The 144,179-nt window shown below is 39.9% G+C and overlaps 5 protein-coding genes and 1 long non-coding RNA gene across 10 annotated transcripts in view; 2 read left to right on the top strand and 4 right to left on the bottom strand.

Moving 5' to 3' along the window:
* LOC120790910 (LIM domain only protein 7-like) overlaps nt 1-28,107 on the top strand; it is a 29,869-nt gene extending 1,762 nt beyond the window's left edge. Inside the window, exons 3-29 of one of the 4 annotated variants that reach the window (XM_040128894.1) lie at nt 3,801-3,871; nt 4,435-4,504; nt 5,706-5,812; nt 7,470-7,500; nt 10,487-10,600; nt 10,676-10,841; nt 11,615-11,771; nt 15,939-16,107; nt 16,329-16,477; nt 16,657-16,837; nt 17,044-17,685; nt 18,751-19,077; nt 19,985-20,099; nt 20,664-20,825; nt 20,985-21,160; nt 21,282-21,345; nt 23,147-23,172; nt 23,320-23,427; nt 23,561-23,650; nt 24,144-24,328; nt 24,539-24,583; nt 24,877-24,929; nt 25,022-25,193; nt 25,291-25,479; nt 25,591-25,699; nt 27,100-27,202; nt 27,496-28,107. In XM_040128894.1, coding sequence (XP_039984828.1) covers nt 3,801-3,871; nt 4,435-4,504; nt 5,706-5,812; nt 7,470-7,500; nt 10,487-10,600; nt 10,676-10,841; nt 11,615-11,771; nt 15,939-16,107; nt 16,329-16,477; nt 16,657-16,837; nt 17,044-17,685; nt 18,751-19,077; nt 19,985-20,099; nt 20,664-20,825; nt 20,985-21,160; nt 21,282-21,345; nt 23,147-23,172; nt 23,320-23,427; nt 23,561-23,650; nt 24,144-24,328; nt 24,539-24,583; nt 24,877-24,929; nt 25,022-25,193; nt 25,291-25,479; nt 25,591-25,699; nt 27,100-27,202; nt 27,496-27,518 — 3,804 coding nt within the window. In that variant the 3' untranslated portion in view covers nt 27,519-28,107. The remainder of the gene's footprint in view (nt 1-3,800; nt 3,872-4,434; nt 4,505-5,705; nt 5,813-7,469; nt 7,501-10,486; nt 10,601-10,675; nt 10,842-11,614; nt 11,772-15,938; nt 16,108-16,328; nt 16,478-16,656; nt 16,838-17,043; nt 17,686-18,750; nt 19,078-19,984; nt 20,100-20,663; nt 20,826-20,984; nt 21,161-21,281; nt 21,346-23,146; nt 23,173-23,319; nt 23,428-23,560; nt 23,651-24,143; nt 24,329-24,538; nt 24,584-24,876; nt 24,930-25,021; nt 25,194-25,290; nt 25,480-25,590; nt 25,700-27,099; nt 27,203-27,495) is intronic. The other 3 variants (XM_040128902.1, XM_040128912.1, XM_040128922.1) reach the window with 3 other exon arrangements.
* Nucleotides 28,108-28,259: 152 nt separating this feature from the next.
* On the top strand, nt 28,260-32,939 carry LOC120790928. The gene is made up of 3 exons (XR_005707589.1): nt 28,260-28,658; nt 31,290-31,532; nt 32,118-32,939. It is a non-coding gene; the product is annotated as an uncharacterized LOC120790928 (long non-coding RNA).
* Nucleotides 32,940-37,488: 4,549 nt separating this feature from the next.
* LOC120796334 (BTB/POZ domain-containing protein KCTD12-like) lies at nt 37,489-39,638 on the bottom strand. The gene has a single exon (XM_040139058.1). It carries the CDS (start codon nt 39,125-39,127, stop codon nt 38,333-38,335), a length of 795 nt encoding a protein of 264 aa, XP_039994992.1. The 5' UTR covers nt 39,128-39,638; the 3' UTR covers nt 37,489-38,332.
* A 13,802-nt stretch (nt 39,639-53,440) lies between these two features.
* On the bottom strand, nt 53,441-59,239 carry LOC120793136 (high-affinity choline transporter 1-like). The gene is made up of 9 exons (XM_040132899.1): nt 59,157-59,239; nt 58,014-58,239; nt 57,516-57,629; nt 56,867-57,022; nt 56,573-56,721; nt 55,795-55,938; nt 55,166-55,319; nt 54,244-54,461; nt 53,441-54,115 (listed from the first exon to the last, which is right to left on the bottom strand). The coding sequence occupies exons 2-9, from the start codon at nt 58,195-58,197 to the stop codon at nt 53,441-53,443; spliced, it is 1,794 nt and encodes a 597-aa protein (XP_039988833.1). The 5' UTR covers nt 58,198-58,239; nt 59,157-59,239.
* Nucleotides 59,240-61,209: 1,970 nt separating this feature from the next.
* arl6 (ADP-ribosylation factor-like 6) lies at nt 61,210-68,495 on the bottom strand. 2 transcript variants are annotated; one of them, XM_040138740.1, is made up of 8 exons: nt 68,325-68,495; nt 67,171-67,324; nt 66,827-66,888; nt 66,577-66,645; nt 66,388-66,482; nt 65,946-66,075; nt 65,270-65,325; nt 61,210-64,129 (listed from the first exon to the last, which is right to left on the bottom strand). In XM_040138740.1, the coding sequence occupies exons 2-8, from the start codon at nt 67,288-67,290 to the stop codon at nt 64,104-64,106; spliced, it is 558 nt and encodes a 185-aa protein (XP_039994674.1). In that variant the 5' UTR covers nt 67,291-67,324; nt 68,325-68,495; the 3' UTR covers nt 61,210-64,103. The 2 variants fall into 2 exon arrangements, with proteins under 2 accessions (XP_039994674.1, XP_039994683.1); XM_040138749.1 differs by having other exon boundaries at nt 68,218-68,331.
* Nucleotides 68,496-69,120: 625 nt separating this feature from the next.
* LOC120788972 (ephrin type-A receptor 6-like) lies at nt 69,121-122,522 on the bottom strand. Its single transcript, XM_040125325.1, has 20 exons — nt 122,396-122,522; nt 114,061-114,125; nt 103,840-103,968; nt 102,868-103,017; nt 102,604-102,765; nt 102,256-102,484; nt 91,497-91,652; nt 89,649-89,999; nt 80,364-80,488; nt 79,799-79,961; nt 77,992-78,097; nt 75,958-76,025; nt 73,517-73,642; nt 72,437-72,622; nt 72,210-72,271; nt 71,886-72,095; nt 71,627-71,776; nt 71,276-71,469; nt 70,352-70,501; nt 69,121-69,917 (listed from the first exon to the last, which is right to left on the bottom strand). Exons 1-20 carry the CDS (start codon nt 122,472-122,474, stop codon nt 69,803-69,805), a joined length of 2,976 nt encoding a protein of 991 aa, XP_039981259.1. The 5' UTR covers nt 122,475-122,522; the 3' UTR covers nt 69,121-69,802.
* Nucleotides 122,523-144,179: the final 21,657 nt, after the last annotated feature.

The following is a 144,179-nucleotide window of genomic DNA, read 5'->3' as shown; positions in this document are numbered from 1 at the left end:
TCCTAAATGACCCTCTCAAGTGGTGGTATCTAAATGCATTTCCACATTAAAGTTTAGATGCATTTATACATGTAATTTTACAGTGTGCATGTTAGAAAGCTCTATATGGAAATGGTACTGATGCATATGTTGAGTCATGTCCACAGGGTGAAATCAGTATAAGCTCTTACATGTTATCAAGGAAAAAAAAACCAAGCATGTACCCAATTCAGTCCAGTTGTTCAAGTTATATGGGTAAAGGGTAATAGTTAGCATCTAGCAGATTTTAATGCATTTTTCTATAACGAGGCACTGATAGTAAAGAGTAAAGCTTGCATTTAATGACCCATAGTAAAATGAGCCTACAAAAAACATCTTTACTGAAATCAATATTTCAGAGGCTGGAACACACATAACTAGAGATAATAAGTGAAGACCCTACTTCTTCAATGGTAAAACAGTGCCTTTTTTTTAAAGATGTGTGTTTTATCTATGAAGGGAATCTGGAAGGATATTGGCACTTTGTGCACGAAATGACCATGCAGGAAGAAATTTCCACATACATCGTCATGTTCGTTCTAGCTACCCCACATTCCATTTTGGTCCTATAAAAATGACCGAAAAATGCTACCACACCTTGTTTTACATCTTCATGTTCATTGGTGACCTCAAATATTTGCACAAAATTAATAAAAGATTGTACTTGCAGAAAAAAACACAACCTGTTGGTGCAAAAAATGTTTTTTTTATAGTAGCCTCAGTATCACACTCGATTAGGAATTTCACTTTTTCCAAAATCTAGGACCCCATCGAACATTAACTTTCAATGGTTGTCTTACTGAGAACATTTTCTCTTCCACCCTAAAAAAGTTTGAGGCTAGGAATAATAATTAATGCCCAAACATGGCTCCCCACTTGAGGCGTATTTCTAGAGTGTAAAAATGAAACAATATCAAGGGCCAAATATTATAAAAACATTGGAATTGAACAAACCCATTCTACAGGCCTTAGTTTTAGGACCCAAATTTTATATAGACAAACTGAGACGCTGCTGCAACCACTTTCCTGGATTCTGGAGAGAGGATAATTAGGCAATGTTTAGGGAAACTGAACACATGCAACGGCGTGCCTTACATTATTTGGTTTGTTCTTTAGTGTCTGTCTATTGAGATGTGATTGTTTTTGATTAGTCAGTACTAGCTCTCTGCACACTTTTTGTGGTTATGTTAAATCATAACCAATGAATACAACTTGTAGACTGTTGGCACTGAATGTTGACCAATTCTAAATGGGACCATTAATGTCAATTGTGTCTGAGTGGATCATTATGAGAATTCTTTCCAGAGCCCGCTTGGCAGTAAGCCCATGCCAATTTTACCCGTCTGTTTTCCTGCACTGATGGATGAAAGGATGGATGAACAGTGATGAGGTGTGTGTGTGTGTGTGTGTGTGTGTGTGAGAGAGTGAGAGAGTTTGTGTGTGAGAGAGAGTGTTTGTGTGAGTGTGAGTGAGAGACGGGAGGGGAACAAGGCATGCTGGTTTTAAGTAAATGCTAAATGGTGTCATAAACTCTTCCTTGTGCCAAACCACAATGGGAATGTGTCAGCACTAATATTCAGTGTTACAGATTGGAGGATAATGGGCTTTCCATATATTCAAGTGCCCAGAAATTGTTGTTTATCATTAGCACAGTACCCGCAGCAATTAGACATAAATGTTTGCTCAGTGCCTACTGGACTTGAGAAGAAATGAGAATGGATTGGCCTCTTCTAAATTATGTAAGCAGGCCATTTAGTTTCTGATGAAACAGGAGAAGCACGGTGCCCATCATCACCTTAACAAGATGAAATGATCTTTTTAAATGTGGTGCAATTTTCCTTTGATTTTGAAATAGGGCTCCAACTAATGATTATTTCCATTATCGATTAATCAGGCCATTCTTTCCTCAAGTAATCATTTTGCCTGTAAAAAGAAGAAAAATGGTAAAATGCGATTTCTTAAAGCCCAAGGTAATGTCTTCAAAAGCCTTTTTTTTTTTTTTTTTTTTTTTTTCTTCTTCTTCTTCTTCTTTATCTGCTCAGCAGTTCAGACTCCAAATATATTCAGTTTACTTTCATGTGTGACACAGAAAAGCTTCAAATCCTCACATTTTCGAAGTTGGAATTAGTAAATATTTGTCATTTTTTTTCTTAAAAAAACAAAACAAAGTAAAAGCGTAATAGTTACTCAGTAGATTAATCAATTAACTGACTAATCGTTGCAGCTCTAGATTTGACCTGATCCTATCAGCCACATGCTAGAGCGGAATCACAGATTCTGTAATAATGCCTATATTTTCATCCCAGGTGTTGCCTTGTTTGATCCTTTTTGGTTTGGGAAACTTCCTAACACATGCAGCTGTCAAGAGAAGTTTGCAAGTCATACTTGAAAACACATGGATTCTGTTGAATCTATGGTTTCTTAGGGGAAACAGTTTATTTAAAGGACCAGTTAAAGTTTGTTGCTGTAGAACAGACAGTATGTTGACCACATTGTCCTTCTTTTGTGTTAACCTGGCGTTGCTTTGTTTTTCTGATTCCACTGAGAAGCATCCGCTCCATGCCCGGTGCCCAGTTCTACCAAAAAGGGGAATTGTGATTGTGGATTCCTGGGGGGACTAATTAGTGAGAAGAATAGTCTTTTGGGGCCCTCTGTTAGTTATGGAGCTGAACCTTAATAGGCCCATTTTTATATCCTCATTACATCGCCCTCTTGCCTTGCGCTTATTCTGCCCCGTAAAAACTAATTTAGGTTATGTTGTCTTCTTTTCAACCGAAAACATCTTTTGAATGTATGTGAAACTGCTTGTGTACGTATTTTATTTTTAGTTTTCTTTTTAGATATATTGTGATGGTACTTCCAGTAGTTGGAGGATTTTTAGCAGTTCTGGCTAAATCTCAACTATAACACAGTTCATTTAATTTACTATGTTTCACAGTTCAAAAAACTAAAAAAAAAAAAAACAGGAAATGCTTGTAATATGGACTAATGGATTGTTTTTACTAACTTCAATCAGGACCTTGTTTTCCTAATTTGTGCCATACTTTTTAACTGACATTGAACAGCATTTTGTTTATTTTACTGGGAGCGCATAAAGGAACAACTCAGTCTTCAACAGTTGAGCCAAAGAGTTTGATTAAAAAAACTTTGAACACTGTTTCCACCACACTGCAGTTTATGAACTGTGTTGGTTTAGATCTAATTTTCATTGTTATTGTTCCCTTAAATTGTGATGATACGTACTGAGAGGGATATTTTAGGGATATTTGTTTCTAGACTTCCTCAAACACATGTTTTGATATTTTTGGTTACTTATCAGCACGCGTACACACCCACACAGATACCAATATGTCAGTTGTAGTGCATTAATAAGTTGCCCCAAAGCTAATATTGATCAGGTCAGACCATCAACTCAAATGCATCATCATAGTACTTGAGCATCCATCCTGTTAACTACTAAAGCCCACGCCAGTTAAGAACCTGCATCCACACATACATGCAAGTTTGAAGTAATGAACAATCTGAAAATGTAGATTTCCTATATGGAACATAGTAATTGTTTCATTGTTTTTTGGGTTCCACTGTTGGAGACTGTGTTGGACCTCCCCCAGGTGTGTATCTGAAAGCAACACTCTTAGGGAAACTTGAAGTAGTTACACTGGGTAGAGGTCGGCAAAGAAACCTTGAACACACGTTTAGTAGTGGCAAAAAAGATATACAATGGTTAATGGATAAAATCTAAACATGCTGTTTTTTTGTTTTTTTGTTTTTGTTTTTTTTAGGAGGTGACTGGAAAATCATTTGGTTGCAATGACTTCCGTGCTGCCTTGGAGAATGGAGTCCTGCTTTGCGAGTGAGTAATGAGGCTCAAACTTTGTTTTTGTTTTTTTTCACTTCACAATGTCACACTTTTACTTCAGGTTATTACATTCAGGCTAAATTGCCACGCAAAACTATTAATAGAGTATAGTCAGGCAAATTTGCCAGCATAGCTTCAGCAGCAGCCCCAAACCAACTTTAAACAGTAGTAATATCCAAAGCTGCACTCTGGAGAGTCATTAGTATCCCAGAACATGCCTATAAAGCCGTTTTCCAAGAATTAAATTACATGCAATACAGACCATCAGAGATTAGCTTAAAACTCTTAGTTCTGTGTCTAAGATGCAATCAGGCTGCTTTATAAGTGAGTGAACCTTTTTTGTAGTTGTTGCATTTCTAGTTAAATTGTTTGGGTTTTGTTTGTTTTTTTTCTTTTTAATTGGAAATTGGTAAGGATTATTAAGTCCCATTCTACTTAGCTTCCCTTGTGCAATGGGACTCTGGTGATACTATACAGTATATATTGGTTCTCAAATATCTGCAGCACAGAGCTGGAATATTTTAAACTGTTTTCTAATTTATTGTTTTCACTTATAGCCTGATCAACCAATTGAAACCTGGCATCATTAAGAGAGTAAACAGGCTTTCTACTCCCATCGCTGGCCTGGTGAGTCTTAGATTCTGCGTCCGTGTGTGTGTGTGTGTGTGTGTGTGTGTGTGTGTGTGTGTGTGTGTGTGTGTGTGTGTGTCTAACAGGTAGCCTGGCTGTGAGGCACAGGTGGTGTTTTCCTTACCCTTATGTGTTGAACAATGTAGAAGACTTCTGTAAATATCCGGGTCCTGTAGACAATTGTAATGTAATGTAATGTAATGAGGGGATTCAGATAATGCATTTAAGAGTTTTGTTTGTTGGGTATTAAATCCCAAAAGAAAATAAGAAGGCACCTGCTAGCCAGGAAGTTGGACACATTGTTTGGTATCCTGTTAAAGGAACTGACACAGTGATGCCAGAATTTTCAATGGTCCTGAAACTGCATTTCAGTGCAACAAACCAACTGCTGAATATGTACTTGTTGTTGTTTTTTTTTTTTTTATTGGGCATAAATGCAAATGGTTTTTTATTTTTCCTTCAGGCTGTGATGTTTAGATGGCTTCATACAAGTATAATTTCCAAAACTGCCCAAAGCAAGAGCAGCGAAAGATCAATTGTGACCATCCACCAGGGATAAACAGAGCCCAACAGTGGATGCTGGGGTTGTGGTGTTGGTGGTGGGGTGTGACATACAGATGCAGCAGAAAATCGGCAGTGATTTTTGACAGTCTAAAGGACCATACTGTTGTTTTTTGCATGTTTAACCTATTGACTGCAAGTTAAATGTGCTTTTACATTACTCCTGATATTTAACATAGGTGTCTATATTGGTTCATGTAGCCATTTAAACAAGGACAAATAAATATATAGTCCGAAGAGCTGTGAAGCTAAGATTTTGACTACTTCTGTGTAGAGTCTTCATTTGGGGATCCGATGCAGTGGATCAGAGTCTCAAATGGTTCATGCTAGCTAGCTGCTAACCGAGCTGGAGAGCGCATTCTGGCATTTTTTTTTTTCCCCTTCTAGGAAACTGTGTAAGTGAGCATATAATGTTATAGGCAGCACGCAGCAGAGAAAGTTTCATGATTCCAAACAACAGCCAAGTTTTTAGTCAACTCCCGCAGCTAATGTTATAGGCTAAAGCTGATGAAATCTGCCGATACACTGGCATTAGTTGATCCCAAACAGCATCAGCGTCATCACCAACCTCTTCTGAGTCTCTACCAGTTTTCTCCATGCGCTTTCCTTTTACTGTTTGTCATTTGAATCTCTCTAGGATAATGTGAATGTATTCCTGAAAGCCTGTGGGAAACTTGGACTGAATGATTCACAGCTGTTTCATCCAGGAGACCTGCAGGACCTGTCCACTCGTGTAACACTCAGGTACTGCTGTCCTGAAGAAGCAGTGTCAGATGTATGTGTACAATTGTCCAAAGCTCCAGGTGCTCATGCCACCACAGAGAAGCAGACCTTTACTCAATGTTTCTTGGTGCTTATACAACATGCTATGTGTTGTACAGTCACCAAGCACTTTTTTTAGGAACAGCTGTCAACCTGCTTATTCATCCAATTATCCAATCAGCCAATCATGTGTCAGCAGTGCAATGCATAAAATCGGGGAAAAAATTTGATCTCAGTGACTTTGACCATGACATGATTGTCGGAGCCAGACGGGCTGGTTCGAGTGTTTCTGAAAGTGCTGATCTCCTGGGATTTTCCCAGACAACAGTCTCTAGATTTTTTTACTTGAAATGGTGCAAAAAGGCAAAAAAGCTACGGTAACTCAGATGACCACTCTTTACTATGTTGAGCAGAAAAGCATTTTAAAGCACAACACGTCTAACCTTGAGGCGGATGGGCTACAGCAGCAGAAGACCACGTTGGGTAACGCTCCTGTCAGCAAGGAACAGAAATCTGAGGGTGCAGTAGGCACAGGCTCACTAAAACTGGACAGCTGAAGTCTGGTAAAAGGTAGTCTGGTCTGATGAATCACTGTCTGCTGAGGCTGCAGATGGTAGGGTCAGAATTCGATGTCAACAGCATGAATCCATGGACCCAACCTGCCCTGTGTCAATAGTCCAGGCTGCTGGTGGTGATTGTAATGGTGTGGTGTTCTTAGCACAGTTTGGGCCCCTCAATAACGATCATTGTTTGTAATGCCACACCCTTTCCGTGTATTATTGCTGACCATGTGCATCCCTCTATGGCCATAATTTACCATCTACTAATGGTTTCTTCCATATTGCACAATGTCACAAAGCAAAAGTCGTCCCAAACTGGTTTTCACGAACATGACTGAGTTCGGTGCACTTCTGTGGCCTCCCCAGTCACCAGATCTGAATCCAGTAGAACACCTTTGGGATGTGGTAGAATGGGAGAACTGCAGCACGAACGTGTAGCTGACAGATTTGCAGAAGTTAATGTGATGCAATAATGTAAAAATGGACCAAAATCTCAAAGGAAAGTTTCCAACATCCTGTGGAATCCACACCATGACTAGTTGAAGCCCTCCCCAATATTGGTATGGTTTTCTAATAAAGTGCTTGGTGAGTGTAGAAGTATGTGTTTAGGATGATTAAAGCCTTAAGATAAATGGTTTAGTCCGTAAAACTTATACCATTTATGTATTGTAAGTTGCAGTATATAGCATTAATGTCTGAAGTGGTTTTTTTGTATTGACTGCATTGAGCATATTTAACACTAAGGGATTTTTAAGCAATGCCTGTGCTGAAAAAGGTTTTAAAGCATGTGCAAAAAAAAAATAGGTTTTTTGCAGAGCTCAGAGTCTCATAGCTGCTTTGCATCAATAAAGATATGAGCTTTGCCTGACAAGCTGCTGCTTTATATAAGTTGATAGTCTGTTCTCTATAAATTCTGATAAGCAACTGATTAGGAGAGCAATGCAAATGAGAAGTCTTCAGATGTCACTCTAGTTTTTTTTTTTTTTTTTCCTTAACAACTCGCTCTTTTGATGCAACTGTATGTGTAGTCTGACTGTAAATTACAGCGTGATTATTTCTGTATTTCATTTTCATTTTAGGCGAGATGAAAGTAACAGAAGACTCAAAAATGTAAGTTTGACCAAGATGACTTTTCTATTTATTCTCCTCCTCATCCTCCCAATTTTTTTTTTTTTTCTCTCTCATTCATACTTTTTTTTTTTTTTCCGGATTTCCTCTCTTGGCCAATGAGTTTTACACTTTAAGGGCAGCTCTGTCCTGCTCCACATCCCCTAGTAAACGACTAACACTACCCCTGAATTTACCTACACGGGAGAAAGTCAGTAGTCAGCACCCTATGTATCAACCCAGTAACCAGTACCTAAATTCCAGCCTTGAACTGTGTCTGTAAACATGTCTCTCCCAACGTGTGTGTGTGTGTGTGTGTGTGTGTGTGTGTGTGTGTGTGTGTGTGTGTGTGTGTGTGTGTGTGTGTGTGTGTGTGTGTGTGTGTGTGAGAGAGACGTGAGTACTGTATGTGTACATGCATGTGTGCACTGCTGGTATTTTACATGTTCCACAGCTCTCATGAGGTTGTTTGGTTATCTGGGAAGCCTCATTTGAATCGCACAATAGCTGACAACTTGGACTCAGTAATGAGGCTGTTTGTCAGAGCACTCTGTCTTTGAATTGGGTGTAGCATTTTTCTTTGAATTAACCAATTAGGGTCAATTTGAAGCCGCTGAAAGCCACAGTTTCATTCCAACCAAATACACAGATAATTGAAGCTGAGTTATTCAAACGGTAAATTTTAAAGTTGCAAAATATTAACAGTTGGGGATTTATAAATATATAAAAATTCAACCTCATTATACTTTATTTATTCTTAAAATATAAAGCATGAGCCTTTTTGCACAACATTAATCTTAATTAGTGCTATTGTTGACAGGGCATGAGTGATTTAACGGTTCCTAAATAAAATACCAATTTAAAGTCATATATGGCAAATAATACTATTAAATAGGATTAACCTATGATGACCTATTGCATGCAGTGTAATGATTTGCCTGGCATGAGGTAGTTGGCAAGTTATTAAAAAATAATGAATGCATCCTGTCCCTTTTTTTGCTTTAGACTGAAATAAGACCTTAATGCTTGTTTATTCAGGTTGTACAAAAACTAGGACTAATTTTAGTTTCAGTAGCCAACAGTATGGCCTTTTCTTTTTAATAAAGGTGGACATTATAGTGGGTCTGTACATCATTTGTTTAAAAGAAGACAAAAAAATCAAAATAACCTCGTATCGAATCATATTACTGCCCTACAGTGGCACTAACGGCTAGAACTCGGATCAGTTCATGCTTTCAATTGACCAGTCAGGTATCCGCTACAGAGACTGATCAATCATAATGAGGAATCCATACAGAGGCATTTATCACCACTCAAAGTACTCATCTTTTTCATTTAACTTGCATTGTGCTATCAAATATTTAGCTGCTTCAATCATCTCTCAGCCCTACGTGGCTTTTTTTTTTTTTAATTCGGCTGACTGCTCTATGATGACTTTGTTAAGATACAGACGGAGAAATTCTGACACTTAGTGTTGTGAAATAGACCTTTTCAAAACAGGCAACTGCTCTGCCAGGGAGCCAGGCAGTTTGTCAAAAATATATCCCTCTCCACAGGGCAAATGAGAAATAGATCGTGTCCTAAACGCCAGGAAGAGGCCCATATTTCACAGGTCTTCAGTCACTCTTTACTAATGGTTGACAGGTGTGTCTGTCAGTAGTGTTCTGTACCATGAGGACCACATGCATCACCCCGACAGTATTTCTTGTGGTTGTTGCTGTGGGGGAAGTGCATCACATGCTGTGTTGTGGAAGGGGGAAAAAATTCCCTCGTTGGTTTATTGGCAGACCCATTTTACATTTTCAGCCATACTAAGGGACGGCGGTGTCAGTACAGACATCGATGATTCCTAGAAAATTTTAATTATAGTCAATATGGTCATCCCCTGACTTTTCCTTTAGTCCCCACAATGAGGTTGTCATTTGTGGTTTCGAATGAAATTATCTCAATAATGAAATCTGGTACAGTCCCAGAATGAATTGTCACTTTGGTGATCCCCTAACTTTTCATGTAGCGCCATCATCAGGTCAGAGTTGTTATTTGTCCAATACGAACGTTCCAAATAATGGCAAAACAAATCACATACCCATCAACCTCAGTACTGTACTTTACTGTACTTTGTGTTAAGTGCTAGTTAGCAAATGTTGGCAGCATAACAGGCTAAACTAAGATGGTGAACATTATACCTGCTTAACATCATCATGTTAGCATTGTCATTGTTAGCATGCTGATGTTGGCATTTAGCTTAAAGCACCACTGTGCCCTAGCAAAGCCTTACGGAGGTGTTAGCAGAGATATAGACTCATAGTTGTGTTAATGCAAGAATCTACTAAACGCTATCCTTTTTAACAACATTTAATTTTCTTATTGTTTCTCTTCTGAGCTTCTTAATGTTTTTTTTTTTTCTCCTAAGACTTTCACAGTATATACCGTCCTTTTCCGCTCAATGGAAAACATAACATCAACAGGCAGATTGTCACCTCCTGTCCAACCTGCTATTAGACAGGAGGACCTGCAAAATGATCGCACACAGCACTGTCACTTCTGGGGTTTGGGGGGGAGGGTATTGTTCCGTCACGCTGATGGACGTTTTTGTTGGAGTTGTAGGGGCGGGCTGCCAGTTAGATAGACCTCGTGTTCTGTATTATTATTTTTTTTTAGTTAAAGGGAAGTCATTGTAGCATGGGTTCTTTTAATTTTTGTCTCACCGCTTTTTACTACATCAGTTGAAAACTATTAATTTATGCTGTGCTTGCCCACCGTAGTACCAATCCTAGTTCATAATCTGGTGAGATCGTTGATGAACACGTCCATTTTTTTTTTTTTTTTTAAAGCAGAAATCACTCTGTGGTTTGGACTTGAGACATGGAGAAGATGAGTTAGATCAGGATCACGAACAAATTCAATGGTATAGTAAACCCAATTCTTCCTTTTAGGAGGGAAGGAGAAGGAATTTGTGTACTTCATGTTTGTCTTTGCTCTTTCTCAGGTTCTGATCACTATTTATTGGTTGGGTCGAAAAGCTCATTTAGATGCATTCTACAGTGGTCCTGAGCTTAACTTCAAGGCTTTTGAAGGGCTGTTGGGGTTGGCCTTGTCCAAGGTACACTGCTCTTTTTACAGTTTGTAGTCCTGTTTTATATATAGCACACATTAACCCTGCCTTTTTTCAATCCAGGCTCTAGATGAGGGCAGTAATGTGTTTGTGAAAGACAGCGGATACAGAGAGTGCTGGTACCCAGAGAGGGAGGAACGTCAGCGCATGAGACTGAGCTATAAGAGAGTGAACTCTGTGGACAGCATTGACTCTCTGGACTCCCGGGCAATCTGCCCAAACAGTGAAGGTACATTTACTTGTGCGTTCTTCTTATAATCTCCGTCTAGTTAACTGTGTCCACACCACACTGTCAAGTATTAATCTTGCATTTGGGCACAACCTTTGTGGCCCAAATGAAATCAATCAGACACACACTAGTGGCGGCACTTTGTTTCTGTATTGAGCTTTTGTTTGACTTTCTGTTCTTATTGTCATTGTTTGGACTAACCCTGCTTGTACTTCTTCATAATTCCATACAAATGGCTTTTGCAATCTTTTTTTTTTTTCCCCCTAAAAATGCCTCTGTTGTCAAACTCCGAAAAGAGTCAAAATGGAAAAGTCCTTTTTATCAAAGTGTTGTGAATTAAATAACTTTTCTAATCCTTATGTACTCATATTATGGTGGATCATTTTACTTTTCTTGGATGAACTATCTAGAAGCTGCTCTTATTTCATTGTCATTTTTTTGTGCAGTCTGTCGTGCTTGGTGTCAATGAAGGACTGTGGCCAGCTCCACACTGGTGATAAAAGTGTGTGTGTGTGTGTGTGTGTGTGTGTGTGTGTGTGTGAGAGAGATGGGACAGGGTAAAATAGTTGGTACAAATCTGTCTAAAGTCTGAGCTGTGTGAAGATTCAGTCATCAACTAAAGGTTTCTCTGATGTCTTGAAATTCCATTTAACCATAAGGCATTCTTGCTTCAGTCGGTTTTCTTTTCAGTTTTTTTTTTTTTTTTTTTTTCCCTCCCCTCCCCAAAACTTGTCTTTTTCTGTGATTCATTTTACTTATGTCTGCATCTCCAGGTTGTGGAAGTGATGCAGAAGCTGAGCAGGTCTTCAGGATGGAGACCACACAGCCCTCAGTCCATCAAAACAAAGGCAATATCCCACCACCACCACTCCTACGGAGAAAACAAGGAAGGGAGGAGAATGGAAGGGGCTGCGCCAGTCCAATCACCAGGTACTGTAAATGTGGCGGTTACTGTACGCAGAAAGTTCCCATGGTGCTGCTAACTCACTTATCAATAAACAGCTGTCTGCATTTATTTATATTATGTTCAACTGTTAAAAAAAAAAAAAAAAAAATGTTTTAATTTTTTACTGTATATTTGAGCATATGTGTACATTACTATTGAATTTTATTATTTAAATGAAAAACATAACTTTTTTTTTTTTCGTGGAATTTGAAATTGGACATACCCACAAAAGAATTTTATTTCTGGGTTCAGGCACACACAAATACAGACAACAGTCGTATGTTGACATGAGTGGTTCTTTGTTTTAAAAATTTGTTTTTGAGCATATTTCACCATTTTGTCAAATCAGTTTACATCTACATGTGCTGACAATATTTTTTTACTAAGTGTCCTTCACTAAGCCCTAGCCCATGTCGATGAACTTGGTGTGTCCATTCTTGCATTCATGGACACAGCCATTACAAGTAGACAGTCACTTTCTAACAACTCACAGAACATGTTTTTATGGGTTTTTAAGCCTTGTATTATCTCCTGCTAGATTTACATCAGATCTACTTTGTCAGGTAGTTCTGAGTGTCTGAGTGATAAGTGCTTTTAACGACTTGTTAAACGGTAGCAAGTCCACATTTTTGTTATGAACATTATTTAAAGTTCCTTTTTAGAGTGAGAACTTGGATTAGGAAGTTATTATGAAATTTGAATTTTTACTCAAGTATTTTTGAGCTTGGGGCATGTGTATAGTTTTAAACAATAATTCTGAAGAGATTTTTTTTTTTTTTTTTTTAATCAAATCAGTGATTAGAAACCTAAACTGTTAATTAATTCTGTCTGGGTTACTGAAGACCAAATGGCCTCTCCTGAGTGAGTTTCTTCTTGTCAGTGACTATCCATATAGTCACCATAGTAACACTAACTCTGGTGATCTGCCACCAAGTACTAGTGCTAACCCTAACAGTCTTCAGAGGGTGGGTCAGTTTGGCCAGCAGCCCCCCGCGCCCACACAGCAGCAGCAGCACTTCAACTTTCCAAATATACCATTGACACTCCCGGCTCAGATAAGTGGTCAAAATATGACTAAGTTTTTTTTTTTTTTTTTTTTTTCAGAAGTAGATGTCAATATACAGTATTTAATGTGGCAGGCCAAGGTGCTGGCAGTAAGCTCTGTTCTCATCCTACTAGTCAATTCAGCATGGAGCTGGTGTGTGGAGAACTGTGGATGTCAGTGCTCGCCTGATAGGCAACCACATTGCTGCTTAGAAATGGAAGAACCTTGTGTAAGCCCTAACAGTGAATCTGCATTAATCATGCATTAATAATCAGTCACATGTCTGTCTTTTAAAATCTGAAGCAGCCTTTTGCTATTCAAGATCATTTCTGAGATACTTCGTGTTACTACCTCCTCCAAAGCGATACCTGATGTGATCATCACCTTCAGCTGTGAATAAACAGATGTGGTTATAGCACTCCTTGCTGCAGCATTGGAGCTGCTCCTCTCTCTCTCCTCCACCTCATCTCGCTCTGACTCCTCCTGAGTGTGCCCTCAATGAAGAGCTTTTCCAGTGGGCTCTCTGTGAGGAAGACTCAGAGGATAATTATACTTGGGCAGACCCTGTCCCAGATGGCTTGTAGTTCCGGCTAGTGCAGCAGACTTTTCAGCAGACATCTACCAACCCCAACTATGACGGCTTCTTGCCCAGATACTGGACACCTGAGGATGAGATTCGTGTGCACGCAATCTACCTTGCCTCCAAGAGGAAGACCCTGGTATCGTAAAATGCAAGGCTTTAAGGTTTGTTGGCTGCTTTTACTGATCTGTGATGCAAGGCAGTGCTAGTACTGCAAGCGTGAAAGTAGATTTACGTAGAACTACTACAAGGCAAAGTTGAAACTACTGTTTTGTACTGTTGCCTTTTTTGCTTAATGTCCAAAGTTCTCAATGCATTGCTTGAACAGCCAAAAAAAAAAAAATCATGTGGTTGAGTTTGCAAGCTTGAGTGTGACCTAACTCCTTTTGGTTAGAATGTATTATGAAACTTAAACATAAAATAACTTTTTGTGTGTGGTGCAAAGCTAACCTGTCGGTTGACATGTTGACTATTGTTCTTGGCTACAGCATTAAGTGGTAGTTTATAAATCCAGCTTAACTACACCACACCAAGCAAACTAAATTCTGGTTTGCTAGGTACAGGGGATTAGCTAGTACTACTGCCACTGAAAGATGACAAACTAAAACCTCAACGCTCTCAGACTTCGTGTTACTTTTTATAAATTCTATTGTTAAATTATCTTGTACTCATGTAATGCATGTTCTCTTCCTCTTCTTTGACTGTAACCTTAAAGCTCTGGGTTCTTCTGAGGAAGAGTTTGACCTTGACTTCATTTCCTGGCATGTGACATCAACTACTGGTCAAAACATCTCTGCCACATCTGGAGAGCCTCAGAACCATCACTGAGAGCCCTCCTCCAAACCCTGAACATACACTCCTGTCCTGAACATCCATACCTAACACACACAAGGTCCCAAATACTACAAGCATTACACACTGCACAGACTGTTGATACGATCTTTAACACTATCTTACTCATTATCTCCTTGTGTACCAAAGTGGCAAACTGCACCTGTTATTTTTGCATTTGCAAATTTCTAATGCATGCAGAGAAAGCTACATAATTTTGGTAAAGATATGCAAACTGCTCCGTTTATTAAAAATGTTTTATGAAGTTATCAGGCAAATTAAATGTGCTTTGAATCTGTACTGTTTCTGATGTTTTCCTAAGCACTGCATGTTATCTTATCTGGCATTTACACTTTTTTTTTTTTTTTAATAGTGCTGATGATGTGAGGACTCTAACAGCATCATGCTGAGTGACTCATTAGTTCATAATAAAACAGATGACTCATGCGCTGTCATACTTTGATAGCCAGACGAGATTCATGTTGTTTATAACACCTTTTTGTGCCACCGCTTTCCAGTTAACTGCCCGTGCTATGATATGATTTGGTGTGGAATAATCATAGTGGGTCAATAAACAGACTAAAAATATTGTGCTGCATGTGAATTTGTACATTAAACCCATTGTTTCTGCCAAGATCTTATGTACCTACGGTAGGTTTGTATTACAGCTGTGATACTGAACCCATGTGTGTTGTCTCTGTCTCTGTCAAATAAAAGTGCCTCTTTTGTAAGTAAGCTACATGCATCTTCTCTACACATTTAGTTTATCCCCTTGTCATTCCTGGCCTTCATGATTTGTTACTATGCTGGTAGCTGCTTTTGTCAAACCTTATATTTAGTTATGGCAGTCATCTGTCTTCATGTCTGTTTCTTTGGTTCTGTAGAGCATATCAAAACCAGGTCAGGCCTGAGAGACCAGTTCAGGTCAACCCTGGCTGGATTTGGTAAGTCCTAGAGTTTTGGGCATAAAATTGCATCAGAGGTGTCTAAGACCGCTCTGATCATAACTGCTTTGTTGCTGCTTCATCTGGGATGGCTTTGGTTTGTATGCAACTTAGCTACAAAGGAAATTTATACTGCAAACAGCACTTGCTTGTTCCTGAAGATGGAGCCACTTGGTACACCTCCCACTGCTTATTTTTCTAGGCAGAAACTTGTCAGAGGAATTTATGACAAACTACAGGATTGTTTGTGATCAATGTCTTGGTTCCTCCTATCCAATTATGTCATAGTTTTAATAAATCTACCCCTAAACGCTCCTGTAAGTTATTTGAATGACATGTCTGACATCCTCTGTTGCCCCAACAGCAGTGCTATTATTTGTAACAAGTCAAATCTGTTGTTATCCAGACAGCAACATCTGTTGGCATTTATACTGCTGCGTTATTTGACTTGCATGCTACCCTCTTGCTCACACTTCAGTAAGGGATTCTGTGGTTTGAATGCAGAATGTGCCGTCTTGCAGCTGTTGATGCTATGGCCTGTCGTGTGTGTCTGTCTGTGCGTGTGCATTGAGCACATACTGTATGCTATACAAACTAGTTGGCATGTTTATATGCTATGCTATGCTATGCTATATGTTGTTCTAAAGTGAAACATTCATGCAACATAAAGCAGCAGTGTTTTAAATACCAGCTTTGTTTGCCGTCTATAACTATTATTCATTTCCATGTCCCGTTTGTCTGTCTGAACCAGGAGCAAATCACTCAGTGATATCCCAATGGTGTACCCTGTGCGTAAATTTCCTAACGAGAACATCATTCCTGATGTGGGCCGGGCGACTAACGCGGCAAGGGAGTCGAATCAAGAAAACGCACACAAGAGCAGGATTGCTGCCAAGGACAGTGAAGCACAGTGGCAGGATGTAAGTCAAGAAAAAACACTATTGACGAAACAGTCTAACTACATGGTCCATTTTGTAGCTGGTCTGGAGCTTTTCAAGGTGTATCTCACTATCTTCAGCAGATGATTTTCTCAGTTGTTGAGAAATTGTAGTTGAAATTTTTGTTTGAGCATTTTAAAGCCTTAAAATATTTTGCTGTAGTTACATACATACAGTGTTACTGGCTTATACACTTGTCTCAGGACTTGACAAAGTGGAAGAATCGTCGCAGGAGTACCAAGTCTGACCTTCGCAGGAAGTCGCAAGACAGAGAGCACGTCATTAACCAGATGACCAATGGGGCTGTGGCTAACCTAGAGAAGAATGACTTGCAAGGTGGACTGTTAAAAAGGTACACTCCTGTAAAAATGTAATGGAAAATCTTATTCTTAAGCTTGTTTATTTAAAGTGTGCACGAAAAGCCATGGTGAACTCCTGTAACATGACACACAAGAACCACCACCCCAACCCCCATCTTTTCTGCTTCCTTCATTACATTGGCTCGTCTTCCCTTACATGCCAATTCTCCAGAGACCAGCTGTCCCCACGCAGGCATAACCCTGCCTCCGGTCTTTACTCCACCTCTCAATCAAAATCCTCAAGCTCTGACCTCCAGCCACATACTCGCGCTCTGCTGGCCCGCAGCTACGCCATTGAGGCACCTTTCAGCCCCACGGCTACACTTAGCCGCCATAACTCAGCCAACACTCAGGTAAGTTTACAGTTTTGTTCTGTTTTACCAATCTGACCTTAATGAATGTCTCTGGCTGTTTTTACTTTAGTATAATTGTGGTGAAAATGCCAACATGAATGAAAGCAGAAAAATTGAGATATGCAAGGCAAGGTGTGTAACATATAAAATCTTTGTATTACACTGTTGCACGACAGATCTGTAGCCAGTGACTTATTTCTTCTCAGGGATCATCGGTTGGAGCCATGCCTGCCTCTGATGGGAACATCTTGGGGGAGGAGATCCACTTTGCCTCCTTGGCTTCAGATGGGGAAGGATTTACCACACCTTCTCTGGACTGTCCTCTTAGCTCCCAGACCCACGTCAAATCACAGGGCAGCCCAGCTCCTTTCCAGACCACATCTGAACTGGCCCAGCCAGAAACAGTTTCTACAAACCAAATCTCCAGTCTAGTCAAAACCATACAGCCAAATGAGACCACAAAACCAACCAGCACCAGGGATCCTACTGCATCTGTATCGAGTCACAAGGAGCTTCCATTCTGTGTTGATCCAAAAGCTCCAACTTTTTTCACTGATGCAGTTAATCAGAGAGCAGTTGATGCTCTAGAGGACTTGTCCCACCAGAACCACAAGTCCCAGGAAGAGAGCTGGAAAACATCCTGGGAACCAGCTGTAGAGCAAGGTAGAGGCCAGCAGGCTGCAGGCATCTACAAGCGCTTGTCTAGAACTGGGTCATGGTCCAGCTCAGCCAGCCTTCCGCGTGGTTACCGGCGGTCCGAGGGCTCATCCCGTGTCTCTTCTGCAATCACAGCTAGACCCTTTGGGACCAAGCAGTCCAGGGTGTCCTCACTGCCAAGGCTGTGCAATGTGAGTTTAACCAAATGGTCTCCACACAGTAAGACGCCATTAAGGAGGATAAAATTACTTTGTTTACATTGTGTTGTTTCCGGTCATGGTATTGACTTAACAGAACAAGTCTGGTGGTGGTCTACTTTTTTGTAATTTTCAAATTCCATGAAAAGACCAAAACCATCTTTAAAAAAGAGATTTGGGGACTATTTTCACTCTTGGATTAATACACAGCAACGCTGTGGCTTTTTTGCGCATGTTTAATAGTTTTTGGAGAAAAGTGGGGGTGGATATTGGTCTTTTCATGGGATTTGTTGATGATGATAACAATAAAAATAAAAAATATAACCATTACATTGCCTTTTTTCCTGAAAAACTAAATATTTTAGTGATACCTTCTTGGCATACAAGTAGGCATACATAAAACATTCAGTAATGCCAAACACAATCTTTCTTTTCCTACTGTTCTCCCTCTCTGCTGCCCTGAAACAAAGCTGCCCTGAACAATCTATTTAATGGATTTTCCTTATAATACTGGTGATTATGGTGATGGACATGGATGGCAGGACAGAGAGAAACAATAGAAATAGGTCTGTCTTTACAGTGAAAATGTGTTCCTAAAGTGTCAGAAGGACCTGCCCATTCTGTTATACACAGTCTGGAGTTATAATTTTCTGTCTATAACTCTGGCTCAGAGGAAGTTATGTGCTCAGGAAGGTGCACAGGGACTTGTTAAGTAAGCCAAATAGACTCAAGCTAGTTAATATAATAAGAGCATTTCCTCTGTTTTCGGGTGGGCACTTACAGTATGTGTGTACTATATGTGAGTGAGCTTACGTTACCTTTTGTTTTCTTGGATCGCCGCCCTCATTCATAATAGAAATGTGGCTGCACCGTTGTGAACAGTGTCAACTCACTACAACTCACGGTTACATTTTTATTTTCACACATGCCTGGTGGTTGTAGACATATAGCACCAACTGTCTTACATCAGTACAGACAAATTTCAATGCTAGAGAGTAAATGGTGCAATCAAATGTCTGTACTGTCCCTCTGAGCACATCTTTTTTTTTCCGTTTCCAGGTAGACGACAACCAGGGTCTGCTGTTCAATAGTGAGAGAGAAGAATTTCTTTCTCCACCCAACAAATCTTTGCTCAAAAGACAGACTGCAACCGGCCATCTGAGGGGTCAGTACCAGGCTTCAGTCAGACAGAAGAAAGCCAACATGGCAAAGCAGAATGGTACCGAACAGGCGGAGGAGGGGAAAGGGGTCAGTCTCTCCAGCCAGACTACCTTCCAGACCAATGGCTATCACCATCAGCCATACACCCAAACCCAGCTACTACCGCAGCCTTATTCAACTCTATTGTCCCACCACAGTAAAAGCTCTACTCTGCAACCTTCAAAGGTATACTGTAGTATTTTTCAGCACCCAGCATTTGTACTGTGTTAGCTATATGTTACTATATGAGGGAGGATCAAGTCAGTTTTATTCATTGGTCTGTTACAGTAGCTTAGAAACTAGCTTACGAGAACAGAGGCAAATGGACAGAAAAATAATCACTTACGCTAGTTTACTTGGAGCAGCGATCATACACTGGTAAATATCGGCTGAGATTTATTGTGACTGGTCAAAATAACCAATTGTAAAGTAGTTTGGGGAAATAAATGAACACCATGCATTGTTTTCACTGCCTGAGAAGTCGGGGTCAGAGGAGGCATGCAAAGGAGAAAGGGCTATCGAGAATATTGACTAGAGACAAAATTGCAGATTTTGTATTTGCAACATAACATAAGCTGTTATTAGGTTAGTCTCATTAAAATACCTTACTATTTATGTAACTTGCAGTGTAGAACAAAACGTTAATATTTTGGTACATTGACTATGGTGACCTCACATAACTCCCAGCATAGTGCTGCCCAACTTAAGTCGAAGCCTAATATGTACGCAAACATTGACATACAGGCTTATTTTTTTGAAAACAATGTTCAGCTTTTGACACTATGTATGAAGTGTTTTTTAATAATCTGCCACAACATGAGACACTTTTCAAAATAATGCTGTACCACCATTAACTAAAGCCACAAACATGAATGAATCGGCATCTCTGACAACAAAACAACCTGAGCCTTACAAAGGATAAATTGCACTGCATTGTAGATAATAAACTGGTCTCATAGTGTATAACTAACTATATTTCTGTAGCAGCCCTCTGAAGTCTCTAATTTCTAACAGGAAGTACAGGACATTGGATCACAGGGTGTCACCTTTACGTGTGTGTGTGTGTGTGTGTGTGTGTGTGTGTGTGTGTCAGTTGGTTCACAGTGACATGAGAGTGAGCCTTACCCTTAAACCCAATAGTAGACCAGACTTTGGTTTCCAGACTCACTGGGACTCCACAGGGGCGAGAGTAAAATCCATCCAACCCGGTAAGGCTTTTGCTATATCTGACTCTGGAACACTGAAATTTTGGCACAGGGATAATAACTTGTAGCGAGGCTCAATTAGTATGAAGATTAGGCCACTGAAGGTTGTAGCCTGAAACAGGAACAACAGCTGAGTAGGAGGAGTGCAAAACTTCAAACTTATTCGTTTATGTGGTGAAAGAGAAGTGTCCAAACAAACAAATTATAAATGTTGATAATCCAAACTGATTATGATAATGAGATACATGAGAGGAGAAATGATCATAGGGCAGTTTTCACTGATGTACTCTTTCAGGATGTGTGTGAATTTATGTAGCCAGTGATTTACAACTCAACCATAAATGTTTAATTAGATGTGAGAGAGGTGTCATTCGCTGCTATGTAGATTTGTCTTTCTGGCCTACTTTGCGTTAGGAGCAGCAATCTTGTCCTCATTACTGTGGCTTGTTTTTCAGTTTGTGTTAAGCAAATCATTCCTGAAGCTGGCTGTGCTGTGCTGTGCTGTGCTGTCGTCACGCTCATCTTTTTTTCATTGTCTTGATGCCTGGCCCTCCCTCCCTCCCTCAGGCAGTCCAGCAGAGCTTTGCCAGCTGCATGTGGACGATGAGATTGTGACTGTCGATGGCGTTGCGGTGGCACACATGAACTACAACCAGTGGAAGCATGAAATGACATCTGCCCTGCAAACTGGCAGTCTGACCATGGACATCCGACGCTATGGCAACAAGGGTAACACAATGAGCCGAAAATGACATTTATGGGGTTTTTTTTGTTTGGTTTTTTTTTACCGCCTCTTGAAATTATTTGTGATAATTTAACCTAACATCACGCACGTTGGTTTACAGTGGGGCTTTAGTTTTGATTTTGATGGCTGGTTGTTGTCATTAGATTGGAGCACCAGTGAGGGGAGTCATCACAGCCAGCCAGGCCAGAGCAAGATGACCCTCAATCTGACTGCTGCAGCGCCCGTTCTGATAGGTTTTCCTGATCACCATGCCAACAGTGCTACCTCTAAAGAAACCACAGTCACGAAAACGTCTAATGTCAATGGGCAGGCAGACCTTGTGAGCAATGTTTAAGCCAATTATCACTTTCTTTCAGAACTGGATGCACAAAGCTCGTCTTCTGATAGTGCAGTTTAATTAATCGTGGTCATCAGGTGAATCTTGTTCTTCCACCTGCCAGGTTATACAAGGTAAAGTCATGGATGGAGGGCTTGCTGACAGGCACAGGACGGCCAGAAGTAAAGGTAATAACAGACATAAAGTCTGAAGCAATGACATTTCAAATCAAATCATATCATAAAAATCTCCTGTAAGAATAACTCCTCAGATACAGGATTTAGTTATGTAATTTCTCACCTCATCCTCCCTCTTCATGTAGATTGTAATAAAATTATTAGGAAAAATCAGAAAAGGAGGGCAGAATTTTTCCAACTGAAAGGTAAAATTCCAGTATGAACTTTGGCTCCTTGAGCTGCAGCTTTGGTGGCTGGTGCTTGGCTTGGTTAATTTTTCAGTATTCATTAAAAGCAAATAAAAATGCACATTTTCAGTAGGCTTTTTTTTTTTTTTAAAGGTTTTAGGAAGGGGTTACTACTTAAAAGGAATGAGAAGATGAACCCTGATTAGATGAGAACTTTTACTTTAGCAACACCATAATAACATTAGTGTAGTACTTGTAAACAGTATGTTATTCAAAGCAGCCTAACCACAAATTAACTATCGACTATTAAAGAAGCAGCATTTCTATAATGTGATGCTCACTAAATTTCTGGATCAAAAAGCCATTCAATGTTTTCTCAAACTGGGACAAAAAACCCTGGTTGTTTTCGGTACAGCTTTAGCTCGCAACCACAAGGCTGACAGCACTGATCCTGTCTCTAATGTACCATGTGTGGCGTGCAACAGATGCTGCTTTTACTGTAGTATCCCACATTCTTTGTGTTAATTTGTTTTGACTTTTTATTGGTAACACACAATGACTGCAATGCTGTCCTTCGTGGTTGTTGATCATTCTGATGTGTGTCCTGCTACAATGGCTTCTCTCTTCAGGCTCTGCAGGATTCAGCTCATGGGTTTACTTGTGTGGTAAATGTTTTTGCACCGTGTGTGGTGGGTTTTTTTTTTTGTTTGTTTTTTACTGTACTCTGAATAACATGCTAGAGTCTCAAATCAGTAATTTGTTGTGGAGCTCCATCAGCAAATGACCAAAGCAGATTTGTGTTGTCATACAGTTTGTGAATACCCTTTATTTACTGTGGGATGGTAAATGTTTTGCTCAACTGTTTCTTTTTCAATATTTTTGTGCTGCATCTTTAGGCTGGGGATACATTAAGCAGATTTATGTGGTGATTAAAATACAGACTTGCTTATTCTGACATCCTGCTCCTTGGTCAGCACCAGTGGCTCACATAATGAGGTGTGAGAAGTCTGCAAATTTAATCTTGACTACTCTCATCTACTTGGACACGTGAGCCACCTGATCTTTGATGGTTTTGACCGGATATTTGAGCCAATCCTGCATGTGAAGCTCTACAGTGAACAAAATTATAATTGCATTCATTTTGTGCGCCATGTTTGTGTTTTGGTTTCGGTGAAGCCACTAGGACGTCAAGCAGGGCAGTATACTTAAATCTTGTTTACGATAATGAGGCCTGCTTATCTCCAGCTCTGGCATCAACGCGAACTGTACAGTTCACGTTGATACTGTTTCTGACTACTGCTACTGTATGCCCAGATTTGTGTGCTACGCAGTAAGACTGCAAAAGATTTGTCAGGAATCAATAGGATTAACAAAGTAAAGTGTGTAGTACTTTGCCTGTCAGTTATTATCCAGTGTGAAACCAGGCGGAGACGCACAAAAAGGCAAGACGTGATGCATAAAAAGATCATCCATTGCGTGATCCAGTGCATTTTCAAAATCCTCTCGTAATGTGTCCCCAGTCTTTGTGTGGTGTATGCGTGGCTTCTGATATTGCACACAACTTGATCATCTTTAAGAGCTACTCTATGGTGGTCTCTTTTCTGACCCATTATTTTCTCACACAGGAGGTTCAGAATCTGCGATATCTGATGTGAGTTACCATACCACTTCCTCAAAGGATATGATAATGCATGTTCAAACATAAGTTATCTGCCTGTGTGTGTGTGCGTGCGTTGAAAGCAGTCTGTGTACTGCACTGTGATGATCTTGTTCAAGCCTACAGTCTGTCTATTACCAGCTCCAGGTGCCATCCGTCAGCCCCTCCTCATCCAGCTGGTCGTGGGACCGTGAGGACGATCGGCGGCGTCAGGAAAAGTGGCAGGAAGAGCAGGAGCGCCTCCTACAGGTGAAGACGCTTTTCCCAGCACAGAATTACACAGCACTAAGGAGGTTAACACTCCTTGGTAATCTTAATATTCATCTAAAATTTAAAGCAACGTGTGTGTGTGTGTGTGTGTGTGTGTGTCTTGGTTTTTCAGGAGCAATACCAGCGGGATCAGGAGAGGTTGGAGGCAGAGTGGCGGAGGGCACAGCAAGATGCAATCGGGGACTTATGCAGGAAGCCAGGGGTAATGTTGTGTAGTCCTTGGAGCCTTTTCCAAGCTGCGGGCTATTTTTAGTTATAACTGAGTGACCAGAAAAAGTAATTATATCAGACATTCCTATATAAAGTCACCACAGAGAAATGCTTTTCAAAGCTTACCCCAAGTATGTGCACTAAGGCAGTGGCCCCAGATTGCCAGCACTTTGTTTTATTTGATGACCTTCCACACATTTTCAGTATCCGCAGAATGCAACTGTAGTCTAATCGAGACCCTGAAATTTCATGTTTTCACCAACATTGTTCATCAGTAAAGTGTGAGCAGGAATTTTTAATCCGCAGCTTTGACACGTCTGTGATTACTATGCTGACAGGAACAAGTGCAACCTGCTACCCTCACCATTACTGCAAATAAGATGCATGTTTTCTGGTGATTAGGAATCCCATTGGCCCACTTTAACCCCCAGTGCTTTACATTTTTTTCTATAGAATGTAATTTTTTTTCTTTCATGTATTTGAAGCAGAACACCTTCCAGATGACCATCCGTGATGAGAACCCTGCCAGCACCCAGCGCCACGCGAATGCACTGGCAGACGAAACCAGAGACGAGCAGAGCCCTGACGGATATGAGCTGAAAGAAGCTGGATCAAAACCTCAAATTAAAGCACAAGGAGTGCAGAAGGACAAGATTACTGAACGAGACTGGTAAATTAACTTTTTCTCCTTGTTTTAATGTCACCAACATTGTTAGTTCTGTTCCATCCTTGCTGAGTGTAACAGTGTTATATGGAGTGCAATTTTATTTAGCAAATTTTTTTAACGTGACTGTTTTTTTTCTGACTGCTGCTGGTGCTGAATCTGCTGTACTTCCTGCTACATTCTCGGGGCCTTATTGCTATTCATGCTGTACCTCAGGGCTTTGGAATCTTGTGGCTTTGCTCAGCTGTCTCCTGCACACAGGTCAGAACAAGATTAGCTCAGTTTCCCCTTATTTTCGAGCACTCAGTATGACTTGGGCCTAGCTACTATATAATAGTTAGTTAGTTTAGCTATGGACATAAACTGTGCTATGTTTGTCCTACAAACATAGCACAGTATTGTTTGTTCTAAAATAACCAGTACGAAGCAAGATAATTGGCAATTATTGTGGGCATTATATGCAACTACCAGGCACCTCGAAGCCAACATCAGCACGCAACGAGTTCAGATTAAATATTATATAATAATCTAGACTGCTTCTCTCTCTCCCTTAGGGCAAAGTCCTTGTCTACCCCAGCATTAACTGGTCCCCAAAAACAGACAAGAGGTTAGTCCTGCCCTCTTTGTCATAATATTCCCCTCTGTTCTGGTGATGTACTTGACTAACCCCCCCCAAAAAAAAAACTTTGATTGGTCCAGGTGATCAGAGGAAAAGAAAAGGACAGTCCGTGTCTAAGGTTGAGCAAGAAAGGCAGCAGATTCTGGAGGAGATGAAGAAAAGGACTCAGCTCCTGACCGACAACAGTTGGATACGTCAGCGCAGCAGCAGCTTTTACAAGGAACCGATCTATGTCGGGGTTCCTCTGAAGAGGTGTGTCCCGTATTCGTACCTCATCCAAACTGGATTTCAGGTTGAATTCAGTCGCACATTAGCTAGCTGTTTATGAACCGTGACGTCGTCTCTGCAGGTATGAGTCTCTGGACAACCTGGACACTTTGCGTCAGTCCCCAGTCTCGACCGCTACTTTCGGTTACCCTCGTCCGCACTCAGCTGCTGCGGGTTACTGCGCTCCGAGCAGGAACTCCTCCTCCCGCTACAGCACTGGATCAGTTTTATCCCAGAGATATGCATCCATGGACTCCCCTCATCATGGCAGGTACGCACTTCATGTCAATAGCGAGCCTGTCTCTATGGTTCATGTTGTAGTGTTGTTTTCTCCATCCTTTCATACATTCTGGCCTCTCACTGTATTCATGTGCTGCCCCAGGATGGTCAGTGGCAGGAGGACTTGCTGTGTGTGTGAGCGTGTCCTGGGTAGTGGGGCAGCCATGGTCGTAGAGGCCCTTAGTCTCTGCTTCCACCTTGCCTGTTTCCAGGTGAGAGGAAATGACCAGGTTAAGGTGCGGTCACAGTAGCTCCAATCCCTGTGAATAATGATTCCGTCTTTCATTCACTTCTCTGGAAGCGGTTCCTGTTTTGGTTTTTTTGTTTTGTATGAGCTCCGTCAGTCTCACAAGTCAGAGTTCACCTTTGATCAACTTTGGTCTGAGAGTTCACGTGGTTGGCCACTGGAAGCGGCGATGTATTGTCCCTGAAATTGAGAAGTCATTGTTCGCGTAGTGTGCCGTCACCTTGTTTTTTACAGTATTACACTACCAGACTAAAGCATCTCTCTCATAAAGTGTGTGTGTGTGGGGGGGGTTCAGATATTTGGATATTGTGAAAAACTTTTTTGTGCTTGGCTGAGGTAGAAAAGCTGGTGTATTGATAAAATCCAAATGTGACAAAACGCAATGGAAAAAGCAAATAAATCATGAAGTACATGAAGCAAGTGGCTTATTTGTCTCTCAGGCTCCTGCTCTACTGAAGAGATGAAAAAGGGAGAAATTTGAAATACAATTCATATAATTAAAACAAATAATTTAATAACATACGCACACACATAATAATAAATAAATAAATAAAAACAAACTAGCCATATTTCCATCATGTCTGCCACATGGCGCTTTTTTAGTTACATCCTCTCGTTTAGGCCTCTTCATCTGCAGCGCCACCAGCTGTTGGTCCCGATGCGCGCAATTCCTAATATTCGCATAACTGCAGCGATTTGGAAACCCGCTAATACTAATGGATGGAAACGTTACTAAAGACTGCTTAAAACCCACCATCATTCCGCCTAATAAGTATTACCTGTGTCACAGCTGTGACACCTTTCTGTAGACCAAAGACTAGTGTGACCGTACCTTCAGTGAGCTCAGCAGGAGTGTCATCTCTGTAGTCTGTATTCCTATCACATCAGCTTCATAGGCACCTTCCAGCAACAGCATTTCTGACACCTTTCTATGCTTCTGTCTTTCCTTACCAGTCTGTTTCATAGTCCCTGTCTCGCTCTCTCTCACTCTTTTTCTGCATATGATTGGTTGATTGGAAAAAGCCAGCCCCGCTGTCCTGCTTCGCTTTTAGATGCTTATTGTGAAAATCTCACTGGGGGAGGGGCCCCTTGCCTTAGTTGACCTAGGTTCCTTAGCGTGTAAATGTAAAAGTCGATTGACCTCTACAACTCTGCTCCATATTAGTTACAGACACGCATAGCACTCACAGAATATTTATACATTGTGTGTGTTTGTGCCAAAACCAGGCTCAGTTGTTCTGTGCTTGCGTTGCGGAAAATCTGGTGAAACGATTTAGACACAAAAGGCCCACATCACAGGTCAGCTGGGTTTCTCTTCAATAGTACTTGATTCATTTCTGACTTCTCCCTCCTTCTCCTCCTCAGTGTGTGGGCTGCCACCGGCATCTCGGAGGAACTGAGACTGGAGTCCAGGTTCGAATCCAAAACAGGAAGCCCCACTGTGAGCTCTGCTATTTCCAAATCAAGTGTGAGTATTGATCTGGCTGAAATAATTGACTTCAACTGATTTTCTGAGAAACAACAAAATCATGCCACTAGCCTCCCGAGATTGTTTTTATATCTTCTGCTCAGATAAGACTTTCTGAATAAATACAGTTGCTCCTCTATGGCCAATTCCTTGCGGTGAAAAACAGGAATGAATCCTAATCATAAACTAAAATCAAATGTAATTGGACAGGGTTTAATTACTGTCCAGGGAACTTCAGTTTTGTTTGCCTGTCAAGTAAGAATGAAACTGTTAATGTTTTATTAACATTTTAGACACTGGTGCCCCCTCCATGTGACCAACATGCCATGCTCCAGATTACAGAGTAAGCATTCGAATAAACTATGAAAAACACAGGGGAAACATCGTCCACGCAGACAAGCCCTGACTTTTGTGTCCTACAGTAATTTGCTGGTAAAACTGTAAAATCTTATGTTCGTGATATTAAACTCTTGACAATCTGTGGAGTCACAAGCGAAGATTCTTAATAGCTGCTTTTTAATCAAATATGTTACTTAGTCTGTCTGTCCTTTTTTTTCTAATTTATTTCCATGAAAATTAGATTAATATATTAATTAAAGTAATGATAAGAATTATTAGTGTGATTAATGCTTTTATTTTAATGTTAGTGTTAATGTTCATCATATCCTTGTGCTATCTTTGATCTGTGCCCAATAGTGCATTAAATTTATCAGACATTTCTTGTTAATAATGTAACCCGTGTGTGGAGGCGCATTTGAACCTAACTACCGAAGCACTCTGTTCTCTTGAAATCTCACCAAGTGCACTTTGGGATAAATCGGTGGTACGTATAACGCATGTATTGCTCACGTGAAAATGGGCATCTTAACTGACCTGTTTTTGTAAATAAAGTGCACTGAACATTATTAATGTTTTTATTTGTTATTCATTTATGTACCACATGATGGCATCATTGGTCTCAAAGTAAAACAAAAATTTTCACCGTCATACTGGAGATAGAAATGTTATGAGATCACAACATCTGAGCAGTGATAAATTATTTTTAAAAAAAAAGTTTTGGGCTTGTAGTGTGCAATATTTCTTCGTACATGGTAACATTTTATGACACTGAGGCCAAACTACAGGAACTTGCGAGCGTATACTAATATGGCGAGCCGACCACAATGGCCTCTATAGGGATCCATTTACTAAACAAATAAGAAGTAACAGCAGCTACAAAGATATTAAGCACATTTACGTGTGTTTTTTGTGCCATCAGACAGAGTAAATAGTCATTTAAATGTCAACAGATCCTCTGCCTGCCCTTTTGTGTTGATGCATTACACAATCTGTTGTGTAATGCGTCAACATTTCTGAGAAATACAGGGTGGATTCAATTCTGTGCCTGTCTGCTCTTGTGTGGTAAGGAACTGCAACTAAATCAGAAGGTTAATCAGTACATACAGTATATTTTCTGGTAAGTTGTAAAAATACTTTTCAAATTGAAATATAGTGGTAATTAATTCTGCTGTTGTCGTGGTTTCTTATCTGTACCACCAAACCACCGCGCCAATAAATGTCTTTTGTTCAGATAAATTAACTTTTATGTTTGTCTCTTGTTTTTTTGTTTTTTGGGTTTTTTTTTAAGAGGATTCCGCTTCCCCTTTCTTTCTGACTCTGCTATACTGTATATAGTGTTTGGTCAAACAGAGCATTTTATCATGACACATTCCCATAGAATTTGTGTCTTGTAAATCTTATATGGTATTTCTTGTGAGCACAGTCCAGATCTAACCGCTCCAAAGTCCATTTTGACAACAGTTACTAATGGAGAGAGAGAGAGAACTATTTATATAAACTGCTGAAGCAATGCACTGAAAAGCACAGTAACTTTTCATCTTAGTTATGCAAGAACTCTTTTTCAGCTTTTCAATGTGTCAAACTTTTTTTAAACACTTAAACAGTAGCTGATAGCAGAGAGCATTATTTCTCCATTTATAGTTATAATACCAATTCCCATGAAAAGCTTGTAAACAGGACATTTTTTTTCCTTTTGAAAAAATAAGCTGATCTTAAGTTTTTGGTTTGTTGAGTACAAATAAATTTAATTCACATTCCATGTGTTGGGGTGAGTAAGAAAATGTTTTGTTACTTGGGTACATTGACCATCTACAGGAAATGAGTGAAGCAAAGTTAAATCGACAAAAGGGAAGAGAGAGTTTTCTGTCATGGGGCCTCTATATGGAGGAAGTGCCATTCTTTAAAATGGTGGAGTCAGGCTCTGATGTCTAAAATTAAGTAAAAGTTGAGGTTGTGTGCTCAAAAAATAGTTATATAGTGAAATGTGGAAATTTAAAAAAAACGAAAAGCGGTTCTGAGTTATTGGTGACTTTTGTTTGAATAAGTAAAGTTACTTTGCATAAATGTAGTCCATGTTAGTAAACAGTACATGAGCAGCACAAATGCAGCATTAAAAGCAGTATTTCATCCATCTGAGGAAGTTGTGTAGCAATGCAAATCATGTATTTGCAACAGCTCCCACAGACCCCACTGTCAACTCTTCCATCTGACAACAGTTTTTGTTCCTATGCACCGTTCAGCAGGTGAGTGAATGTCTGAGGTGAGAGAAAAGAAGCTGCAGGAATAGTGTTACAAAGAGGTCCGGGTCATTGTGGCAGTGAGACTACAAGGTCTTTTCGTTATTTATTTTTTTTTGTGGTTTTTTTTTACATTGGAGAAATGATTTGATTGACACTTGGACAACAGCCTTCTTTGCACCAAGACGGTCAAACTGAGAAGTTAAACTCGGTTCATCCAGCGCTCTTGGCTGGATGGAAATGTTTTTTACAGTTTAATGGGGCCTGGTCCTTTTGGAGGGGAGAGTTCAGTTCCCCAAAGGCACAAGTAGATGTTTTTCAGTTTCTGACATGTTGCATCTGTTTAGGGATGACTCCATTGACTCCAGCCTGACCCATTTTTAAATACCACAAGTACATTAAGGCGGAAGCAGCAGAGGGTCAAACAGAGCGGGGAGGCTACACATGTAGAGACATTTAGTTACTTCAAATTGAGCTTGAGAGTTGAAAGATTAACCAGACTGACTGTGTGGATGGTGTTTCGGAGCAACGATGTAGAATATTCCTCTCAGCATAATAGTTAAACTCTTTTACACTTCATCTGAGCTTTTTTTCCAATGATCAATCAAATCCAGACTGCAGTAGAACATACCCATCTCCATTTTTTTTTTTTTTTTTTTTTAAAGAAATGTAATGCTTTAGTGGTGATTTGGGCATCCGTCTTAGAAATGAACAAAGCCTTTATCCGCAAGGCTTAATGGAAGGTTGCACCTAGACGTCACTGTCGTCTTAATACACACTAGAAAACATCTGGCAAGTGTAAATGGGAATAAGTAACCATGAGTCACATGGTGGCAGAGCATCACCGGGACATTTTCTAAGAGCTACTGTCACTGGTTTTCTTCTTTAAGACATAATGGCATAGCAGCCAAGTGGAAAATCCTGACCCTGGTCTTTGTCAAACAGTCTAAAGAATTTTTAAAACTGGTACTGCTTCCTTTGGGTATAGGAAACCACTCAAGATTACTTTTTTTTTTTTTTTTTCCTTGCGAGAAATTCAGAGATGCCATTATTCATAGTACTATATAAAAAAACAAACTGCATTTTAGCTTCATATGAAACACTTTTTTCCCCATGCAAAACTCTCCCCACTAAGTTTCCAGAAGAGGTTCTTTGTTCAGTTGGTCACATTATCTTATCAATTAAACGTTCACTGACTACTTACTCTGTCCTCGTTCATCCTCCTTTTTAAAGACATTCCCTTTTAAATTTTGTTTATCTTTGCAAAAGTAAACCCCTTTATTAACTATTCTTTTTTTATCCAAGGTTTAAGAGAAGAAAACTTCCTTTCAGTTGTTTTCTTGTACAAATAAAAGTATCTTTGTGAATGTTACAGCACAGAAACTGCACAGAACAATGTGCTTTTATGCAGTCTTAACAAAAAAAAAAAAGAGAGCCTGAGGACATCAGGAAATCGTTTCAAATGTGGTATTAACCCCCTCTGTATACGTGTCAATAATCTGTTACCATAGCACTATGACCCCACAATCATCTGTCTGTCTGGACAATACTGGGAGCAGCGAGGAGGAAGAAGTGGGGCGTGTCCCTGTGGTGCAGATATCTGGCGAGTGTCCTCTCAGTGGAAGATCACTGCTGTAACATTGTCCAGAGCCTCGACAGACACACAGGCTGCACTACCTGGAAGCTGCTCACTTCGACTCTAATCATGAGTAAATATGTTGTGGGCAACAATTCATGTTCAAAGGCTAAACAAGGTGAACAGTTAAGAACTTTAACTTCTCTGAAAAGCCATTTAATTACAGTTGTTCATACAGGGGGTCTGGCACAGTGGCGCTAACGTGCTCAGAGCGCCCTGCTGATGTTCGCCATGTTCATCATCTTAGCATGTTACCGCACCAACATTTACTAATTTACACTAAACACAAAGTACATCTTCGGCTGGTGGGATTATCATCAGTTTTGTAAGCATTTGGTCATAAATCAAAGTATTGGACAAACATAAATTTTGACCTAATGGACAGGAATTAGTGTTTTGTTCAAACACGTTGCACAAAGGAGAAAAATAATGCACTGTCCCTATTCATGAGATGGTGTAACAGCTTAAATTATAGTAATCTTAATAAGACACACTTGCATAAACAGAGAATGATAAGATGGCTCAGTGATAGACTTTGAATCAGCTTCCTCCACGTCTTGCCCTTTCAGCCAGCGCTGACAGGGAGGGGGTTGCGCTTCTCGTGAAAGGAAGCCTCGCTGCAGCCACAGCGGGGGAGGAGGATGCTCCCTCTCTTCCTCTGTTTCCCGCAGCTGATTGATGCTGGCATCCTTTTACATTTCAGCTTACCGGCACAGTGCAAGGAGCGGAGCTCTGTCACTGGGGGCTGCACCGATCTCCGGTCTGCTGCTGGGCGCTGAGAGCGGCTCAGCGGAGACTGGCGACATTTACACCCTCCACCCAACAAAACTACACAGAGCAGACAGGGAGAAAGCGCCTTCTGGAGAGAGGCACTGAGGCTTGAGTCCTTGAAGGAGAGAGTTAACATGGCCGCTGGGTGATCACCGATTTTAATATCTCTGTCTGCGGCTACACCTTTTGGCTTATAACAGCTGCAATTTCCAAGACACATATTTTTAACTAGCTGAAGCTCAATTCATATTTGTAAACTGATTCCGCTTTATTAACTGTTAAAGAAGGAATCCAGTCAAAAATAGAACCCAAAGACAGCACTGTACTTCCAGTGTTTTGTTCATATTTGCATAAAATTAAATCATATTAGCTTTTTGGCTGCCTTGTTTTCACAGCCAGCTTGCACACAGCCGATTGTGAAAGTGTGAAAGCATAAAACTGTCTTGACTTGATAAGTCAGTGGCAGTTGTGCCAGCATGATTTGAGGATGTAACCACAGGCTGCAGCGAGTAGTGTTATATGAAGAAGCTCCTTTAAGTAAAACCAGGGTGTACTGTATGAGGGTTTTGTGTGATGCCCTTGTGATTTAAAACAGGTTTTTGTCATTTTTATTGTGTTGCCTCGCTGTGTTCAGCAGCTAGAAGAACAATAGAAGGCCATAAACTTGTTGTGTGCAGGTTTGTATAACTTGTCTTGTTCCTGGGACTTCACTTTATAAGATGACACGGGCGTGTGTCTGGTTGCCCTTAACACAATCTTGCATTGGGAGCAAAGTTAATAAAATTAATAATTGCTTCCATCTCTGGTGTCTTACCTTTTTCTGGAGCAGTGATTGAATTTCATCCTGTACTTGGAAACAGAGACACACACACACACACACACACACACACACACACACACAAATAAAGAAACATTAACCTCCCAGAGGAAACTCCCTGTTAATCTATCACCTCTTGTAATTGAAGAGGAAATATCGTAAAATATAGCTGCAATCCATTATGACAATGACAAACAAAAGCCATCAGCATCACATTGCTATGGTTAAGAGTTTCACAATTTAAAAGCATAGCTAAGATTTCAAGTGATGGGCGGTGACTTCAAGCAGTTGTTTAGCGGCTCGGCCAGACTGCTGTTCAGTGGAAAGATATCTGAATGAGGATGTTTGCTTTCTTGTGAAGGGCTGAAGAACTTTGGAGAAATCGAAATTATCACTAAAACCTTGTATTCACATGATGAGACACAAATAGGCATAGAAACATTCCTTTTTTTTTTTTTTTAGTTGAACACGATTCTGAGGTCTGTTAATGAATCAAGGAATGTATGGATCCTTAATGGTTTCACTGCTCGGTAACACAAACATTTAACTGGGCTAATTTTGTGTTCACATGGTTAGCAAACACTAACAGTGCAGCGATGTAAGCCTGCTACGATATGTGTACTTTACATTAGCAGTCAGTGGCTGCCAAACTGCAAAACACTGTTTATTCAAACAGCGAAGTGTTAGCTCTAACACCAAGATAACCGAAGAGATTAAAGAGCAAGAGAAGAGAACAATTCGGTAAGTAGACCTTAAGTTGAGGTTGTTTTGTCAGCTGCTGTTTCTAAGGTCAAGAATGAAATGTCAAGTTCGACTTTTAAGTAAACATGGATGAAAAGTCCTAAAGGTGCTCGGGATCATGGAAAGTCCCCATCTGTTCATGGCAACTGAGCAAAATCGATAGGCCAACCGGGGTCGTGTGGGGCCACTGTTCTGTTGGCTGCTGTTTCTAGGTTCAAGAACGGATTGTCGAACTCAACTTAATAATTCTGGTTTGTTCTGCTGTTAGAGCATTTCACTAGAAAAATTTACAGATATTTAAAGGGACAGTTCCTAGTTTTTGAACACAAATATCTGAGGTTTATGAAAATGATGAGTCTGGGTAATAGATTAAATATCAATCAATCAATTTACCAGTGAGAATGACAGCAGGTTCAAGTCTTGTGTTAGGATTTTTTTGTTTTTTTTACATTTGGATCACTGATTGTGCCTTTAAAGGAATGGTTCACCGTTTTGAGAAATATACTTATTTGCCTTCCTGGCCAGATTCAGATGAAAACACCAATCTCATGTCTGTATGTAAATAGGAAGCTACAGCCAGAAGCCGGTTAGCTTAGCAAAATAACTTATTAACATGTTACATTTCATTTGTTTAATACATACAAAAACTGACATTTAAAAACAACAAGCTGTGGTTTCATTATATAACCAGTGAGCTTTAGAGGTGCTGGTAGGCAGATTTTGTTACCTTCAGACAAAGCTAGCTAGCCATTTCCCCTCGATTCCAGTCTTTGTGCTAAGCCAAGCTAGGCTGCTGCTCACTGTAACCTTGTATTTGATGGCAATATATGAAAGTGGTGTCAACCTTCTCATCTAACTCTCAGCGGGAAAGTCCAGTTAGCACAGTTCCCAAAATGTCTAACTGTTCCTTGAAACGGTCCTTTTCATTTATTTTCATGTAACAGTTGCGTTTATGGCACAGATAGATTCACTATGCTGACATACATGAATAAAATATATCCACTCTGCAAATGAAGACAGCTTTGGATTGTTCCATGTTCAGTGAAATCCTGCTTTAATTAATAAAGGCCTGCTGCTGTTTTAAATAGATTTGAGGTGATTTAAGGATTGTGAAATGTTTTGCAGTTGGCTTGCTGGTTCTCCATTGCAGTAGAGAACCCAGCTATTTGGCCTGTAGCCAAGCCAAATACTTTCACCTTACCGAAAACATCATGTGGGAAAACCATATCCTCACCTCTTCCTGTGACCTTTAGCGGCTTTCAGTTCCTGAGTTGTTGTTTTTTTTTTATTGTTAAATCTATAACCAAGATGAGTTATTTCTCAAAAGGAGGAAAAAGTTGTCAACCACTGAAGGGTTGCCTCATTTTTAATTCCTGTGCTTCACAACTAAGCTTAAGTACTTGAGGAATCCTGCAGTAAACGGCACCGATGAATGCGAATGTAGCAGCCACTGCTGACATCGCTCACTGTGAAGGAGGTCTACCGTAAATGGGACATTTTAGACAATATGGAAATGAAGGGAGAATGCTCTTGCATTTAGCTAGTGGCCATCCTGTTTTAATTGTCTGTTCTCACACCCGATCTAAACAAAGAGAACTACAGCTTGAATTAATTATTCATCTGTTGTACTTTCTGTGAACAGTGTGACAAACCTATATCAGAGGAGCTGGAGATGGAATAAAAAAAAAAGTAAACAGTATAAAAGACATGCAGATCAAAGTGAGCTAGACGCAGACCCTGAGAAAAAGTATGAAAGATTTAGCACGCAGGAGCTGATATGAAGAAAGCCAGCACGTCTGTGTTATCTCCAACTCTGCAAATTGGTTAATTTGGCTCTCTTTATCTGTCTCCCTCCTGCACTCTGTGTGTTCCTGTATGTGTGGGTGCACATTTTTAGCATTGGGCTGATAGAGTTTTCTCACAGTAAAAAAAAAAAAAAAAAGCATATATCAAGTGGAATGTGTTTTGGAGGTGTTTTATCACCAAGGACACACACCACGCGCACACATAACAAGGCCTGTATTAGAAATAGCTGCTTGGCGGAGAAACTCATCATCGCCTCAGGGGAACACAAAAAAAAAAAAGAAAAGAAAAGAAGGAAATTTAAATTCAATTAGGTTTTTTCTTTGTCTTTTGACCAACATTTGTCTCTATCAGTTCATATGGTCTCAGTCTAATGTAGAAGACAAAGTTACTGGAGGGCATTTTTGCCTCTCAGAACAATTTAAAGCATCCACCCATTTTGTTCTCACAATAATACGTGTAAAGTAAGACATATGATGAGGACAAATGTGTCCGACTTTGCTGAGCCTCGCTCGGTGCGTTGCAGTCGAGGACAGCAAGTACTACGTCTTGTTTCTGGAGATCACACTAGAGGAAGAGTGGCAGTGGATCCTTCCTTTTTCCTGTCCAGATGGCAGCATCAGCTGACAGCAGATACGAAGTCTCTTGTGTAGACATGTCTATCTTTGAAACTCTTATGAAGATTCTTGGTAGCAGAAGTGTGTGTGGGAGGTTGGGCTTCTGGAGGGATGCACACACTTGTGTGCATGTGCATCTTCGTGTATATATCTTCATACGACTTTGTTTGCATATGGAGAATTACAGAACAGCTCCCCCCTAATACATTTTATTAGGACATCTGATAAATAAATGATTCATTTTTCTGATTTTTTTTTTTTTACACATTTGTATTCTAGTACACTCTAACACAGCCCACACAAAGCCTTTTTGTATTAAACCTGATCCTGGGATATCTTGGATTTGTGCCTCAGGTTCCCACAAGGGAGCAGGCATTTGATTACTGTACTTGTCAGCCAAAGAGAAAGCCCCCTCCTCCTCCTTTTGCATGCTGCCCAAGAGAGATAACAGAGCTCTTCTGTGTTGCAGAGAAGGAAACTCTCCTCTGCTCTGCTCTGCCAGATAGGCAACAATGTTCTGTTTTTGGCTAAAAGTTGTTGGCATTTATTTTAATTTTAGCTTGAACTGAAAATCTCCTCCCAAGGCAAATGGAGAAGTAGTTTAGTTGAAACAGTAGTGATATAATTTAGAGTAATTTACCTAACTTACTTGAATATGATAAACCCCCTGAGACTGCACAGACTCACTCCTCAGTTTGCTTTAAATTACGTTCCATATGCAGAAATCAGCAAATTCACAGTGGAGTTTTGAATTATGACAACTCATCAACTATATATGTATTTAGTGCCCCATGTACTACGACTAATTAGCCTTTACTAAAAAACGGGGGAGATTGTGTCTGATATAAAACAGCTGTTATGCAGTTAAGTTTATGCTGCCCTTCTGTTGTAACATCAAGTTACTTATAATCATCATCTCTCGCTCTCTTCTTGATGTGGTGACCTCTGATTTTACGATGTGATAAATGTCACACTCAATGTTAACAATATAACGTATCTTAATTCGGGTCAAATTCTCATCAAACCCTTTTTGTTGGCACTATAGTCTACTGAGGTCATGCATTAGGAGGAGTGGGGGCTGGATTTGATCGCTAATATGTCTTGTAAAAGTACCCGTGAGTGAGGTCGGTCCAGCTGATGTGTATCGGTGAAAATGTCTTAGTTAAATGTTATACGAAAAAAGGCCAAATTAAATGGCCTTGTAAACTTCTAAAATGTCTTCTCTCTGTTGTGGTAAATTCACAGGGAAATCACCGAGACACTGGTGACCTAGAAGAAGAAGAAGAAAAAACAAATGTCTTTGCTTATATGTGTGAACAGAAGCGTAAGTGTATTTGAAGAACACACAGATCTTAAATAGTTACAGTGAACTCAAGGGGACGACGAGGTGGATAGTGTTTCACTTTATTTGCCGTAGCTTGATATCTGAAGAAAACACTATGACAACAGTTCATAGATGGCACATAACAAGGCAGCATTGTGACAAAGTTCGAATGTGTAATCCTGAAAGCAGTGATTCTGTATGTGTGGTCAATATATTCAAATTAAAAAAAAAAAAATTATAAAAATGATCATTTCAAAGAAACAATTTACCGTCTTCCTTATCCACCACCTGCCAAAATTAATGACTGGAAAATCATGAGAGGAACACAGAAGGTGTATCGGGGTATTTGCCTTACATGTGTCCCAGTTAAGGTGTTCAGAACATCAGTAGCTTCTCGACAGTAACATGACAATGCAAGCAGAGCTCAGCGGGGATCAAAAAGGAACCAGCTCCTAAAATTTCTGCCAAACTGGGTGACCATTTGTGTCATTTACTCAGGGACAAATCAACAAAGGACGCGAGGCCAGATCGGCAACTAAAACCGCCCAGGTAAGGATATACATCAGTGAATCCCCTCAGTAGCCAATGGGATGTATGTTCGGGTGCGGAGCTCAGCTCTCCTCAAGTGGCAGAAAAGTTCAGCCTGGCTGCAGCTTGACCCCGAAGCGCGGCGCAGAGAGGGGCGAAAACAGGAGAAACTGAAACTAGACTAGGGCTGAAACTGCTCGTCCGGGCTGTCAATTAATGCAAGAGACCGTGTTCTCCGATGATTGCTCCCGGCCTCCGTCGCGGTGCGTCGCGATGACGGATGTACCCCTGCACCCAGGGAGCAGGTTCGGCTCCGCTCATCGGCAGAACACGTACTCGTTGTAGCTGGTCCACAGTTTGTCGTCCCCCGGGTCGTTGCTGCCGTACGAGCAGGTCCCAGTGGAGCTGCACGCCACCATGCGGAAGCCAGCCTCGGCCAGCCGGTCGAACGCCTGCTCCAGAAAGTTGTACTTGAGGTAATACCTGGAGGTGTACTTGTCCGGCGGCCGGTCCGGGTCGCGGCTCTCGTTCAGGGTTTCCCCAAAAACCTCCTTGGCCAGAGAGATCTTGCTGCAGACTGTTATTCTGGCGACCCTGCGGAATTTGGCGTCCGACTGGATGTCCCTCCCGATGGTGTAGCTGCCTCTGTACCCGATGGTGACGTAGCCGGAGTCGGCCCCGGGGGAGCGCTGGGCCCGGTCCGCGGGAGAGCTGGCCGGGCTGCGGAGCTCAGCCTCCTCCGGCTCCCCGCCGTCCTCCGTGTGCGCGCTGTCGTTGCCGGCCGCCGCCAGGCGCCTCGACAGCTCCGGCAGCTGGAAGAAGTCCGCCTCTCTCTGCAGCCTCCTCCTCTCTTTGAAGAGCTCGGGCAGGAAAAGCTCGGAGTCCCGCAAGTAATCCAGAATGTAGCGGAACAGAAAGCCGTCCCGGTCGAAGAAGAAGCGGCCCTTGCTGTCTTTGGGCAGGTCGCCCGCGGAGCTCTGGCCGAACTTGGCCCACAGGAGAGAGTTGGGGACCGCCGTGAGAGTTTCGAGTCGGGTCACGTACACCTGCCCCCCCACGTTCAGCTCCACTATCTCAGGGAAACTTGAACTTTGGCTGTCGGCTTTTGCCATCTCTCTCCCTCTCTGTTCTTTTTTTTTTTATTTATTTATTTTTTTTAATTATTGCTACTTGAATCCCGGTAGTGTTCCTGTAGGTGTCCTATCAAGCGCGGACAGTTGGGGAGTATCCTCGCCGTACAGAAATGTTTATATTGCTCCGGCGGAGTGGGAGGAGGAGGAGAAGGGCGGCCGGCAGAGACTTTAACTGTTCAGTGGAAAGCGCCGACGAAAAAGTAGTGCTGCCTTCAAGGACTTCCCGTACGCCTCGGCGTCCTCCTTTCAAGCCTCGTGAGTATCTCGACGCCGTGCTGACATCGTAGTAGTCAGGTAGCGGTGCGAGCGGGCCTTCAAGTGGGCTACTGGAGCACGTTCAAGGAAAAGTTTAGAGAGATTTTGTTGTCTTGCCGAGAGGCAGACGAGAAGATTGATAGCGAACATCCGCGTGCAGCTACGGGGCCGTAGCCAGCGGCTGGTTTTCGCTCCTCGTAGAATAAAGACTGGAAACGTGGAAACAGCTGGCCCGACTCTGTTACCACCAAAAAAAAACAAACAAAAAAAACGTAGTAGTGTAAAAAACAAAAGTCACATGATGGAGTTATGATTAACCGTGTGAGAGCGCAACTCTCGTGAAAAGGGCCCAATGCTGAGGGGAGAAGCTGCTGGTGGGCCGGCAGCAATCGCGCACCGTGGCCGCTGGAGGGCAGAGCCCGGCCGGCAGAGAGGAGCCGCTCTCCGCTCAGGGTCTACACACACGCGGTCGAAACGTCCACGTTCGCGGAGCGAGGGGTCGGGGGGGGGGGGTGCCAAGCGGCGCGCCCGCAACCCGGGCCGGGTCTAAATGTGCAATAAAATTAAGGGTGGTGCAGCCATGGTTGAGATTAGCATTACCTTGGAATAGAGGTTTTTTTTTAAAGGTTGTATCATACCTTAATTAATCATTGCTTTAACGCACCGCCCGGCGACTGCGGCAAGTGTCCCAAATCAAACACACCTGCCCTGTTTGCCAGACCAGCAGGTGCGACGCTGTGCGCAACGTTAGCGGGGCTAAAGCACTGGATCCGCAGTGTTTGCAGAGCGGGGCGGACCGGTTGCAGTTTTGGATTGAGACTGAAAGGAGCGGAGAAGTGGGACTCCGCGGTGCAACACGACTCGCAGGGTGATGTTCAGACGCGAGTGACTGGTTCTTGTAGGTCACCGAGCTGAGGGGAGCGTCGACTAGCGCTGCGTTACCTGGCAACGGGGCCTTTGGTGAGTGTCCGCCCTGCCTCGTTTGCCCCGTGCGGTACCCGCCGGTGGTGTCCACAGACCCGGGACTATCAGACGCGTGCACAGGCTGCAAAGTGACCGACTGGAATTGAATGTATTGGTTTGCGTTCGGCGCATCCAAACACCAGTGCGCACACACCCGCATATACGGCCCGGTAGTCTAAAAGGATGTTCTTTAATTTAATGGTTTCATCATATATTATTATAATCACAAAGTGACAGTACTTTTACTTGAGTACTCTTTCCACCCCTGTATAACACTCTAACAGGGGCCACCCTGCTGCCTTATGAGCATATATATATATATTTTTGTACTGCTTGTACTCTTGTACTTCTACTTAAGTACAGTTATAAATACAGTACTTAATGGAGTTGTTTTATTGTGTGGTACTGCTAACTTTACTTACAGTTACTCGTTGTTATCAGGGCAACCACGACAACAGTCTCCATTCATGTTTACATAAAGCAATGTGATGTGAATAAAAGATTATAACCTGTCACGTGAAATCAGTGCATTGATTATAAACAGGTGTAATACTCAAGGTCAATCAAACATGTAATAGTGAAACTAATGTATAATCTCAGCTCAGGATCCATTCATCACTGTAGGTGTTTGGAGTTTTCAATTACATCACACGATCCTCGGCAGCAGGAGTCTGCCCAGTTGTCATGGAGGTGTAGCTGTTTAAACTTGCTCTTTTTTTTCCCTCCAAAATCCCTCGAAAAGGGGCCGCACCCACACAAATCTCAACCCAGGATCGATTTCGGTTTGACACCAAAGCGCTCTTTGATCTACCCTGGAAGCGCAGTGCGGACATTTCAGTCCACACACATTATTGCTCATAGTCTCAACAAAAGATGTGAAGGGGTCTGTTGTCTCGGACGCTGGATTTTGCTTGATTTCACAAAGAGCATCAGATGTCCATAAGAGAAACTGCAGCTCAGGATCCATCTGTGCTATGGAAAACAACACTTGTCGTAATGTTGCTCAAAAACAAACAAGGTTTGGGAGAACGTCAGCAGCCTGCAGCCTGCAGAAAAGGATGATAACGATACAGGAAGTAATAGGGACCAGTCAGAATGGTGTTGCAGTAAAACCGCTGTTGGTGCAGTTCTACAAATCTTTACCACCTGCCATGAAAGAGGAAAAAAAAAAGCAACTGTAAGCAATTGTATTACTTGACCTAGGCTGAATCATGAAGGCTTAGAGCAAGTATTATAATTATACAACTGCACTCTGCAACAGTGGCAACGTTTGATTTTGATGAAATAAAAGACTTTTAAAAGATCTGATCATTCAGTCCAAATCCTGCAAATAATGTCTGATTAAATCATCTCCACTTGTAAACAAGACCGGACAGACAGCAAACAGACTTAGTGACTTTGTGTGAATAAAACCCTTTTTATCTTGATTATGTGGTTCTGATCCAGATATGATTTAAGGAAAAACATTTCAGGTTCGACTGTGATGGCGGGTTACATTGTCTTGGTAAATGCAACAACGTGACTTCTGCGCCATGTCAAGTTACGGCTGCTGCTCGTGTAAAATGAGACAACTTGACAGCAGTTAAGTGCGACCAGACCAGGTGCGGGAGACGGAAGAGTAATCCTGATCCCACTGTCAGGACCGTGAATTACTGCTCTCTCCGTGGGACCGCAGCTCCTCCCCCCGTGGCGGAGGTGGTTCTAGGTGGTCATAACATCATGTCCGCCTCTCGCGACTGAAAGCACAGAAACTTGTCAACCTGTTGCTCTCCGCACACTTGAAGTCCTTGTGTGTGTGTGTGAGTGTGTGTGTGTGTGTGTGTGTGTGTGTTTTTTTTTCTTTCGAGCACAAACGGAAACGCATCACCCAGCCTCTCCGTACTCGCGACACTTCAGCCGTCGGGAGTAGAGCGACATCTAGTGGACAAGCAAATGAAGACGCAGGTTTTGCTTTTTCTTGTGTTACTGTAATAGAGATGTGTAATGCAGGGCTAAGCCACGTTGTGTACAACTTTTTTTTTGGCTCCATCTTCAAGACAACTGGTGATCACTTGCAGGTGATGATCGAAACTGTTTTTACTGCCCCCCCCCCCTGTGTGAGATATGGGCAGTATGTTTGTTTGTTGGAGGTGTGAGGTGTGTGTGTGTCCATAATAAACACTGAAAAAAGTGACTCACAAGCGTCAGTAAATCTCTCTTCCTCTCTGCACATGGACACCTAAATCGTGGTCCTCCCTGTCCGGTCTCAACCTGTCGTCACCGCCGTTAAAGGTTAGCGTTTCTCTGGGTCGGAGTCTGACGGAAGATAATTGGATAAAAGCAGCTGTGAAGTTTTAGCTCTCCGGCCATTTCCCAGATAACATGAAGGTTACCATAAGAAGTATGGCAGCTCGTATGTAGAGACTTCTCCCCTGTCATTTTCTCTAATAGCAGTCCCTCCTGAGACCCATCGGTTCATTTATTTTTATCTGTAGCTTTTCTTTTTTTTTTTTTTTTTGCTTCATATTTCCTGTGAGTTATGTTGAGTGTTGTTGCCCCTGACAGAAGACATCCGAGGCTTTATTTTGATGTAACACATGGGGGTTAAGATGTTTCAGTGGCTCAGGGAGAGAAGAAAGATAAATGTGTTTTGTGAGTTTAAATTTCCTGTTTAATACCGGTTAACATATTAGGAGTAGTTTGGTGAGCTTTTAGAGCAGTAAATTAATTTACATAAAGAAAACAAGTTCTTCGCTTGTGTCCTGTGTAGAAGAGATCGGGATTTACTCTTTATCTCATGATCTCCACAAGTGACAACTCGCTGAAGAAATGATGAAGATCCACAAGGTCACTGGAGGTACGTTTGGTCGCAAAGAAGAAAAGAATACAAAAGCTCAGTCCAAAGAACTTCATATTTAGATACAATTTCAGGATTTACAGCAGTGAATGTCCAGGAAGAAGTTCTTTTTTTTTTACATAAAAGCTCAAATACAAACGTGCAAACCGATTTTCAGTCCACCTGGCTCCACCTAGTGGTCAGAAGATAGATAGACAGAGATGGAGCGATGACATTTACTTATATATATATATATAAAGAATATAACAAATTATTAGATTTAAAAAAAACCTCTTAAACAGTTACAAAATAATGAGTAAATAGCAATGATATAGCACTGATCGAAACAGTGTAAGCTGAAGCAAGAGCTTATCATGCCTGACCTTATTAGAAAAACAAACCACGACAACAAAAAATCAAAAAGCAAAAAGAATAATGATAATCAATGAACAAATACATTTTTTTCTTTTCATACAAAAATATCTTATATCCATCGAAAAACAAAGCAGACAAGATATTGCATGGTATCACATTATTAGATTCTGCTAGTGTACATTCGTGTTTCTAATACTGAGACCCATATGAAGTCTCCTGAACCCTTAATTTACAAAGAAAAAAAGATGTATTTATTTCATGCTGAAGGGGTCCTGGTTTAGGCTGACTTTGTTTAATCTCTTACTGTTATCGGTTGCTTTCCTAATGAGCAGCCGTCCAAATACAAGTCAAAGGCAGTTGAAAATGTTCATGGTCTTTTGAAACGCTATTGGATGGTGTTGAATATGCTTTTCAGCTCTTTCACTCTGTGTATACTCGTATGTTTTTATGGATGTGTGTGTGTGCGCGCACTGTGTAGTGTTACTACCCGTCTCGCACTCTGAGCAGTCATGTGACCCCCTGGCTGTGACATAAGGCAGCCTCCTGATGTTACGCCCAGCCAACCACTGTCGCTCTGCAGTGCACTGGAGTGTGACCCCCTTCAACACTGTCTCCGTGCTCCCTACTGCGCCCGGCCCCTTCATCCATGTGTTGTCTCCCCTCTCTCAACGGGCCCAGCTCCTCCTCCAGTGATCCTGTCCCTGCTCCTGTCTGACAGAGACGGGAGGCAGAAACCTTCTCTTCTTGTCCTTATTCACTCTCTTTTTCTCCAAAGCACAATATGACCTCTCGCGCTCGCTCTGTCTTAACCCCTGGTACACACACACACATGAAGACTTCTGCTTATCTCACACCCGTAGGGTCTGATTCTTCTTTCTGTACTTTTTGGTTCTTTACTTGCTTCCCTTCTGCCGATTGAGGTCGATCGCTCATGCTATATTTACTATACATGTGAAAACAACTAGACGCTAATACAGGAGGAGCAGTCTGGAGGGAGTAAAATTTCTGAAAGCGAGCAGCAGCGAGGATGCAGAGCTCAGTGTTGCTGTATTCTGACTGACTGAATGAATGAATGAATGCCTAATGCTTATACGGTATGTGATTGGAGAAGGTAGGGAGCATGTGACTATAAAATTACTCTGGTGCCTCTGAATTACCACTAGGCTCCATATATTTATTGGAAGTGAACCATTCAAACTCATATTTTACTCCACTTATCATACAGTGAACCAACCAGCTGACATCGCCAAAGCGCCTATTCATCTCGCGCAATTTAAACTTGCAAACCACTTAGGCGAGTACAAAACATCGTAAACTCTCAATAGAAGCACAGTTTAAAGTTAACTAGCCAGTGTCCTTTAGAGTGACTTAAAACACCTCGAAGAGTAACCTAACACAAGGCTGTAAAAACAGCGTTTTGCTGCCCACCTCTCTGGTTGCAAGTTCCAAGCCCGTTTCACCTCGGACCACGCTCAGCAGCGGTACCCGGATGTGAGCTCATTGACACCTGTAAACACTGCCAACAGTGGTGTCATGGGAGTACACCTGTACATTACTGCAACAAGGGGTTGTTAAATTTCTCTTTAAACCTGCAATTATTTATTTATTTATTTATTTTTGGCCACTTTAAGGCAGCGAAAACAAGCTGTAAACACTTGTTAGCGAGCAGTCACCTGTTTACACGTTCCTCAGGCGCAGGCCACGTGAGCATTCAGTTGGGAGTCATAGCGGCTAAATGTAAGACCGTCCTCACCAGCTAGTCGCGAACTGTGTCCGTTGGCTGCTTGGTGCCTAACAGGTAGTGGACTTATACGAATTTTGTCCCGTAAACAGCCGCTAGCTGCAGCCGAAAGCCGAGAGTGAACCACAGCTGTAAAACTGTGAGCCAGACATCGAACAATGAGCTGAAACTCATTATAAAGCTCCATAAAGTCGAGAGGCGCCGCAGATTCTGGTGATAATTCTCTGTAGGTTCAATACGAATATAGTCGCTAACTTCTGCCGAACAGCGGCCACTGTGGCCACAGGAGGTAATTGCGGAGTAATGGTAAATGCTTGAAAGTAGCAGCGGAAATGACGAATCGCTTTGTTCAGTTCAGTTGAAAGATTTGCGGTCACTAGTTTGTTCACTTTTTTTTTTTTGGCTAAAGCTAAGCGGTCGCATCTCCATTCAAATGCAGTTCAGTACATGCAACAGCAAATGAACGCACCACGGCTCAAGCGCATGTCAGTACGTACACCAGTAAAAGTGAGGTTTAGTGCTGATTCGGACCGTTTTCAGTTCAGTGGTACGTTCAGTCCCTCGCTAATCCAAGCACAGGTGTAAATAATAAAATGAACGATGGCTGAATTCCATTTAGCTGCCTCAGTTTCAGGGTTTCCTGGTATTGGTCGTGCTAATTTGGATTGAAAGTCCAAACCACAAAAAGTCCAATAAATAGGCTGCCATTTATTGTGTTACCTCTTTACCTCTTACACACACACACACACACACACACACAAAACCTGCTTCTTGATTGTGTGTGTCTTTGAGCATGTGTGTGTATATGTCTACATGGTGATATGGCTGCTATTGTGGGTATCTGTGCTTGTGTGTCTTTACGTGACTTTTACATAGTTGGTTGTCGCTCTAGTTTTACTTACTGTATGCTTTTTGTGACTGAATTGTGTGTGTGTGTGTGTGTGTTGTGCTCTTGTCACCTTCTCTCAGGGTTAACTCTGCACCCTTGTGCTCCTCAATCAGCTCTAATGGATCCTCTGGCTCAGACTCAACCAGGAGACTGATTGTGATACTAAAGACACACACACACACACACACTTGCAAGAAGACAGGGCGGGGCTGAAGGCTCGTGTGCGTCGTGATGAGCTAAGAGGTATGACGACCCTCCTAACATTCTCACCCTGTCTTTGTCCTTTGTTTCTTCTCCTTTGCTTCACCATTAGTATCCCTCGGTGCTGCACCTTCTGCAGTCGATTTAATGTGACGCCGTAGTAGCCAGTGATCGTATCTAAAATTAAATTATGAAAATCTCCAATGTTTTGTGACCTAAAAATAAAAACTTCTCTTGATTCCTCTCTCATCTAAAATCTTAAGGCTATAAAATTAAAATTACACAACATACAAAGATCCTTTTCATCAGAAATGTCATATCTTTCCCTCTGTGTCTTTGTGTCACCCAGCCCCCACCACCATCCTTACCAGGGTTCACATCGGTCCCATCCACCTCCCTCCCTCAGTGTCTTCATTTGAGAGTGAACAGGTCCCCAGGGGCTAATGTGAGCTTTTGTATGTGTGTGTGTGTGTGTGTGTGTGTGTGTGTGTGTGTGTGTGTGTGTGTGTGTGTGTGTGTGTGTGTTTGTGTGTGTGTGGCTGCTACATTATTCTCCCCACTGACTTTCTATGGGATGAAAAAAAAGACTGTCCATCCAGCGTGCCCCTTCCTTCCTGTCTTTAGATAAGAGATGGGCCTAGGGGAACATGTCTTAAAGTATAGCAGCCCTCATATGAATAAAGACACACACGTCGGAATATAGAAATATAAAGACACTAAAGTTGCAATAGTATTGTACAGTTGCGTTGGCTCAATTTTCCGACTTTCGATTGTCAAAATTCTTAACACAAAACGCTAAACTCCTAAATCTGGCCGTGAAATCTCACATAGCACACAAAATGAAATCATCCGCATCAAATTAGGGAACACATCGGCCAGTACGTTAATCAAAAATCCTTTGAATTATAAAATGGTTATCAAATATCTCCGTCAAACAGTAACTAATTCACATCAAAACGGATTTTGTAAGAGTCATTTCTTTAAGATGATACAAATAGCAATGAGAAAAAAAATGCAAGAATATTGCTGAAGTTGGTAGTTAAATTAATGCAGTGAAGGAATGACTTTGATTTAATTCACTGGATATGCTCTATTACTGTAAATATAGATAAAGTAGTCTAGAGTCTAACATTTAATTTTTCAATCACCTGTAAATAAATACATCTAAAGTACAGAAAGCTAAAGTACTGCAATGTGGTAAGACTGGAAAGAATATAACATTAAACCACAATTTACACTACAGTAACAGACACTTAAGAAGCATTTTGACAGAAATCAAAAGGAAATTATTTTGCACTTTAAAAGCGGTTCTGTCTTTAGCAGTTCTGTTAAAAACTGAGCCAAATCAAGTGTAAAACACTGCAAGAGAAATGAATTGTACCTTTGGAAAAATGTAAAATCAATTAGTATGTCTGACCGAAAAAAAAACAAACAGAAGTGAACATTGTGATACACTGACTGGACAGGACTGTTGCTTATGCACTTGACATTCACATGCAAGAGCTTTGTTTGTTTCTCACTCCCAGTCTCTGCACCACTGACTCTCCATACATTCGGGTGCAATGGAACAATTTGATTCTCATTGATCCGCCGGAGCTGACAGCTCTCCACCACTTCTGAACGCTAGTCTCGGAGGATCCGAGCAACTCTTTGACTCACACCTCTAATTCCACGGCACTGAGGCTGATTCATGGCTCCGAGTCATTAAGAATGAGTGGGTTTGCCGATTGCAGCACAGTCGCCTCATGGCTGCGGTGAGGCCCCAGACGGTCTACCTGCACCCGGGTCCCGAAAGCCGTGGAGCAAAGCTGGTTCTATAATTAGGTTCTCCGGGCTGATTCGATTAGAGCAGCTGCTCCATTCATTTCGCTAAAGATGCTCCTCAGCTGCTTGGAGGGGACTAATGGAGGAGATGGAGAGATATACGGGACACAATAAGACGTGACTTCAGCGTATGGTGTTTGTGTTTGTGCATGAGTCTGAATCCATGTAGAAAAGGCTGCACGTTTGTGCCAATAAGTCAAATTATTTTTCCTCAACGCATGCTTTCACCTATTTCCTTCTCTAACCTACATCCCTTCTGTTTCGTCTCCCCCCTTCTCACCCTCCTCCCATGTTTCAATCAGCTATCTTGCAATTAAATTACAGGGTACATTACTTAAGAAGGACATAAATAGTGGCCTGCCGACATGATGGTGGTGCCTCAGCGTCAGATGAGATATGAGCCTCCTTGTGTCCCACTATGTGGAGAAGAGGCCGACTGATCCAGAAACAGTGTCTGATGCTCTACGTCATGTTCTATCACATTTCTTTCCTTTTTTCCCCCCCTTACAATACAAACTATAAAAATTCAAAAACGGGTTTTGCACATTATTACTTCACTGCTGACCATCACTGTGCAGGTTGACGGCTGTTTTGATCTGCTGAAGGGTGAAGGTTTCTCTTTTTCTCACCTTAAATCCGAATTTAAGATGCGGATGCACATTTTAATTTTAATTTTTTAATGCCCATCCGCTTGAATGCCTGGAACTGGATTTTTGTGCGCCAGTGGTTGTGGGAGACGCCAGTGCTCCTGTATGTATTCTAATTCTTCATATCTTAAAACATTTCCAAAGGGGATCTTTAAGTTTTCTTGGCAAAAAACAAAAAAGTATATATATATACTGTATTAACCCTGCTGTGTCCCTCTCAACTCTGAACAACGATGTCAAAATGAGATGTACAAGGGGTTAATGAAATTGTTGTCACTTATACAACTCCTGTTAAAGGGCTACTCCAGCGATTTTTTTGTATTGCACTTTAATACAGCTGAGCGACTTGTGAGAAACAGATTTTCTAAAAAAAAAAAAAAAAAAAGAAGGGTCAAAATCGAAGAGGCAGAGATTGAGGGATCCTGATTTTTATTTGATAGTATGAGTCAAGCTCCAAAAGGGTGGGAGTCCTAAAATTCTCTTAATGCGGTTCAGTAGTGTCTTACGTTAGACTGTCGCTGCCAGTGTGTGTCATAGATTTTGTGCTGCAAATTTGATGACTCGAGCCCAAATACTAGAAAACATGGATACATTCTGCTAGTCTTTGGAAAGTATCAGAAAGACATTATACAACTGTTTTTGTAGGTCGAGTGGTACTCCTTATAATGAATGAACCGATCCTCATCTCTAAAATTGGTGGAGTACCCCTTCAAACTAAACGCGTAACATAGGTTCCCATTTACCCACTTGCTCCACCGTGATACCGTTGAAAATGTGTCTTTAAATCAATCTAAATGTCAAACTGTTGTCAAGATAGGAAAGTTGTTGACTTCTTTTGGTAATGATTAAGGTGCTGCTTTGTGTTGTTGTGTGCTGTCGTGTTCACCTCATTTGTGTATTATATCAATTATATTAGCTGAAAGGAAATAAAAATTACCAAAACATAACAAAAAGCTTTTAAAAATGAAACGGACAATAAAAAAAAAAAAAAAAAAACTGCATTCCCTATGAGAAATAGGATTTCCGGCAAGAAGTCTGATGCTTGGACAGTCACCTTGCCTTGAGTCTTCCCTCTAAAGATATTCCTGAGTCCAGCACATTAGATGTCTATCTGAATGCACCATCTGCTCTCTGCAATCTCCTCTCCTCAATGTCCACACTGAGGGAAAGTGCTCCAGTGGGACTTTTATTCCCAGTATTTCCTTTTATCTGTTAAGGTTAGTCCAGGAAAATAAGTCCAGGACGACATTAGAAGAGACAGCTGTAGCAGATAAAATGTAATGGAGGAAGAATGGCTCAATTCAACATTTTTAAACATGCTGTCTGTCCATGGGCCAAAGCCTAAAGCCTGCTAGTTCTCCTCCTGGGATCTAGTTGGATACTTAGAAACCAAGACGGCAAGTAAGAATGCAGGTTGGGCGCATAGTTCTCAGTCTGTATGACCAGTTGATCGAACTTAATGTGAACCATCCTAGAAGAGAGGAGACGTCATAGGATGTTCTAAAAATATCTAGTGGTTATGAATGAATGAACCTGGTTTGGTTTGCATCCAAATGTTCTCCAGAAGAGAGTCCTAGGTTAAAAAACCATCCCCCAGCGATATCCTCGCCATCTGTAAAGCCCTACATAAATGGATTGACTTTTTGGACAAGCGACAGTTTTCCTTCATAATTGTTAATTATCATGAGTGCTCTCTGACGTACTTTCTATGAATGGAGATGGGACACACTCTCTCTCTTTCTCCACCCTCTTTTCTTTTTACAGGATTGGTCTTAGTTCTCAAGGACGCCAAAAAGGACGCCGACCGTGGAAGGAGGAGGTGCAGTGGACGGGTGGGGCACCTGCGTCATTCCTGCACATCGGGGTTGGTGGATTTTATTTTACGGCAATGGGCGCCAGTAAGCTACATCCCATCTAACCCCCCACCCAAGTCCATCCTCCCTGCCTGACCACCAGTAACCCCACCCACCCCGAGTGGCTCCTCCCCGAGTCCCAGACGAAAGAGAGTACAGCACTTAAGATAATGTAAATAACCAGGCAGGGAGAGCTATTTTAAGATGCTGTCTCTCACTTTGGCCATGGAGGGGGACAAAGATGCAAGCCAAGCGATTGTAATTTCAGTCACGTTTTCGAACATGTTTCTCTTTCTCTGTCTTCCATCCTGCTAGCTGAAGGGCCTGAAAGACAAGAAAGAGCCTAGACCGACTGCAAATTCAGTGTAAGCCTTTTTCTAAAGAAAGACATTAAAAAAACATATACATATATATGTATATATATACATATATATATACATATATACATATCTGTTTTTTTAGTTTTTTTTTTAATAACAGGCAGCTGACGGTCTTAAAATGTGAGACTGAAACACTTTGAGTACTTAAAGCTTAAATTACACACAGAAAATGTGGAAATAATTAAAATAATTATAATTGTTGAATCTAATACTCCCATAAAACAGAGATCCTCCAAAGGGTAGGTAAAATAAATCAGGGGGCCACAAAACGCTTAACAGAATAGGAAAGCAGAAGAGAAAAACGTATCTCTGCAGCACAAAATGGTTGCTTCTCAGGGTTTTTTTTTTCTAATCTTTGCTCTTTCTTTTTCTCAATTACTCGTTTATTTGACCTCTTCAGGCCCCTAAAATTATAAACATCAAACAATCTGACAGTGAAGGGTCACTTTTTGGTTGAAGCCTTGCAACATGACAAGGAAATGAACATTTCGTTTTTTCCGTTTTAAGAAATGACGGGCCATAAATGTAGGCAGCAACTGCTGCAAAACCCACACAACCGAGCCTCGTCCCTGGAGGATCCCAGAGCCCTTCATGTTTCAGCATCGTGACCAATTTAAAAAAAAAAAAAAACCCAGCTAAAAATCCAGTACACATAGAAACATCTAATTTTCTGGCGATTCGGAAAATTAAGTAAACCCACATTGGCAATATTCTCAAAGTGTCGGTGAACAACAATTGTGAAATACAGATTTTATCTTCTTACAAAAGTAGAGTTTATATATTTTCCTGAAATAATTTCCTTTTTTATTGTTTGATCTTTTATGACATCAAAAATAAATAAACATTTAGACAGCATCCTTTCCATCTTATTTGTATAATTTGAACCAGCATTATGTATATATCTTTTTTTTTTTTTTCATCATATGTATACAAACATACACATCACAGAGAAAATAATCTCTACACTGCTGTTAACAACAAATAAAGAACTGATCTGTGAATCAGAACCTGCCGCCACATTGTTCTGCAACGGAGACTTTGCAAATCACAAACAAAAACGCACACAAACATCAGTAGAGGTACACTACTTAGAGGTTACATTCATATTCAAGTCTCTGTTCACTGCAGTCTGACCAGAGTCCAGTCAGAAGGGTAGACATAAAAGTATCTCTTTTTATGAGCTTCATTAAGGCAGCTGAATACAAGATCATTTCAAACACTAAGTTATACTGACTTTTATGATTAAAACTGTTTCTACACCTGACATTGCAGAGAATATCAGCTAATGCTTCACGTCAACTACCATCACTACTGCTTGTATATTTTCTACTCAGCATGATAAATGGATGGTTTCCTTTCTTGATTCACAGTCATGATGTGTTTATCAGTCGGGATTAATAATGTACACGAAACAACCTGATTGCCAGTCAAAACTGCATCCAACTAAATGAGTTTTGGGTCTTGGTTAACATGTTTTTCACTTTAAGACATTAAAGTCTACTTAATGCGTTAATTCTTTTATAAATCAAAACCCAATTATCTCAAGGGCTACAAATGTGAATTAGGTTGCACATTACAGAAATTATTTTGCTTGATATGACACACTAAAGCTATAAAATATCCTGTTTTCCATTGTTTCCTTTCGTTGGTCTTTTTTGCTTCCACTCTCTCACAAACAGATTTTTATAATAATTGCTGTACAGGTGTTAAAAGTGTGTGTGTGTGTGTGTGTGTGTGTGTGTGTGTGTGTGTGTATGTGTGTTATTGCTTTTAACTAATTGGTACATACAGGAAACCCTCCTTCCAAACTATGGTTGTGCTGTCAATCTTTTCTCATAAAAGTACCAGCCATCCGTTTCATATTTCACCACTTCCCCTCTTTTGAAACTGTATGCAGCATCTCCTTTCCCCACTCATCTGCAGTTTGTTGATCGTCTGCTTTTTCGTTAGTGATAAAAGATAAAATCGGTCAAATTAAGAGTCTCGGAAGACTTTCTTTAAGTGTATCTCCAAACCAGTTCAAGAAAGGACACCCAACTATCTTTAAGTACGGTATGAACGCGTGTGTGTGTGTTTGATGTACTTCACAGAAAGACAGTTTCATGTCTGGACAATCAGCAAGCTGCTACACTATATATCTATATCCTGACATGTGGCTGTTATCCAGTCACCACGAGCGCGATGTAGTCCTTTGTAGTCCTGCAGGAGGATGTTTGCTTGTTGTTTCTTAGTTGTTACTTGTTCTTTTTGGAGTATCTGACAGAGTAACCAGTTCTCTGGTAGTTCAGTCACAGGTTCCGGTTTTTTTTGTTTTTTTTTGTTGTTTTTTTTAATCACACCCAGAGTTTGTCAGTCATCATCATGGTGGGAGGAGTCAGGGCTGGACTCCTCCTCCTCCTCCTCCACTGTTTCCGTCGGCAGAGTGTCACGGCGCGTGAAGGCGGCCGCCAAGGTCACGCTGAGGCGCGGTTTGACGGACGCCATCTCCGACAGCCCGATGTTGTTGCCGCGGGTTACAAGCGTCGTCTTATCCATAATCTCTCCACTGTGCTTGGACACCACTGCGTCCAGAAAGTCGTATTTGTGTGAAATCTTGCCGCTCTCAAACAGGTACTTGGCCAGGTGGGAGAAAACAACATTACCCAGAAAAGAGGCGAGCATGGAGACGGTCTTGAAGGGAAACTTCTGAATGACAACTTCCTCCATTTCTCCAGTCATGTGGTGCATCCGCAGCTCAGTGGTCCAGCCAGGGTAGTAAATGAAAGGAGGCAGCTGCAGGTAGGGTTCACCTCCACCTATACGCAGCATCATGCCAAACAGGTAGGCAGCCACCGAGCCGTAGGTGTTGGTGCCTTTCACAAAGAGCACGCTGAGCAGCTGGGGGAAGATGATGACGTAAACTAGGTCTGAGCTCAGGTACCAGAGGCCATAAACTGTCCCAGTTACGAGCGCCATCACTGTGGCGAGGCCACCGAATACAAAGATAGTAATACGCATCACCCACACGATCTCACGATCAGACGCCTGGGGAGACAGAGAGGAGTGGAGAGGGATTGTGACATATGTAAAACAGCCAAAAACAAGCGAAAAATAAACCCCAGAAAAATATTCGATGACTTTGGTATCCTGAACAGAAACACACGTATACTCACAGACTGTCTAAAGGCGAGCTGGTAGATGTTCCTCGCAAACATGGAGCTTGCAGAAAGGATGGAAGAGTCTGCAGAGGACATGACAGCTGCAGACACTGCACCCAGGCCGAAAAAAGAGACGAATGGGGGGCAAAGGTGTTGGAGCACAATGGGCAGAATCATGTCTGCCTGGTCCTTTTCTCTGGGAGGAATGACACCATAAGATGTCTGGTTCCAGTCTGAGCAAGGGAAAGATTTAACAAGCAATGAAAAAGACAACATCCAGTATACACAGTATACATGTATTGTAAATAAATTACCACATGACCTCCAGAGAAACCTTACTTTTCCAAATTTCTCAGAAATTTAAGTCATTCTCCTTTTAAACATTCAGTGAAATACACAATGAAATATAATAAAAAAATTAACTTATAGCTTACTTAATATACAGTATGAAATTCGTGCATTACAATTTTAAAAATGCAACAGGCATGCACAGAAAATAGAAAATGAAATATTTTAACACTGGAACATTATTTTTGTCCGTTTAGTTACTTTGTTTTCTCAAATTTTGGCTCATTATACCTGATTTGCCGAAGTCTGGGGCTCAAATTAATAAGACTACTTTGCATTCACTTGTTCACCGAGGAACTTGATGCCTAAAAATCTGGAGATCAAACCTCTAATTTGGTCCCTTGCCTCCCTCTAATGTAATATTTACACAAGCAGCGTGGTTATTAAATGGATTGCTGCTTCATTATGGATGAGGTGAACCAGCTGCTATTTACCAGGCTATCTCAGATCTAAGGGCAACGTGGACCCATCCAGAGCCTTCCCCCCATTACAGATACACACACACACACACACACACACACACACACACACACACACACACACACACACAGAATGTTGCATATGCAAGCTCATGTGGGAGCTCTCTAACCTGTGGAGGCCCCGATGGCTCCGATGAGAACGGAGGGCACAGCCATGATGAGGCACCCGAAAGCAGCCAGGAAGGAGAGGACCTGGGCGTAGGTAGCCGAGGAGGCAGACAGGACTCTCTGGAAATACACCTGCCAGGGTATTCCTCCAAGCATCTGTAGCACAGTTACAGACCAATTAATAGCATTAGTAGAATGTGCCTCAAAAGACTTTTACAATCTGTACCGTATACAACGCCCTTTACCCTTAGACCCTCGATTCCGATAAGGAAAAGCTCCCCAAGAAAACCCGTTGTTAAAATGTTAGCATCAAACTCCTTTTCATGAGGTTCAACTAAATTATTTAACTATTATTTATCTACTTGTCTACGTTACAAGCAATTTGTGCACCTTAACAGCAGTTGTCAGTGGCTGTAGTATTTTATAGCTGCAACAAACCATTATTATTGCGATCTGTAGATTATTTATGCAACTGATTAATTTGTAGTACTTGTCTACAAAGGGTAAAAAGAGAAATGCAAAACATGTGGCATTTGCTTCACCAATATAATCAATTTTAGAGCTTTTTCCAGTTGGGGAAACAGGCTAAATTCTGATAAAGTGAGAGATGAATAACTTGTTGTTACTGCACCAGGAGGCAAAAGTTGTCGATCCAGACCCAGGTGTCGCTCTTGCGGATGGTGCCTTTCCAGGGCGACTGATACACCTGCTTCACAGCTGTAACAGTGATGTCCGAGACTGCAGGGTTGGTCAAAGCGAAGGGGACGCTGATCCACTGTGGATGGCCCGAAACAAGTACAGCCAACAGTTACAAACACAAACTTACAGACACACAAACGTGCTTAATGGCAACTGTCCATTCTGGCACTCGTGCTATTAAGATAATGTAAAATTGAACTTTAATGATCCCGGGAGCAAAATCTAGCATCAAAGTAGCACAATAAGAAGACCAGAGAGGCTGATAGGCACAGGATATAGATAAGTATAAAAGATACAAGTACTGTATGTGCATATATACATACAGAAACGAAAATCAAAGTTAAAACGCAGTATGTTGTATACAGTAATTTACCCTGTGCAGTGCAGTTTTCTGAAAATTCAGATTCAAAGTGTTATAGCCGATACAGTATGTTTGGAATAAATATTTACATAAAGAGCTTTTATAGATTAGTATATATGCATAAAATGAAGAATTCCACCTTATTTGTTGTTTGCCACAAAGAAATCTTTGCAGTCTCATTCCGTGTCTCTGCCTTTCTGCCCATTTCTTTCCATAATTCTTTAAGCGATTTCCGCATATTTGAACTCAAGTTTAAAGTGCATCTCTTTGTGACAAAAAACAAACGAAAAACACTCAAAGGCGGTAGCTGCCATTATCTACGTTTCACTTCGGCTCAACATGGACCTACCAGGCCCACGAAGATACAGAAGAGCTGCACGACGTCAGTGTAGGCTACAGAGTACAGTCCTCCGACCAGGGTGTAAAAGATTGCAATGAGTGCTGAGATCACCACTGACATCTTAATATTGATGTCCACGATGACACTCAGAGTAGCACCTGAGGTCACGAACACACAGAAGGACGGATGTTATGGACAATGCAACATACGAAACGTCAGATAAGAACAAACACTCAAGCGAACTTGGATTTCATTACCTCCAGCAACCTCTCATCTTTGTTGAAGACAGAAATACCAACTCACCGAGGGCCGATAAGATGGCGGCGGACCAGAAGATCTCGCCCATGAGTGCAGGTATGAAGAGGAGGCCACCCATGCGTTTCCCATACAGCTGCTGGAACGGGTCCAACATGGTTACGTAACCTCGCGAGCGCATGGGCTTGGCGAAAAAAAGACCACCTGGGACGAAGAGTGGGCACAGAATACCGACTGAGTTGTCATGGTGACGTGGACGTGAGTCACCAGCCATCCAAAGACCCTGACTCAGAGGGGGGCTCGAAATCTGGACTCCAACGGCCTTTTGTAGTCCCCAAGTCTACATTTATATATATTTATAATTGGATCTTGAACAGTTTCTTTACAAAAGATTGGGTGAAATTTACAAAACCACAAAAAAAGAATATATACTTGAACAAACAGGAGTTACAAGATTCACAAGGATTCTTCTGTCCAGGGTTAAAGTTAACCTCCTCAAAAGGATGAACAGAGGAACGCACACACATCATTTTGATCAGGGATAAGTAGTCAGTAAGTCAGTATTAATGTGTGGAGGTGTGTCCGAGTGTTAATGGCACCCGGAAAAAAACCCTGGCTATGCACCTACTGAAAGGAAACCTACATCTGTATTTTTACATTTGCTTTAAACATGAGACACGCGTTAAGCGCCACTCACCCACGACCAGACTGAGGGCATATCCAAAGGGAGCCTGTGCCCAAGCCAAGCCAAAATCCGGCAGATACACATACTCAGCTGTGCCGTTGATGTATCCTCCTCCAACCCAGGTTGCTGCAATTTGCACACACACACAAAAAAAAAAACCCACAAGAGAATATTCGATTCAATGATGACACTTATTCTTATAATTTTTTTTCTTCCATAATTCACTTTGATGCCAGTGAAAGACAATTTTGAAACAAAGACATTGTCTTAAAGCTGTTGGAGATATGGTCCTTCAAATTCTTGGTACATATTTCTAAAGAAAAACATCCTGAAAAAAATGAGGAATTATGAATGATCTTATTTTACAGATTGTTCACACGTTAAAATGAGAGAGAGAGAGAAAAAAAGAATCTCCTTAAAACATGTCTATGTAATTATAAAGCCACCTCTAAAGCGGTCCTACAGCTCCTGAAAGCCCAGAGTTTTTGCTTGAGAAAAAACAAACTCCACCTGTCATGGTGAATCCCCCGACAAATAATCCAATGTCTCTCCCGCCGACCATGATGGTCTCGCTGCGGTCGGTGCCCTCCGCCTCCCCAGAGTGCTTGTTCTTCCATGCCGCCCAGATGCCCACGACCAGGATCAGCAGATAGAAGACCGCTATGGCCACAAGCCCCTCCACATGGATGGTCATGGTCGCACCGGTCCTCCGCTAGGAACGGGAAGGCGCGGAGACCTGCTTGGCCCGCAGGGAGAAGGAGGCGACACGAGAGCATCGCAAGTATGATTATTTGGGCATTTCACTGCCTGCATTTGGACAGGTGGACCATTAAGTGATAGGTGCCAACATTTTTTGACCCTGTTAGGCTGCTGTCAAATAAACGCACAAGCTGGAAAAAAAAAAAAAAAAAATTCAGAATAGCCCAACAGAAATATTTTCTTTTCTCTTGGAAATACTAAACAAAGCTTGGAGGTAAGGGGGTTCTGAGAGCAGTGCCTTTTCTACAAAAAACTAAACAAACAAAAAAAAAAAAAACAAAAAAAAAAAAAAACCCAAACCAAAAAAACAAAAAAAAAAAAAAACTTGGTACAGGTCATTTGTGGCGATCTTTGATCTAAGATGAAAATGTATTGATAAGAAATCTAGGAGCTCGATTTTGCAGTTTCTTTTTCTCTTCCTTTGGACAAAGAAACACAATCGAAGTGCCACACATTACCTCGGTGGTGTCAAATAATCCCCTTGATAAATAAAATTGAACCCGACAAACCTTTTAGAATTGGTTTAAAAAAAAAGGATTACAATTGGTCGTCTACTTCTGTTTCTATTTGACTGTGGCTCTTTGGTCAAACCTGTCCTGTCTTTTTCGGTCTCTCCTCTTTTCCTTCCATCCGGACACATGCGAGCAAAGTTCAAGATACTCACAGGAGTCACGACCATATAACCTCCCTATATTTTAACATCTATATATGTATAAATATATATATGTATAATGAATGATACAGGAACTGTCCCCTACGGATCTCCGCTTTGGTCAAGCTAAAATGAACAAGATATCATCCACTGAAATGCCATTTGATAAACGTCCCTAAACCATTTACAAAAACTTTAAAAAACAAACAGACAACAACAACAAAAACAGATGCAGAACTTACCTCGGGAATTTCTAGAGTCATGTGCTGCGGCGCACCTGAGGCGGAAAACAGTGAGCAGAAGAGTTGAGAGGGTCTTGGACGAGCCTCCTGCGCCCTCCGCAGCGCGAGGAGCAGCCAGATGAGACGTCGGTGGAGGTCTCCCGGGCGACGTCCCGGGGCTTATAAAGGGGGCAGGCGCCGTCAGAGGACCGAGACGCGCGTCAGAGGAACCAAAACGTCCCCATTAACGAGCACCTCGCATGGAAACACGTCAGCGGGAGCGGGCTGATGTGACCGGAGGAGGGGGTGGGGGAGATGCCTTCACTCAATAACCGGGATGGGTGGGCGTCTCACTTTTTTTTTGTCTTGTTTTCTTTTTTTTCTCTTCAAACCACTGAATCACGGAATGGCACGACACGCATTTCAACCATCAACGTTGCTCTTGTACACATTGAACGATCGACATTTCGTGCAAGAGTTTCTAGGCTACACGTGGCTCCCGCTCCCTCAGCCGCCTCACCGCGCAGCCATACTTCACGTGGCCCCTTGATCCGCAGCCACCCTCTCCCCAGCCGGCGTTTTGCCTCAGCATCACCGCTACGAGGAAGATGGGAAACCGTCCTGGTGCCCACTTTTGCATTGCACAGGAGAAAACCGAGTAGTTTTTTTTTTTTTTTACATTTTACAGCAACTCGACCTATCTCGGGCTTAATTTCTTAATTTACCTTCTTGAGCAGGAACGGTCCGCCCCCCTTCCTGCGGCCTAACATATAAGAATTCGTCGAGTAAAAATGCCCCCCCACCCCCCCACCTCTGAGCCACTATCTCAGTCTGCGGTACCTGCCACTTTCCCCTCACGATATACATATATATCAACGAGCCCCGGCTGCTTAATGGCCTCGGCCGCCTGAAGTCGTTTAATCTGGGCCCCCTCTTGTCAAAACTGGCAGGCACCCAATTAGGATGGACCGCGAAGAGCAGCGCAGAGTTTTAATGATACCGTCTGACTTAAAAGAGAAAGGAAAAAAAAAAACCAACACGCTGGCGCGCACGCACGCACGCACGCACGCACACACACACACACACACACACACACTCAGCGAGTAAAACCACACGCACAGACGCGCACGCCGCCGTATGGAGATGAATTGGGCCCAGTTGAGGTTCATTTTCTTAACTGCGCCCCCTTTCGGCGAGGCAGCAGAGGCGTCTCGGCACCGCGCACAGAGGCCAACGCGCCGCGTTTGTCCCTGGTTTTTCTATTTCAAAAGTTTACATCGCCAGGAAAAGTCTGTGCGGGTATATTCATATTTTTGATATGCGTGATAGCCGATTCCCCCGCATGTGCCCCGTCATTTCAGTGCGTGGTGAAACAATATTTGTTTCTGATGTTTTATTCTATAAAGAGCACCGGATGTAGCCGCTCTGATTTTACCGTTCTGCCCGATGAAGACCCCGTGAGACGGAAACCGTTCGGTGGTTTTGACCGATGTGTTCAACTAAAGACTAAGCAATCGGGATGAGGCCGACTCGAGCGCGATTCTGCTCGACGCCCGTCAAGTGATTGCGTGTAATACCGACGTCCAGAGCGAGGATATATCCGGCTGACGGCTGGAAACGTCGCTCACGACGTGTCTCAAAACAGACGGCTTGCGCGTGACCCCGACACTGGCCCCTGAGCCCCGGAGTCTTTGTGTCCTCGATGCCACATGCGCGGTCCTTCACCGCTACATCATATCAGCGTATAGATTTCACACAACACAGAGTTTACAAAATGGACTGCGAGCTGCATAGAATGATCACAGAAATCCTCGTATCCTGTATGAGACGAGTGTTTATATTTAACCAAATGAAATTGTTCAGGGGCCCAAGGACTCGAGGTTTAATGAGCAGCTGTTGCTGGCAGCGCTCAAGATGTTTGCGGCAGGAGTGTGTGTGACACACACGCACAGGAAGAGAGAGAGAGAGGATGGTTTTCCCACAGATAACATGAGACGCCTGAAGCAAGCCGTAATTGTGCCATAAGTTAGCAAAACATGACACAATATTTGTTTTCCACTGCATTTATTCTGAAAATTAACACATACAGTGTAATAAACAACATACATATAACTCATCTGATGGTACAGTTTGAGAGAAGACTCTATGACTTCTATGAAGCTAAAGTGAACTTGTGCTCAGAGGGTCGTTGCTTCGAAATAGATGTCCGGAGGATATGACACGTGATCTCACAAGGACCCTTCCCTTGTTTTCGAAAATATGAATTGAGCTGTCTGGAAAGTTGACCAATCATCTCACAGTAAATCACCACTCTGAGATGTCCTCCAGTTAGAAATGGACAATATAGTACAAACCCACTGTGGTGTCCTTCCAGCCACTATGAGTAGGATTTGAATATTTTGGACTTGGGTGTCCCCCAGTGGTAGTAATAAAAGACAGTGTCTGGTATGAGTGTGCTAAAAGTAACAAGGACCAGTTTTCACTGTAAATGTCTCCTTGCAGTGGAAACACTGCCTGGTCTATAACTTTCAGGGTGAACAAAACTCTTAAAACCGCCTGACAGGAACAAAAGCAGAATTTTCATCTTTTGTTTAAGCTAAAATAATCAAGAACCTGATGATGTGAAGGTTTTGTTTTTAACTCTCTACGTGAAATGTATCTGTGAAATTTTCTCTGGCGGGTAAATCTGTTGAAATGGCCTGACTAACCATAAACATGACCTGACATTTCAGTCATTCCCTACCTACAGAACTAAATTCACAAAACTGGTAGGAATCGTGTTGTCCTCTACACCCCACGCACTCTTGTAATACATTCTACAGTTAAGATTTGAAACCATGAACAAAATCTTTTTCAAATTAAGACATGACTTTCAATCAAAGATGCTAGATCTCCTGTATATAGCTGTATCATACAGTCCTGAAAGTGAACTGGACTCTTTGAACTCCGATCAGTAACCTTACCCTGATATTTTCTGTCTAAAGTATGTTCAGCTCACTGTCAAGTGTTAGAGAGGGAAACATACATTTTTGGAGTGTTACGAGTTGTGCTTTCTGCAATTTGTGACATCTGTAGTATTAAAAATAGGGTTTACAGATGAGACATTTTTGAACAAGATACCATAGAATATATAAAATAAACAACTATTATTTTAATGATTTTATCACAAATTTTTTGTCAGTCTATTCCGTTTGCCTTGAAACTACTCAAAAACACTGAAACACCTCTTATTTGCCATAAAGCTTGGTTGAGGTGATGGAGCTTGGCAAACACCATCAGACAAAAAAAGAAACAACCACACAAGTGTGATCTCTACAATCTTAGCGCAGACTTTCAGTCAGAGAGTAAAGAAGAGTAGCAAAGGCTAGCAATCTAAACTTTGTGGAGACTGAGTGGATGTTTTCTTTTTTTTTGTCTGCCTTTGAATAATTGAATGTACCATGAGTAAATTCTAAAAAGTGTTTTGTTTGAATACAGTTTTTCCTTTGAGCAATGAAATAAGGCAAAGATGAAACACTACCTGAAAAATTAGCTTCGTAAAGAGTTTTAAACAAACTTTACACGCAAGCTAACTCGATATTAATTTATGACAATCATTTTATCACTTGTTACAGTTAAGTTAACTTTAAATTATATTCACTTAGCCACAAGTAACAATATGTACAACAGAATCTACTGGGTCCTAGAAAACATGCATTTGGTTACAGTTATAATCTTAAATATGCTAAATATATTTTCAAAGCTACTAAAAAAAAAGAGCAATGTTAACCAAATATGAGCAGAGCTGCATGAAGGATAAGCTGCAGTAAAGACATAGTAACTGTTGTTTTTTAATGTGACAGTGAGATGGCCCTGTATACAAGTTTGAGAAAGGCGATGTGAACTGGAATGTATGAAAATTTTTGGTAGCAGTCAAACAAATACCAGAGATTTTTGCCTCTGCTGAAGATGTAAATGATACTTAACTTAACTGTGTAGTGTATCTACAGAGCCCTGAGATGAGGAAAAAAAGGGGGGGAAAAAAAGAGTATTTGGCATATTTTAGAGGTGGAAACAATTTCTTAGAGGCCTTTTTCAATGTTTTAGCCCATTACATACAGATCGTATGTACTTCCCATTACTGCCAAAAGTTTTTTAGAATAATGTCTGATGCACGGAGGCTTGAGACACGTAAAGACTGTCACCGCCTGTCAAGCAGTGGCCATAAAACTGTAGATCAGAGCATTTATTCCCTTCTGTAAAGGTGCAGTGGAAATGAATATGATCATATCACACCTAGGCTAAACCATAGCAAATATAGGTAATTGTGAGCCAGTGGAAAAGGGGGATAGGACGTTCAGTTTACATTATTGGTATTATGTAGTGCCATTCTGAATCAACCAGCTGTAACACTTGTTGTCCTTCAGGGACGCTGGCACATGCCATTTGTCAGACGAGGGGTTTAGTGTAAAGGCTAAAACATGCATTATAACACAGCAACCGACAATGTGTCTTTTCTACAAGACATCTCAGGTGTTCATGCTCCTTAAAGGAAAGACAGCACCAGACACAATGACCTGTTTAAGAGCAGCTATAGTTGATCATGATCCCTGGTACACAAAGATATTGAAAAATGGGAGGGATAATGTACAGTAAGTGAAAGTACTCTTTTTCCCAATTAATTTTGTTCCTTTGAACACCTGTATTGATCATTTCAAACTCAAAAAGACTGTATGGAAAATAGGAATTTGCCCTACGTTTCTCACTGAATTAGCACTGTTGGTGGATGCATTTTTACTGTTTTTACTGGTACCAGAGAATCAAATTATGTACTCATTTTTCTATTGAACCACACGTATCCAAGAACCATCTAAATACCTTATCAAAAAACATTAGTATCCCATTGTACCTCTGACCACACGGTCAACACATCTTTCATTACAGATTTCCACGGATGCTGTTTCCTCCGGTTTGTCCCTACTCAGGCCCTCATGTTCTCATTGTTTTGATTTGATCTGGAAAAAACAGGAAGAATACAGTTAATCAGCACAATAAAGAGCAAGTTACCAAAGAAAAACCCCCAATAAAACCTGTGTCATTTATGTACAATTGTCTGTCATAATGGCAGGAACAAGCATACTGAGCATATGGATCAACATCGTAAATGCTGTGAATCCTAACTAACTAGTACTGTGATCCTCTGTAACAGAGTGAGATATAAAGCCCTTCAAAGCAACCTTTCCAGCCTTAACACTTGAGCTTTTGATACTCACGGGATAGACTTCACTTGTAGGGTTGCTTTAAGAATTTTATATCAGATATCAGCACCAGCCTTACTGGGGCACACATGATTCAGTAGATGCAATGGCAGATCACAATACTGCAGGCGATGGAGCTGGATATGGGAAGAGTTCCAGGAGCTTTACACAGACTTTGAGTTTGGTACAACCCAGTAGCTCGCTCAGCTAATTTAAGACTTACAAGTCACAATGACATGGTAAATATGGTGAGGTAAAACCGGGGAAGTTTTTACAATCTTCTACAGCTACACAGCAACACAGTAAATAACACAACACTTACAAAACACCCAGTACTCACTGCATAATTTGATCTATGGAGGGATTTGAATGAGAGCGTTCAACACAATAAAAAAAAAGAAAAAAGAAAATGTTGTCGATGTATTGGAGCACCCTACACTTCATTTTTATTACCTAGTAGTGCAAATACAGATACATCAAAACCCAGTAAAAACCCGATACAGTTTCATGTTTACAAAGACCCTTGCTATTCGACCTAAAATATTCATTGAAACTGTCCAACTGGCGAGTGCATCGTTATGTCGCCACATCTCTGTGATTTACCTCAAGCTCATCACAATGAAAGATAATGCAGTTCCATACATTCTAGTTGTAAAGTCCCAGCTGTGAGTATAGCAAACCACTGCGCGGTGTTATTCGTGTCTAATGATCTTTTAAACACATAAATCCGTTCCTTGAACTGGACTGCTCTGGTTTGACTGCATTGTCTCAAAGGTACATGAAACAACACGCCCCCACTGATGTTGCCCCTTGTGCTGTTTTGACGCGGGGCAAGTGTCTGTGAATATAGCCTTACACTCGCACACTCACTTTCCTTCATGTGAACTCTCATCATACCTTGTAACCAGTCGACTCCCTCCTGTAAACCTTCTCCTTTCAGAGCATCTGTGGCACTGAAACATATCACCAATATACATTAAGAACTTACCATATCCTGCTATATTTACTTTAAAAGAAAGAGTCAAAATTCTAATTATAATCACCTCTATGTTACAGTAAACTCACATATTTGTTCTGTATTACATTCTTTTCATATCCACCAGCTACAGTAAATGCAAATAAATATTTTGTTGGTGCCAGTTGGGTCCCTAAGCTATAGTAAATACTGTATCATTTAACTCTTATCCAGCAAGTCTACACCACAATTAGAAAGGGATATTCTCTTTTCTGAAATTAGGTGCAGGGTATCATATAAATGGACTAGATATAAATGGTATAACCTAAATAGAACTAATAGTTTACAATAACGGACCAATTAGTACTCTCTGAAGTCAGCATAGTCACTGTCACACCCTGGTTGTTTAGACTAATCAGCTACGCTTGTTGACACCAAAAGAGCAGGTATAAAGGGATAAATCATACTGTCACACCAGACCAGCAGATTCTGTGTACTGACACGCTAGAGTTAATGATTTCACAGTAGACTACAATTTAACAGTGATACATGCTTTTTCGATGGCACTGGAACGCAGGCATAATAAGTAAGCACATAAATGTGCATGTATGTTCATACCAGATGTGCCAGGATTTGTCTTTGATGTTCTCCAAACAGAGCAGCTGTGAGACCTTGACTGATGACAGAGCATCCCTGACATCCATCTTGTTAGCAAAGAACAGAATGGGGATCCTCTTGTGTTTAATATCTGTAGTGAGACAGAGAGGAAAGTTTTAGTGTCATTAATTAGTGATGTCATTCATTTCAAGTAACGACAAACAATGTTTTGAAACAAAAACTACCTGGGAAAAAAAACCAAAAACCATTTAAAAGCCTTTATAAAATTAGTTTTATTCGGTGAAACAAAATGTATACTTATTATCAGAAAAGAGTAGAAACCAATCTTTACCTACTGTGCTGCTTAAAATTGCCCAAGAATGAGATAAACCAGGGAACTGAGCAGGGATCATACCAATGCAAGCACAAGATCAAGAATTTTGTGAAATGCAAATGAACTTACCGGGATGATTTAGTAATGTGTCCAGTTCTTCTTTGGCCACAACCATCCTCAGTTTGTCTGCACTATCAATGACAAATATGATAGCCTGACCTTCCCTGGGGAGAACAAAGAGATTACAGATATTAATATACATATCAACAGCATAAATGGCAAAGAAGATTAGCGTTTTTGTACCATCAGTAAACTAACTTGTAGTAATGCTCCCAGAGGTTTCTGTATCTGCCTTGACCAGACATGTCAAACACTGTGAAGGAAAGACTGCAAGAAGAGAAGAGGAGAGAAGAGAAAAATATGTCAGACTTATGGCAAAATATACAATATGAATTTGCAACAGACATATACAACTGGAAAAGGAAAAATGGAAAATGTGACACGACGTTAATTGTACAATGATTTTTTTTAATGCCCAAAGAGTTGTTGTAATATGATGAACAGCTACCTGGATGTCTTGAACTTCTCTATGCTGAAGCCAATGGTTGGGACGATGTCTTGTGTCTGGGCCTGAAAGACAAATGCACTGTATTCTCAACAGCAGCTTAAAGTGGGAGCACACATTAGCAACATATATTAAATTCTTTTGTAGTTAACCATACTGTAAATATGGTAAAATGTACACAGCATAATTACACGAAAAGCAAGAGCAGTGATATGGAGTAGGGATGTGCAGAAATTCAAATTCATGTAATCACTAATTAATTTGGAAGGTGCATGAATGTCACATGTGCGGCTGTGTGAGTGAATAAAATTTCTCACATTAGTTATGTCAGAAAGAGGCAAGCTTACATTGGACGGCTTGAGTTGGTTGATGATGGTGGTTTTTCCACTGTTGTCCAGGCCGAGACACAGCACATTCACCTCCTTCTTCAACCCCAGCCATCCTACCAACTTGTCAAAAAGCCCCATTGGCTAGCCAGCAACCATCAGCTGTATGTCTGATCTTCATGAAAGAGACCATAAAAAAATGTAACATTTAGAACGTAACACCACATCTCATAGATTAAACAGGGCATTCCGGGTGTCCTGGAGAGTCACAACATCAAGACCTATATTGAAATTATTTCTAAAGGTAAAAGATATGTTACCACCTGTTTGTTTAATCACCTGCAATGGTTATCAGACATGAAGAAATACAAGCAGGCTCCATATACTGTACATAGACGTGTATACATGCACATACTGCATATAACCACCTACTGTATGTATATAACTTCTTAAATTGCACATTTAATAATTTTTTTCAGCACTCCCTGTACTCTTCCATACCCTGCACCACTTCTTTCCTCCTTTACAACTTTCAGAAACGGTTTGGCTTGTATAGAGATGCTGTACAGTATGTCACGTCCATTGTTGTTGCTATATGTATGCATCTTTTTTTTCCCCTGACTTGACAAGAGTCAACTACAGTCTAGGCAAAGACTCGACAAGTTCGCATCAACATCCAGCCTCTCCTGGATGACATTTCAACGAGTTAAATGTTAACGTTAAGATGAGACCTATGTGTTTATTAGCTACAGAGCAATGGCTCCCTGCAGCTATTAGCGAGTACCATTATATCGAAGAATTCTGTTCGCTAACCGTTAGCTTAAGCTAACGTGCTTACCAGGTTGTAACGTAATTAACATTCGCTAACTGCTATTTAGTTAATCTCTTGTCGTTAATGTTGCTAGTTAGCCTTAGCTAACATTTGGACACTAATTACTTCAACTTGCTAAATTTACATAGGCAGTATCCAACGTTAGGCAGTTCCTCTGCGGCACGTTTACGTTGTCAGTTTTTACATGACAGCCACAAACATGAGATACGATGAAGGAAACATGTTTGAGACCTTACTTTAGTGTTAGCGTTACAGTTAACGCTAGCGCGCTAGCTGGTGACGATATCGCTAACGTTAGCTTGCGTTATCCTTTCCCACACAGTTTTGTAGACCTGGACTTTACCTGTAATTTGCCCTTTGGGATCTTGCTTCCACGATGCACTTGACGTTCCCTTTAGCTAGTGCATTAATTAATCAGGATCAAACCAGTGTTTGTTTATTTCTTTCATTCATTCATTCATCCATTTCTCCTCCACTCTCACGCGCTCTAGCCCACAGGGGAAAAAAAAAAAAAAAAAAGCACCGAGTTATTTACAGTGTTGCTGGGAGACCACTGAGCTGACTCAGGACTGCCACCTGCAGGTCAAAAAAAGGCTGCGTCCAATCTGACAATGTGGTCCCGCAAAGGTAATGTGATTGTACACAACTGATCAATTGCCAACTCTGTACAAATAACTGAATCACCAAGTAAACACAGGCATCTGTAGTGCTTGTTAGGATAATCAGTATTGAAGTTAAGGAAGTTCTCTTTTTTCTTAACATAATGTAACTACTTTGTAAATATGGGCTTTCAGAACATTATATAACAATTATAGATCATTATTTGTTCTTTTTAAGATCATTGTACCCTGAGCCAAAGACATATTTTGCTATCGTCTTCGGCTCTTTAAGCCCGTTTACCTTTCATCTAAAACCTTCCATAAGGACCTGTTTGACAGCTTACCTGACAACACTTCATGTCCAGAAAACATGTCCGTCTCTTGAGTGACAATTAAGAGGACACCGTTATGGAGCATGTGTGTGCTTGAGGGAGAGAGTGCGCGCATCCATGGATACCGGCGTTAATGAGCATGAGAGATAGTTGTTTGTGCCTGGGGCTGTTAAAGTCTGAGAGAAAACGAGGTATTAAAATAGGGTTGTTTATTAAGGAACAAACATACTGAATAAAACATACAACTTTCACAAGACTTTTTGTACAAGACATACTGCATTATCATGAGGATAGAACATACATTTCTAGAAAATCTTTTGACATTCAGCTGTCTTCAGTTCATAAAACATGATTGTATTTATCAATCTGTCAATCTTTATTTCTGGTGAATTGATTAATACACCAGCTGGAAAGGTTTCTATTAAAATCACACATTGTACCATATGTTACACCATACCAGTATATTCTAGCCACATCTTCACTGGTCATGAGGTAACAGACTTGAGACCATTCAAAGTCAATAGAAACCCTTGGATTGTCATTTGGAAAAAGAAGAGGTATTGGTGAACACTTGAATAGACACTAGAGAAAAAAAGTCCTAAATTCAAGTGAATGCTAGTATTTGCTGAGATAATAAAGAGACCGCATTTGGCCAACGCTGACAGAGGTTGGTTGTTGTGGAGGCTGTATTGATAATGATCCGTAAGATGATGAGTGTGTATTAACTAGACCACATGTGGTCTATTGGCGGACAGCTTTCACTTGAGCAGCATGTGGTACCTGCTACACCTAAGAGTCTGGTGTTTGTGCAGTTAGTTGAATGACGATGCCAAGGAACTCTGGTTTGCTTCCAGCTCACTGTGTACACAGTCTGTCTTTGTGCAATGGTCTCACACTTGAAAGCCACTCTGTTGGATGTGGTGAAGCTGCAGGCGTAGAGACTGTATGCTGCTTATGATTCTCCTCTGGTGACCAATCAAACAGACCCCGATACGCTTGATGTCACTGAAGGGGAGAAGAAGATTTACACAGTTTGGAATTAATAGTTTGATGAGACTAGCAGACCCGACAAAACATCACTTTAAGCTGCAACAAGCAAACTTAGAAATGTTGATAATAAATATAATATATGTGTACTATGTGCAGAAAATTCTGCGACTTGGAAAGACATTTGCAGCTTCATGATGATACAGTTTTAATCCAGGACACACATATAATATTACAGAAACAGCAGCATCTCCACCAAAAATAGAACAAAAATTTGAAAGAAGCTTACATGATACACACAAACTGTACATATATATTTTGGACGAGGCATAATGGTGAAATTAATCTTATTACAATACCATCCTTCCTCTGTTCTTTTGATGCTACATTGTTTCCTATAAGTGTGCATTTTCACACTGCAGCTGCACTCTGCATAATTTGGCTTCACTCACTCTACACTCATGGTTGAAATGGAATCCAGTGTTGTGTATCCTGCTGCAAGGAAGTTGTTCTTATACTGGCTCATTTTGATGGAGTCAAGCCAGTCACCGATAGAGATGAAAAGAGGGTAGTCTGGCATGTCCTCTGGGGAGTCAGGGAAGCTAGGATGACAAACACAAAGTTAACCATAGCACAGGCATAATCATATATCCTCTACAGAAGATGTATGATATTTTAACAGGATTTTCCCAGGTTTTCGCATATTTAATTCCATGAGCTGCAAACCATGTATTCTCTACATTACTAATAACCATTTCCCAACATATCCTGTAACCTTCTATCTTCAAATTAGACGTTTCAGTTTCAGTTCATGGAATCTGGTATGAAAATCCACTTTCTGACAAAACTAAATTAATGTTGCTGGATAATGTGATAAGTACTTGTGGAAAACTTTCTACTCTAGCACTTAGATTCACTTAAAACACTTAACAGTACCAAACTCATATCATCCTTTTCAAGATTGCCAGATTTGTCCTTTGGGTTTGATATTCCAATAATATACCACAAAAACATTATGCAATACTATTAGGCAGACGGCACTCAAACCCTGAATGTTGGAGCTTTCCGTACGCACCTGAATGCACCAACAAATGTTCACCAAACAGACTCTACTAACAACTGCTTTGCTATGCTGTGATAACTGACAAAAATTAAATATTCATCATGGTGGCTCATCTACAGTATCTCAAACAAGTTTTTAAATCTGTGCAAGATGATTTTCATACCCTAACCTCACAGCCTGGGAGGAGGGAAAACAATAAAATCGTTCAGTATGCTTTATAAAACAGTAGACTGTATTGTCACGTTTATACAAATTGTAGTTAGTGGGCTGAAACGTGTAAAATTGCACAGCGTCTGTGTGAATTGGTACTTACCTCTGAACATCATTCACCAAAGTCAGAAGACTACTGGGATTGATTATGAGTTTATCAAGGAAAGAGAGCACGTTGTTGAATTGTGGGCGCTGGCTAGACTCCTTCTGCCAGCAGTGCAGCATCAACTGGTGCAGCGTCACAGGGCAGCCCATAGGTGCTGGTAGACGGTAGCCCTCCTCAATTGATAAAATGACCTGAGATGGACATCAGTAAACATCATGTTGTATCTAAAGCAGAAACAATTCCTGCTCCGGTTTTCAATAGTTATTCTCCTCATAAAAGATAAAAATAATAATGTTGTGTTCACCAAGCTTCAACTTTTATGGAGTTTTAATGTGATCGGCAGCTTACATCATGATTGGACATCTCCCAGTAGGGCCTCTCGCCATACGACATCACTTCCCACATGACAATGCCGTAGCTCCATACGTCGCTAGCTGAGGAAAACTTTCCATAAGCAATAGCCTCTGGTGCTGTCCAGCGTATTGGTATCTTTCCTCCCTGTCACAGAACAGCATCACAGAATAAGCTTGTTAAGGAGGCATTCAGAATTTACCACCGTAACTCTCAGATTATAACATCCTGCACGAACTGTGAGATCCACACTCACGGTAGCAGTGTAGGCTGCTTCAGTGTCATCTTCAAGGACCCTGGACATGCCAAAATCGGACACCTTACACACCAAGTTTTCATCCACCAAGATGTTGCGAGCTGCTAGGTCTCTGTGAACATAACCCATATCTGAGAGGTAGGTCATGCCAACTGCTATGCCACGCAGCATGCCAACCAGCTGGAGCACTGTGAACTGACCATCACGTGTCTGGAGTGGTTGTGAGAAAGAGAGAGGACAGATATGGTGTAAAGAAGACAATGTCTCCTCAGGAAAAAAAAAAAAAAAAAAAAGCGTACATCTGAGAGCATGTATTCTTCTCACCCGGAGGAAAGAGTCAAGCGCTCCATTTTCCATGTACTCCACCACTATCATTACTGGTCTACCTGAGTTAAAGGTAAAGTACATGATTTGAGGGACTCACAGAGAAAAGAGACTGAAGTAAAGAATTTCACAAAATACAATGGATGCTAAAGAGAAGATGCAAACACACACACGCACACACACACACACACACACACACACACACACAGACATATAAAGGAGCTTACTGTTTGTGACTACTCCCTCCAGCCTGATGATGTTGGGGTTGTTGAACTGTCCCATGATTGAGGCCTCACGCAAAAAGTCTCGCCTCTGTTGTTCCATATAGCCACCTTTAAGTGTCTTTATGGCCACAGCAATGCCCATCCTTCCAGGTATACGCAAATGTCCACTACAGACTTCTCCAAATTCTCCTGCAAAAACACAGTTCGCACGTGCAGGCCTGAATTCTTGCATATCATACAACTTACTTAAGTTAATGTTACACATTCTGAAACAAATATTGAAGACTTTGGAGGAAGTTAATAAAAGGTAGTTCATGTATTTTATCATGATTAGTTTTTGAATTATGGCCAAAAACGTGCTTTGTGAAGTCACATGACCTTGATCTTTGACCTCTGACCACCCAAGTCCTCGAATCCAAGTGGACGGCAGTGTCAAATTTGAAAAATTCCCTCAAGGCGTTTCTGAGATATTGGCTTCACGGGAATGGGATGGACGGACGGACGGACGGACAAGCCAGAAAACATAATGCCTCCAGGCACGGCTGTCACCAGCGCAGAGGCATAATAAAAATGGATGCGGATGACATTACGTTGTTCTGTACTTGACCTGTAATTTAAAATTGATCATTGCCCACTGCCTCCACCAGATGGAGCCCATGTTACAAAAACCAGACAAATAGGAGCCACCTTCATTATTGCTCATGGGCTGAGACAATCTGTTCAATTAAATGAACCATTAAACATTATTATTCATAGTCAGCAGCAGTGGCTCTGCTCCTTTATGGTACAACATAATAAATTACTTTAAAATCAGCTTCTAAGAGGCTGTAATAATTTAAAAGTAGAACTTTATGGGGTTTAACATTTCTTTTAAATAAAATTGTTACTCAATATAAAATGTGACCATTTCTCTGTCACAGGTGCTAGTCAACTGTCACTGGGACATTTTTACAAATGCCAGTGTAATATCCATTTAGGAAAAAAAATACCCAGAGTAAGATAATGGCATGTGCAAAATAACCTCTTCTATCTAATAACAAATCCCTCAATCACTTTATTATCATTGATTGGTACTGGTTTTACCTGCTCCAATCACCCTTTCAATGCATATGTACGAGGGGTTTATCTCTTTGGCAAATTCCTCCACAGCCTGAGTGGGGTCTTCATATGTATCTGGATCCACATAGGTCTTTATCCCAGAAAAGGGGACTGGAAGACAAGAAGCAAAACATACAGCATGATATTTTACATGATATTTTGGAGTAGAACATAACACTTTGACAATCTCCACACAGCTGCACTGCACCATATTAATGAGATTTAATCATAGCATGGAATCACAAAATTGGAGTAAATCCAAGACACAGCATATTCTTATCATTGATACACAACTCATACACACAACAAACAGAGTATCTTTACATATGTTACTGTTAGATTTACAGATGCTTTCCTTAAGAACATCTACAAATGTACAGCATGTATGCAGGGATGGCGTCGTTGACTCTTTATACAGTATTATTAGACTTACAGACACAAAGACACATAGTACAGATGCACCGTTTGCTATTCGCAGAAGAGTTGGATCAGATTTTTAATTTACAGATGGAAATACTGGCACTGATGTGTTAAAAAGTATTTCAAAATATGTACAGAGCACACACATAAATACAGATCAGATTCTGCCCAGGGAAAAAAAAAGTGATGTGCTTTGTACAATGTATAAAAGTTCTTGAAAAACTGTGATAACATAATCACCTATACAGTACAGTACAATGTGATCAGGAACATCAGAGTGTTAAAGTTCTGTAACTTGGCCTCAAATTGAACTGGCATTGTTCAACTCTGGGATACCACATTTAAAAAAGCTTTTCCTACATATGACCTTTGACTTATGTAGAAAATAAGGGTTTGCTCCACAACGTGTTTTATATTTCTACCGCATTTTTTCTGTGTTTTTTCTGTGTCAACCACAGTGTTTAATTTATTCAAAACCAAACATTTTCCCATTACTCTATAGCCCTGCTGTAAATTCTGTTATACTGAAGCACATAACTTTCCATTTTTGTTGAGACTGTGCCAGAGAAGTTAATTCTAGATTCAACTACAGTATGTGGCTGGTGGTGTTCTTGCTTCTGTTGTACTTTAAGGTTTTGTTTGTTATTTTGTTAAAGGATAGAGAAAAAGACTAGAAAAGAGAGAGAAAGAGCTAATACACTGCCCCAGAGCAATGTGTATGGAGACGTTGCAGGCAGGCAGCCAGACTTCAGCATCCTCCTCTCTGGCTGAGGCTGGGGACGCCGCTGCAGTGAGCACTGTGCATTGTGACCGGCATAAATGATAACTCGAAGCGGCCCCGGGTACACCTCGAGCAGATGAGCTGGGGACTAAATGTACTTTATAGCTGTGTCAGCTCATATTGTACAGGGCTGAAGTCTTCGTCTGCGATGAATTCCAGTTTGGAGTCTACACTTCTACCTCTGTCTCCAGGTTGTCTAAGCTCAGTTCTATTATAGAACAAGACTTCTCTACCAGTTTGTTGAGACTGCTGGCATCCCCGTGCTTGGGTGATGCCTCCCCAGCACACAACAGCATAAAAAAAGGAACAAAGCAAAAAACAGTGGAAGGTGAGAAGTACAGCTATTCAAATAATTTTCACAATATTTGATGAAAAGGGTAAAAAAAAAAAAGCATATTTGTTTTTATATTATCAGCAAGACTGATGTAATTCTTTGTCATGTAGTATAAGTAAAACTAGATTCTGATGATGCAAGATTAAAATAACTGCAGCAAAATTCTACTGAATTTTCAGTACACCTTTGGAAAAAACATAGAAGACAGCATGAACAAACACAAACACTTACACACAAACAGTAATAATAAATAATAGAGAAAAAGAATTTTCAACAGCTGATTGCAGTTTAATGTCTTTTTTTTTTTTTTTTTTGTCTTTAGCTCAACTGATACTGAATCTTTGAATAATTTGGGAGTTAAAAATAATTATAGTAATCGGCTGCCTTTTAAATAGATGATGCATGAACCCATTTGAGCTCTTTTAAGCCTTCAGCTGTATTTTGCAAGTTTAGAATCCTTTTTTTTTTATGTGTTAGCATTAGCCTAATGCTCTCAGCTAGTCATCCATAGTCACCATAACAATCCACAAACCTTCAATCAATTCCATCAATCAAGTATGTGGATGTAACTAATAGGACAGTGAGTTGGCAATTCTGTTCTAATGTGTCCTTTGGGCTTAACTTTGAGCCACAACAGGACTAATAATTGAATTTACAGAAACTAATCAAAAATGTTAGAATAAATACAGTTATTAATTAAAATTTCATGACAGAGACAGGAAGTGGTAAACATGCAGCATGCATCCTAACTGTGTGAAAACCCGTGCTAGAATCAGAAACAAGAACAGGATTTGAAACACACACACACACACACACACACACACACACACACACACACACACACACACACACACACACACACACACACTAAGTAAAAATTATATACACTACCGTGTCCACTGTAGCGAGTCCTCCTCTTCTCCTCTGACTTCATTCTGGCTTTAATGTACCCTTGACACCTGTACAGGTTAACCAGATTATCAAAGAGTAAGAATCACCTCATCACCACATAAACCAGCCCTGTACATCTCAGCCTCGCTGTCTTCTCTCTTTCTGCTAATGACCCTCTCTGTGTTGCTTTGTGTGCAACACAGTGAATAAGTTTACATTATCAGCAAAAAACAAGTAGGGAATCTACCAAACTTACTGCCCTACATGACAAAAGGTGGAAAAGTCAGCATTTATTCTGACAGCAGAAACAGCCTAAAAGCTGTTTTAAATAGGCTTTTTCCACACGGTAACATTAGGCTTCTGCCCATTACACCACATCATCAATCTTTTGGCTTGCATAGATGTCCCTGCTGAACTTGCCATTCTGCTTATTCCTATAACCCATGCTTTCACAGCAATTTTTGTTCTTGACTTATGTATTTCACCACTTTTATCCTATTCACAGACCCACAAATTCAAGGCTTTCAAAGCTAAGTCTCCATGGGGGGGGGGGCAAAAGTAGCAATCAAACACTGGTATTCAACAAAAATAATTTAAAAACCGTGCAGTTACTCTTTTGCGATCATAGGATTAGAAGGCTCTTAAACGTTGAAGCTTTTTACTTATTTATTTATATAAAAATATTTCATAAGCCAGTTATATCAAAACCTGAGTCAAAGAGAAATTGGAGATAAAGCAGGTATAAGTTTCATTCACATACTGTCATCTTTCTGGCTCCGGAATTATTCTATTTGCCCCTTCTGAGCGCACGAGAAGGCTGAACAATATCTATAAGTCATCCGAATCAATTTTTAATGGAGGGAAGGGAACCATTTTCTGACAGATTTCTGGATAGCTGTGATGAAGACTCACCTATTCAGTTATATTTCCTCTGATGGTGTACTGGTACGTTTTAGGTCAAAATGAGCATAGAGATTGGTGACATGTTAGATTGAAGCATGCTATGGATGGCGAAAAGGGCCGGAATTCAAAAGCAGCCAGAGTGGATATCTGAGATTTTCCAAGAAATACAGCCCATTCCCACAGTACATTCATAGATTTGTTGACATATTTAATATATGTTTATATATTGGAATAAACATGCACCTTCAGGCCATGTCTTCGGAAATGTGTATCTTATTGGACCTCATGCAAGAGCCGCTTGTACCAACAGATTCGTTCGTAAGGGCCCCGTATGAGCAACTTATGAGAATTTGTCGCAGTCACCAATTTTTTCATACTGAGAATTTTTGTCTTATGTTGAAAGTGGTGTACGGATATAATCTACCCTTCTCCACCAGGGGCGAAAAGACTTAAAGTCTTAATCTGAATGAATCCGGAGTTTAAATATGAGTTGCGTGGAACAGGTAGCCTTATGTAGCAATTTATCGTTGTTGATTATGCAAATGATCAAATCTCATTAGTGTAAGAGAGATTTAGGATAAAAATGGAAAAATGTTCTTACATGAGGCCCACTGTAAGCCCCTTTGTTCTGGATAGCACCTGAATCTTGTTAGTCTGTGAAGACAATTTGTTCCCATTTCTGAGCTCAGATATTTTGAGCACACGAGGTTTGCAAATTGTGCGAACAGAGATGATCACTTCAGCTTGTCTCACAACTAAAAATCAAGACAGTTAAAAATCTAGACCAAGTATTTACCAATTCAGGGCCAGTTTTTATTGTTTATTAATAAATAGCACTAATGGTAAAATTCCTGTGATCCAGAGGCGGACTGAAGACAACAGTCTGAGCTTACCTGTGAAAGGTAATGGAATGGAGCAAACTACTGGTACACGCATTACATGCTGTGTAATTAGGCGGAAAATTGGTTCAGCCATTTGGAAAATAAGAGTGCATGCTTGGTGGCAAGAGAGAGTCCATTAACAGACTTCTGGCGTAACTCTGGAGATTATGAGAAGACAAGCACATAGGTGTGCGTCTGCGTGTGGTGTTAACAATAAGCCAGCACCAAAGAGACACAGGTGGTGTTTTACCGTCCAGTGATGAGGAGGAAGAGGGTAAGGATGACCAACAGGGAGAAGCCTCCTACAGACGCCGTGACAATCACCAGAACTTGACCCTGATCAGCGATATCAGGATCTGAGGAAAGTAAGAACACAGCGAAGGGGAAAACAGAGGAGAGACTAATCAGTACCTGTCAAGATTAGCAACTCTCTCACAGAGCTCCAACCAGAGAACTGACACACTACTTGGTGATATGAGGCTGTCCCAATTTACTGAACACAATGAATGGATTAAAAATATCATTCAGTTTCTGTGTTGCTCAATTAAACACTCCCCATATTTATCACTATTGAAAATGCAACAGACGGCATCCCCTCATTTTACAGTGTCTTAATAACACATCTATGAACAGTGCAACTACATTTTAATCATATAAAAAGCAAATTTAAACGTCTCGCAATTCCTCTACTCCTGCTCTATATTCAGAGCCTAATTCAGACTGCATTGTTATAATCCACATAAAAAAGACTGAGGCAGACATGTTAGAGTTGTTCCTATTCAGACTTGGGTAGTTAATCGCATTCACTGAAAAAAAATTGGCTGCACAGTCAGTTGCACATAAATCTTTTTAAACCCATGACTCTTCCTCCTTTTCAATCGTTGTGTTGGAAAGTCAGATATTTCCCCTAGCCATTTCTAACTCACCAAACTAAAAGCTATTTTAAACTATTCTGGACTTTTGCCTGTGATCACACAATGAAAAATACATATTAAAAATATTTTCACCACAAAAATATGTATTTTTAAAAGAACGTTCTGACAACAGCTTCTTACGACTCAACTCAAAACTTGACTTGACATGGCATTGGTAAAGTTTAAAAAATAACTGTACCTCTTCGATTATGCTTTTCTCCGTCTGGCAAATATTACCATTACTTTTAGTGGTGAAACTTTATTTCCAATGAAAACTGAGGGTAGCAGGAGACAGAGAAATATTCCTGCTGTATCCCTGAACGGACTGACAACTCAGTGACTGAGCCTTGATTCAAGTAACATCCACTGAATTTCACACATTTAGTCATCTATCCAAAGTGCTGTTTATTTTAATGAGCCCCTAATCATTCTGTTATCCAACTGATTTTATAAAATGAAGGTAAACAGAAAAACACTCGGAAAACATGAAAAGGTCTAAATCACTGCACTGTGTGTGACATGAAGCTATGTGCTATGTGAGAGTCTGCATTGTATGGGTTGAATACGAGGAGAGAGGAGATGGCACATAGAGTATGTAGTAGCACAGTCGTAGAATATAAATGGACTTACATCAGAAGTATTGGTATATGGGAGTATGAGAATGAGCGGTTGGACATCTACATATTCATCACCAGAAGTGTGTGTTTTGTAGGATGCTGTGCATTCCTGCATATTTTAGGATTAGAATCATAGGAGCATTATGTGTGCATGAAAACTGTGATAAACACAGTTGCACAGCCTGAATCAGGAACTTACAGAACTTATAAACATTTAAATAAATGGCTCGTGTCTGAAGAAGCACCGATGAGTTTCACTGATCCATAACAAAGAATGACCATAAAATGTCTCCAGGGATTTTATGGGGTTGTTGATCAACACAGATGACTCCACATCTCTGGCTTTAAAAGTCGCTTCTTCTCCTGTGCATTGTTTAAAAACTAAACTTCATATCCACTGGGATTTCAACACAAATCTAGCTGACTGAATGACTGAATATCAGTGCCGTTCCTCCCTAAAACACAGCCAGTATGAGCACAAACAAAGCCAAAAATCCTCCATGTGGCCAGTCCTCCACAGTCGTACCCTCAGCTGCGGTAGCAAACTCAAAGTTGGGGCTGTAAGCTGTGTAGCCAGCAGCAGTGCGAGCGCGCACGTGGAAGACATAGACAGTCGAGGGTCTGAGGCCCGTTACCACCACACTGGGGGTTTTGGTCCGTGTCGATGAGTAGCTCAGCTGCTCTTGCTCCTAGATAAGCAAACAGTTTGCCAGAGATGATAAACAAAATCATATTTTGGCAGTACAGACAAACAATATTTTTGCATAAACCCATTATCACAGCAATGTTTGAACAAAACACATATTTTTTCTATCCTAGTAACTATTAGAGCAAATGTTGAACAAAGCGGAGATAGTAATACATTTTGGATGCTCTGCACTTATATTTGGGTTTCTGTAGCCTAACAATGCACATTACTCTGTGGGCAGTAAATGTTCTCTGTGTACGTAAATCACTTGTGATGCATTTCAGTGCATCAGCTTCATTGTTACCACTAAGCAATCAACATATATGGTACATAAACACGGTCTAAGAAACTTTCTCAAAAAAGTTTCAAGCTACCTTATTTTGTATGACAAAAAATACTTTACCCTCTCATAGTATTTGACCTCATAGTCCACGATTTCTGAAGGAGGTTGTTCCACTTCTGACCAGGAGAGGGCGATGCTGTTTTGAGTGGCCCGGTCTTTTCTTACTACACCCACCAGAGCAGGACCTAAAGATGCAGTCGAAGAGTACAGGGATTTGAGTCAACTGTGATGACAAGCCTGTGAGGAGTCGGCTGTTTGGAGGAAAGTTCAACAACAACAAAATACAAGATGTATTTTCCCACCAGGGATATTTCTGGATAAGTTGACGCATTGGTTCTCCAGTTGGCAATTTTATGCTAAATAACAAGACTAGGTCAGAACCTAGTATATGGCCCGACTTCCCTTTATCTATTTGCTTCTCTCCTACTCTCGGTGCTCACATATAAAGTAATCGAATACAGCCGAATTCCCAATAAAGCTGCTTTTATTTTACATAATTTTCTGTTTCTGTTGTCAGACAACGGAACAAACATGAAATAGTGACTGAAACGCGTCCCAATAAGACTACATGTTAATCAGCAGTCACTTCCAAGCCATTTCCAAGCTGCCTCTCTGCACTGCTAAAATCCTGATTTTGGAACTGCGACATCGTCTGACAATATCACCATACACATAAGTTAAAGACAACGGCTGCGCTGTGATGACAGCTATATTTACTTGTAAAGTGATCACTGAGAGAGAAACGTTAGAAGCTCATTCATGTCTGTGCGGTCAATTAAAAGAGACTCATAGAGAGGTGTGCCTATGGAGGGAAAGCCCTACCTCGTGCCTGCAGGGCACTACTGGCGACTCTCTTCCACAGAAAGTTGCTAAGGTTTGTCCCAAAAAAAAAAAAAAATCACTAGATTTGTCGCGAGGTGCTCTTGAAAGAAGAAAAGTTGCTAGAAGGGTGGGAAAGTCTTTAAATCTAACAAGGGTGCTAAGTTGGCAGTACTGACTCAAAATGCCCCTCCAATGACTCTTTAGAAAGTGTTTGCGCCAGTTCATCTTGAAAGAGCAACGACCAATGCGGAGACTCCAACAGTTAGGCATCAGCCAGGCATTTGGCTGACCAATAGCGTAACTAAATCACTCGGTCAGACATGGACATTTGCATTTATAGAGCTGGAAGAAAGAAAAGATGGTGAGCTCATTTGACTTAGTTAATACCTTTTGTACTAAGAGTCAGCTTACTGAACTGTATATGTGCCCAAGAGTGAATCTTGTATACAAGTATATGGATTGGGAGATACATAAGCATGAAAAAAAGTCAACTTTGTGGCTGGACCGAGCGACTCAGAGTCACTTGTCCAAGAGAATTCTAAAGTGAATCCTCTGAGTTCAGACACACTACCGCAAAACACATTTCGACAGAGTCTTCAGTCATTTGAAATACATCAACATTGAGGACACACGACTACCCAAAAGGAAAGGAGGGCCAAGAAACAAGTCCAGCTCCAGTATGATGTGCAGCCTGAGACAAACATTTTTGTTAACTAAACCACTAGAACCACAGTAACTGTTTTATCATATTTGTTATAATTGCTGAATTTTGGTGAATATTTTACACAAGGTTGCTGAGAAGACATAAAAATGACCTTGCAGAGATTGAAATATTTACCATCAATTATTTATAAAGCCTGTTCTTGTACAGATTTGGCAGACTAATAGATCTAGTAGTCCCTCTGTTGTTGAGAGTGCTGTTAGGGGGATCATTGCTGGAATACAAATTTAGGACCTGATTGATGTCTTAAACTGTCCTCATGCTCAGATAAGCAGATAACCTTTTACACTCAGAAGGCCACAGACCGAATGGGGCACTTCAGAAAGGTGACGTGTCACTTTATTAAGTCGGACGCATTGGGGTGCAGATGCTACTCTCACATCTTGTCAAGAAGCCAGGATTTTCTAGCAGCAGCTTGGCCCAGACACAATGCTTCACAGTCCAGCAGTTCAACCATTTCAACTTGTATTAAAACAAAAAAAGAGCGGAGGGAAAAATGGTGCGCACAGGAAGCAAGAGTTTGATGCTGATTCCTACACAAATGCACACTCGAGGTGACAAATATGTAAATTTAAGGTGCCTCCAACTATCACATCACAGTGCACAAAGTCAGACTCCTGACTCGAGTCTGAACATGCATTTCTTTAAGCATCAAAAACTCTAAATTATGTCCTATCTGTGACATTTAGACACAAAAACCTGGCTACTGTGTTTATATACATTTCACAACTCACAACAACTAAGAAATTAAGGTGTGTCATGTCAAAGTTTTACAGTTCTTACAGGATTATCAAAGGAAAACAAAAACCTTCAAAATGTTAGCCATGTTATTCCAGGTAACATCTGCCCTTTTGATCCTGGCAGCAAGTGGCGGCTGAGCTGCACAGAGTTACTAGAGACGTTGTGGGAACATCTCAGGCCTCTCAGTCTGGCTGCCTGCTGCAATTATTAAGGGCAAACAGCAGACACACCAACACAAATATACAGCATGTACTGACAGAACATTACAGTGCATAAGTGCACGGGTAAGACAAGGACAAACTCCACTGAGTTGCTTTGCAAACTTCCTCTGTGCCATACCTGAATTACTGTTAGTTTTAGCACAATAATGAGCAGTGCAGTGTCTGCTGCACTCATTATTACAAAGCGCTCAATATGTAACACCAGTTCCTTTAACAAATTTTTTTTACGAGTGAAATATATGACGGGTAGCTGAAAGCATTTGGTTCTGAGGAATGACTTTGTTCTGAATTGTTTCTATTTGATTGATGTATAACCATTCCGCCATTAAAATGTGTACACTGCACAGAACGAACTCCATAATATTTGGCTTTTTAACTTGAACAAATTACTTAAACAATTTATACATTTTCAGGACAATTGCTTTTTCATTTTCCGTACATCGACAAATCAGTTAAAATACATTTCTTCTGTAGTGCACAGTACTAACAGGTAGCGAAACACCTGTAGCTATCCACTGTACAGTATAAACAATTTATCCAAGGAGAAGAAACACAAAACCTGTGGTGAACATCGACTAATCTGAAGGAGCAGCTGCAACATACATACTGTGTAACACGTAAGACCAGCAGAGTGTCTACAGTCTAAATGAAGTCCAAAGTCATGTTTTGTCAGCCTATAATGCATTAACAGAGACCTTAACACTTGGACCATCAATTTGAATTTCAAGCCGTAAAAGGGTTCATTGCGTGAAATCCTCAAAATCATGCATGAATACACCCCAAAATTTAAACGAGTAAGTAAATTTGTGACTGTATGTGCTTGGGATTTGACTGAATCTGTTGGAACATATCTAAATAACAATTGTGCCCATAAATGTCATGTTCAAATAAGCAAAATATGTTTCAGTTGGCTTCAGTGCGACCAGGCAGATTAATATGCATAACCCACTTAGGTGATACAAATGTTTGTGAGAATCAAATTACTGGAGGGCATTTCTTTCTGAACCACACAGTATAATGTTATGTATCTATCACCATGCATATATGTGTGGGTTGCTGTACTTCCATCTTTGTGAGAACCAACTGGAGTTTTAAAGTTTCTGCGTATTGACATTTTTGCAAAGTGAGGAAAGTCCCTAAAAACCTCTTTTGCAAGAAGCTATTTCAGCTTCAGGATAAATCAATCTGCTAGTTAGATACCTACTGCCATGGATGAGCGGCTCAAAGTGAACAATTATGGTCATTACAGTTTAATCACAGTTCACACAGCTAAAGATAATTGAGAATCTATAAGCTCTAGTTGGTTTATTGGCAACATGTAAAAATAGGTTAACCCGCAGCTAAATGTGTTCAAACAGATAAAGAAAAGACAGAGGGGGAAGAAGAGAGGGAGAGAAAGAGTGAACAGGGAGAGCTGTAAAGAAATCCCACAAGGTTACATCTCCCCAGCATCTGAGCATATAAATAGAAGTCAGCCTTATTCCCAGAGCAAGAGAAATGAAAACAGAAGAGAATCCACTGGAGGAAAGGGGAAAAGAGCAAATTAAAAAGAGAGAAAATCTCCTGAATCAGGACACCGCAAAAACATTGGGAAATGTTCACACGTGGATTTAGCATGTGAGAACGTTGCATGACTTTTGTTGTTACTGTTTTGTAAAAGGCATAATAATGATCATGAGGATAGCGGAGCAATAGGCAATTTTTTGGAAAAAAAGAAAAAAAGTTCAAATACGTTTAAAAAAAGAGAGAACATGAACAGGTACATTTTTAGCATGAGAGGGATTCAAAAGTCATGGGAATGTTTATCTACATTCATCAGTCCTTTCCCATAGGACCCGTTTTATCTCAAATGTTTTAAACAACTGATCAAACAACACCTCTTTGGACCACATATTGAGAGTTCCCATGAAAAGCTACCAAATGCAAATTCAACACTTGGCATCAACTCCGGACCTTTTATCTGCTTAATGTCTCATGGATTAATGACGGAACAGGCCACAGCAGGCCAATGAAAGTGATTGTCTGTCAATGGGTCCAATTACTTTTGAGACTCTGAAAATGAGGGACTATGTATAAACATGACAGTAATTCCTAAATGTTAAATGTGATATTTTTGCTCACTGTAACTGTATAAAAAACTAGTCTGTACCGCCAACAAAAACACATGATAACCTTACAAGTGTAATCTTTAGTCCAAACTCTCAATGGCTCAATGGACAACATTTTAAGCCTCTGTTAGGACACAATCTTTCCTTTTTAAAAAAAAAATCTTACATAAGGATTACTTTTAACACAGAGTTAATCTATCTTTGTGGTTGCCCCTCTGCTCCTGTTGTAGGAGCAGATCTTTCTTCTGTGCCGCTTACACAAATTGGCACCGATTTCTCTGTGCCTCTTCCCAAAATGCTGCAGTGAACTTTGTGGGAGGAATCTTCAGTGACAAATGCTTTGCTGAGCAATAACTACACTGTATTTTTGAGCGTAGTGCAGGTCACTGTTCATAAACACAGAAGTCATCCTGCTCACTCTGCTTTGCACCGCTGCCTTGAGAGGTATTAAGACGACAGCTGACCTTCATCAGCTTCAAATAGCAGAAAACCTGCATCATGTTTTATAAACTGAACTCAACTGTGGAGGAGTGTAAACACAAACAGGCATTCAGAATGATCAAATGTGTTTTCTGACTACCCATAACTGAACAGATACTGCTCAGCTCTTGCAGCGAGAAAACTGAGTGATAATTCTAGTACATCATATCGTCGCAGGCAATGAACACTCCATTCTGTTCAAAGACAAAGTGATCATGCATCTTGCTTAACTGAGCATCATAACTTATCAAAGTTAGACAAGCACACAGGCAATAGGGAAGAGAGATTATTAATTAGTAATTCTGATTAATAGGTTTATTATAATTAAAATCATAATGAAGACTTAATATGCAATTTACAAACAGATAGCATGCTAACAAAAAATAAATCTTCCCCCTCCTTCTAGCCAAAGAATCCAGTTAATTGCTATTTCTGCTTTTGATTGGCTATTATTCCGTCACTGGCATAAAATCGCAGTCAATTACATGAATCACTTCGCAGCATCTGCTTTAACTGGCAATGAGCCTGTCCATCCCAAGTCCATCCAAAACAGAAGTTTAGACAAGCACAGACTTACAATAAGCATTTCTCGCAACTCAAATAATCTTCCACCTCATTTGAATTTATAGTGATAAGTTTTGAAGTGCTTGAAGAATGTTTTGCATTTGACAGCCATATATAGTGTTTTGAAGATTTTAAAATTGTACTGTGTGCAAACTAACAGAGCAGTACCTTCTGTTTTATTTTGCCTTTTGCCTCATATAAAAATTGCAGGACAGTCACATAACTGCAACAGGGATCAGGATAATTCTATCCTCTGTCAAAGCACGAAATCAAAGCATTATTGCACTCTCTCTTATGGATATACAGAAGCTATATATAACTACTGTAAAATTCTATAATGATAATCAAAGAAAGGCGATATCTCTCATTTAAAGGAAGCAGAAAGAGAAGAAAAACATGTATGTGCGTGGGAGAAGTAAAACACGAGAGCAAGAGGGAGAGCTGGGAAATGACTAACAGACCATATGCAAGGCTGTAGGTGGTACATGGGTGAAGGAAATGTGTGTCTAAATATCATGTGTGTATGAATTTGTTTGCCTGCTCGTTTCCATGCATGCCTGGCTGTGCGTGCATGCAGTATGTCTACTGAGGGAAGGCAGTTTGACAAATTAATCCGCTCTAAACATCCTAATGGAAACAACCCCACAGACTGCTTCACCTCCTCTACAGAGATTAGTTTGCATTTCTACTTCCTCCCATCAGTCTAGCTGCCTTTGCCAGAGAGATAGGTATGAAGTGACACATATACACCTGACATCTGGTTTCCATGGAATGACGACAGCCTATCAGCATAACATTTAATTTCTATAAATAATACTTTAATACAATATTCCACTGTCTGCTAGGAGAGAATCAGCCGCAAGAAATGACTGTTGAAGTTATTATCTATATTGAATGAGCAGGAGCATGATTCAAGACCATTATCATGGTGTGATGATAACTGACACCATATTATACTCATTTACCAACCATGCACCCTATATCGCCTGAGAAACTGAGAGAGGCATAGACCACTAAACAAAATCCTTACAGAGAGCAAATGAATGCAGAAGGGTTGGCAAGAAAGGGAATGTCGATAAATTACTGAGAAAATGGTAGTATTTATGAATAACACTTCGAAGTCTGCCATTCATAACACAGTGGGAGCATTTGCAAAATCGGAATACTTGACAACAAATGTGAAATGACTTTTTTATTGCCATTCAGTCTTGGTTGCTTGCTTACGCTTAAATTGTCGACTCCACCTGCTTCATTCTCATGTACACTCTTACTGTTTTTGTCACAGCAAAGTGCAGGATTCTACCTTCCACCTTTGGACTTTCAAAAGCTGAATCTGGCTTACAGCTAAACAGAATAATAATCTTGCTTGATTTAAGTCATTTTTATTATGGGTCGGTCGATTGGCTTGTCCCCCACTTCGGTCCAGACTTGGTCCAAGACGGAGACTTCAGAATTCGCACCAGGCAAGAGACTTTGTTCCTGCCATCTATTATACAAGTAATTGGACAAATGGGGCATCTGTAGACCCACAGATTGACTTTCCGCCAGCATAATGTATTGTTTTCTCTAAAATATAAAAGTAGTCCACATAATAAACTGTTGTATGATATGTGTGTTGTTTGCACTTCCCAAATCTTTTAATCTCATCATTCATCTCCATCAAGTATTTTTCAGATTTTTTTCTGGTGAGCTGGAATACAAATGGTAAACTGTGACAGTCTTATTACTAATACAATTATGCCAGCCTATAACTGCACACAAAGATGATTTAGCACAGATACACCCACAATTCCCTATTTTTAAATCCGAGCCACTGATGACTGATGAGCATTAGTTTTGTTCTCATCAGAATCAGAATTTCATCTCACTACTGACTTGCTGTGCATGCTCAAAGGGGAAAAAATGTGCATACATCCCAGTATAATTTATTCATCCACTCTCTTTCCTTCCTTCATCTCAACCTTCTCCATCAATTATTCCATCAATATTCTTACCCATTAAAATATAAGGTTTAGGTTTCAGCCACTGAACTCTAGATCTCTTATTTTTCCAAATTCAAGCCCAAGACAATGGTGCCTTAAGGACTGATAGCTGTGGCTGACCTCTGGTCAGCTGGGCTCTGCTAATTAGGACTAGGTTCAGGTCACAATGACCCAGCTATTCAGCGGTCAGAAATGTGTTTCACCTACTGACACATTAGGCTGGATGGAGAGTCAGAAACCGTAAAAAAAAAAAAAAAAAAAGACGGGGTGCTCAGGAAGAAGAAAGGCAAATCTAGCTGAAGATCAAATAAATCCCGCCAGTTACTGTAACATAACAATCCTCATCTGCTCCCAAACTGCAGTGCAAACACAGTAGTCATGATCTATGAATCGTGTATTATGTAACGACAGTACATGCATATGCCCAACATAAGCATGTATATTTATTCTTTATTAATATGTTACAGTTAAATATGGATAGTTGCATGTTTATCCTCAACAATCTGTCCAGCAAAAGGAGAAAAAATAGAATAAATCAACTGCAGATGTCATATCGTCTAAAATTTGCCTTTTTTAGGAACCACTACAGTTACTAGTGTCTTATAGCCAGTATGCATCAAGGTTATGGAATTTTACTCAAAGCCTTGAGGTACAGTTTTATTCATCAAATACAACGGATAGTCATGTTACCAGTAATAAGCATGAGCTCATTACCGGTGAGCATTTTGAGCATTATGAGCATTTGACCAAAACTGGTCCCGCACATCTAGTGCACAGATACTCCAACCAATGTCCCAAAAGGTACACAGTGGATAAAGGAACAGAAACTACAAGGGATGCAGAATACTTTTCCATATGATTTTTCATCCCAGTTTGGTATTTTTTGGTTAACACGTTATCAAAGCCCATGTAAGTTATGTACTTGGGTGTAGCGGGTATATTTGGGCAGCTAGAAGACGAACTTGTGAGCGAGTAAAACTTCAGGTAGTTTTTTGTAACCTACCAGTTTGCAATTTCGTAAAATATTTCTTATCAGTTTGGCTTGGCTCCCTGCCATCCCACGGGTAGAACGGTCCACTGGGAATATTCCTGCCATTCCAGATGGCCATTTTGCCCATGCCAGCAGGATTAAAATGAAGAATGTGCTGCAGTATTTTGTAGTTTATCGTGTACAATTTCAGCAAAAAAGTTTTAAAATTGATCTAAGTAAATATGGAATTCATGGCTACAACTACCATCTTTAAATATACAAAACATTTAAAATATTTTTCAAATATTTCCTTTAGTTATAGGTTTATCAGTAAGTCAAATGTCAGAAAATAGTACTCTAGATAAAACCCTGGAGCCCAATGTGAAGTCTATGGTTCACTTAAAAAAATCTGCAAATCCTCACATTTGAGAAGCTCGAACCAGCAAATATTTTGCATAAATTAATATAAATAAATTACTTGTAAATGGTGAATAATGAATTTTTTGCAATTAATTTTGACAAGGGACTCATCAGTTAATCCATTAACTGTTTAAACACTCGTGAAATTAGTATATAATGGTAAACCTTATCTTATTATGTCAATCTTATTAAGTCAGTCCTATAATTCTGTGGGAGGTACATCTGCTTATCATCATTGCCACAGTTGGATTTGAAGATACTAAAACAAACATGATGGGAAAGTAGAACTGAAGTGAACTAGAGCTCTGCAACTCACCAGCTTGGTGTGTATTGACAGTAACATTCGCCAGCGAGCGTACGGACACAGCCAGCCCAGTTACGCCATTCACAGCCTCTACGTGGAAAGTGTAGTTGGCGTGCATTGCAAAATCTAGTACTGCCACAGAGGTACCAGTCAGACCAAGTGGCCGTGGGATGAACCGCAGGTCGGGCTCGCATGGCTCACACTGAGTCACACCACTGTCGCCGTCAGTTCCATCACAGCGCTCGCACAGGATATTGTAGGTGACGTCCTTCCTGCCCCCTGTATCCTTAGGAGGCATCCACTGCAAGAAGAGAGCTGTGTCATTGATCAATGAGACCAGGTTCCTAGGAGCTGACGGAGGCCCTGAAGAGAAGTAAAAAGTATTTAGAGAGAGAAAGAGATTACTCATTGATAACCCACTGGTCACTTTGTAAGATAGATTTTCTTTTTAAAACAAATTTCTTTCAAATATGCTTGTTCAAATACAGATTAACACATGGAGAATGGTTTGATTATTGTTTGACTGAATAAAAGAATGTACAAGACACATGATCTATGATTGCTTGTGCCATGTCAGATAATGTAGACCTTTTGGCAGAGCCATTAACAGTGTCTACAGTTTACCAAAAATGATGAAATGAGCACCAATAACATGTTTTTTTTTTCTTTTTAGGATTCTACCTTTTGCAAAAATGCCTTATCTGTTTTTACGAAAGTATCAGCATTAAGTATACCAGTACCATGCAAAAGAGGACCTCAGATCACACTACTCATCTGACCTTGAAAAGTAGCAGTGTGCAGATGATCACCAAAATTGGACCATAATTTGAATCTGCAGTGTGTGTGTTTAGTTTGCAGGTACAGTGGGTGTGTGGGTGGCTGGCTTTCAGCGCATCCTTCAGTATTTCATTCCAACAGCCTGTGTCAGTTTCTCGGATAAAACTGTGTCAGTTCAGTTTTCACAATTGTACAAAGTGATCAGAACTGAAGTTATGAGTGTGTCTTTGAATATCTGTGTGTAGGTGTGCGGGTGATCAGCTTTCAGATTGCCTTAAGTGTTTCACTCCAGCTTGTACTGGTACTACAACTAGTAAATTTCAGGGATACAACTGCATGTCAGAATTTTTCATGTCTCATTTTCCATTAGAAATTTAGCTTAATCGTATTGCCAAAAATTTAAGCAAATAAAAATATGAAATGAGCACCAATAACATGTTTTTTTTTCTTTTTAGGATTCTACCTTTTGCAAAAATGCCTTATCTGTTTTTACGAAAGTATCAGCATTAAGTATACCAGTACCATGCAAAAGAGGACCTCAGATCACACTACTCATCTGACCTTGAAAAGTAGCAGTGTGCAGATGATCACCAAAATTGGACCATAATTTGAATCTGCAGTGTGTGTGTTTAGTTTGCAGGTACAGTGGGTGTGTGGGTGGCTGGCTTTCAGCGCATCCTTCAGTATTTCATTCCAACAGCCTGTGTCAGTTTCTCGGATAAAACTGTGTCAGTTCAGTTTTCACAATTGTACAAAGTGATCAGAACTGAAGTTATGAGTGTGTCTTTGAATATCTGTGTGTAGGTGTGCGGGTTATCAGCTTTCAGATTGCCTTAAGTGTTTCACTCCAGCTTGTACTGGTACTACAACTAGTAAATTTCAGGGATACAACTGCATGTCAGAATTTTTTCATGTGTCATTTTCCATTAGAAATTCAGCTTAATCGTATTGCCAAAAATTTAAGCAAATAAAAATATGAAACAAGAAAAAAGCATTTAAAAAAAGGGACAAAAAAATAAAGACTTGAAAACAGAAATTAAGAATGTTCATGCTGACGGAGAAGTATGTAGCCATTCTACTCACTTGTACAAGCCATGGTGGAAGGGTCTTTAATAGCCCGGTAGAAGCCTTTGTCGCAGTGACAGATAGTGGCGGCCTGGTCATGGCTGGAGCTATGTGGAGGACACTTGGAGCATTTGGTGTTCCCAGCATATGCCTTGAAGAAGCCAGGCCTACAAGCTGGAGACGGAGAGTGGCAGAGGAAAAGGGCAGTTAAAAAAGGTTAATGCTCCTCGTGCAGCTGCATTTCCATCAACACACAAACATTTAATTCAAAGCTCCAGCTACTTCTTTCCTAACCTGTGGTCTGACCTTATTTCCCGAGGGACTCTGGATCACTGTCACCTCATTAGCTCACTACAACATCATGCTTATGGTCCTGCCCATTGCCCAGTCTAACAAATCGCGCACACACCTGTAATGCACCTCTTTGACAGAAGAATGGCAAACTAACACATACACAAATATGTTTCGAAATGAACACATTACAAACTGCTCTTAGACCAACTAAAGTCTGGTACTGAAGTTCACAGGTATGTGCCAGGAGACTTCCACAGCACCACTGTCTTGGGTTTTTCATTGTAGTCTGGAAAGCCTTGATCAGCTTTGACTTGAGATAGATGTCATTTCAAATGGGGTGCATAGAAGATGGTTGCTAATCATATGGTTGCATATTAACATACTATATTAAAAAGTGTTGGGAAAGTTAATTCCAGTTACTAGTCGAGAGGTTAACTGATAAAGTCACCCGTCACATTAGCTAACAGTACTTTATAATTACTTGACAACTAGTAAATTAGCTTAATGTTACTTATTCTGCTACTTTAGCTCCACAAAAGCTACCTTCAAAATCCCCAATGCCATAGTCCAATCTTCTTTTTTGTACAAAAAAACAGAACGTAGACATTGTAGTGTAACGAGCAACCCGCAACAACACTGGACTGGAGCGGTTAACAGACCGTCAGCGGCTAACGTGGCCCCGGTGACTGGACGTGACTCTCCCCAATAAAGTCACGTTTTCGCTGTAGCCGCCGGCTTCGCGGGCTCGTAGGACTCTGGGCTAGCTAAACTCGCTTGGTTTTGCAGCTGTACCGCAGGCGACAAAAACAAGCTTGGCGTCACTGGAGGTCACATTCCGCCTCTTTTGGCGGAGGCCAGCCGCCTGCTTCCCTCTTACCGGAGCCCTCGCACCATGTCTGGTCCAGGAATAGTCCCTCCACTGATCGCGCCCACCTCTTCCTGGTAAGAGAGCTAGCCACCAAGCCGCTCTCCAAAATGGAGGAGTACCTTTAATTAAACTCTGCAAAAAAAAACTGACTTTGACAGTATTATCCTATACCTTACATGTCTCTAGAAAAAATAACTGTATTCACGTTACTACCTAACATTAGCAAGTACGGAATATTGGGCAGTATTCTCGTTAACTAATGTTAGCATTACGAAAGCGTCAGTAGCTAGCCGATGTTAAAAGAGAGTCGGCCATTTTCGAAGTATCAAGTCTACAATAAAGCAAGTGTTAAAATAGGGTTTGGAACAAACTGAAATTTTCAGATGCTGGTGGTGATGAAAAATAAGGGGATTACAGAAACTCATTATCCTGTGGGAGCCACGAATGTCTGTGCAAAATTAGATGAAATACATCTATCCAATAGTTAAGATATCAAGATATTTTCCTCTGGACCAAAGTGGCTAAAATATTTGTTAACTGCTTTAGATTATAGAGATTACAGTTTCTAGAGGTAGCAACAATGGAGCAATATGTTTAAAACAATGTACAACATAAAAATTAGCTTTACTAGATGGGACCGTAAAACTTTAAAAAAAACTGAATCTTTAGAATAAAATATCACTAATACAGCCTCAATGAAATGCTGGAGCAAGAGTATCTTGAATATATGTGATATTGTCTTACAATGCAGAAAAAATACATATGTTTAAGGCTTTAAAACTTTTCAGGAGTTCAGGGGGTAAATTTAGGGGAAAATTGATACGATAGAAATTATGAAGTTATAGAAAAGACCCATTTTTGTAATCAGCAGGTTTAATAGAGTTATCACTTTCAGATTCCCTTTAAACAGACAGAGGAAAGTTTGTATTGTTTGTCATGCAGGTAAAAAAGTGCTATTAACATACAAATAATGCATTATGAAAATGCAATTATACCCTGCTTTCGGTCTAAAACCTCCATCCACTTACTTGTTCCCTTCTGCTGATTTAAGTATTCTTAAGTTTTCCATCGTTACCCCAGTTCACTTTCCTACCTCATTACTTCTCCAGTTCTCTCCCATTTTACCGTCCCATTTCTTTTTTTCCATCAATTCAACCAACTGTCCTTTCCTTATCGCTCCAGTTTTTCCAGTCTCTAACTGTTCTGCACTGCCACAATTTTCACCTTTTTATTGATTTTTTTCTTCTTTCACCTTTCTTCCAGTATTTTTCCTTTTCCCATCTCTCCTCCTGCTTTCCTCTCCTTCGCTTTCCCTTAAGGCTTATCAGAGGAATGAAAAACCATTGCAGATTGACGCCCTCTCCCCAGACCTATCTCAGCAGAGAAAAATAAAGCACTAATAGTGCAATTATTTAATATTCCAGGAATCTCAGGATAATTTTATTGCAAAGTGATTTGTATGACGTGTGTGTGTTTGTGTGTGTAGGATAATAAATTCAAAATTAGCAAATAAATATCCCAGCTATAAAATAAACAATTCATTGATAAAGCAAAAAGGTAATATATGGGGGAATTCAATCAAGACTTCATGGCAGACAGAAGTATTTTATAATTAAAGCATTTTAATATTTTTCCAATAGTTACTATAAGTAGGAAGCAGACTAATGTATTAGTGGGGCACTGTCATTTCTTTTCTTCCTCAAATCATCAGTAACAGACCATATTACATAAGTCTTTTATTATCTAATACATTATTGCCTCCATTGAGAAACATTACCACCATAACTCTAATGTGGATGTTATCCCTTTTCATTATACAGTGGTAAGTTTCATACTGTGTCACACAAAGGATGTCCAGCTGCTACCCAGTATCCAGTGCTGCACCCAGGACTCCATGCCAAGGATTATTGTTACCTCTGCCAAAGAGGTTATGTTTTCATCCATGTTTGTTTTTTGGTGTGGTTATTTGTCAGAAGGATTATGCAAAAACTACTGAACCGATTTGCACCAAACCAAGGGATGAGGCAACGGCCAGGGAAGAACCCATTAAATATAGGTGTGGAGCGGTTAAAGGGGTAGATCCACATCACTTTCCTTAACATTGTGAGATAGGGCATTTTTTGCCATGGTGGAGGTATGCACTCTACTGAGTGTCAGTTTAATTAATGAGTGGATTATCCTGGTGAAATGAAGTAAATTGAATAAAATTGCTCCTGATACATATATTCACGCAGGAATAGATATTTCAAAGTCATTAATGCTGAATCCAAAATGAGAGAGTGCTGTAAAACTCATCTCTTGTTCCCAGCAATCTAAAGTTGTATCATAATATCCCTGTCAGTATAACTGTAAAATTTACCATGGCAATGGAACATTTTAGGTGTCCATAAATCTATATCAAGACACCTCAAGCATAGTTTAACCACAATCATCAGTTTAACTCCATAGAGTAGCGGAGTGTGAGGAGATGTTTAATGTGCCCCTGGTTCAGGAAGTAAAAATCCCTTTCATAACCAGTAGTTATTTGATTCTTTGAAAAAAAAAAAAAAGTCAAAGTTACAATCCTGTGTACATAAAAACGCAAGGTGAAGTTAATGACTTTCAATTTGCATTTAGGTGAAAAATGGCAAATCACAGAGCTTAATATTCTGTTACATGAGCTGTTAATTAAATATCTGCTAATAAGAATTTATAGTGTATTCTAAATCTGTGTCTGACATTTTAAACTGCAGACAACCATAGCAACAAACATAAAGCTTCATGCTGCATTATTAAGTGAAACTGAATTAAATGACCATGGATTAGTTTCTGAAATAACTTCTTACCTTTGGCATTTGATAGAAAAATCTATGTTGTAAACTTGTGGAATACTAACTTTCTTTAGCTAAAATTTCCAAGTAAAGCTTTCAGTTTTGCCTATTTTTCACCGCAGTGCGCAGGGGAATTTTGCTGCCAATTCTGTCTTCTCCTGACCGTCAGATTTAGAGCTGTAACTAAGAGTTATTTTTATTCCAGGTGAAGCTGTAGATTATTATTCTGATTCGTCATTTCGTCAGTGAAATGCCAAGTTCTGGTGGTCTGATCTTAAAACTGCTTATTATCTCCAACGAACAGTCCAAAACCCAAAGATATTCAATTTCATATGATATAAAACAGAGGAAAGCAGCAAATCCCCACATTTTAAATAATGAAACAAGCAAATATTTTCCATTTTTGCTTGAGTAAATCACTTCAACGATTATTGGATTATCAAAATCATTGCCAATTAATTTTCGGTCAAACTACTAATCAGTAACCGACTAATTGTCAGTCCATTCACATTTTCTCTCTGCACAGCTCCATGTATGTTCTTTTCTTTTCTATTTTACATAGCTATATATACTTAAAATGCAGAGCTTTATGTCAGCAGAGTTTTTTATTGAAAAAGAATGACAACTTTGAATGAGAAATGACATGCAAGGTAGAGTGAAAATAAAATATGCAAGAAGGAAAGGGAAATAAGGAAAAATAATCTGCATAAACAGGTGAACATAATTGAGTATACAGATATGTAAAAGTGATGAGACGAAAGATTAACACATAGACATATGCATCGCCAATATCGCGTTGCTGGTTAGCTCCTAATGAGAAGACTAATTTGTCACCCAGCTTCCAATTTTTTGAGGCACCTCATTCACTTGGATATTACTTTCCTCCTATGCTGAGCTCCTGCCAAAGGCAACAAACACACGCATTCATTTGAATTTCCAGCTGCTCCCTGCTCTCTGTTATGAGCTGGGAAGATAACCACCAAAAAGCAATTACAATACTCATACCACTATTTCCATCAAAAATTTTGAAAACATCCATACACACATGCACACATAGACACATAATGAGATCCAATTTGTTCACTATCAGTTGTTGGGCTGTTTGTCATGGAAGGCATTCTTATTCATGAAAAGAACAATATTGGCAAAAAATACATATTCCCACTCAGAGCAGATACTGCTGTGCTCACAAAACAAAACAAACAACGTATGTTTTACCAGTTAATAACGTCAGAGCTGAAATGAACTATTATTTTTCATTAACAATTATTCTACTGGTTATTTTGTCGAATAATCATTATGGCATATAAAATGTGAGAATTATAATTTTTCCAAGGAGACGTGGTTAGATGTCTTCCTTTATTCTTCCAACAGTACAAAACCTAAAGATATTCAATTAACTATCATACTGTACATATGGCAAAGAAAATCAGCGCATTCTCATATTTTAGAGGCAGGAAACAGAGAGCAGCAAAGCATGTTTAGTATTTTTTCTCGAAAAATGACTACAATGATTTAATAAGAAATTTTTTTTTAATAGTTTCTCATTAATTTTCAACTGCTCAATTAATTGACTAATTTTTGTCGCTTTAAATAGCATTGTTGTCTTTTTTTGATGACACTGGCATGTTATCAGTCTTGATAATATACGGTATGGTATGCGGCCATTGCATCTGTTTGACTCTTTTCAATATCATTTTGCAGTGATTGTTACATGAAAAGTCACAGTCCACTTCCTGATAGGAAGAGTGAGCGGGTAAAAGTGGTCTCCACCAACTCCTAGGTGAAGTATATCGCTCTTTAGCTGCTAAATGCCCCAGTATGTTCAGCAACTAGTTGCTAACTTTGTCTGTGTGCCATTTGGTGCTCTGCAGGTAGATGGGCTTTTACAGCATTTTGCTGAAAATAGCTGCCTCCCTGCTGAAACCATTGCTGATAAGAGCAGTGACTGGATCCAAACACAAAACAAAAAAATTTGCCAAAAGATACTTTAAAGCTCCGTAGAGCTGAGGGGAACTACAGAGTTGGTTGATAATTCTCCATGGGTTCATCACTATTAACGATCCCTTTGAATTACACATAGTCATTAGATTCATAACAATATTGATCAGAGCAGCTTAAAAAAGACACTTTTCCAAAAAGGAGTGCTTTGTCCTCAGGTTGAGAGTATCACTGAAGAAGGCTTAAGATTTGAGTTTCAATAGATAATCTATAGGGGTTTGGTCAAAGGACGCACATCACCTTCACATTTGCAGAAATGTAATGACATGCCAACTAAGAGTTTCTGAGTTGTTTGGGTGTGCAGAGTTGGAGATTTTCTCTTGGCTTTACGTTGTCAGAAACAGATGGAGCCAGAGATTATGTTTACCCCGGTCTCTCAGCTTTGATATGCAGATGGGAAGTTCACAGAGAATGAGTGATGCTCTAGTCTGGTTGAGCTGTGTTAAAAGCCAGAGTAAACACAGTCCTTAATGGACTGAAGAGGGGCACAGTGACTCGGATACAACTCAGAGAATGTATTGATTTCCTATTCCACTGTACCTAAATTTAAGGTCACAAGTTTGCACCTTCCCTGCCAGATCGATCCTGCGTCTCGAGACAGCAGAGGTCATCAGTGAGCAAGTACTGCTCATTTCTGGAGAACTCTGATATGGATTGTCAGGGGTAAATTAGAAAAGGACAAAGACTGATGGACTTCATTGTGATAGTTTGTTAGTTTGCTTCCTCATTATTCATTTGTACAGTAAGAAGAGAAACTGGGTTGTGTTTTTATCAACTTTATGAAAAGTATGGCAGGTGTTAGCAGCAAAAATGATCATTTAAATGGTTTTGCTGAAACCAAAATATTTAAATTTGGAAGATTTTTCAACATTTGAAGTTAACCACGTAGACTGCTGGTCTTTGGGTCTTGTCTGCATATCTATTCTGATTCAAATGAAATTCAAAAAGACGTCCCTATTAGCTTCCCCCACAATTCATTGCCTCTTGAATATGATGCTGTGACGAAAGGATGTGGAACAAATAGCATTAGCACTATGATGTTGCTTTATCTAGGTCATGATATAACCAGCCTATCTCTGAGTAATCCTCTTGTGGTTGACACCGAATAAAAGGAATAGCATAATAAAGCACTCGATTGAGATGTCAAAACAGTCTGGCAGAATGCTATTGGGGAGGAAAGCAGGGTTTCATAAGTGCTGATGCCTTTGTTTAGTTAGCTGGGAGGGAAAGACGGACGTGTTAGCGCAGAGCTCTGCTTATATTTGGGAGTGTTGGGGTTTTCCCTATTCTCCCTTTCGCTCTCTCGCTCTCGCTCTCTCTCTTGCTCTCTCTCTCTCTCTCTCTCCATATCTCGCTCTCTCTCACTCTTTTGCTCTTTCCCCATGCTGCCTCTCAGACAGCTTTGATCACAGTACCCTTTGAAGCAGTGTTCCAAAATGAAAACGAGGAGAAAGCAGAAGTCATCGCAAGTTCATGCCTAAACTTCCTGCAACTACTTACAAAGTGCACATCTTCATCCCAGCATAAGCTTTGCAAGAGCTATGGAAATTATTGATAAGAAAAAATAATTGGCCATTATTAAAGCCATAAATCATTAAGTACAAGGCCATAAGGTGTTGTTACTATTGATCGCCTCTTACAACCTGATCTTGGTGAGTTTAAAATGCCTTTAAGAAGTCAACAGTCAACATTCTCGATAGTTATAACGTGACATTTCTGAATACAATAGTATCAACTGTGCAGCAGAGCAATACATCATAGCAGTATTTTCGGGTTTACTTTACTCAGGATGCTTCAGTAGTCTTTCAGAGAAGGGGGAATCTTAATGGAATAGCCATTTTAGGAAGTTCACTTGTTTTCTTACAAACTTACAGTCAGACGATATCAATATTAGTTACACGTATGTCCCGTGCAGATATACGCCAGAGAAATGTTCAGCAGACAAAAGACTGGACACGGGGAAACTGCTTGTGTTGCCCTGTCAAAAGTAAAAGTATTATACTGTATGGCTTATAACAGTTTTATAGTTTTATTTTTAGAGCTGGAACGATTAGTCAATCGAAATAAAATTAATTGGCATTAATTGGCATTTTTTTTCAAAAAAGTGTATTGTCTGATTTAAACTCAAATGTTAAGATTTGCTGCTTTTCTTTGTCATAAGTGATTGTTAATGGAATGTCTTTGGGTTTTGGACTGTTGGTTGGACAAAACAAGCATTTTGAAGAGATCACTTCTGGCTCTGGGAAATTGACATTTTTCACTTTTTTCAACTCACTGTATACAAAACAAGTAATAAGAAACTAATTTTAAGATTAATCGATAATGAAAATATTCATTAGTTTTATTTACATGTTGTATGTTGCTAACATTATTTTTGCTAACATTATAATTTACTACAGACTGTAGTAAATTATTACCATGACAGTGACCGTATTCTATATAGTGATATATAGTGAACCATTCATGTGGGTAATTGTGTAGAACTCTGTATCTTGACCCTTGTCAGTACTCTAATTATTACCTGTAATGTTGATATGGAGAATCCCCAAATATTAGATGCATTTACCTGTGTATGCTTAGGTGATTGTTGCTGAAAGTATAGCAATGTATTTCCAATGTGCTGTTGCAACCATTAAGTTACCAGTGTTTCACTGATTTCTACTTAGTTCAGCATTACATACGCACATACACGAGCTAACGTGCCTGTAACAATAGCAGGGTAGCTATTTTGTAATTGGTGATTGATAGAGACATTTTATTATTTATAAGCGATAACAGTTATTCTTGTACAATTTTTATGCTTTATTTCCAGAAATTACAATACTGTTTGTGTTAGAGGTCTGCCAACTGGCGCTGGGCGATAGGATGTGAGACGATATCAATTTGTCACTCGTCAGAGATTTTGCCGTTCTGTTTATACCCAGGTAGCTGTTCTTTTAATATCTCTACCTTGATTTGTCAGTTTTTTTTAATTTGCTAGATTACATCAGCAAATTTCAAGGAAATTCGCAAAATCACAAAATATATCAATAGCGCATTATGAAATTACCTTACACCCCCAGTGTCAACTTCAGGTGTCTGTCAACATATGCGTATTAGTTCAAATAATCCAGCTGAATAAATAATGATAATAATAATGATAATAATAATAATTAATAACAACTCTGTAAAACCAGACACAAGGTGCTTCACAAAATATAGTACCATACAATGTAGGTCCAGAAATAGCATGAAAAGAGAAAAAAGACTTCTGCACGAGTTACTGACCCATTCACTGTAGCGGCTGTCTAGTTCCCCTTGACACTGTTGCAGCTAGCGTACAATGGAGAGAAGCAACTACTGTCAGCAAAAGGAAATGGATAGGGAGTTCACTGTAGATATAGGACATATACAAGGGACACCATGAGAGTGCTGCTCCTAAGCTGTCATCTCATCAGTAATCTCTCCTGAGATCTCTGTTGTTTAACTACATCTTTGAGATGATTGAGAACAAGAGAGAGAAAAGGTAAATAAAAAGCAGATAAAAGCAAAGAAGATAAAACGCAAAATTACACCAGAGGAGCAAAAAAGGAGATGTTATAGCCTGTCCTACATATCACCTGTACTAATTACTGTCGGAGTTCTCTCTGTAATAACCTGAGTACACTACATGAATCTCACCCCAACCAGCTGAGACTTCAGTAAGTCTGCAATATCTAGTAAGTAACACGGAGTGCACCTTAATTGTTATCATGCTATATGGCTCAATTTAGCTCCTACCTCCATTACAAATGTAAGTCTGAGCCTCGTAAATGAAAAAGAGGGATGTGGGAGTTTAAGAAACGAGTAGGTCTGAGATAAATTAGCTGTGAAACTAACAAATGAAGACAATTAGCCAGCCAGCCCCCAGTCTGTTTGCACAGTCTAAGTGAGAAACCGGGCCAAAGACTATCTGGAACACCTCAACAATGGCTTTAACTTTTTCTTAATCTGTTCTGCTGACAATGGGCCACATTTAGGCAATGCTGAAATGACAAATTAGAGGAGAGGCATTGCAAAAAAGCTTTTACAAAATCGTTCTGGCATTTATCAGAGTTTTTAGATTTGAGAGCTTTTATGTAAATGTTAAGTGGTTGAACATTCGCAGTTATCTACCACGGAAAGATATCATGGCAACATCAGACATAAACAGCACAAATCCAAAAACAGCTTGATATTACAAGAAATTACTTTCTCATTTGAACCACACGACTGATGAAGAGAGACACTCATGAGAGCAAAATAATGATTTTGAAATGTCTGATATCTCTGGTTGACACACACTAATCTCTTCATATTCACACTGTGGACGATCTCACAGCAGAAAAGGATGGAAATAAGACACAGTGAGAGTGAGAATTAAAAGGGAGGAATGAAGAGAAGAAAACGGGCCAGGAGGAGAACGAAGGGGGAGTGAGTGAAGAGCAAACAAAGTGGACTAGAGAGGAGAGAAGATGACGCAGGGAGGTGGAGCTGGAAAGAGATGAAGAGAGCTGTGGATTGAAAGGATCAGACAAGGATGCAGGGTCTTAGAATGGGAGGAGGGAATAACAGTTCTGTAAACTCAAACTCCTGCGGACGACTGGGGAGGCCCTAGAGATATGTCAGTGTGATGCAACGCCTTCTCTTCTCTTCTTTTCTCTTCTCTTCTCCCTATTCCTCTCTCTTTGTCTCTCCTTTCCTTCTCTTTATATGCAGCTTTAGTAAACTGTTGGTGAAGTGTACTGCTCTAAAATTGGTACAAACAAACACATTGCGCACACAAACATCCAAAACAATTTCTCACCCTGGCAGTAGCCATCCATCTCCTCGTGGCCAATACTACAGACACAGCGGCCCAATGGTACCAGCCAGTCTCCATCAGCACCACAGTACAATTTGGGTGTGTCCCTCTCTTCCGCATTCTCCACACATGCACCCCTCACTTCCACCAGAGAGGATGAGTCCATATGCGGCACAGTGTCAGGAAATGCTGCCAGGTTCCTCAAAGTCGATGGGCAGCGTTTGTAGAAGACCTTATGTGAAAGAGAAAAACAGAAAGTCCAAGTGCTGCTGGTCTTGTGGAAGGAATAAAACTGAGAAGTTCATGGCTGTAGTTCATGCAAACATAAGTCACACCACCTTGTTCACTGACCTTGACAGACACAAGAGCAATACAAGCACCCACATCCTGGAAGGCCAAGTAGAAGCCCCTCTGTGTCACGGGCCCCACCTCCCTGACCTCTGTATTGAGGCGAAGCACACGATCTCCAAGATCCGTCTGTGTAAAACTCTCATCTGCCGCTATGGTGTCCACCTTAAAGCCAACAACAAACACTTTAACACAGTTCATTGCTTCTGAATGATACCAGTATCGCAACAGAGAACTCTTTCCCACGATACAGATCTGATAACCAACCTTGGCATAGTCAATAGGCCGAAATCGTGTCCCCGCAGGGAGCGGTTCATCTGTCTGCAGATAAAAGAGGTTGAAGGTTTCCTTACAGGTTCCAGACACCCAAGGAATAGAGTTGCAGTCTCTCAGTGTGAAACGCAGCTCCACATATACCTGAGTTAAAGTATCGATAAATAAATAAACACATGATCACAAGCTCTTTTGACATCATAAATACAGTGTCATTAAACATTTTGCAGTCGGCTATACATATTACCTGACCATAAAAACACTGGTTTCTGTCTTTAGAATAAATCCTATTGGCTTAATACAGTATTTCTAACACGTGTGTATGCGATGTTAGAACAATAAAAATGGCAGGCTGTATCCCGACATATACAAAAATCAGTTGAGTGCAAGCAGCGTAACAATTAATAGAAATTCATTAAAATAGGCAAAAAAGAAAATTTTAGAGTACAAAAAATCAATAGTAAAAAGGATAAAAGACCATCCATCAAAAACAGTTTGATAAATATAAAGGTTTTTGCTATTTTAAACTACACAGGCAGGTTATTTGAAAACGTGATGGCTCTGGTGGCGTCAGCCAAGCCTGACTCACGAGGCTTTTCAGCAGTTTGCGATACAGCTCATAATGAGCACCGCTTCAACCAATGCGTAAAAAAACAGTCCTGCAACATTTTTGATTTATCATGGGCTGTTCTGTTTTGACTTTAATGGAAATCAGCCCCTCTTTAGAGTGAAGTCCTGTTTTTTGTTATTTCACAGTACATCTGCCTGCCTTTTTTTTTTTCTCCCAGTATGTTACATAGAAGTTTGCATTCCCTCCAGGCAGTTCCACACTTTCCCAACCTTTAGACAATGACACAACCAGGCCCTGCTTCAAGACTAATTAATTTGATACAAATTACAGGCAAAGATTTCTGAATTAGTACAGTATGTGTCTGAGAAAGTGTTGTGTTGTGTTGTGGTCCAGACCCTCTGTGCAGCCTGCCGCTGGATCCATCCAGACCGTAACCAGTTGTTCTGGTTTGGCTCCATTACGTGGCACACCTGGAAGGTGTGAATAGGTCTGTTCTGCTCATCCATCTCTGTGATAGCATCCCACTGTAAAAATATAGCAAGCAAATATGCGTACATGTGTAAATAACAATTGTCACATAGCAAGCAGAGTATTTAGTTAGTAACTTTATTATCTGCAATGTGAAAAATTGTCTTTGGCTCGACTGGTCACAACATGGCATCAAAAACAAAGACACACAAGAGGATTATAAAAAACCCAATTTAATTCAAACTTTTATCTGTTAGCAGAACAATAGCAGTTTTAACCTACAGTTAATTTTCGCATAGAAAGGTTTTGGCATCTTTTCTATGTAACATTTTTATGTCAAACATCGACACAGTTTGGTAAATCCGTTGTTGTTAGGCATGTATGAGGACTGTCCTGCCAGCATTACTAGATACCATTGTCATTTGGGTGAGCTGACCCTTTAAATCAACAGTAAATTGTGGATTGGTGTGAGTGACAGCGATTGGCTTATATGCTATTGTGTATACAAACATTAATTTATGGGTATTTATTGTATTAGTATGTACTAGACTGCAAATTAATAGCAAATATACTAATATGGACAGTATGATTAGAAATCACAATGCATGCACCCAGGAGTGATCTGTTTATAGTGCTGTTCCATATAATGCTCAACCTGTGCACCTTCTGTTGTAGTGAAACTTAATTTCTATAGAAACATGACGTTTTAGAGATACCAAGTTAGTTTTCAAGCTGTTGCATCAGCCAGACTCTCTCATTTGTCTGCTCCGCTATTGCAATGTGATGATCAGAGCTTCAAAAGCCCTAACGTTTATTAACAGAACTTCTTTCTCACAGCTCCTGTGGCATTAAATGGGCAGCTGAGATTGCAGTAGTTACACAGCTGGACATTTAATTATATCTCAAGAGCATAAGATACATGGGTGACATGATAGCAGTTATGCTTGATTTTCTCCTGTAAAGGCCATGGTAAAAAAAAATTTCAGCATGTAAAATGTTATTTATGAATGACAGTAAATTATTCTTCAGATAATTTTGATTTAAAAAAATCATTTATTCTTTAGTCAATGAAAAAACAAACTAGATTAAATTTAAAATGGAGACAAAACTGTGGAGGTTGAGATTCTATTAGCCTGTGAAAAAGAAAACCAAGGGACACTTCAAAGTTCAGGGATTTCCCAGAAACATGAACAATAGTTATATTAACTCTGTTATTTCATGTCCTACATGTTAGCAAAGTAAGGGTTGGGTTATGCTTGAACAGTAGTAGTGTGTCTGATGTGTTGTCCATGTCAGGAATCAAATGTGTTTCTAGTTGTTCAAAACGGCCACACTGGAAAGCAGAATAAAAAACAAACTGTAATAGGGAGGGGGGAAATCATGATAGTATTTATATATGGAGATACTAGTGCACATTTTCAGGTAGTCGCTCCAAAAGGGTATTTATAGCCTTGCACTCAGTTGCACACAAGAAAATTGACACATCTTGTGTCAAGAATGAAAAAAGAGAGTTTGAGAGAGAAGTTCAAGTCCTGTCTGCTTTCTAACCTCTGTACAGCTGGCCAATCACAGCGTGCAGTGGGTGTGAATGTCGATTGTCGGTTTCATAAAGTTATAGAAATGGTCGGACACAGCCCCCCTGCTGGCAGCTTAAGAGAATGTGTGGGTTTTTTTTCTATTTAGCTAACATGCCATCATTTCCATGTTTCACTGAAAACAAATGGAGAATTAATTTTTATGTCACTACTTTCTGTTCAACTTGTGGTATAATTAAAGCTAAGTTCGAACCGACCATTGTAACACTGAGGGCTTGTTTTGGTTGTGCATTGCACTAATATTAATGTAGAAGTAATGCATGACCAACACCGGCCTTCTCTCTAATCAGGTCAGCTGCAGTGACCAGTTTAAAGCCATGTCCCTGTTCTGAGGCTGAATCCTCCAAACCGTGCAGCCCACAGAGGTGGGTCCTTGCTCCTGTTACTCCTCCAAAAAGGAGACCGTGTAGCCTCACAGAGACCAAACCTAACGGTGCATTTATGTTTCCTCATCAGCAAGTTCAGAGCTTCCATGACAAAATTTAACGCTAAGTTGCAGAGAGAGGTTGGACTCAACATTGCAACACGCTACAATTAACAATATACCTAAGCTGGAAACAAGGACAAAGCTTTCTTTCCAGGATCCATCCCCTGAATTTGGACAAAGCTACTATGCCGATTTCCACTGAAGGGGTGTCACGATCCAGTAAAAGACTTTCAAATAGGATACACCTGTGTAACTTTCCCCTGGAGGCCTCCTCTCGCACAGTCTTCTCCCAGATGCAAAAGACCGATGCTTCTTCAATTGATTGCAGACTATCATTTCCAGGTCACAGACTGAAGCATGGAGGACGTGAGAAAGCTAAGTAGCTAAATGGAATTCACTCTGTGACGACTTATTGATTTCATTTTCCACCATGTTGGTATCTACATTGTGTAATGCTGTAACTGTGATATCTGCAAAATGGGGTGCTCAATAGGAGAAAATTATCCAAAGCTGCTGTGTTGAATGTGACATCCATACTTCTATATTTTAAGATACACACACACACACACACACACACACACACTCTGCATAGTGTGGCTGCATAGTCCTTAATGAAGAATTTCTTGAATGCATTGCACAGAGACCTAATAAAGGTCGATGACAGACAGAATGAGCTGAGCCATAGAGGAAATTAAAACAACTGAGGTAGAGTGTTCTCAAATGTAAATTATTAAATAACACTTTAACCTTGACTGGAGTGTGCAAAAGCAATTAATCTTATATTAATTAAGCTATCTAAATTAGCTCTATGTGACACCCAAGGGCTAAATGATTAATCAATCATAATCACGCTGTCTTTCATTTGGAACTCCAGCCACCCAATAATGCTGTGCCCATGCTTTTATGATGTTCAGTGGACTATGAGGTAGTATGTAATCATTCATATATCATTGCTATCATTGGTAGGGGAAATATTCAAGTTAAATGGGCAGAATCTAAAAGTCGAGGAAACATCTTGGTATAGGATTAAGTTTTGTGTTTAGTCTGCAATGGCCTAAAACTAAAACCAAATTCCCCTTGGTAACTACAGTATATGCATAATTAATTACTGTATCCATAACTACTATTAATGTAATGTAAGCATAATTAGGTACACATACTGTATGTTAGTCAGAGGGTTACCAGTCATTTACTCAAGGGACCTTGGATATAATATACATGCCACTAGCACAGCTAAAATCTAAAATGCAAATGTTAGTGTCACTCAGTGTTCACTAAAGTGGGAACCCAACTATCATATACTACTGCAAGGCCTCTGCAGTGCTTCGCCACATGCCATTCAGTCATTTCTGAAATTTTCTGCTCCTGTGTAAAAGTAAAAATGCTGTAAAAATCATAAAAGGAAATTGTGAGACTCGCACACTTGATGTGAGAGGAATTCATCCAAAATATACACTCTATATTCTGTCGCTTCAGTGCCCTCCTTACAGACCTTGAAACAGAAACTTAGTATCTTTAAAGAAAGCAGACTTTCTGGTTTGAATAAGATCAGCATTAAGTAATTGGTGCCCCATTATGCATACAAATGAGAAAATGGTGATTTGTCACTCTGCGTGCCTCAGTGTTCTAAAATGCACCCTTGGGATGTGGCATGGTTCACAGCAGAGAAAACAAATGCAAACCCCGAGTTTGAAAGATGAGCTGCAGCCCACGTTCTCTGAGGCAATCAGATATGCAACTACTAATCGCTCTGCCTATTAGCCCCAAGCGTAGCAGACTGCAGCAGACAAAAAACAGGTTTTTAGCACAAGGTGTAAAACTAATTAATGTATTAAACTCACAAAATAATGCAACACGAGAGTGCAACACCAGGTTTTTTGGAACTGGCCTGTAAAAAAAGGCGCATTCTTGACTTAGTTTTGAGACTGACCCTGTGATGAAATACTGAAGATTTGGAAAACTGCAGATGATGCAAAAACAATTTTGGGCCTAATTTCTTAGTTTGGCATCTTGACCCTCGAGTTTGTTCAGAATTTCTTCACTTAATCCAAAAAGCAATTAAAACATTTCTATAAACACAAACTAACTTTTGCCTGTTCGGTGCAGTTTCTCCAGGTCAAAAGAGATTTTAACAATGTTTGCAACACAGCAATTAATGACTTAGGTGGTGATTTGAAGGAGAGAGTTGGAGAGTCATGGAAGACTTTATCATTATTGCTTAGTAGATGACTATTTACTCTGAGAGTCCCAGTCCCTCTTCAGACTTGAAGTTGACAGGCACATAGCAGCTGCTCAGTTTACATGAATTGCTTATGACAGCCATATTAGTGTATTGGAGTGATGCTGAGTGGATTGGCACTTTTGGCAGATATAGCTGCACTGATAGTTCTGGTATATAGCAACCTTAAGAGTTAAAAATACTTACATACTTACATAATCTGGACTGCATGCAAGCAAATATGCAGTACCACTTGTGTTGTTATTATATTTGTACTAGAGTGAACAGTCTTCTCTTTGGGTTTTGAACATGCCTTGTGACAGGAAGTTGTATGAACGACTCAGCTAGGTTGATACGCAGGGCTGCACAACACACTGTTATTTGGGATGTGTGTGCGTTAGCTGCTGTGTCACAAGCTGTGCAAATTTAACAAAAATAAAAGCTGAAAACCCTTTTTAACCCTTTTGTCATGTCACCACAATAGAGCATACTACATATTGAATGTACTGATCAACCTACAGCTCCTCAAGCTTTACTGCCATATAAAAATATTAATCAGTCACAGTATAAATTCTCTGTGTAGAATTATGATCTTACTTCATTTTGATTATCATTTGCCTTTTGAAAACTGCGCTTGTATCTGCATTGTCACTTTAATTCGTCATGTCAAGTAAATTTATTTATTGGAGCACATTTAAAAACAAAAAATTGGGACCAAAGTGCTTTACAGAGATGAGATTATTTTATTGATGATTACAATCAAATTAAAAAACAGACACAATTAATAGGATATTAATAAATTAATAAATGGATAGAATATCTGGAAAAATCATAAAAGCAACAGCATTGAATAGAGAACAAGTAAAAAAAAACAAAAAACTAACTGATAAAGAAAAGAAAGTCTTTAGATGAGTTTTAAAGATACCACTGGAAGGGGAAGATCTAGTAGTGAATAATTAATCAGTGTTTCTGTTACTTCTTCGTAGCTGATTAATTTGTGCCAATGATTGCTTAAATGCAAATTATGAAACCAGTTGTAAAAAAATTATAATGCACAATGTTGGACTTGCTGTAGCTTGACTACTGGAACACATTGCCGTCTGTTTTCACAGCTTTCTCCTCCCTTTGCTCCCTGTTTTTGTCCCAGTACTCAGGAACAGTGCTTGACAGAGCAGCTACAACTTGCGCATGGAAATCCCAATATGTTTATTCCACATCCCGTCTAGACGGGGCATCAGAGAATACTCCCATCTCTCAGGTAAGGTAGTATTCTGCCTCCTGCTTTGAATTTGTTTTTTAAACTAATGATGCCAGCTTGTAACCACCCCTCACTGACTTAATATAGACACACTTAAGCCCTCTCCATGACAGTTAGAAGCAGTTGCAAAGCTCTATCATTGTGCAGGGATGTTCAGATATTGAAAACTTGTGGTGAGTTTCTGCATCTACTTGTTATGGTGTGTTTTTTTTTTTTTTTTTTTTTTTTTTTTTTCACCATGGCTCCCGGCAGCTTAAGGAAGGTCTGCACTCAGCTCCTGACAGGGATCTTTGACAGCCACTGAATTTAGTCAGCGGAAAGTTGTTATGAAAGTTGTTGGTCGCTGAAAAGAGGGCTTAGATGGAACTTTTGCCCTCACAGATAAAGACATTGTCTTTCAAATCAGTCATGGCTGCATAGAGACCAGGCTTACTAATAGAAGCCTCTCATTTCACTAGTGGTGAGGTGACACGACTTCATCCAATCATTGCCCTCATTAGTAATAATAGTGATACTTAATGTATGCCTCAGTTCAATCAAGTGTTCAAGTATTTAATTAAGTACCATCAGTAAATATTTCTTGCTGATTTATTTCTCTGAAAACTTTAATATCCTCCGTGGGAAGTAGAACAAGGCGAGAAAGATGACCAGAATAAAATATTCATTTCTGAGTTCAACACAAGTCGGCTGTAGCACATACTACTTTTGCCTCACACAATAACTGATCTTCCCAGCTAGTTGCCTTTCCTCGTTTACTCATTGCTTATGTATGTTCTTTAGCTAACTACACTGCCAGTGATTGCAAGGGAAGAACTGTGAGAAGGGAGAAAGCATGAAAAGGGGAGCTTTTCATAGTGATAATATAATGCTGATCTAGTACTTTATTGCCAAACAACAATTACACCCTTCAGTAGAGCTTTTAGATTTGTCCACAACTTATGAACTACAGTATGTGATCATTTTAATAAATCCTACTTCCATACAGACACTGGACAATTACTTGTTCAATCTCTCAAAAGCACAGAATATGTGAGATAGCGGTGGTGAATAAAGGCCAAAATACATCTGAGCATTTTTTAACATTTTTTCATGGTTGTGAATTGTGGGCTATCGGAGTCTAAACTCTAATCACAAAAGCAGTGCACCGAGTCTGTAAAGATGGGAACCCCCAAACTTGACAATAATACCTGCTTCGTCGTCAAAAGGGCCACATTAATCCTTTATAGTCATATAATTAATGGCAGTCTTTATAAGGTGCTAAAGAAAATCCCTTGAACATCTTTTCTTTTCAGTTCATTAACCTTTAACCACCCACTGTCTTCCTGTGCAACTATAGCACCAGAACTATAACTACACTTCTGGTAAAACTACATTAATAATACTACTGGAACATGTAGTAGATGTATCTAAAGATAAGTCTTTCTTTCTTTTCAAAAAGAGAACCCTTGTAATAAAAATAATACTGTGCGGTTAGAGCAAATTCTGTCTGCTTGTGAATTTTATTTTGATTAATGTATAGGTATTTGAAATAATTTGCTTTCTCAGTTTGGCTTAACAAAACCCTGCAACCCCATCCCTATATAACTGTGTATAAATCTCAATTGATCTTGAGTTAAATCCAATCAGTGTAATCAAATAAACCTGTATCATTCCATAAGGCAGACTGGACAGAAACACATTTGACAGATTAACCATCACTGTCACAGCTAGCACTTTTTGTGACAGACAGCGACATTTCTCAGGGAACCAGGTGATGATAGTTTCAGTTCGGTTCAAAAGTGTTTTGGTATTAGCTACCCTGACGACAGTCATTATTTTCTCTGTGGAAATTAGTGGGTTAGCCAGTGTTCCATCTTTTACTCTTAGCACAGCAGCTGCTACCTTTTTTTTTTTTTTTTTTGGGGGGTCAACAAACGAAATTTAGAAATTTACCTCCGGCTTGGATTTTTCATTACAGTTGTGTAGAGGCGTCAGAATTCAGCTTAAGGGACCCTTAGACTCCAAAGAAACGCTTACAAGCTAGTTTTGCAAAGAAAACATTTTTTTCCCACACAATGTGTCTGGTTGAAAAGTTCAACTTTGTTTACATAACATGCCACCAAGAATCTGTGTGATTATGTACAGCAGGGGAAAAAAATGATGGCGTTACCGTTTAAGGTGTTGAAAAAGACATTGGGCAGTTACAAAAGCTCAAGCACAAACACACATGCACACCTACCTACACTGCACAGACAGATACTGTTGTATTAACAACAATGGTGGAGGCACTCAAACTGGTTTAGAGGTGTGAGGTTTTGATTAAAACATGACACTTTGTCATTGTCAGACTAAAGGGAAGAGAGAGAGAGAGATGTTATGAAAATATCATTATCTCTGTAGTCGTGATGAATTATTGATTTGACGTGAATCTGGGTGGTGGTCGTGTGCTTTTATTCAACCAATTAATGTCACTGTTGCTCCCCATAACAAAAACCTTTTTAGGCTATGTGCAAGGGATGAGAAGCTGTTTCAATATTGGTATTTGTCTTTGAAAATATCTCAGTGCTTTGTTTCTATTTATTGGTTGTGCTTCAAAGGATTTATTACAATTTTATTAATAGCCTGAAAGCACCGTCTAGCTACCACTTTGTGTCTGAAATTAGACACAACATCGTGGAAAAATTATTGTTGTTGCTGATGGTTGCTCAGTCCCAGCTGAAATATTTGAAAGAACGAAATCGACAACATTTCCCCTTCAGGCCTAGCTTTGTAAGAACTATATGCTACAATTAAATAAGTTTAATCTCTAGATATTTTAAAGAGTTAATCAAATCTGTATTCATTGCATATAAACATTGTCGCATGTGTTCTGTAAAAAACACAAGCAGAGAAAGTGACAGACAGTTGAATCAAGGATCTTTGTACTTCGGGCTTTTATTCCAAAGTACAAAAGCAAGCATTGCTTGACCAATTAAAGCTAAAATATAGACTTCGATTAGAACTATACTGAAGTGGAAGCGATATATCTCCTTACATCTCAGAACAGCTTTCTGCCCAAAAAAAGGATCTGATATTGCCTGTTTGTGTTTATTTTGTAATTTACTGTCCTCCTGTGGCCGCGGTAGGCTATTGTCTCTGTAAGCTAGGTTGATGACCAGCCGTTGCATCTACCATTACTGTGATTTTCGTGGGCGTATCTCGGCATGTCCCGCTGACTATGGCTGGGGCTTGTCAAGGAGAGAGGTGAGCAGCATTTTTTGGATGTTTGTGCATGGCGACTAGCTACAGGCAAGTGTTATGATGTTATATCACGCATTATTATACACATGCACGGATGCTTGGGGAAACTTTACAAGTAAATGAGCAAATTAAACTGTGATTTAACATCTCAAATCAGTATAAGTTGTCTGATTAATCACCTAGGTCAACATGTGTGATGACGAGGAGTTAGGGTGTATTGTGAAGCAGCTTTTAGTAACTCCTTTTGCAAGGAATGCTTTCACAGACATATTTATTCAATTTACATATTTACAGCGAACCATGTAACATGATACCCAAGCCTTTTAATTCTCTTTTGCTTTTTAGTTATCCTATTAATATCTTCTCCTTTCTGTTAATCAAGGTGTAATATTCTGTGTGCAAGATCTGCAGAAATCTTGAGAGGTTTGACACATCATATTGAGGTAGGAAAAAACTGGTTCTTTGGATCTGCTTGCCTCTCTGTAAAAGTCACCGCGTGCCACTGATTTTGACAATTGTGAGCATCAGTTTGGTGATTACGTCTTGTCTAGGTTAAAGGGGCATAAATTTGGTTGAAAAGTTTTGTGCTCTCCCACTCTTTTGCTGCATGACATCTCTCACACCACTCACCTGAAAGTTATGCTGTCACTTGCTGCTACCGCTGCCACCGTTCACACAGGATTTCCAGAGCCCCACCTCCACCTCAACATCCACCTGTAGGCTCTGAGTCTACCTGTCCCTAGGGGTGAAATTATTGTCGCTCCTCGAGGATCCATACGCTTATGTGCTATACATATTCTACATTCACATAATAATCCATTCCACCTGTCTTTGCTGATTGAAGTGTATTTCAGTGCGAAGCGGGTACTACATGCTTAAGTATAGCATTGAAATTCTGTTGAAAGAACTATATGTAATTTAGACATTTAAAAAAACATTCACTTTTCAACCAAATTTAGCCCAGTTTTTACCCAGACATTTTTTGACCCCGCAAATAACCAAATCAGTGCTCAGTAGGTCACACATTGGTCTGACTACTGTCAGGAAGGTCGGCATATGAAATATGTCGCCTTCACTCTGTAAGATTTTCAATGAGACCCAAGGTCCTGTCTCCTGTCTGTATATGACTTCAGTGAAAGACAAGCCTTGACTAATCTGGCCCAAGGGTTCATTTTCAAAAGAGGGGGCTGGTAAGTCAGGTTTAGGACAGTTTGGATTTTTAGGTCTAAGCTATGCTGTACTAAAACAATAAAATTGCTACATCAAAATGTTGTATTTTATTTTTGGTGTATTTTATTCAATTTGCTCACTTGTTTGACTGGTTATACTCGATGTAGGCAAGTTTGTTTAAAAAAAAAAGAAAAAAAAGAAAAAGTTTAACAGTGAATATTCTTACATTTAAAAAAAACAAAACAAAACAGTGTCACTCACCCCATTTACAGGATAGGTCTTCCAGTCCAGTTCTCCTAGCACTGTCGTAGTGTCCAACAGAACCACTAGAAAGAGCAGGGTGGTGAAAAAGAAAGTAATGTAAAATGGAGAGAAAAAGTTTGAAAAGTGAAAGAGCGACAGTATAAGCACAAAGAGTGAGAGGAGAGAACAGAAAGGGGCAGAGAGAGAGTACAACAGAGGTTGGACAGTGAATTTAAAAAGAAGAGAAATGGAGGTGGCAAAATAGGAAGAGAGCAGACAATAGTTATCAAGCTGTCAATGAGGAGCTGACAGAGCTGTAAAGCCCTTATCAGATTCAACCACCTATGAAATAACAGCTCTTAGGAAGGTCCAGGACAACACAGATCCGCCCTCCATCTAGGTGAAGTCTGGAAGATTAGTACTCTCCTTCTCAGAGGTCAGGAGTTTTCTGATACATGACATCAAATATAAGCCAAAGATGAAATAAGGGGAAAGATGGAAGGACTATGGAAACTCTAAATATTTAACTAAACAAAAAATGACTCAATTAAAATTCATTTAAGAGAAATACAGTCATCATGCCAACCTTCATGAATTGTGACAACCATTTAAGTAACAATATCACATTGTTTGGCGTTAACAGAAGTTCCCACTTCAGACAGTTGATGCTGTCACTTGATAGCAAAGCCCAGTATCCCTAAAAATTACGCCCATGTTGAATGCTTCCACACCAGTTTGTGTCCAGTTCCAATTACCAGTGCCAATACAGGAAGTAGTGTGCCCTATATGTAGCAAGTGATACGTAACAGTGTGGAGGTTGGGATGGAGACCTGCAATTAACATTTGCGGTGTTATTAACTGTAACCACAATCTTTCCCTAAATTTAACCATGTGTTTTATTTGCCTGATTCTAACCATACCTTGTTTATTTACAAGGCCACACTTTTTCCTTTACTGTAAGGACACTGTAGTTGACATGCACAGATATCTTGTAAAGTAAGGATTTTATAAATCCCTGTGAAAACTTAAAAAAAAAAAAGCCAAAAAAAATACAACATTTTCACTGGAAGTAATCTGGGGTTCTGCAGAATCATCCAGTATTGTTCTTATTTGGCTATAGTGTTGGATAGCAGCAGTGAGATATGTAAACGGGTTTTGTCAAGTTGCAACAGTATTGTTATGTACAATGTTGTATGGATTAGTGAATATGAGTTTCACATGATGATCTTGGTCTCTCTCATAGTGGGGAATTTATTCCCCGAAAGTAAAAAAGTAAACAATTATTGATGTGCACCCACCCAAAGTGACCCACATCTTTCCGGCAGTTTGAAAGTCTGAACAGGTAAGTGTGCAGGTCAGATAAATAGACTAACAGACCAAGACTGATGGAAAAAAATGGATCTCATGATAACATGATGAGGGACGCTCATGCTCACTTCAACCTTATTTGGGTCCTGGGTTAAGTGTGTGTGCACATCTGTCTGCTTTATATCTAATTCACACAATATCAGCCAAACAATGGCTGACCTGTCAGACTTGGGACATTGCTCATTTTATTCAGTGTAGTGTGCATTAATGGAAACTAACTCACAGAGCATCTGGGACTCTTTTTTTTGCCTTCTTTTGACCAGTTTGGCAGCTTCTATGATGTGTTCAGTTGATGTTGACCCATAGCTGCGCAGAGTTCTCTTCGTTGCACAGCTATAAACATGGCCAGCCAAAAAGGGATGACATTTTATTTCATTTCTGCAAACCTGTAACCATTTGACATTATTGCTCTATGGTCGGGAGCATGAATCAATTAAATCACATACTGTATATGGGTGTGACATCATCCTCTGTTTGTGCATATTTATGCCATATGTCAACACACTTAACCTCTCTCTACTGACTGGGAAGGAAAAAGACAAAAGTCACCCTTCACCACAGAGGTACACTTTTATTCATGAAAGTACGATCACATATGAAAACATTTTTAGTTGTCAGGGGGAAACGTTTAGTCTGCTGTGCTTCTCGGCCAAGTCACGCCAAGTATTTATGACTGTAATAGTAAAACTGAAACAGTGATCATTTAAAAAGACAAAAACGTTTGATGGTATTTTTGGGTGAGCATGTTAACTTTGTTTCTCCATGACTGCATTGCGTACACACACAAGTGTAACAATCTCTAGCTGTCTGCACCCTGGTCACGGCTCAGGCATGAAGAGAGCCATTATCTGGCCCTTGCTAAGCCCCCTGAGCCAATTTGATATGATGAATGTGCAATTTCCTTTGTCTCCACACTACAGCCAGTTAATTACAATCTCTATCAATAAAGTGTGTCCCACTTCAGTGGTTGACATTATAGACCAAAGAGTAACATCCTCACACGACCTGTCACTTTAGTCTAGAGCGGACTTTGCCAAATCTGGACTAATTTAATGGAGTTAGTACTGTTTTGAGAACAAGTTATATAACCAGAGAAGATACACTTTGATGAGACTAAATGAACCGATTCAGTATTTACAGAGACTTCATTTAGCCTTGATCCCCTGCTGGTAATTAAGGGCTGCATTATAATAAGGTGGCCTTGCTCTGTTCAAAAGGAGGACATCGAGAGAGGGAGGGAGAGAGACTGCGAGACAGACCAGGAGAGACAGAGAGATATTGATTTTTAACAAAATTAGAAAAACAATCTTTCATAACCATGAGCAATGTTCCATACCATGTTTTACAGCAGCAGATTTTTTCCACCAACTCCCTTCACTGTTTGCCTCTTTGTCTCTTACACACACACATACACACACAAACATTCAAACATACATACACAGTGTTGTAGTCATAAAATAATTATATTACTGCAACTATCTTTGGAGCCAGGAAATAATACTGTGTATGGAGACATAATAATCTGCAACTTTCCTTTCTGAATTTTCCTGACCACAGGACAATTGTCACATTTTAGAAAATAAGGTGTGCACAAGTAATCTATATGGCAGTAAATTGCCACAGTTTCTTTTGTGATATTTCATTGATACACTTATATTGTTGTACACCAACATTGCAGTGTAAGGGTGTTCAGTGTGTGTGACTGAAGGAATCTTTATAACTGAATCCTCAAGCTGAACTGAGTGTCCTAAATCTTTAGGATTACTGACTGAATCAGTAGCTTTTAGCGTTGAGGCTCACATAATAAACTATGTAATCAGTAAGGGCTGTAGTCTCCCGGTCGACAGGTCAATTGGTTGGTTGATATGCTCTCGTCCAATTTCATAAGGAGAAAAGCACCACAATAATGGCCTTTCACTACCTCGGAAAAGCGTTCTCGCAACTTTGAACTCACCCAACCTAATGGACACTGCTAGGTCTAACTTATTTAACCTTTACTGGACGTTCACTCGAAGTCCAAACTAACTGACACTACATCAAAGAAGTCGTCGGTGTGGCTGCATTTTGTTAAAACAGATGACCAAAAAGTCAAGTATAAACTTTGCAAACAGCAGTTTGTATATCACAGCTCAACAACCAACATGGCAAATCATCTAAAAACTGTAGGCTACGTTTTCTGCATCAGGATAATCTGTCCACTTTTGTGTTTAATGCTTGAGTGCTTTGAGTGTAAATTCCTCGGTAGGTCTTGTGCTGGGATCACTAGTTGACATAGTTCTATTTTTGTAAATCAAATGAATATGGGCAGGTGCACACTGGTCAAGTCTGAGTCTGTTGTTATCATTTCAGTATAAAATAATTAGGTTAAAATGATTTATTTTGTTGCAAATACTAGCTCTGTATGTTTATTTATAATTCATTTAGGCTAATAAGGCTACCAGGTGGAGTGTACTCCGTGCACTGCAGCCGATTAAGTTAATCTAGAGATAACATGCAGATTTCTTTCCCCCTGCGACCAATTGATCGGTTGAAGAGTAAGTTTCCAGCCTTTGGATTTCATTCTACCAAGATTTTCTTTGGTTGACTACAGCCCTAGTAATCATTGTCATCGGCTCTTTGAACCAAACCTCTGCATACACATGATGCATTTTGCTGAGCAACACTGAATGTAAACATAACTTTTGTTTGTTTACAAGAAAACTGCACAGGGCACCTTCAATTGACTATAAAAATGAAAGAACGTCATAATGCGGTAAATATTATGCATATTTTGAGTTATTATGTAGAAAATGTTTTCCCATCTTACGGGAGTAGTCAGACATTTTGGGAAACACGCTTACCAGCTTTCTCCCCTCTTGCTGTTTGGCAAACTCACACTGACAAAAAGCCTCTAAAAAGTTACTGCACCCCGCTTTTCACCAAGAAATAGTTCCAGTGTGTAACTCCCCAACTTGTCACTTTTTACATAACTGTTTGCCCGACCAGATTAAACAAACGATACATAACGTGTTAATTTGTGAACTTTAGAGGTGCTGGTGGGCAGTTTTTTGAACAATGGAGAGAACCAGGCTAGTTTGTTTCACCCTTCTTCCAGTCTCTATGCTAAGCTTAGATAACCATCTTCCAGCTCTAGCTTCATAATTCCTGTACAGACATGAGAGTGGTATCAATCTTCTCAATGAACTCTCAGCAAGAATTTAATCAGATATAATGATGTAATAATGTTGTGTATTGCAGAACTCACCTTTATTGTGTTACCATTGCATTGTGATAATTTTCTTTAACCTATGATTCCCACCACTGTTTTTTAAAAAAAAAACAAATCTTGTTGTTGAGGCAACCAAGTGTGCATTGACTGGATTTATTCCAGTTGCAACACATGTGAGACTTTCCAAGAAAAAAAAAACCTACACAATATTACTTACTGTTTGGTCACACATATCCCATAGGTTTTTTTCATTGTCAACAACATTGACAACAAAACACAGTCTTTACCGGGCAGTAGTTTGCAGACAATCGCTGTATATTTCTGGATGACACCTCACTCAAACCTGGGGTTGAGCCGAATGGAAACGCTAGACATTAAGTCAGAATCCTCAATTATATAAGTTTTTGGCTGGGGATATTCAAGTAGACAAGCACTTGGCTGAGATCCCCCAGAGAGACAGCCATTTCTCCAAGGGCCCTCGTTTTTTTTTTTTTTTTTTTTTTGCAGTTTCCAGACTGTGGTTCCAGAAACCCATTTCGAGAGGAGGAATCTTTATTTTATATATGAAATGATAATAAAAGTGGACAGCAGCATCTAATTCACCTGATCATGACACAGACAATGCGGCATCCTCGTATTAAAAGAGGAAGACAGTGCAGTATCTCCATAAATGCTGCTGCTGTGTCGGGATGAAATGGTCTAAGGTCTAGTGTGTCCTTACAGTACACACTAGATAACAAAGAAATGCTGAAGTATTTAGATGATTAAGTGATTAGTTGGTTTATGGGAAATTTACCAGTGTTAACGAATTTTGATGATAATTTGATACTGATTCATTGTCGAGCCATGCATTAAGAGAGAATACTAAATATTTGCAAGTTAACAGCTTCTCAGATATGAGGAATTGCTAGCCTCTGTTCAGTGAAGCTGTCATTCAGCATTTCTCTCATCTGTCTTTCTGAAAAAAAAAGAAGTATGTTCCTGGGGATTACTTCACGGAGTCTAAGACAAATTGGCATCCACTACAGAGGTGAATTGAAACCTTCATGATTTAAAACAAGTTCAACAACGTTTACTTTGTGAGCACAGTAAAAAAAAAACGTACAGCTCCTATGAAATGAAACTACAAGTGTGGTTACTTGCGTCATTGTAACTTGGTTTTGTCCATATCCATAAAAGTGCTTGCAGGGATGCAGGCAGGATAATACTGTAGTCTTGAAATGAAAAAATAGGTTTTCAACCATTTATGGGTGTATAGCACAAGTAAAACGTGAGTTAATGTGCCCTGTGTAAGAGCCTGGATTGGTTAAAGGAGGAGCAAATCTTTTCCATCGGATGCGCAATACCTGGGACATGCAGTTTTAACCCTGGGTTTTAGCACGCTATCATGTATGCAGCCATCAAGTCCATATTTAAGACCTGACATGAATTAGCTATAGCGTCAGCCAGTATACTCTACCAGAGGCAGTTGGCACTTCGTTCGGCGAAATGATGGGTCGCCAGCTAGAAAAGGACCCATTGTTTCAAACATTTCTGAAAATTTCAAAAGGTAAATCTGCCAATGTTATCACTGTAAACTGCAACTGTACTTCTGCGTGAGTGGAAAATTTTGGGTGGGTGCAACTGTAACTAAAGGGGGCGTGAGTTTAGAGAACAGACAATTGTTAAGACATCACATAAACCAGGTAACTTTAGATGAGAATTTACCATTATTTTTGACATTATTTAAGCTTTTATATACAGACTACATTTCATCTCTCTCACATTCTCTGGGAGGACATACACTTCGTGTCATTCACATTCATTTACAAATCTCATTCAGATAAATTTCACCTGGCTAACATATATTAGCTTGTTCTCACTATATTTTAAACTCCTCTCGTTTTCGTCTTTTCAAGTTTCCCCTGTGTGCATCCCCTCCCCTTGAAGCCTGTCACCACCACAGGCAGACAGACATCCTGTGGGATGAGCACACACAAACATGCAAGACACACAGAAAAATTAAGTGAAGGAGACTTTGACATTTGGCTAGTTAAAGGGCTCCGGTCGTTTTTGAAAACGTGTATCCTAAACATTAAAGATTCAGGAAGGAAAATTAAACTGACCTCCTTCAAATGTGCAAAGTAGAAGATGTCAAGAACAGATTACATTATGTCAGCCATTTACCCATGTGATTTATAACACGAGGTAACATTATTATGTCCTCATACATATATGCAACTGTGCACACGGCCCATGTGACAGGAAATGCATTTTGAAAAGTGGGATATTATTCTGATGCATTAAGTGTCAACCACTGGCCCAGCATGATAAAATTCACGTATTTCTTACAGCAAGTATAACACAAGTGTCTGTGAGGAATCCTCCTGGGACTGTATAGGCCAAACTCTGTTATATTTTCATCCATGAATGTATGAACTTACAGAAGACAGAGAGGCAGAAATAGGCAACTCAAAAGCATCACCACGGCTGACAGAATATCCCAGCGGCTGACATTTACTGTAACACTCAGTGGTCCCTATAGCCGTGGCCATGTTTCTTTGCACTCGGATTTTGGAGCGTAGCAGCGCACTGCATCTAAATGTGAATTTTTGCATTTTGATGCTTTAAATGTGTGTTTCAGTGTATATTATTTAATATTAATCCATTTTGAGAGGAAGAGGATTGAAAAAGTTACCATAACGTGAGTGCCATTGCTACAGGTATTAGAACTGAAAATAGTCAACGAATTGTCATTTTTCATGCATTTTGAGTCTGTAAATATGTTTAAATGTGCATTTTCGTACATTTCAGAGCAAAGATATTATATTTTTAGTTGGTGTAGGTTGAAAAAGTTACTAAAACATTGCCACGTTCAGCCTTTCAAAGATGTGTATTGTAAACTATACATTATCAGTGACTGGGATTACAGACAAATCTACCACAACAAAGACTTGACATCTCTGGATTCAGGCAACAAATTGACATTTCTAGCCTGAATTTTGAGTCTGTAAATGTATAAATGTGTATTCTTTGATAAATTCAGAGTTAAACTGAGATATTTTGGGACGGGGTACATTGAAAGAGTAACTGAAACGTGATCACCACTGCCAAGGATGTATGTTCTTCACTATACAGTATCAGTGATTAGGAGTACAGACAGACAGATCAACCGGGAGCTCCTGCTAAAACCAGGCGACTGACCTCTCTTGGTTCAAACAGCAAAAATGACGATTTCACCTGCCTTTTGTAATTACATCTTTGAATGTGTGTTCTTTTTAAAAATTCAGAACCCAGGGAATCTATTTTGAGACAGAGTTGGTGTAAAAACTAACCAATACATTATTATCACTGCATGTCCAGTCTTTCGGGGATGTGTTTTGTAAGCTGTACAGTATCAGTGATGAGGATAACAGCTCAATCTACTGAAACGAAGACTGATATCTCTCAGCCAACAAATTTTTATATTATATATACAGAATAGCCTAGCATCATTTGTGAAAAGATTACACTGTACTACTCTTCATGGCACCCACGTAAGATGGGTGAAGGCAATGTATTCTTTGAATATGCTTATTTTGCGTAAAGTCTTGGAAAATAAAAAAGGGGTTCGGATTTTTATGATTGCACACAGTAATGAGGCAAACATGAAGTTGTGTTTCGCGCTTCAGCGTGCATGTGTGTGATGGGGAGAGCAGCGAGTCCATTTGTTGGAAAAGACTTCAAAACGGTGTAATTCGGTGCATCCACCCTCGTTCTAGGTCCGCGGTTTGATGCAGTGACGCCCTTTGTACTCACCTTGGTTTGTGGTTCCCGGGTCCGACAGGATACTTTTAAGCAAGAACAGAAACACACAGTATTTCCCACGGGAGCACATCGTTGAGTCAGACGCAAGTGCGCGCTTAAGTCAAACGCCGCTCAGACTCCTTAATAGATCCCCAAAATGAAAAGGTGAAGTATCCAGACTCGGAGCGCCACTGTCGGATCCACAGGAGTTGTTTATGTCTTTCTTTTATATAAATATATTTACTTATTTATTATTCATTCAGCCCAGCATCCCGAATCCCTCCATGAGGAGACGGGGAGACAGACGATATAAACGATCAGCCATTACGCACAAAAAAAAAAAACCCGACGACTTGAGGTGTAGCAAGTGAAGTAGTTGTCAGTAAACAAAAAATACACGACGTCGACAGGTGCGGACTATCCCAAAAGTGTCCAAAAGCGAACTTCCCCGACGAGTGTTTGCGCTCAAGTCGGTCTTTTTTGTCGTTTGACGTTTTTTTATCCTAAAACGGGCGAGGGAAAGGGAGAATCCCGGACTTCCCGCCTCACTTTCAGCCAGTGAATCCCTCAGTGTCTCTCTGTATCACTGCGTGTATCTCTCTCCCTCTCTCCCTCTCTCCCTCTCTCTCCCTCTCTCCCTCTCTCTCCAACTCTCTCTCTCTGGATGCTCTGGCGCAGACAGAGGAGCCGTTTTTTTTTTTTTTTTTACACCACAGCCAGAGATTTAGGAGCCAACTCCATACGTGCAAATCTAACTTGGTCCTTGTGACATTTCTCCTCATTTCCCACTTGACATCATGTAAAAACGCGCAGGGTCAGTCGTCTCTACCAGAAGGAATGTGCGGGCTTCTGGGAATATGAAGCCTTTATTAGACTACTGTATCACCACTGTGCTATGATGTGGTTACACCTGCATTGGAATATGTTGTTGGAATAGTAATGTGTCTGGGGCAGTTCCTATTTATGGTGGCAGGGGAGGAAGGCAAGCAGACAAATGTAAGTTGATATAAGGCATTGTGGGTTGAATGTGTACACACGCGCGTGCGCACACACACACACACACACACACACACACACACACACACACACACACACACACACACACACACACACACACACACACACACACATTCATTTATATGTTCTTATGAGTCACTTCTGCACTGTTAGTAATACTCTGAAGCCCATTCATGTACTGTACTTGAACGTTACTCACCATCGGTGCAATATAACATCAATATATAAGCATTATTCACTTTTTGAGGATTTTTATATTTTAATTTTTATATAGCTGTTTTATTTCAATGCTGTGTCATGGGCAAAAGAGGCAACTGCCTGGGGCCTTGCTCTTTCCTCTTGCATTGCCATCTTGGTTTCGTTTTGGGGGTTGCAATTCGCCTTTAACCCTGGTGGTGGATAATTTCCCACGTTTTTGAGTAGAAGGACAATGTTAATTTTTAAAACTTAATTTTCGTTATCTCCTTCAGTCTGGTATTTTCCAAAGGGTTTTTTGGAAGCTTAGAAACCTGTCCCACACTCCACCTCAGTTATAGTACAGCATATAAAAGATCTGAAAAACAGTATATAAAAGATCTGGTAGTGTCGTATTTCTTTGTGCAGTTTAAGATAAAAAAATTAAAAAAAATCGAATGGAGGATTCACCTCACCTGGACACCCAAAAAGATAAAAGCTGGCCCCTTCCCATGAAGAAAACAGGACCCACCTCTCCTCTGAATGCAACTCAGTGGGCACCTTGAATAATACGGCATTTCAGCACCACGGACAGCGACACCAGACTGCATGCAAATGTGTTTGCCTCTGTAACAACTTTTTTCCCTTGCTTGGTTAAAAAAAAAAGTTTGGGTGTGTTCATTTATTTGCTTAAATTATGAGTATTTGTGTGCCACCTGCAAAGCATACACAGTATTAGTCAAAAATAAACCCTTTTCCCTACTTTCCAGAAACATTCCACTCTTAACCAAAAATATTGCTGCTTCTGGTTTCAAGAGACTATTTCCTTTCCTCCGTTAGAATTTCCACTCTCTGCTAAAATTGGCAGGATAAAATAAAGATAAATAGAGGGAATAGAGTTTGGATTGTGTTCTTACAGCATTATTGTGTTTAAAGTCTACAGTAATTAACCATATAATAAATGAAAATAACTATATTTGTTTGAATATTTTTTTGTTGGAAAACCTTTGGAATGTTGTCAGTTGTATCTTTCCATTCCACCTGCTGTTTGAAATACTTCAGGCATGTGGCTATTGAATCTGATGGTCAATTTTAAGCCATTTACTTCTTGCAGAGTTAAAGGGGCACAACTGCTTTTCAAATCTTCATGATTCTGTATTTTTCCATATGAGCAGTAGTGCTGAAGGATGGAAACTGTTGTATGTGTCCATCTGGCCAAGCAACACTTTTGTTCAAAGCATCACAGCTCAACAAAGTTGGCCAGTTCCATGGAATTTGGTTTCGGATATTCATGATTTTCTGGAAGATTATGTCTAATTTGTTTGGTGCCACTGTTCAAATTTCTCTAGTTTACCAAGTTGATTGATGACAAAGTACTGTTAAGGATATTAATTTTCATATATCATTTTCAACAGAAGATTCTAATGGTGCAGCTGATTGGTGTGTCTTTTAGGTGACCATCTGACCTTTCTCCTAGCACCAACATCAGGCCAAACGTTCCAACTTTTACACATCAAAGTTTGTCTCCAGGTCTGGGGAGTACAACTGTAGATGTGGAACAAAATTTGTATAGAGCTTTTTGCCGCTCCAGAATAAGCTGTGTGAAATCCGATGCGTGTCAGATGGTTTTAACGACTACAGGTTTGGAATAGAAAAAATCTGGTGTTGTGGAGTTAGAAAGAAGTGAGTTTACCAGACCTCTGTAGCCCGCTCCTAATCTCCACTTGAGGCTAGCAGCTGGAGGATAGGGTAGCTGCTACTAGCATAACACACTTGAAACTCTGGCCGAACTGTCAGTGTTGGAGTTGCATTGTGTATGATGCAGGCGTCAGGTTTTAAGAAGGAAGAAGAATACATGGAATATAGAGAGGGATATCTCTGATTGTGCGCCACTGATTTTGATCCTCTTTTTAAAACTGTCCATCGTGACTCAATGTTGTAGGAGTGCAGTGCTAAATCGGTGGTGTACTCTTAATATCAGAATCTCATGAACATATTTCCACAAAACATACTGAGTGCATTTGTGCTCTCCGGAGGATTAACAATTTGCATTCTGAACACTAATGAGCTATTGCATAACTTAGAAGAAAATGTCAGCTTTTCATAGTATCTACAAAGCTAACCGGCAGATTGCCATGACATTTTCGAGGGCATTCATGCTTCCAAGAAGATAAACCATTTTGATTTTAACAATGATATATCAATGAGCATCACTCTCAAGACAAGCATTCTATGTTTTTAAACCCACCATTGATAATTGTCTAAGCACTTGAACATCACAGCCTCTAAGTGAGGCTAATAGGAATTTAGGTTTTTTTTTATTGTTTCTCCTGCACATTTGACTCATTTAGGAAATCTGCCCTTTGTATAGCGTTGTTATATAGCTCCCCCTGCCATTCACATGCTTGACATGGTTTTTGTGTTCTGGTGGGAGCTTTCTTTAAAAGTAACATACAACAATTCAACTTTGAGCCAAAAGGATAGCAGTTCGCCCTACTTTTAACATGTGTCGCTTTGGCCAAAAGCATCTGCCAAATGCATAAATGCAAATGTAAATAAATAACATGCAGCTCTTTGCTGCTGTAGGTCACTGTAGGTGATTTTAGAATTTAATGATTAGTACTGGATAATGTATTATTAGAATTGAAAATCATCTTGTAAGGGATATTTCTACAATCAAGCAAAAGGATGTCCAGGGATTCCTGCTGAGGAGCCATGAAGGGAGAATGTAAACAGGGATGTAGCTGCATCATGTGTGGACTACTCATCAATTATTTTAATAATTGCTATTATTGTAAATTCTGCTAAACCTTGAAAACTGTTTGCATATGGGAAGTCTTCAATCAAGGTCTAAAATTATATGTCACATTGAAGAACTGTCACAAAAGAAAACGTGAGGATGAATAATCAACACAAGAATAATTTTCTAAATCAAAAAAATGTTTCCATCTTTTCAATTTTTAATGAAGTTTCCTTTACTTTTATTGTCCTGTTTGTGTCTGGTTTCCAGAGTTTTCTTTGAAATGAGTGAAAAGGAAAAGTTGTGTCACATAACATTTTTTCATTGCTCAGTCAGATATTACAGCAAATGAACTGAAAACAGTAAATTGAAGAATAGCTGCATGCAGAGGACCTGAATACAGTATTTTTATTAATATGAACATGAAACAATTTATTTGTGAATAGAAATTAGTAGTTAAAATCTTTAATCCACAATTTGTTTTCTAATATGAAATGTGTTTGTGCATTATTTGTGAGATAAAATGTACATATTTAAATCTTTACACTGCAGTTGTTGATTCCCGCAACTGCAAATTAGTTTAATGTTACACTTAAGGATGTACATTTGACATAAAAAACCTCAGTCGGGATAAAGACATAAACTATTCATCTGACACACAACAGATATATTGAGTTTATAGGTTCACGTTCTGTTCAAAAGCAGCAACACTTCAGCACCGCCAGATCAATTTTTCCCTTTTTCCAACAATCTCTTTAATTCCACCCACCAGAGCACCTTCACTTCTTGTGCATCTTTGAATAGAAAACTAACACATCTTGTTGCTCCAGATACTGAAACAAAAATACTGCTCTCCCTGTGTAACGAGGAATTTAGGCTGATTTTCCATTTCCACATGCATATTCCAGGCTCACAAAGGCCAAAAAATTGATAGCACTGTTGTTCTTACCCCTTCATTTTAGATGGAAATAATCTAATTTTCCACAGACGGTAAGCAATTGTGTTAAAGGTGATAGTGAGATGTCTCTCTATATAGTTATGGAGCATCAGAAAAACAACACTAAAGGCCAAGATATGCTTGAAAGAAACTAATTCTGAAGGCAAAAACATTTACTGTTTTGAATGCCCACGCTTAAAGGTTGGGCGAAAACCCTGCTTGCCATAATGTAGAGAGGGGCAAGATGCAGAAATTGTTCAAATGTGCAAATTAACCTTTCTTGGGAGAATTCACGGAGTCGCAGTTGTTTGTATGTGCAAAAAGTGACAAAAGTTTTTGTGTGAAGAATAAAAAAAGGAAATCTTGATAGAGAAATCCTGACTTTCTGATCTACAAACAGCTGAAAACTCACTGCTATAAGGTGTGAAAGTTAGATGGCCAGTTGGGAAAGTTACATAAATTGCATAAATATAACAGTGACTAAAACTTCAGGTAAAACAGAAAACTTTTAAACGTACTTGGTGTTTGGAACTGTTGTTTAAGTATAATTCATGTTAATGGTGCTATCTGTAAAATTTGCTATTGCTACATATCCAACGTTAGCATTAACAGCTGTTTACTTACCAGTCTGGAAGTAGCGTTGGGAGTTCAGCATCAAACCTCTCTCCTTTACTCGCCAAGAGCAGTCTCCAGTGGTGGAGAGCAACACCAATGTTAACTCTTGTTTACTTCTATTTCTATCGATTCTTTCTTCTACTGAAGTTAGAATGCTAACCAGCTAGCCCCGGCCTGTCCCATCTTGTAATACCACTTTGCAATAGTGAGTCACTGTCGCATCCAGTCTGCCCTCAGTTAAGCACGAGAGGATGTAGAGGTAGCTCACAATTGGTTAGAATACACCCCAGAGGGTGTATGTCTTGTAAACACAATGGTGGCTGAAGCTCTTGGCAAGCAACCATTACCACGACCTGCTCCCGGCAAGAAACCACGTTTGGCAGAAGAGAAAACTTGCATAGTAAACTTTACTAAACCACAATAACAAGTATCAGAAAAGAGAAAAGAAGTGGTAGTGTAATGATCATTTAAAGTCACCGAGTGAGTAGAGTGGAGGAGAATCGAGCACCTCTACCAGTTAGACGTCTTTCAAGATGCCAGAACAAAAATGCCTGTGAAAGAATAAATTCTCATTAAATCTTGGATAGGGATTATCACTCTTCAGCTGCAGACTGACTGGGACCATAAAGAGCCTAAGAGCATCATTTCCTCCAATCCATTTACTCTCACACATCTCCTCTGCTGTAGGACACCACACACTGTGCTGCCTGATAATTCTGGGTTTTGTCTGCCAGTCAGTCTACATCTTTATTTGTCCTCCACTGGGTACCATCCCTCCTTTCCCTCTGTGCTCCTTTGCCCTCTTTCTGTCCTGTCACACTCTTCAACCTCTCTCCTCTCTGTTCCATTCTCTCCCTCTCCTCAGCATTCAGCCTTGTTGTTCATTCCCTCTGCCTCCCTCAACACCTCCTTTGCTTTTTATTTTCTCCCTTTCACTTCCGTTTCAAAAACGGATCTTCAGATCTTCTGCTGTAGCACTGAGCCACCTACCCACGCACTTTTTTTCCCTCCGTCCATTTTATTCTATTTTATGTGACCTCTCTCTCTCTTTTTTTATGCTCTCACTCTCACGCTTTCATTCTCTCCCTTCCTCCCATCTCTCTATCTCTGAATATTTTATGATTTGGTGGCACAGTGCTGAGGTGAGGAGCCTTTCTCTGTCTAGAGCTTGCACAGCACAAATATTTACTCCCCAAGCTGAGCTTAGTTGAGGGATAGGAGAGACTAACTGTGTGTGTGTGTGTGTGTGTGTGTGTGTGTGTGTGGTTGTGTGTGTGTGTGTGTTTGTGTGTTTGTGTGTTTGTGTGTGTGTGTGTGTGTGTGTGTGTGTGTGTGTGTGTGTGTGTGTGTGTGTGTGTGTGTGTGTGTGTGTGTGTGTGTGTGTGTGTTTGTGTGTTTGTGTGTGTGTGTGTGTGTGTGTTAGTCTTATAAGTGACAATGATTACATGTGACATGGGCACCAGAGGGGAAAGGAGGTCTTTGGTCTCATTGATGTTACTGCTCCATTGCACACTCTATGAAGCCTTCCGAGAGAGAGATAGATAGATAGATAGAGAGAGAGAGAGAGAGAGAGAGAGGTAGATGGAGAGAAAGGTAGATAGAGACAGAGGTAGATAGAGAGATAGAGTGAAAAATGGGTTGGTGTGGAGAGGGAGATAGGAAAACACATAAGGGAGCCTGGTTAAATAAAGAAGAAGAAAGGAGGAAAAAGGAAGGAAAAGGAGATAAAATGGAATTGAACAGCAGAAAATGTGTGAGAGAGAGAGTAGGCAATCTCATGGTGCCTTTGCATTGACAAATGTCTGTTCTGTTTTGGCTTGCGAGAATGGAGCTCAATTGCAGGTCTGGAGGAACATCAAAACACAATTAAGGGCTGACATGGAACTGGTCATGCAGAAGAGTGAGGACAGGGTAAGAAGAAGAGGAGCTGGAGGAAGGAAGAGGAGAGCTCGGTAAAGAGAGAAGGAGAAGAAAGTGAGATATTTGGGAAGCAGACAGGCACAGAGACACATAATTGTATTTTATTAGATATGATTAGAGGAAAAGTGGGAGGGAAACAGAGAATTAGGAAAAAAAACAGTATAGTCATTTAGAAGGTTTTTATATGACAGGAAAGAGGTTAAGTTAAGTTGGTTACTGACTGGCCCTGTTCATCACATGGATAATCATTTCTTGTGTACAGGAATTATAATGCATTTAGACAGACTAATTTAATTTTCAGCTAAGTCATTCTGAAATTTTCAATGCATGAACTTGTTCAAAATCAGTGTGCAGGCACCACCATCAATTCCAATTCATGATTATGAGGAGTGGTCCAAAATCCAAATGAAGAAAATTAGCTATGTGGGTTCTCTACAGACCAGATTTCAGTGCCTGCTTCTAAAAGGAGCTGATTTATGGATGGCAGTATGGTGGTTGCTTGGTTGCTCACAACTTTGGTCTAGACTGAAATATCTCAACTGTAATTGGGTGGATTGCAATGCAACAAGACATTCAACATGATCCCCAGAAGAAGCCTACAGACTTTTGTGATCCTCTGACTTTTAATCTAGTGCCACCAACACGTCAAAATCTGACCTTGTCCATTGCTTTTGTTTATGAGCAAATGTGTGAAAAACTAATGACATTCCCCTCAGCCTCAGCTGTACTTTGTGTGTATTGCGAATTGGCAAATGTGAGCATGTTAACCCACTAAAATAAGATGGTGAACATTATACCTGCTAAATAAAAGCATCTGAGCATTGTCATTGTGAGTTTGATAAAATGCTGGCATTAGCTTTTAGCTCAGAACCCAGCTGTACCTAAGTACAGCCTCACAAAGCTGCTAACGTGACTCTAGACTCTTGTTATTTACTGGTGGTCCTCATTTCACTAACGTATCATTTGTGAAAGTAGGATCTTGTGCTGGGAGGTGATTATCTTAGCTTAGCTAAAAGACCAGTTGTTAGGGAAAATAGCTAGCCTGGCTAACCCAGAGGTGGAAAAACATATGCCCACCATCATCTCTAACTCTAATTAACAGTGTATTTTTGTTGTTTAATCTGTACATGAAACGGAAATTTAAAAACAGTAATTTGTTGTCTTAGAGAGGTTTACATGGTGTAACTATTTCTTGCAAGACACTAGCTGGGCTAAGTGACTGTGGATAGCTTCCCAGAGTTTTGACATTGTGAGATTGCCAATGGTGGTACCAGTATCCCTGTACAGATATCGAAACCAAAACCTGTGCTCAGTGAATGAATCTTGCGATGTGCACTACAGCCAGAGACACTTTGCAGAATTGTTGGAAGGATGGATGAACAGTTGTTCATATTTCTCAAAAATGAACAATTCCTTTGAAGTAGTAAAGATAAATGTCACACTTTTCAATGCGAAGGGTGCTTATGGACTTGTTTACTTATCTGAATGTATGTAGGTACTGTGGTTGGTATTTTCTCATACTTTTGTTTAATTACAATTAACTTTATTTCATTGGGACAAAATTTTCTTTATTTTGAGTCATAACAGAATCTGAGCGTTACAATTTTCCATTAGCATTCATTCATTTGAGAATTATAATCGATATGCTTGAAAAATCTGGATTTGAACTGTCAAGTGGCTGTATGGTAAAACTGGGAATGTTATCTATCCAAAGGCACAACAGCTTCAATGCTGTGAAGTCAGCAGCAAGAATCCTAACTTTATCATTACAGTTGAGTGGACTAAGCCTACCTTGACTGTGGTTATTAACTACAACTTCATTGCTGTTAAATGGAACAGTGAGCAATGAATGAGCTCAGTGCTGAAAGAAAATGGGACATATGAAAATGAAGTCATGTGTATGTTTAAGTTTAATATCCATTCTAGGCTTGTTCTGCCCTTTTGCAAGTGTGTGGTGTTTGATTGATAAGCTTTATTTTCCCTCAGGGAGAAGTTTCATCGTAGTCAAAAGCAAAAAGGTCACAATTAACATTTTGTTAATGTTTTTGTGATCCCCGGGAAGAAATGCTATAACCGTGAAAATAAATAGATACACACTAAACAATTCAGATAACATACATTACAAACCTTTCAAAGACATGCAAAACAGGACACTCTTCAGGAGCACATCAGTCACCATCATCATAATGTTGCCAAAAAAGGAATATCGCAAAGTTTGAACAGAATAGTGTTAATAAGGTTAGTTATGCTCTGAGTCTGACCTTACTCTATCTAAGAAATAAAATCAAACTGTTTACCAGACAGCCTTGGAGTCAGTATTGCCTTTGTTTGGGTTAGGTAGTTGCCATTATTGTGCATGTGAACATAATCACTGATTTTTTTCTTATCTGAAGTTGTGAAATCTTGATTATTTGCCAGTTTGAGCCTTGACTCAAATAAAGTAATTTGTGCAAACATCATATCTGGCTTTGTCAAATTAGAGTTTATCTTCATCCCGTTTTGAAAGTTCAACTAAATCAGTAAGGCTTTTACTGTATATAACAGTAAGTCCTCTAACTTCATTCACATCACAGGCGTTTAAGGTATTCAACCAAATATCTCTGGTACAAAGAGAAGGTTATATATCAAACATCTAGAGGACACCACATAAAGTGCGATGCTCCCTCTCCTGCTGCCTACTGAGCTGATTTCCTTTGTTCTAAGGCTCAGAAAGGCTTTCAGTCAATGCGTGACCACATCTGAACACCTGTGAACACCTGTTGTTACAAGATCGATCGCAGTGGCAGGAGGAGAAGCCCAGATTTGTGGTTTAGGAATTGAACTGAAGCTGTGTCTAAGAGGCCCAGTGGGATGTTGAATCCTCTGAGTGATTAAGCGATGTGAAAGGCTTTATGCCCTTCAAAAGTATTCTATAACCACAGGCTTCCACACACTATTCTTTGAAAGAACCATAGACATTTATATATTAATCCATAACATAATAATGCGATGACAAAACTGCACTTTAAATAGATTAGAGTAGTAGTCTGTGTAAAAATTCTTGGATTAAAGGGAGTTTTCTGGGATGGCTCAGCAGCCTGCACAACCTCATAAAACAAAGTACATTTGTTTATTCAAGTTCAAATAAATGTGCCAGGAAAAGCAATAAAAACTTGACACTTATGAAAAGCTCCCGTGCCAGCTCTTTCTCTCTTTTTCACTCTCTCTAAAGCAAAGTGTCCTGATGAGGATTAGGCTCAGGCCTAGTTTGATAAGATGAATCAGTGAGACCCATGTATAACTCCTCCAGGGGAGATTTTAAAGAGGTGACACCAGGCCGCTGCCCTCTTGCTGACCGCAAAGATGGCTAGCACAGCAACTCGCAGCAAGCTAGATCCTCCCACTATGTAGTCAAGCAAGGGGCTGCACAATTTATTACATCCAAGAAAAACTTTTCCAAGGCCGTGAGATGCATGTCTAACAATACATGATCGGTAGGTTGAGGTTATAGAGCCTTGTCGTCACATTTTAAAAAGGAGTGTTGCAATCATACCAAAGCAAGCCTTCTTACTATTGCCTTTGGCTAAATGAATATATCTTTGTGGACAGTTATGTTAAATATTTGGTTTAATATTGAACTCAAGGGTGGCAAGGTATTTTCTCTCCTCCTCGACGCTTTGCTTAGTAACGTTTCTGTCCCCCTCTTCCTCCTTTTTATCGTACATATTATTACTGTCCTTATTCCTTTTCTTCTATCTTCCACGTTTTATTTTTAATCATGATAGCAGAATGGCTCTATGAATGGCAATATCGGTTGTCTGTCAACTCGTTGTTCCACCACTTTGGTCCAGATTGAAATATCGCAACAACTATTGAATGGATTGCTGTGAATTTTTGTTTAGATATTCATGGTGACCAGAGGATGAATCCTAATGACTTTGGTTATCCCCTTACTTTTCAGCTGCAAAAGCTGCTTAAAGTATTTACTTATTCTAAGAAATATCTCAGCATTTACTTGATGGTTTGGCACAAATTTTCTACAGACGTTCATGGTGCTCAGAGAATGAATACTACAAACTTTGATGATCGTCTGACTTTTCCTCTCGCGCTATCATGTGGTTAACATTGATGTGAGTGAGAAGTCTCAACAAATATTGGATGGATTTCCATGAAATTTGTTATAGACATATCACATCCCCCAAAAGATAAATAGTTAAACTTTGGGAATCCTTTAACTTTGTATCTAGAATCATCAATTCAAGATTTTCATTTGTCCATTATTTTTTTGTTTGAAGGGATGACATTTTCATTAGCCTCAGCCATACTTTGTGTACAAAGCGGTACCATTGCTTTTAAAGCACTGCTGTGTCTAAAGATAGCCTTGCAGAGTCTCAAGGAGGACTTCTTAGTCTTGTTCCAAATTAAAAAAAAAAAAAAAAAAAAATTTCACTTCCATCATACCCTCTTCATCTTTGTCTATTTCTAGTCTAATTTAATAAATTTTTGCCATCTTCTCACATGCCATCCCTCAAATTATGGCATTGAAAGTCTGAGGCTGATTTGACCCTCTGTCTTTCTACTTCCTGCCAGCTATTTCATCTCCATCTCTCTTCATTTCCACCTCATTACCTTTCAGTTAACATGATTAACCTTACTTGTCTTCAAATTGGATGCCATGTGGGAAACATAATCACTTAAGTTTCACAAAGAAGAAAAAAAATACTTGCACTTCTCTTTTAAATTCTCTCTTTATTTTGAAGAATTTGAGCTTTCCATGTTGCATTTATTTATCCGTCTGGTTTATCTGTTAATTGGCCTAAAATGTAAATGTAAAATGACAGTTATGCTGTTACATTAAATGCTATTATGCATCGCATTTGACTAATTTTATATGGTAATGCAAAGACAAAGCTAATATTGGTTCAGCTTTGTGTTTGCTGAAAATAAAAGTTTTGCTCTTGGTAATTTCACAACAGATTTCTGTTTATTCCACCTCTGCAGCTCTTTGTCTGAGCAGGTGCAATTGGTGGTTCCTCAAAGAAAGAGATCATGCTAGTTGGCTGTGGTTGCATACAGTAAGGTGGATTTAGCTGAAACAAAAAATGTGTTTGGAAATCGATGAGTTGCCATTGCCTGATTTTCCCCGCCTTTTACCAAATGCATGCTGGGAGAGGCTCCATTGCACCCCTGACACTGGTACAGTTTGCAACATGGATGGATGGGTAATGTAGAATATGGAAGTGTATCTATTAAAGTTTCAGTTGCAACTTAAAGCCCATTAATAATTGAATATTTTCCTTTGTTATAGCTGATGATTGTTGGACAGGCAAGTGGACAAAACACAGTTGCGAAAAAGGGGTGAAGGAATTGAAGTGGCAGAAGAAGATTTAAGTTCTACCTAACCTTTTAATTAGGAAATGAACAGATGGGAAAAGAAGAAGATCATTTCTCACAAGTGTAAACGTGATTAATGTTTCCAGTTTGTTTCAGACATGCTGATGTCTCAGTTTCTTCACAGTTTTGTCACATTTAGTCCCTCAGTTCATTTGAGCCTCTTCTTACTGAAAAGAACTCAAGCTCATCAGTTACCTTGAACAAGTGTGATTTTACTATGCAACAACCGTGGGTTGTCCGTCCATCTGTACGTACATCCCATTCTTGTGACCTTGATATCTCAGGAGGGCCTTGAGGTAATTTCTTCAAATTTGGATCAAACGTTCATTTGGACTCAAGGATGAGGACCACGGACTTGGTGGTCATAGGTCAAAGGTCAAGGTCACTGTGACCTCACAAAACATGTTCTTGGACATAACTCAAGAATTCATACACTAATTATGAAAAACTTTCCCACAAATGTCTAATGTGATACAATGATGAAGTGATGACATTTTATACCTGAAAGGTCAAAGGTCAGTTTCACTTCTACATCATAATGTTCTGCAAAAACACTTGTCAGGCCATTATTCAATGCCATAGCTCAGGAAAAGAAAGGGAGATTGTGATTGTATTTCCTGCAACTTGACTGGTTGGCGGAGGCACACAGTGGCGAGACGGTAATTTTAGTTTTCTGTATTAATTACAAGCTTACAGTCACCCTTGTGAAAGTGTTTCTCTCTGCCTGAGAACAGGTATTTTGGTGTTTTTGTGACTCGAGGTCATGTTGAAGAGGAGCTCATTTGACACTCAAGTCTGGCAAAGTGATTATACACAGCCTCACTGTGTGACTAAAATCTCCAAGCACCTTTTAATAGTAAATGTATTATTCATGATGATAATTGAACTACTTCTGTAGAACAATTTAGTCACCTGCATTATTCATTCAAACTAGCTGTGCATAATGAATGTGGCAAAGCAGCAACAACACAAAAGACTGCCTGTTTATGTTTTCACACTTGGGCTAATGTTGTTTCCCCTAAGGCTTTGACATTCATGATTTTTTTGCTTGTTGATATTTCTTCTGGCATAAATTTCAAAAAAATAATATGACATTTCTTTCTCTTTTTAAATATCAGTTTGAGAAATTATATAAAAGAAAAATAAGCAAAGGTCTATTAATGTTGCCCTTGAGGATGATTGTTTGTGCATCTGAACATCTATACATACTTTCATGTAAAACATATCTGCTGCTGCATGTGTATGTACTTACAGTATAGCCAGTCCTGCTCCTACAGAGCTTCTGTACCCATACTGCTCACTATATGTGTGTGTGTGTGTGTGTTTAAGTGTAGCATGAAAGTAAACACAACAGTTGAAAGAAAAAGAACCTCAGATACGTGAGAAAATTAAACCTTAATTTCAGGTCCACGGTCTGTAGTTCAGTTAATGTTCAGCCATGATTCTCCTTATAGGCCCAACCAGTGAGAGTCTCCTGGTGCTTTTAACAAGGAAACAGCACACACGCAAAACACGAACAAATCCGCCATTTTGCAACTCCAATCACTCATTATCTATGGTTTGATTTACGTATAAAATGTACAATGTTAATAGCTTGATTGAAATCCAGGAAAACTGTTTACAGAAGCTCCATTACAGGATTTATTAAAAATAACTTCAGCATATTGAATTCCCAAAGACTTATTCCCCAAATATAGGATTTATTGAGTTCAGGGAGAAAAAAAGGCCTCATTCAGTCCAGCTTTGATATTCTGGCCCACACCTACTTGTCACATCGATGTGATCCACCCCCCAGGGAAGAGAAATATGAACACAAAAACACCACCACTCTGTCTTATCAGCACCTTCACCGCAGTCTCTGTGCACTTTGACAGAAAAAAGAAATACAGTGTGGACTATGAATATGTGGGTGCTTTTAGCAGACAGGTAGAGTCACTGTAATAGGACAAAACTTAGTCAAAACACATATGATAAAGAGCAGTGATATGAAAAGAAAGCCGGGGAATTCTGCCAGATTCATAAAGATTAGTCCACTCTTGTTTTACTTTATATAATTCACAATTTGATTTCAGTTTATTTGAACTATCCAGTGTTGATATTTAAGTTAGTAGTAACAGACTAGAAGCTTGTTTGGTCCGACCACGTTTTATTGTCGTGTCATACTTCATTATACAGCAGCAACCCTGCTGTTGTGTCCAGTTCTCAGCAACTACTTTGCTGTCATAACCACAAACGGCCAAAACTACAAAACCAAATTGTAACAAACAAGAATTAACCTTCAATACTTTGTTACAGCTTGTCCAGTGCCAAGGTTTGAATCAGTGTTAAAGGATTGGTTCACATTTACAATACTCACATGGCCATATGCACCGCATTGAAAACATTACTGGTCACTTTAATTGTTACATACTGGCCACAAAGAAAAACCCTTTTTAAATCAATTTCAGTGTAAGTGATGGGGCCACAAAATTCACAGTGTTTATTCAGTGCAAAAGTGCGTCCCTAAATTCAGCCAATGCTAATATGGGGTTTCAGCAGTCTGAGTTACTGTCCCCTCCTGGCTCAGCAAGCAAAAACCATTTTTTTTGGTAGCACAAGGAAGGAATTTTGTATTAAAAAGACTGTAACTTCGGAAGATATCCACTTGATTTTTGTAACTCAGTCAGTCAGCCAGTGTGGATTTTGTCTCACATTTCTTACACTAAAATTGCTTTAGCAAGGGATCTCTGTATGGACAGAGGAAAGAGTACAGTGTCAGATAACCCTTTCAACATTCTGTACATATGGGCATGTGAGTAAATAAACCTAAGATAGACTTGAAAAAGTGTAAATGATTGTCAGTTTTTAAGTTGTGTGAATGATTTATTAATAATACTCATTATTAACTTAAAAAGACTCATTTTGATAATATCAGACCATCAGTTAGGGTTTAACATTTAAGGCAGTGTTAATGCTTTTGGTTAATCGTGCTACTTATGGTTGCTGAGAGGCCACGGAGCATAGGCCTTGTTCACTGAAGGCACTTTGACATGTCACAATATGAAAAGCACATGTATAAACAATAAAATTTATGATGGCTGAATTCCATTTAGCTGCTCTAGTTTCAGGGTCCTGGTATTGTTCATGCAGGCTCACTGTCACACTGTCACTTACTGGGACACTTATTATTAACACCTGTGCTTTTCCTACTATAAGTCAAAATGTCTCCTGTGAAAAAGGTCCATTATATTGGTGAGTACATTCTACTACTTATACATTTTTAATATTTAACTGAACATCAAATGAATACATCATTTGAGTTTTATTAATGATTTGCCATCAATGCTTGTCCGATTTCAGATTAATTAGTTGGGGTTCAAATTTATGGTAGTTTTAATTCTTACTTCAGCAGTTCTACTTATGGTTGCTATAAAGTGGGTAGCACGGCTGCTGGAGGTGGCTAAAGATAGCTGATATTAAGTTTATAGGCCGTATAGCCGTACCCCACCAACACAGGTGTTTCTGCTTATGTTGCCTGATTAGACTTCCTCCGTGGCCTGTGTGGGTGTGTACAAACTATGCTTGATTGACATCTCCCCCTTTCTCCTGTTAGATTTCAATTCCCAGCATAAGACCCACGCACCATCAACCCGGCTAAAGTTGTGGTCCGCCACAGTTAAGTTTGGCTCAAAGCGAAACTAAAGCGATAGTCCGTCAGTTGACACAAAGTTGAGTAATAACTCAGAACATCCCTGTTAAAATGTAATGTTTTAGCAGGAAGCACAGAATAAAATTGGCAGAATCAATTAATCGTTTAACGTTTAAACCTTTACTGTGTCAAATTTGATGTAATAATTAAATAATAATTAAAATAATTGATTATTTTATATGGTAAAACAATTAAGTAAAACAGCCAGAAACAAAAAAAATGAGCTAAGCTAAAATATTTAGGATAAAATGAAGTAGAAAACACACTTACAACTGGAATATAGTTTGAAAAAGTAACTTAAAAAATTACAAAAAAGCACTGTGCATTTTTCAGTCAAGGACGCTTTGGTAATGTGTCAGGACCTGAAGAGGCAAGGATTCATGGACTCACAAACGTCCTCACATGTATAGTAATGCAGGGATTTGTGTGCATTTATGCAACTGTGTGATTTTGTACTCTGTAGTGACAGCAGTAATAGTAAATAGCCTTCCTTTCTCCTCCTTCGCTTTTCCTCTGGGTGAATGGTCTTGAAAATGTATGTTATGGGTCTTGAGTGCTGAGTGCACTTGTAAGTTTCACAAGAACATCAAAACACAATCATGTCATGTGGGTCCCTGGGGCTCGAGACTGGGAGCTAGCACTTAGGGAAAGAGAGGATTAAGGGAAGAGAGAAAGAGGGACTTCAGAAACAGGGTGATGAAGGTATAAAGGAAGGCAGAAGAAGGATGTGGCAGGGAAAATAGATGAGTGCAAATATGGGGATAAATGACTTTCAATCATTTCATATTGTTGAAGCCAGATGATAACGTATTTTAATTCAAAACCTAGATTGGATGATATTGCATTGTTCATATCAGGTTTTATAGGAAGCAGAGTTTATGACTAATTGATTCCCTCATACATTCATTCAGAAGTTTTTACCCTCCTCCGTCGTTAAGTACTGAGTTCACTGAATTGATCCAAAGCTCAGCTCCAACACAGAAGCCTCTGAACTTACCGGTGTCATAATTCAGGACTGAGGTGAGTGAACTTTGACAGGCAAGGGGGTGGGGGCAGGGGTGGGGGGGTTCTTTTTTTTTTTTTTTTTTTACATGGTTCAGAAATCCTGCTCAATCTTGCTCACTTTTGAGGCCTCAGCGTGAAGGATGGTAATTGAGCCATCACTCCAGGAGCGAGAGAGAGAAGTGGAGGGGAGAATGGAGAAACAGTGACATAAGACTGGCTCACAGAGAAGGATTACAGGAAAACATGCTTATCTTCTACGAATTTTGTTCATTTACAACTAGATTTGTTAGGGTACGATTAGACACGGTTGGAGGTTTCATTCATTGTGCATTTAGGAGTTAAGTTAAAGAGTTTTATTGTGATTAAGTTAGGGATCATAGGAATCAGGAACTGATTTCTGTCTTTGCCCATAACTACTGTGGGGTTTGTAAAAATGTCTCATCTTTTCGTTCATTGCTTCTGTTCACAGAATTTTGTTTAAGTCAAGATAGAATTAAGTAGAGCTGAAACAATTAGTCAGTTAATTGATAGAAAATTGGTCAACTGATATAAAATCGCCTTGCAACTGTTTTTATAATTATCATTTTTCTGGCAGAATTGCAAAACATTTCCAACCTCTACAATGTGAGGATTTGTTGCGTTTCTTTGTGATATATGATAGTAAACTAAATCAATTTAGATTCTGAACTGCTGATAGGACCAGACAAAATAATGGACATTTTTCATTATTTTCTGACATTTTAATGACAACACAAAGAATTGATTAACTGAGAAAAAAATCAGCAATAATCAACTATGAAAATTATTGTTAGTTGCAACCCTAGGGTAGAGCAGCTTCTAGATCTGTTGTTGTGTTTGTTGCTCTCTCTTTTTTTCACATTATTTTAGTTCTTTCAGGTTTGGTCGTTCCTCATTTTCCCTTGGTTAAAATTATGCAACCCCACTGAGATGAAGTTTTATTACTCTGTTGATTTTTCAGCATGCATTCCTACACTCAGAACTACCACCTCCGGACCAAGAAATACCATAACACAAAAAAGAGAAACACACATGAAAAGCCCTATTCAGCATTATACTGCATGCTTATACCCGATTACAAAAAGCTGTACATAATCATATACATGCACCCGTGAAACAATAGGATATGACACACATACATACTGATAAAAGAGATTGTAATTGTATAAATAGCACTTGCAAGAACATCCTTAATAAATGATCATTATCCAATCTCTTCAGTGAGTTTCTTCATATGGGCAATAAATAATGTCCATGTGGTACGATGTGTGACCGATCCTTGCCATTTCTAACACTGAAATTAAAGGGAAACTCCACTGATTTTACAAATCAAAGTATGTTTACATGTCTTGGGGAGTACCACTACAAAATAGCTGTATAAAGCCCTTTGTGGCCCCAGGAGGAGCTGTGTGAAGTCTGATAAATTGGCTCATATGATGTCACTTGAGTCAGCGTCAGTTGGATCTGAAGACTTCAAGTTTGAAAATGAAAAAAAATCTGGAGGTGTGGAGTTAGACAGAAGTAAGCTTGCCATCTGTAGCCCACTCCTCATCTCTGGCTACATTGATCTTGATCCTTTTTTTTTTTTTTTTTTTTTTTGGCTTGACCACACCCGTGGGGCCAGCTCATGGTCAGCCGGCCGAGTGTCGGAGTTTCCCCATTGGTTGTTGTTCTTTCAAAATGATTTGGTGCAAACAGTTACTGTGAGGTCGGTCCTTCCCTCTGCAGGTCCACCTCTCTATTCGTCTCATTCAATTGACCACACGGCAGCTGACACGGATGTGAATGAGCTTTTGAGTGATCAGCTGTTGTCCTTGACTTATGTGTATGGTGATTTTGTCAGACAACATCGTGGTTATAAAATTAGGATTTTAGCAGTGCAAATCCGCAGCTTGGAAATGGCTTGGAAGTGACTGCTGGTTAACACGTAGTCGTAATGGGCCATGTTTCAGTCACTATTTATACTTGTTCTGTTGTCTGAAAACATAAACAGAAAAACATGTACACGAGAGCAGCTTTATTGGGAATTCAGCTGTATTCAATCACTGTATATGTTAGCACAGAGAGTAGGAGAGAAGCAAACAGATGACGGTCGGTCCAGCCACGTACTAGGTTTTGACCTAGTCTTGTTAAACTGTCCAAGGTGAATCTGACAACATTATAGAAGTGCAATGCTAAATCAGTGGAGTACTCTTTTAACTGTTAATGAAAAAAATTTAAAAAGCTGCTACTTGGAGTATGTCCTTATTTGTATGAAACACCATATTTAAAAGTGGGGGTTTTTGGGTCAAATTCAACTTTGCTGTATGAATATAGCCAGTACAAAGGTAAACATGTCAGTGTGGCTGAGGATAGTTTCATACCTCTTTCAATAAATCTTCAACTCTCTAATTTTTTCCCATTCTGAGGATTGTGCTCCCTTGATACTATTTATTTCTGTGACACTGGAAAAGCCATCTTGGCAACTACTGAGATGGATATTTATCTTAATTTACCTGTTACCAGAGACGTTTTTCTTCCCACTTTCCTTGAGCAATAATGATTCAAAATTTTGGATCACAGAAGGCTGCAATAATGATTTAGGGTGACATATTTTGGCATTTCAGATATTTCTGGTACCTTCATATGTTCAGTTATGCTATACAGTGAAAAATGGTTTAGGTGATAATGTTATTGCGTTAGATTATAATTCAGCCTATTTATGCCACAAAATGATTATTTGCATCCGATTACAACTGGCCGGAGTGTACTGTGTATTATCTATGGAACAGCAGGCAACGGTTTTATTTGTTTTATCAATGATAACGGCACCGGAGTGCCCTTATCATTGAATTTGTTGCTATCACCATTTATTTCAGTTTATATGAATTTCAAACCTGTTCCTCACCACATTTGCATTTACTTTATTCCTCACACACACACATGCACACGCAAACACATGCACGCACACACACACACACACACACACACACACACACACACACACACACACAGTATGCTTCTGTGTTAAGGGTGTCCAGGCCTGTCATTAGATTGGGCTGTGAAATGGATGTCTCAGTAGACCTCCTGCAAAAGGCAGAGCAAGAGTTAAGACATTAATAGGCAGAGAAAAGCCATACAGCATCACTGTCTTCCTCTGTGCTAGGACTGGCAAGATCAAAGGCTGACTCTGAGAGAGAGAGAGAGAGAGAGGAGAGGGGTAGAGAAAGACAGCCAAATACATAGGCCCAGAGAGAAAGTCATCCAGTGACAAGGAGACGGAGAGAATAGCAAGTTCTGAAAGCACAGAAGGGACAGGGAGGCAAGGAAAGAAAAAATGACAGGGAGGATAACTAGAAGACATTTCCCTTCTGCCACCTGCCTTGTTGCTGACTTCAGATTATGCTCTGCATTGGCCTCAGTGTCACCTTCTGTAGGCTATGCCTTGTGAACCCCTTGAAACAAGGCAGGCTCCACCATGATATACCACCCACTGATTTTTTAGCCAGAGCATGGCTCAGTGGGTTGGTGGGTCATTCAGCCCACCACTGTGGTCTAGACTGAAACATCTCAATAACTGCTGAATAGATTGCCATGAAATTTTCTAGACATTCATGTTATGCAAAGGATGAATTCTGATGATTTTGGTGTCACCATCAGGTCAACATTTCAGTTTGTTCAATAAGCTGGATTTTGACCAAATGGCAGAAAAACTTAAGACGTCCCTATCAGCTTCAGCTCTACTTTGTGTTAAGTGCTAATTCGCAAATGTTAGCGTGTTCACACACTAAACTAAGAAAGTGAACATAGCAAACATCGTACCTGGTTAACAACTGTCTGTTAGCATTGTTATTGTGAGCATGTTAGCATGATGTCGCTTTATGTGTCAGACAAAACATTTTGGAAAGTCTACAGTAAGAAACCTTTGCCTCTTTTTGTATGAAATGTACCAAACTGCATGACTTTGATAGATCAAAAATCGCCAAAGTAGCACAATCAGTTTATTACTGTAGGTACCCAGTGCCAGAGGGGGCAAAGGCAAACTGCACAAATTTTATCAAAATAGAAACAGAGAGTGTGGAAAAAACTGAGAGGAGAGATAACAACTTGCAGCACTTTACAGCTGCACATATTCTACTGGCTGAATATAAAAATAAATATATTATATATAAGTGCTTAAGTATGATGAATGATGAATGGACTATTGCATATCCCATTAATGGATTTTAAAAGTAGGCTCCAGGAGGGCTCCATTATTCCTGAATTAACTCAAACCACTCAGCGAATATTGTATTAATTTGATCAAGTGTCACCTATTCAAATAACATCC

Source organism: Xiphias gladius, chromosome 1 (genome assembly GCF_016859285.1).
Source record: "Xiphias gladius isolate SHS-SW01 ecotype Sanya breed wild chromosome 1, ASM1685928v1, whole genome shotgun sequence".
In the NCBI taxonomy this organism is placed as follows: Eukaryota; Metazoa; Chordata; class Actinopteri; order Istiophoriformes; family Xiphiidae; genus Xiphias; species Xiphias gladius.
Note: the sequence above shows the minus strand (reverse complement) of the source record. Positions and strands in the feature narration are given on the sequence as shown.

Coding starts and splice junctions, on each gene's coding strand:
- arl6 (XM_040138740.1), bottom strand. CDS start 67,290: ATGGGGCTTTTTGACAAGTTGGTAGGATGGCTGGGGTTGAAGAAGGAG. Junction 66,483..66,576: donor CTCTGGGAGCATTACTACAA/GTTAGTTTACTG, acceptor TGTTCTCCCCAG/GGAAGGTCAGGCTATCATAT. Junction 64,130..65,269: donor GGGAGTCGACTGGTTACAAG/GTATGATGAGAG, acceptor TGTTTTTTCCAG/ATCAAATCAAAACAATGAGA.
- LOC120788972 (XM_040125325.1), bottom strand. CDS start 122,474: ATGTGCTCCCGTGGGAAATACTGTGTGTTTCTGTTCTTGCTTAAAAGT. Junction 103,018..103,839: donor AGCGGCAGGCTGCACAGAGG/GTCTGGACCACA, acceptor ACTTTAACTCAG/GTATATGTGGAGCTGCGTTT. Junction 69,918..70,351: donor ATTTCAACCATGAGTGTAGA/GTGAGTGAAGCC, acceptor TCTCCCCTTCAG/TGACATCAAGCGTATCGGGG.
- LOC120793136 (XM_040132899.1), bottom strand. CDS start 58,197: ATGACCATCCATGTGGAGGGGCTTGTGGCCATAGCGGTCTTCTATCTG. Junction 57,023..57,515: donor TGCCCTCAGTCTGGTCGTGG/GTGAGTGGCGCT, acceptor TCTTCGTCCCAG/GTGGTCTTTTTTTCGCCAAG. Junction 55,320..55,794: donor TCGACAACTTTTGCCTCCTG/GTGCAGTAACAA, acceptor ACTGTGCTACAG/ATGCTTGGAGGAATACCCTG.
- LOC120796334 (XM_040139058.1), bottom strand. CDS start 39,127: ATGGCAAAAGCCGACAGCCAAAGTTCAAGTTTCCCTGAGATAGTGGAG.